Source organism: Melopsittacus undulatus, chromosome 12 (assembly GCF_012275295.1).
Source record: "Melopsittacus undulatus isolate bMelUnd1 chromosome 12, bMelUnd1.mat.Z, whole genome shotgun sequence".
In the NCBI taxonomy this organism is placed as follows: domain Eukaryota; kingdom Metazoa; phylum Chordata; class Aves; order Psittaciformes; family Psittaculidae; genus Melopsittacus; species Melopsittacus undulatus.
The window spans coordinates 1101415-1241961 of NC_047538.1; the positions used below are offsets into that span (position 1 = coordinate 1101415).

Here is a 140547-nt window from a genome sequence, read left to right on the forward strand (position 1 = left end):
CCAAAGGGAGAGACCCATCCCCATCCCTGTCCCCATATCCAGATCAACTCCTTCCTTCAGCCAGTGCATCCCTGGGCTCCCTCTGCAGCTCCCTGATGTGCTGCTGGATTTGGTCCCAGAGGCCACACAGGACATGGAGTGCATGGCTGGGGGAGAGGAGAGGAGCTGCAGGACACAATCACACAGGAGCACCCATGGCTCCTCCACAGAGGATGCCCCGGTGCCGGGGTGCTGCAGGAGCCCATATCACCCACGCTGTGAGCACCCTGCAGCCATGGGACTCACCTGACCACTGCCGGCCCCGGGCCCTGCCCCATGGCACTGCTGGGGTGCAGGTTGTGTTGGCACAGGCACGCTGAGGTGGTCCCCATGGCTGGGCAGCTCCCAGCCTGCTCCCATGGGTGGCTCAGGCGGTGCTGCAGCCGTGTGGTCCCGACAGCCCTTTCCTTGAGGAGCAGTTGCTGGGAGAGGCGAGGATCAGAGTGGAACCCACACCCCCAGGTCTGCCCCCAGCTCCATTCAGCCACTCATATAGAAACTGTTGGCCTTGCAGCCAGGTCAGAGCTCCTGGGAAAGCCCTGGAGCCACCTTGTACACATAGGGCTGAGCAGGAAGGGTTTGGAATGAGCAAGAATGGAGGCACCCAAGGGGGCATCTCCTCTGCTCCCTGAGCAACCCCAGCCCTGCCAAAGTGCAAGCTGCTGAGCTTGCTGCCTGCTGCACCCAGCAGTCCTGGGTGACCCTGGGGGAGCAGCACATCTGGGCTGATGTGCTCCCCAGTGCTGCTCCCATCCCTGTGTGAGCCACAGCCCCTGGACCCAGTGGTTTGGCTGTGGTTGAACACAATGGGCCATGGTGTGCTCTGGCAGATGGACCCTGCCCGTGTTCATTCAGCTCCAGGACCCCAGAGTCATCCCATATCCCCTCCACCCCATTCCCTTCACCCTTTCCCACCTGCTCCAGAGCCTCCTGGAGCTGCTGGAGGGCATCCACCTTCTCCTGCAGGAGCAGCACATGGAGCCGGCGCAGCACCTCCTGCCTCTGCCGCAGCAGGGAGCGGGAGCGATGCTCCAGCTCCCGGAGCCTCTGCAGGAGGAGCTGGGCTCACGTCACCCCTCGTGGCAGCCCATGTTCCCCCTGCAGGGCCAGGAATGCTCTTCCCAAGGGCAGTCACTGTGCAGGACACCCCAAGCCCCCCTCAGCCAGGCACAGGGGTTGGTGACACCCAGGAAGAGCTGGTGTTTGGTGGGGAAGTGTCGCCAGCACTGGGATCACCACCCGGCATCAAGCCCTGCCTGCACCCGAGGTGCCTCTGCTGGGACTCCCCAGAGCGATGGCCAAGCCTGAGCACAGCCGAAAGGGTCGTTTCCCAACAAATCCTTCTCCCCAAATTCCAGCCCTCAATAAAACCTTCCCACGGGTAAATTAATTTGGCTCCTTAGGAATTTGGGCAGCGCTGAACACTTCCCATAGGAGATGTGCATGCCTGACTAAAGGGCTTAGCCTCCAGTGGGGAATGTAACGTGCTCCTTCCCAGGGTCCCTCCAGTGTGATCCCGGCTGCACGGGGAAGCCAGGAGGCCACTGACCTTCTGTAGCTCCAGTTTCTCTTCTTGCAAAGCCATTGTTTTCCTCCTCTCCATCTCCAGCCCCTCCTGGCAGCATTCACAGGCTCTTTGCCCCTGCCGAGACTGGAAAATCTCCCTTTTCCCCCTCCCATGTCCTTGTCTCTTCCAGAAGCCAGCTCTGGCCCCTCTGTGGGGCTCAGGAGCTACAGTGCTCTTCCCTCCCAAAGCCCAGCCCCTGCAGCCTGTCCCTGGCCATCCCGCTTTTCCCAGCTCAGAGGATCTCACCATCCTCTCCAGGCCCATCGGGTCCCAGCAGCACGCGTCCAGCCCAGCCCTGCAGGGGGAACACCATCACCCACATCCCCATCGGCACCGCTGCAGACAGTGGACCCACAGGATGCCCACTCAGCACCAGGGGTCCAGAACCCTCCTTGGGCTCCCAGTGCCAAGTTCTGCTCCCAGGCACCGGCACCTGTGGGGACCCCCGAGCTGTGTCTCCAGCCTCAGCACAGGATCCATCACCCCTGGACCCCCAGTACCTGGCTCTGTCCAGTTTGCTCTGAGTCCCCTTTGCAGCAGCTCCCGTGTCCCATGTCCCCTCCTGCCTCCCCTGCAGGGACCAATGTAGTGACACCGGATGCCTCGCTGCACGCTGGTGACAAACCCATTGTCCTTTCCCAGGGCATTCCCATGGCCACCACATGGGACACAAGGATCCAGATCAGGTTTGGTCTCAGGGGCCATTCCCACCCCGTGCATCCTGACACAGCCGGGGCTGTTCCTTGGGCAGCGCCCCCTCGGTACCCCACAGCAGGGCACAGCCATCCCTTGGGGGCTGTGTTTGGGGCCATACCTTGCAGGGCAGCTTCCCACGCTGCCAGCGGGCCTCTCGTGCAGGGCACGGTGACCGTGACCCATCCACCCCGGGGGGTCCTGATGCTGTGGGACCTGTGAGAGAAATGGCATCTGGGCTTGGGGGAGCCCACACAGCCCGGACAAACCCCAGTGAACAACTGGTGCCGTGCCCAGAGGGTGCCTGGCCCGGCCATGCCCCTTCCCCATGCTTGGTCCTGGCTCTCCAGCACCCGCAGCACGCTGCAGCCAGCCCAGACTCACGGGGAGGGGCGCAGGGAGCTCGGGTCCATCTGCTGCCTGCTCCTCCCTTCGCACTGCCGTGCACGGCACGGGCACCATTCCCGTGCTGTCCCTGGGGTGGCTCCTGCTGCAGCGGGACCAGGGCCTCGCTGGGGCGATGCTCCCTGCTCCTGGCGGAGCTGGTTCCTGGCAAAGGGCCCCCAGCAGAGCCCCTGGTCCTGCCCGCGGCGGTGCCCGGGGGGCAGCCGGCAGCCGGGTCTGTCCCTTGCCCACGCCAGGTGATGCCCAATTGGTCTCGTCCGTGGGGAGAGTCCGGCAGGGCCGGGGATGGGAGCGCGCAGGGGCCTGGCCGGGCCCCTCCTCCGCTCAGCCCCAAAGCTCCGCTCCGGCTCAGTCTGGAAATCCTCCCTCCCAGGGATTCCAGGCTCTCCCCCCTCACCAGAGGTGGGGACGTGCCCTGCACAGGGCTCCTGCGCGGCTGCACCGAGTGCGGCCGGATACCCGGGCTTCTCCCGGTGGGAAGCAAAGGCTCCTTCTGCCCAGCATCCTCCTCCTCCTCGGACAGCAGCGGCCGCACCGCGCCCGCCCGGAACCTGTCAGCGAAGTCCTCGGTGCAGATGGAGCTGGAGCCGCACTGATCCCCCGGGATGGGCCGGGAGCCGAGGGGCGGAGCCAGCCCCCAGCAGCGCTCATCCCCTAGGACAGCGCTGGCACCGGCCCGGGGGCACCCGGCTGCGGGTCCCTGCAGAGCTGAGAGAGAGCAGAGCCCTGAGCGCCCGGCACCGGCCCCGTCCACCCGCGTGGTCAGAGCTGGTCCCGGTTTCAGTCAATCAGATGGGTTCGTGCAGTTAAAAGCAAAATGACTTTGCAGTTGAGGTGAAATGGGAGTTTCTTTCCTGTGAGGCTGCTGAGGCACCTGGAGAGGGTCTTGGGACAAGGGCCTGTAGGGACAGGCCAAGGGGAATGGCTTGAACCTGCCAGAACAGGGGAGACTGAGCTGAGCTCTTAAGCAGAAGCTGTTCCCTGTGAGGGTGCTGAGGTGCTGGCACAGGGTGCCCAGAGAAGCTGTGGCTGCCCCATCCCTGGCAGTGTTCAAGACCAGGTTGGACACAGGGGCTTGGAGCAGCTGCTCCAGTGGAAGGGGTTGGAGCTGGAGGAGCTTTAAGGTCCCTTCAATCCACACCAGGCTGGGATTCTGGGATTCAAAAGTTCCAACATCCTCTCATGGGTTTTTAACCCTGGTGATGTTTCCTCTGATGGATGTTCCCAGGTGCTGCTGCAGCAGCTCAGCTCAGTGGGTGCAGCACAAAGCCTTGCCAGGGCAGCAGGGCACGGAGGAGGATGCTCTTAGCCCTTCAAGCACAAACTATGGGAAGCCACTGCCTGACGGGAGAGCCCTGGTCCCAGACCCCATTTTGACACCTCTGCAGAAGCCCCTGTGACATCTCCCAGCACCAGGTTTTCTCTCCCAGCCCTTGCTGCTTTGGTCTCTGGTGCTCTGCCATCTGCCTGTCCCCTGGCATCACTGTGGGACAGGGGGCAAAGCAGAGCTGGCAGAGCACCCAAGTGCCCTGTCCCCACTCACCAGCCACACAGGAGCCATCGAGGAATGTGTCAGGAGCGATGGCACCATCCCTGCTGCTGCCTGTGCCCAGGCTGTGCCGCTGCAGAGGGGACACCAGGACATGGGACACCCCAGCAACTGCGCACCCTCCATCAGTGCACCCCGGGGCTGTCCCACTGCACCCCCACAACGTGACCCCTGCCCCACACCTGGCTGTGCTGGGCATCAGCGGGGTCCAGCCCTTGGTCCTGGTGTTCCCTTGCCCAGGATCCTGCAAATCCCAGCAGCTTCCCTGGGCCCAGCTCTGAAGAGAGGAGGAAATGGGTGCTGCGGGTCAGGACAGAGCAGCAGCTCTTAAAGCCCTGGAGGGCAAAAACCCCCTGTGCTGGGGAGTGGGGAGCAGGCAGGGAGGGCAGCAGCAGCAGCAGCCCTGGGCTTCCAAACTGCTCCGCTGTGGAGTGGATGGGACAAGCGTGTCCCTGGCAGTAGGGGACCAAAGGCATGGGGAGAGACAGACACCCGCCTGGGTGCAGCCTTACTGCGTGTCTGGTCTGTGGAAACAGCCTCCTCCAGCTCCATGCCTGCCCCCGGGCCTGCAACACAAGGCAAGGTGAGGGTAACGCGCTAGAAGCCCCCGTGCACTCATTAGGCTTCAGAGTGAACCCACCGACACCCCCACAGCCCCCCAGCTCCAGTGCCGCGGTGCCCAGGGCTCTGCTGTGGGACACAGCTTTGCCTCCCAGCGAAGCCAAGATTCCAGCACGCTGGAGCTGCCAGGCCCTCACCTGGGGCTGTGTGCCCCGTGTGCCACTGTGCACCCAGCACAGGGATGCTCCCCCCAAACTCCAGTGCCTGCATGGACAGAGCGGGTCCGGTACCGGGGTCCCCAACCCCGACCTGTGCTTACCTGATCAGACTGGGCTAGGGTGGACAGGACAGAGGGACAGGACAGACGGACAGGACAGGACAGGAGAGCAGGACGAGCAGTGCTGTGTGTGCCTGTCTCCTGGCAACGCTGCAGCCTCTGGCCAGTCTGAGCCTGCCTGGGCTTCCCCCATCCTCCTGCAGCTCCCCTGGGCCACCTCCTGCCCTGGGCACCTGCCTTTGGGCCACCTCTCCTCTGCCCTGGGCAACCACCTTCTCCCTTGGCCAACCTGCACTGGGACATCTCCGTCCCTGGGCCTCTACCTTCTCTGGTCAGCCCCTTCTCCTCTAAGCTCTCTCCTGGACAACCTCCTTCCATGGGTCCCTGACCCTGGGCCTCCCCTTGGGACATCTCCAACCTTGGACAGCCCCTACTGAGCTGACCTCCCTTCCCTCTCCCATCACCTTCCCTGCACCATCTCCTCTCTGGGCAGCCTGATCCTTCTTCCATTGACCCCCTTGTCCTCTGGGCCACCCCTTAAAGCCCTCATCCCTTGGGCAACCTCCTTTCCCTGGGCCATCTCCTTCCCTGGTCCATCCCCTCTCTGGATCCTCTCCCTGGTCCCTTCCCTGGCCACCCCACCTACCATCCACCATGGAGATCAGCCACCTGGGGGCTCCTCCAGGCCCCCCACCTGTATCCTCAGGGAGTGAGCGACCATCTCAGCACTGCGGCTTTTAAAACTCCCGAATCCAAGTTTTATTTCCGTGTAGGAGAAGAGGGATCACTCACAATATATTGTTCCAAAAGAAATACATTTGACAGCATTTACAGTGGAATGACATTAAAATCCTCGGGGAGGGGCAATAGAAAGAGCAGGGGATGTGCTGTGGGTAAGTGCTGCCATTAGGAGGTCTCTAGAAGAGAGAGGAATTCTTAAAATCAGCCTAAAAAAGGGGGAATTCTGCCTTGGGGGTGCTCCTGGCGCTGCCCACGGGGCTGAGCAGGGTCTGGGATGGGCATTCAAAACAGCAGCAGCAATGGGGGTACAGCAGAGAGGATGTCCTGGGCTCCCAGAGCCCAGCAGGACCCTCGGTGCCAGCACTTACTGAGCTCTCCTCCATCGCGGGAACACTCAGATCCTGAATCAGGAAAAGCCGGGGCAGGAGCTCCTCAGCTCTCCAGCTGCACTGACAGAGCAGACAGGGCACATGAGGCATCTGAAGAGCTCCATTTCCAGCCCCTTTCACAATAAGCCCCACCCTGGGCAACTTTGGTTGCCACCACAAACGACGCTGCAATGCCCATGGAGCCAGTAAGTGGCCTGGAGCAAGTGGGGGGACACAGAGCACCTCCCTTCAAACCCCAAACACATCATTTCCAGAAGGGGATGCCTGTGTAACACCACCTGAACGCTCTCGCATCCAGCTCTGGAGCAACATGTTGCTTCTCCATTTTGGGAGTTACTTGGCTGCCATCAGTCCTACATCCTACCTCTGGGATGAGCCCAGGGAAATGGTGCTACAAAAACTCAGACAGACACTTCTGTCTTCATTATTTTTCATCTATTGTGTACCATAGAAATTTAAGCAAAATAATTTTATATATATTTATATATATATGTATAAATTAGAAGCAAATAAATAAGATTAAAGGGTACATGGGAATCAGTGGGTGTTGCCACTCCCAAGAGCCAACTCACTACTGTTATGCCGTACACGGTCTATATATACTGTACACGTAGGTGTGCTGTGAAGAATGGGTATGGAAGGTGCTGGAGGAGAAGCCAACCAGGAGGAGACTGATGGTTGAAGAACCTGATTGCATACATGTCCCATGTGCAGCCTGGGGATTCCAGTTGCCATTGCCTCAAAGTTCATTATTGCTAATTATCTTCCAATGTGGATGTGACACAGGCCGGCTACGGGGGGGCTCTGAGCCCTGCGAGGCAGCAGTGGGTGATATGGTGAAGACATCAAAATGAGATCTGACAGCGCAAACGTCCAGGTCCCTCACACTCTCTGGCCCAGAGGATCCCACCTTCGGGACCTTCCACCTCCGTCCTCCTGCTCCATGCCCCAGCACCGCTCGCTCCTGGTCCTCATCGATCATCAGCAGGGATTGCTCTGCTCCTCCCGGCAGGTCCAGGGCTGCAGGAGGGGCCAGGAGGGACGTGGGGGTCCCCCAGCCCCATGCTCAGGCTGCTTTAGTGATTACCTGAAACTGCTCCTGGGATAGAGCAGCCACAAGAGAGGAGGATGAAGGGAGCTGGGCTGTGGGTGCCCTCCGGGCTCAGCCCCGCCATGCCAGGGGACTATGGACCAGAGCTGCATGGCTTGATGGGGAAGACACAGGGATGGGAGACGCAGGACCAAGACTCTGCCTCAGGGAGGCTCCATCCCATTGGCACCATGGCACCTCTTCCCTCCCGGTGTCTGGCAGAGCTCAGCAGGGAGATGCTGCCTACGGAGCCAGCACCGAGGTTCAGCCCCTTGGCTGCAGTGGTATGGAGCGGGAGAGAGCCAGAATGTGGACCCTAGAGCATTACTGGGGACAAACCTCTTTGCCCTGGGTCTGCCAAGCATTCCCAACATCGGCAAGGCTGTTTCTCCTTTGGATGTGGTTGCAGGAAAACCAAACCAACCCAAACCTCACTCAAATCATTCTAACAAAGCATCATATTAAAGACAGTCCCAAACCTTGGCTAAGCACAGCAGACTGCAGGGAATCTGCTCCAGCGATTTTAAAATAAAGAAAATGGCCAAAAACCCAAAGTCACAGCTGAAATATCCAAATTGATGCTACTGGGAACACTGGGCACTGTGGGACCCACCAAAAGCCTCCAGGATCAAGCGTCACAGCCCCTGGGGACAGTTTTCCAAGCAGGACACCGTGTTGTTTGTGCCCCTCTTTGAGGGAACCTGAACCAGGAGCCAATGTAAAAAAATAAAGTAATTCCATCAAGTCCACACAGATGGGGGAAAAAAGAGAAAACCAGGTCAAAGGGAAGAGCTCACATGAGTGCACCGCATCCCCACAGCGTGAGCATCTTTGGAAGTCGACGTCTCAGCCAGCACAGCCGAGATGCTGCAAGACAGAGGCAGCAGCTCCTGACAGCAGCGAACACATTCGGGTAGGATGGAGCCAGCCTCGGGTGCCCTCTCGCCTCGGCAGCTGCTGCAAACCCATCAGTGAACCCCACCATCCATTTGTTAGTGCGTAAAAAAATAGGTTTGGAGTCCCTGGGTACGTTTGCTTCTCACATTCCTGCAGGGGCTGACTCGGGGGGGATGTATTTGCCCTGTCAAGCGCCAGCGGGATGCTGCCAGCGTGGCCTCGCTGTCCTTCTGTCTGTCCCAGTGAGCAGAGGCCACCCCGGGGTGGCTCAGAAGATGTCGGGGCACATGCTCCAGTCCTGCTTGTCCTTGGCCTCCCAGTAGCCACCTTTATAGACACAGATGAGCTCCCCCGTCACGGTGTCCACCTTGCGCTCAAACCACAGTGGGATGTAGCCCTCATAGTCCTTGCCTGCCAGGGGGAATCATAGAATAGAATAGTTAGGGTTGGGAAGGACCTTAAGATCATCCAGTTCCAACCCCCCTGCCATGGGCAGGGACACCTCACACTAAACCATGGCACCCAAGGCTCTGTCCAACCTGGCCTTGAACACTGTCAGGGATGGAGCATTCACAGCTTCCCTGGGCAACCCATTCCAGTGCCTCACCACCCTAACAGTAAAGAATTTCCTTCTTACATCCAGTCTAAAGTTCCCCTCTTTAAGTTTGAACCCATCGCCCCTTGTCCTATCACTACAGTCTCTAATGAACAGTCCCCCCCAGCATCCTTACAGACCCCCTAAACCCAGGATAAGGGATGCTTTTCCCAGCTGAAAGCCAGCAAATCCCACGCTAAGAGCCACAGGGTCCTTCCTTCACCCCCCAACCCAGCGGGGGGTTTCAACGCCGCCTGCCCCCTCCCAGGGTGGTCCCTGCCCCGCCAGCATCCCAGAGGATCTCACCTTCCTCCAGGGCCTCCACGGCCTCGGCCTCCCTCCTGCGCCGCACAGCTCGCTGCTTCTCCTCCAGCCGCTGCTTCTCCACGTTGGCCTCGTCCCAGCGGCCGCTCTCCATGAGGCGCTGGTCGGGGCGCAGGCGGCTGTCGGTGGGAGCCACGCGCTCCTCGGGCTCGTTCAGCGTGAGGGCCAGCTCCGAGAAGAAATACATGTTCTCAGCGTTCTCCCTGAGGCCACAGAGCTCCGGTCAGTGTGGTGCAGGCAGTGCCACCTCGAGCACAGCTCCCCAGCCCCTCGTGTCCTCACGCCTCATACCAGCCCCATTGATGCTTCTCCTGCTACCCCAAAACCAGAGGGTTTTTACAGGGTGCAGCTGTGGCTGCCCCATCCCTGGCAGTGTTCAAGGCCAGGTTGGACACAGGGGCTTGGAGCAGCTGCTCCAGTGGAAGGGGCCCCTGCCTGTGGCAGGGGTTGGAGCTGGATGGGATTTAAGGCCCCTTCCAACCCAAACCAGGCTGGGATTTGGGGAGCCCTTCCTCCCACCTGCTAAACAGAGATGCCTGTGATACTTTGATGGGTGTCTTGGAGGGGAGCAGATCCCTCCTCTGCTGCCTCCACACGGGCAGGCTAAAAGCCAAGGCTATGACCTCTGAGTGCACAGCCAAGACACAGAATGGCTTCACCCAAAAGCTCCTGGATCACAGAATCACAGAGAATTCCAGCCTGGTTTGGGTTGGAAAGGACCTTAACATCATCCAGTTCCAACCTCCTGCCATGGGCAGGGGCACCTTCCACTGACTTCAGAGTATCCCTGCTGTGGGCAAGAGAGCCAAGAGGACCGGTCTCCTGAGGGCTAAAGCAGCTGGTGGAATAGGATGGCCAGGGAAGCCAATGCAGCCAACACATCTCCTGCCATCACCACTGCCCCAAAACCATTACCTCCAACTGCCCCTAACACCCCCCAGAGCCACCCCCCCTTGCAGGGACCTGCTGTGTGCAGCCACACAAGCCCCGCTCCCCTTCCCACGTCCTCTGCTCTGGGCACATGAGTGCAGGCTGTGGGGCTCAGGGTGACAGGAGGGACTCACGGGAGGGGGTACTTCTTCCACAGGACCTTTGGAGACAGCGTCTGGTAGACAGTTTTCTGCTTCCCCTCCATGCTGGTGCTGCCGTGGCTGCTCTGCACGATCTTGGAGCACTCCATCTTCTCATCCCACGTGCCGGACATGACATAGTGCGCCTTGCCATCGGCATCACTCACCACCCCCGTCACCTGGCAGGAGGAGATGGCTCTGGTGATGTTTGGAAAGGCTCAGAGGACAGGGAGAGGTGCAGGGGGAACAATACCCTCCAGGTCTCCAAACGGAGCCCAGGACAGGGGGAGTGTGTGCCTATTCTGACCAGGAAGGGGGGTCTCCAGCCCATCAAACCCTTCCCAGGTCTCAGTGCTGCAGCTCCAGCACATGGAGAACCCAACATGGGCTCTGCTTGGAGGTGTCCCCCAGCCCTCCCTGGTGACCCATGGCAGAGGGGCCAGCATGGGCAAGACTGTGGCCCTCTGAGCCCAGCTTAGAGACAAGAGCCAGGTCTCATCCCAGCCAGGACAGGCAGAAGGAGCAGGGAGATTGATGGATACACACCTTTCGGGGAACATCCCTGGAGAAGTAGCTGTAGGGGGTAAATTTCAGCTGGCATTTATCTTTTGACTGATGGTTAACAATCTCTATTTCACCAGACTAGATAAAAGACACAGAACCAGAGCAAGTGAGAGGCTTGGCAAGGAGACAAATCAGGCATTAGTTGTAGTGCAGGTACAGATCAACACCAGCTGCAGCATCACCCGTGGCTGCAGCCACCACCCCAGGCAACCCCATAGGGTCAAACCCATCACCCACCCTGCCCCATGGAGCTGCTGGCCTTGGGAAGAACCATAAGGAGCTCCAGGAAGCTTTGCCCCATCCCTACAGGGAAGCACGGCTTCCTATTGTGATAAGAGTACGGTGGGGACACCAATATCTACCCCAGGAAGGCAATGCCCTTCCAGGCCCCATGCCCAGAGCCACAGCCAGGCCAGGCCAGGCAGGACCCATCACCTCAGACCCATAGGCACCAACCTGGTCAATCCAGAGCTTGCCCACGATGATGTTGTGAACAGTGGAGGTGACTTTCCTCCAGACATAGTGATTCCCACTGGAGTGGAACTCAAGGTGGATGGCACCTGCAGAGAGAGGGCAGGGCTGTGGGGACCACCCCAGCACCATGCTGGTCCTCAGAGTCAATCCAGCCCCTCTACCTGCATCTCCCATCATTCATCCCTCTCGTTGCTGCATGCTCCATGTTCTGCTGCAGGCAGTGACCTGCACAGCCTCTGCCCTCTTCCCAACATCCCAAAACCACTCATTTCAAAAGCAGGTCAGAAAGGTGCTGCCTGGTTGACTCTCAGTGTCAAAACCACTTTTACTCAGCCCAGGGGCAGGCAGAAGACAAACAGAACACAGGAAGGAGGCAGCTTATTGCATCTGGCTGCTGGGGAGGGGTTTAAACCAGGCAGCAAGACAACCTGTAAGCATCACTTCAAGAGAAATCAATTCATGGGCAAGCAGGGCATTTCCAAAGCACCTCTGCTATGATGCCAGCAGCAAGCAACACAGCCCCTTTGCAGCTGATACATTAATTTCCAGGGGAGATGAGTTAGCACCAGGCTGTCTGTCATCAGGAGCACCAATCCGTGCTCCCAGGGTGGAATTCACTGCTCCCTGCATGAGCCCAAGGCACCATCAAGGTACTTTAACCTTTAGGTACCGCATGAGCTGTGCAGGGATAAAAGCAAGTCCCAAACCTGCACGTGTCACCTACCCAGTGGCATGATGGAGAGATATTTGCCCCTGAACTTGCTGGCGATGGTGATTTCCTGCCACAAGGTCCACCCTCGCGTGGAGAAGACATGATGGGCGGCTGCAGGGGGGTGGTGGCTCACCTGGGGAGAGAAGAAACAGCCCGTGAAGGACAGCCACCAGCACCAGAGAGCCCTGGTGACTGCTCACAGTGTGGCTTCTGGGACATGCAATAGCTCCAGGCCAGCTTCAGCCTTAAGGATGCTCCACTGCACTGACCTGAACACTCTGCTCTTCTCCTGGGCATCAGGGTGACTTCCTGTGAGGTTCCCCAGCAGCAAAAGGAGGTGAACCAAGCTCCTGCCAGGATCTGCTGAGGCTTGTTGGTAAAATGTTACCTTACAACCACAGCCTGGCTTGTGCTGGAAGGGACCTTAAAGCTCCTCCAGCTCCAACCCCTGCCATGGGCAGGGACCCTCTCCACTGGAGCAGCTGCTCCAAGCCCCTGTGTCCAACCTGGCCTTGAACACTGCCAGGGATGGGGCAGCCACAGCTTCTCTGGGCACCCTGTGCCAGCACCTCAGCACCCTCACAGGGAACAGCTTCTGCCTAAGAGCTCATCTCAGTCTCCCCTCTGGCAGGTTCAAGCCATTCCCATGCCAAGGTGCTGAGCGCCCCAAGCTGCTGGATTACACACAGGAGCACAGCAAAGAGCTCCCTGTTAAATCCCACTGTCACCAGCAGGAGACAATCCTATTTGGATAACAGGATTTCAGGCACAAGATTATCAATGCTTTGCTCAGTGCATTGGGCTGAGCAGCACATGCAGCATCCAAGTGAGGTTCAGGGCAGCAGGAAGAGCGTCCATCTGTCTGTCCCACCTTTGTTGCTCTACAACACTGGGATTGGACACTCTGCGGCTCAAAAATGCCTTGGGTTGTGCCTGCTGCTGCTGATGCCAACACCAACAGCAACCTGTTGGCTGCCTCAGCCAGGATGCTGCTCAGTGCAAGGAGATGCTGGTGCTTTGGCTATGCAGGGGCAGCAGGACAGGCACACTCAGTCCCTCCACAGCCCCTGGCTCACCTGCTCGCAGAGGGAGCGGAAGCCCAGCTCCTCCAGCCGGTCCAGCTCGTAGGTCTCCCCCAGCAGTGGGTTGAAGGGCTTCGCAGTGCGGTGGACGGTTGTGGAGTAGGAAGACACGGAGAAGGCAGCCACAAAGCACATCTGCTCCGTGGAGCTCTCGCACTTGGCCGCCTTGTCCAGCAGCTCGTGGTACTCCAGGTCCTCTGTCAGCCTCTGCAGCATGGAGAGCGGCTCGTTGAAGTTCACCTGGGGGGACACAAGGAATGCTCAGCAAAGCAGGGGAGGTGCCAAGCCAAGCACTGCACCCTCTGCCTCCTCCCCCCAGCACCAGGCCCTGCTGCCACCAGCATCCCACATGTCTGGCTCTGAGCATGGAGCAATGTGCTCCAGGAGGCCAGATCCAGGGACGATGGAAAGGGCTGAATGGAAGCAGCAGCCCCCAGGGTGTGGGGCTGGATGAGCCAAGTCACCCTGCCTGCTCCCTGCCTGCACACTCCCTGTTCACTGCCTTCACACTGCCTGCTCCCTGCCTCTGCAGCATTATGGAGACATTAAAGGTCAGAAATCCACACTTTGCTCTCTGAACTGTACTACAAGAGCTGGGAGCCCTGGGAGCTATCCAGACACAGAACCATGGAATCCCAGCCTGGTTTGGGTTGAAGGGACCTTAAAGCTCATCCAGCTCCAACCTCTGCCACAGGCAGGGACCCCTTCCACTGGAGCAGCTGCTCCAAGCCCCTGTGTCCAACCTGGTCTTGAGCACTGCCAGGGATGGGGCAGCCACATACAGTCTCAGGTATAAACTTGCTCTGATGATGGAGCACCAGTGACCCCCAAAACAAGCTGCAGCAGCAGGACCAGCTCCCTCCTGCCTCCTGGCCAGTATCCACCAGCCACAAGCAAGAGGCTGCACAGGGCAGGGACACACTGTTCCCTGGCTGCTCTCCATCTCCTCCATCACCTCCTGGCAAAGCCATTCTCATACCAGTTGCAGCCCCGCTGCTCAGAAAACCTTGAAAAGCCCCATTTGGGGGTGTCCCTGTGTAATACTGATACTAATGTTATAATTCCTGGTAGTAGATTCACTTTTCACTACCAGTTCAGAACAAAGAAACATATTTTAGAAGGAGCAGATGGTTGAAGGATGGGAGCACCACTTCTATAAGCCAACCTCCGTATTTCATCCTAGAGAAAACAAATTCCAGCTTGTTCCACTCGTGGATTTAGCCTGTAAGCATTAGGGCTCTTACAGCACCTGAGAAGGAGCGACAGGCAGACAGGCAGCATCACATCCACATGATAAAGCAAATCACTGCTGGCTTGAGGTAACGCTTGGGAGAGACGCAGAGAGAGAACAAAGCAGCAGCTGCATCCTCCCCACTAGCATCAGCAAAGCTAAACCTTTCCACAGGGGGAGAATGTAAATGGTTGTTGGAAGGAGATGAAATTGTCCTCACATTGCCTCACCATGGGCTGCTTGTTCTTGGGGTGAATCTGCCAATGAAATGCCACGTGTGGCTGAGCTTGTGGAGGCAAAGCAGCTTCCTGGCTCAGCTTGCAGGGTGCGAAGCATCTCCCTTCTGAGCTTGTGGGGTGTAAAGCATCACCCTTCCTCTATCTGTACAGACATGCAGAGAGGAGCTGACAGTGAGTGGCTGAGCCTCTTCTTCACAAGCAGTGCTGGGAAACCAGATCCACTCACCCCAGGGAGGGATGGAGGAATCACATCCCCTGAGCCAGCAGAGGGGCTACTGTGCCAGCAGAACATACTGCCCTGAGGCTTGGGCTCGTTTTAGCAGCTCCTGGGCATGACTGGATTGATAGGGAAGGTATTGATTTCCTCTCTCCAGGAACCAGCAGCTGCTGGTATTTCGCATCCTGAGCTTATTTCTGTTCCCATCATGCCTCTATCTGACACTGATGCTGCTGCAGAAATGCCAACAGGCAGTGCTGGGCTGTGTATCTTGGCTGGAAATAGCACAGGCAGAGAGAACGCAGCACTCTCACTTGGAGAACATCAGGTACTGTTTTAAGAAGAGATAAAACACCAACAATTCAGCATCCAGGCCCCTGTGACACGCTCCTTCTGCCTTACCCAGCAAAGGAAGGACCCCAGATAAGGCTCATGGCTCATAAGGCTTTTCAAGGGAAAAAAGAGGGTTATAAAAGGTGGAAGCAAAGACAGGCAGTCTGGGAAGAATACAGGGATGTTGTTCAGGAAGGTAGGGACCAGGTTAGGAAAGCTAAGGCCCAGTCAGAATTAAACTTGGCTACGGATGTGAAAGATAACAGGAAGGGATTCTATGGGTACATTGTGAATAAAAAACAGACTGGGGACAACGTAGGCCCCCTCTGGAAGCTTTCAGGAGAACTGGCTACACAGGATTTGGAGGAGGCTGAGGTTCTCAATGACTTCTTTGCTTCCTTTGCCTTCACTGGCAAATGCTCTGACCACACCACCCAAGACTTGGAAGGCAGACACAGGGACTGTGAGAATGAAGACCTTGGGCCCACTGTAGGAGAGGATCTGGTTCAAGACCATCTTAAGAACCTGAATGTACACAAGTCCATGGGACCTGATGAAATCCATCCGCGGGTCCTGAAGGAGCCGGTGAATGAAGTTGCAAAGCCACTGGCCATCATATTTGAAAAATCATGGCAGTCAGGTGAAGTTCCTGATGACTGGAAAAAGGGAAATAAAACCCCCATTTTCAAGAAGGGGAAAATGGATGACCCAGGGAATTACAGACCAGTCAGTCTTACCTCTGTGCCTGGCAAAACCTGGGAGCAGATTCTCTTGGAAGGCATGCTAGAGCACATGAAAAACAACAAGGTGCTTGGTGACAACCAACATGGCTTCACTAAGGGGAAATCCTGCCTGATCAATTTGGTGGCCTTCTATGATGGGGCTATGGAAATGACGGACAGGGGTGGAGCAGTTGAGGTCATCTACCTGGACTTGTGCAAAGCGTTCGACACTGTCCCACATGACATCCCTGTTTCTAAATTGGAGAGACATCAATTTGATAGGTGGACCACTCGGTGGGTAAAGAACTGTCTGGATGGCAGCATGCAAAGAGTTGTGGCCAATGGTTCAATGTCCGTCTGGAGATCAGTAACGAGTGGTGTCCCTCAGGGATCAGTGTTGGGACCGGTCTCATTTAATATCTTTGTCACTGACATGGACAATGGAATTGAGTGTGCCCTCAGCAAGTTTGCCGATGACACCAAGCTGTGTGGTTCTGTTGATCTGCTGGAGGGAAGGAATGCCATCCAGAGGGACCTTGACACGCTTGGGAAGTGTCCTGATGCCAACCTCATGAAGTTTAACCATGCCAAGTGCAAGGTCCTACACCTGGGTTGGAGCAATCCCGGGCACAGCTACAGGTTGGGCAGAGCAGCCCTGGGGAGAAAGACTTGGGAGTGTTGGTCAATGAGAAAATGAACATGAGCCAGCTTCAGTGTGCACTCACAGCCCAGAAATCCAACCGTATCCTGGGCTACATCAAAAGAAGCGTGACCAGCGGGTCCAAGGAGGTGATCCTGCCCCTCTGCTCTGCTCTCTCATGAGACCTCACTTGGAGCATTGTGTGCAGTTCTGGTGTCCTCATCATAAAAAGGACATGGAACTGTTGGAACAAGTCCAGAGGAGGCCACGAGGATGATCAGGGACTGGAGCACCTCCTGTATGAAGACAGACTGAGAAAGTTGGGAATGTTCAGCCTGGAGAAGAGAAGGCTGCGTGGAGACCTCATAGCAGCTTCCAGTGTCTGAAGGGGGCAGATAGGGATGCTGGGGATGGACTCTTCATTAGGGACTGTAGTGACAGGACAAGGGGTAATGGGTTCAAACTGAAACAGGGGAATTTTAGACTGGATCTAAGGAAGAAATTCTTTACTGTGAGGGTGGTGAGGTACTGGAATTGGGTTGCCCAGGGAGGTTGTGAATGCTCCATCCCTGACAGTGCTCAAGTCCAGGTTGAACAGAGCCTTGGGTGCCATGGTTTAGTGTGAGGTGTCCCTGCCCATGGCAGGGGGGTTGGAACTGGATGATCTTAAGGTCCTTTCCAACCCAAACTATGTTATGATTCTATGTAACAGCCATGATGTCAGAACCCTTCACCACAAAGCAAGTGGCACTCCATCCGCATGCCACTGCAGCATTTTCAGCTTCCCAGCTCTCCGGCAGCAGAAGGATGATTCCAAGGGGCAAATAAATTGAGGTGAAAATGCCAGGGCTTGGACTCAGCAGCACAGCGCAGTGAGGACATCCTGATGCTGCAGAGCACGGCCAGGGAGGAGAGTGAGGGGGTTCCAGAGGGCTCTGCCCAGTGCAAAACCCAGACCCAGGATGGGGTTGACTCCTGTCCCACTGGGGGCTGCTCTGCTGCCATGGAACAGAGCAGCACCAGCCAGAGCCATCACCCAAAGCCTCTGCACTGGCAGGAGCCATGCCCACACCAAACCCTCAGCACCAGCACCACAGCAGCACCTCCTCCCCTGCCCCTGGTGCTGGGACACGCTCACTCACAGGCATGGGGATCTTGGAGAGCTCTTTGCCAATGCAGTTTTTCATGATGCTCCAGAGGTTAAGGCTGTAGTTGGGTTTGTCGGGGATGCGGCTCCGTCTCCTTTTCTTCGGCAGGAGATCTTTGCAAGTGGATTCATTGTAGCTGCTTTGATTTGAGCTTTCAAAGACCTGCAGGAGCAACAGAAGAAACACAGATCTAAGCTGGACTTGCCCCAAATGACCCAGCCAAAGCCAGCAGCTCCTGGAAGCAGCAACCACAGGTCAGGAGATCCTTTGGGCACTTGTTCTGGGGAGCAGTGCTGGAGCCTGTTCTCCAGGGCATGGGGGAAATACCAATGTCCCCAACACTCTCCTGCTACCCTTGGAGGGGGTTTGGATGCTGCTCTGAGAGTGCTGACATCTGTGGCTCACAGAGCAGCCAACTCTGCTCCTTCCTGGAGGCACAGAGAGTTCCTTCCCCCCTTTCCTGCTCCTCTCCCCTGGTTCCATCCCAAGGACCATCCCTCCCACCCTGCCCGGCCAACTCACGCTGTCCTCCAGGGTCCAGTCCTCGGAGTGGCCCTCGCTGGCTCCACTCAGGTTACTGCCCGAACGCCTGTGGGGCAGGAAGTACAAGTGAGGGCAGAGAAGGGGACAGAAGAGCTGAGGCTGGTGCAGCACAGCCAGCATCACCCACAGCATCACCCTGCACCACCCCAGGGTGCAACAGGAAAGGCAGCAAGGTGACAGGGGCCATGCACAGGTGCTGGGAGGGGATGCTCAGCACCGTATGACCCAGCCTGTGGGCACCAATCCCAGTGATGTGACCATGGGTCAGACCACCAGTACTTCCGGCCCAAACAGATGTCCAGGGAGGCACAAGAGCACGAGCTCTGCACACGAAGCAACCCCATGGAAGGGGATGCCACCCTAAAGCCCAAGTGCAAGGCTCAGCAAACCACTCCTTCCTGCTCTTCCTGTGCTCACAGCAGGTTGCACTCTACAACACGTGGCCCTGGGGCAGGGGCTCATACCTGTGGTGCCTGGGGTCTGCGGTTACAGTGATAAAAGCTGGTGCATCCTCCATGGCATCAAAATACTCTGTCTCTTCATCTTCATCACTGGCCTCTCCTTTCGCAGACTGCACACTCCCTGTTGGCACAAAAGGTGTGAGACACTCGGGTGTTGCTGGTTCCCTTTAGAACCAATTGAGCATGAGTCTGTCCCCAGCGCCCACCCTCCACCAGCCATTTCCCCTCCAACACTGGCTCCATCTACAGCTTGCCCCCTCCTCTCCACCCCACTCCACAACAAGAAGATGCCGTACCTATTTCCAGCTCCTAAAAGCATGGATGTGCCCTGGCAGCACATCTCCTGCTCCCAATGCTGGCACACAAGGGCTCCCTGCTGTGCTTGGGAAAACCTCCAAATGCCACCCAGAGCACCTGGGACCAGAGCAGCCACTCGGCTCCAGCCCCCCCACCACAGCAGCCCATCGGGCTCAGCTTCCCAGCAGGGTTCAGCAGCCTCCTTCCTTGCATCATTCCCAGACTCCTCCAGAGGAGCAGGGGCATCCCTTGTGATAGGGTTGGGCCAGATTTGTGCCTGTCCCTACAGCAGTGTTCCCCTGCTCTCCCCACTGTGCCACAGAGTCATTTGGGTTGGGAAAGTCCGTTAAGCTCATCCAGTCCAACTGTTCCCCAGCACTGCCAAGGCCACCACTGATCCATGTCCTTAAGTATCACATCTTACACAGTGACTCCACCGCATCCCTGGACAGCCCATTCTGATGCTTGACAGCCCTTGTGATGAAGAAATTGTCCAATTGTCCAATATCCAATCTAAACCTCTCCTGGCACAGCTTGAAGTTGTTTCCTTGAGGCCATACAAGAACAAGGGCAGAGCCTGGCACTGCCATCATCCTCACCACAGCCACGATTCTCCCCCTTGAGTCTATCTATCCTTTACAATGAGACAAGGCACAATTGGCAGGATTTGGCACTGCTGCTTCCCACAGGGAAGGAGATTTGGCAGGAATACAAAAGCTGTTTGATTTTATTGCCCAGTAAATCCTGTGAGCAGCAAACAAGCCCTGGAGGAGCCACCAGAGAACCCTCACAGCTGGGAGCGCCGGGATTCCTCCAGGCACCTCCAGCAGCCAGAAAGGGCCCACAGTTAAGGGTTCTGGCTACCAAAATAGTCTGGGGTGAGCCCTCTCCTGCATCCATATCCTGGGGACATCCTCAAGCAAGGAGCAGCAGGACAGTTAGGAATAATTAAGGTGTAATCATGGAATCCAAGCCTGGTTTGGGTTGGAAGGGGCCTTAAAGCTCCTCCAGCTCCAACCCCTGCCACAGGCACGGACCCCTTCCACTGGAGCAGCTGCTCCAAGCCCCTGTGTCCAACCTGGCCTTGAACACTGCCAGGGATGGGGCAGCCACAGCTTCTCTGGGCACCCTGTGCCAGCGCCTCAGCACCCTCACAGGGAACAGCTTCTGCCTAAGAGCTCATCTCAGTCTCCCCTGTTCTGGCAGGTTCAAGCCATTCCCCTTGGCCTGTCCCTACAGGCCCTTGTCCCAAGCCCCTCTCCAGGTTTCCTGTAGCTCCCTTAATGCACTGGAAAATACAGGGCCTTTGGAAGGTGATAGATTGGGAGGTATTGGAAGTAACTGGACCTATTAAAAGCTATCACCGTGAGCATGCAGGGCACTGCTCTTTGCATCCTTCCCATCCATGACAACTTGCTGGGACCAACCAAGCAGAACCCCCCCATCCATGCCATGCTTCCCGCAGGGCTCTGCTCCGGCGCTCACCCTTGGTTGTGCTGGTGATGCCCGTGGTGCTGGAGGAGAGGCCAGGGGCTCCGCGGCAGGCTCGCTCCAAGCTGTTGTGCTGCTTGGCTAGCTGCTCGATGGTCTCCTCCAGCCGGATGCGCTGCTCCCGCTCATACTGCAGCGCCCGCTGCCATTTCCGGCTGTGAGTTTCGGCTAAATCCAGGAAATCACGGCAAGCCTGGAGGGAAGGAAGGGATGGATCAGCCCCGGCACAGCCCTCGAGCCTGGCAGCTTGCTGTGGAGCCAGCGCTGGCACGTGGTGACTCCAGAACTGGTTCCCCATCACCTCATCTCCCAAGACCCTGGTCTTCCCAAACACCATCCCAGAGCTCTGCAGTCCCCCATACCCATAGGGCGAAGGACACTTCAACTCTGACCATCCAAACATCAGTCGTGTCCAAGGATTTGCATCACGGACAGTGCCCAGAGCCCATGAAGCCCCAGTGATGTCCCTGCTCCCGCAGCCATGCCCAGCCCCTCAGTCTCTTCCTGTCCCCATCCCCATCCCTGGTCCACATAGCCCACAAACCTCAGCCCTGAAACGTGGATGCCCTGAAGCCTCAAGCAGCCACATCCATCCCCAGTCCTGAGGCTGAGGTAAAGCTGAACAGGAGACTGTTGAGTCTCCAGGGTGACAGCCACAAACAGCTCCAGTCTCCAGGGTGACAGCCCTCTGCTCCAAGGAGGCAGAGAGGGAGGATGCCCAGCTCCTCCCAGAGCCACACAGCCCAGGGCCTGGTCTGGCCCCCATAACACGTTCACCATGGCCACAAGCCCTCTCCTCTCCACAATGGGCCCTTGGGACCCAGCAACCAGAGGGACACACACAGACACACTGGGCACAAGGGAAAGAGGGCTCATGGGATGCACCAAGCGATGCCTTGGAAGTCCTCTTGAGATAAAACACTGCCTGAATAACCCAAAACTATGCAAAAGGATTAAACCCAGAGAGCCCTGCATGTCTGACAGACTTCAACCATTGCCCAGGACTCAGTGCCTTTCTGTTTCCATTTACTTGAGTTTCACATGTGATTTATTCAGCTCTTTTTGGCAGGTTACTCTGCATTTGGGCTGCAGGTGGCACCTGGATAACGAGGTATCTCCTGGTCAAGCAACCAGTTCAGGACTTCGGCCTCCATGACCTGGCCTGATTTTACCAGGATTTGTCCAAGAAAGGCATCAATTCACCAATTCTTCACCAAACCAGGAGCCTTCCACTGCCAGAAGATCAGATCAATGAAGGACAAACCATGAGTTTGGGTCTGTCCTTTGCACAAGAAAACTCAATCAGTGTTCACCCATCCTCTTTAAAAGCTGTTTTGCTTTGTCCTCATCTCTGCACCCTTCTGCTTCCCAATACAGCACAGAAGGACCTGACCCTGCATCTGTGTCATCTCTATCCCTCATTGCTCCTGCCTGCTCTCACCATCCCATGGTTCTCCCTGTCCCCCAGCCCATGGGACTGGATCATTCCCACATCAAAGCACCCGGGTGACTTTAAACTCGCAAACCTGCTGGTTTTTCCAGGATGGACAGGTACGTGAAGCATCCAACACACATCACTCCACAACATCATTAAGGTTCCCTAATGAGACATCATCAGGTGCAGCCTTGACAGGCAGGAATGATTCAGCCAAAAAGCCTGTGCAAGCTCCACAGCACAGGTCTGTCCTGGAGCATCAGCGTCTGAGCCTCCTGCTTTGTATCTGTGGCCATCAGAGACTGCAGTGGTGCTGTCACACTGAGGGGGATACCCAGAACCCCCCCCATGTGCTGGGCTGCATCCCCAGAGCATGAGCAGCAGCTCAGGGAGGGGATCCTGCCCCTCTGCTGCGCTCTGGGGAGTCCCCACTTGCAGCCCTGTGTGCAGCTCTGGTGTCCCCAACACAAGGATGTGGAGCTGTTGGAGCAAGTCCAGAGGAGGCCACAAGGATGAGCAGGGGCTGCAGCAGCTCCCACATGGAGACCGGCTGAGAACACTGGGGCTGTTCAGCCTGGAGAAGAGAAGCTGCTGGAGACCTCAGAGCAGCTTCCAGTGTCTGAAGGGGGCTACAAGGATGCTGGAGAGGGGCTCTTCATTAGGGACTGTAGTGACAGGACAAGGGGTGATGGGTTCAGACTGAAACAGGGGAAGTTCAGGTTGGAGATAAGGCAGAAGTTCTTCCCTGTGAGGGTGCTGAGGCGCTGGCACAGGGTGCCCAGAGAAGCTGTGGCTGCCCCATCCCTGGCAGTGTTCAAGGCCAGGTTGGACACAGGGGCTTGGAGCAGCTGCTCCAGTGGAAGGGGTCCCTGCCCGTGGCAGGGGTTGGAGCTGGAGGAGCTTTAAGTTCCCTTCCAACACAAACCAGACCAGTGGTTCTACCTGCCTGGCTCTACAACTACTCCCCTGCAAGCACTACGCTGCCCTCTGGAAACAATTCCACTCCTCTTCCCAACCCAGAAAGTCCCACCAGCAGCCACCCATGGCCAAAAGCCCAGCACAGACCCTGCCTTAATGGCTTCATCCCCACCTGCAAGCTGAAGCCTCCCCCCAGTTAAAACAATCCCAGGCTGGCTTCTTTCATTACACTGATGCATCACACTTAAGAGGATGAAACCACAAGGGCAAGTAACAAGATCGTGGCTGTGCCCTTCCCAGCCCAGCAAAGCTTGTTATCTGCTCCCAGGGTCTCTCCCTGCAGGCAGCAGGCACAGAATTATCCCTGCTGGCACAGCTCACTGGCACAGGGCATGGAAAGTTCTGGCTGTCCCCAGCTCAGAGCGCTTTAAAGCAATGCTCTAGGAGATCACCTCTTACTCTCCTGCAGCTCACCACGGGCTGGAAGGTGCAATGGTAAATTCAAGGAAGAGGTAAGGAGAGGAGGCAGGAGGAGGCAGCTCTCCAGAGCATCACCAGGCAGCTGGAGCTGGGGGACGTGGAGGAGAAATGGCTCCATCAGTCAAAGGGAAAACAGCAGATAAAACCTGGGATCCTCTCACCTGAGGATGCCGAGCTCCACACAGGATCCCTGCTGTATCCCAAAGGGAAATGTACATCCACAGGCTTCATTCATAATAATCCAAGTGGTGAAGAAGTGACTCCATGGAGCCACGGGGGTGTTTTGGGAAGATCAAGCTGGGCAAGTGATGCTGAGGATGGCAAAGAGGAGAACATCCTGCAAGCAAGACCTCCCCCAAGCCCAGGTCCCCAGCTCCTGCAGCAGCCAAGCCCATTGAAGTTATTCAGCAGGTTTTACACCACCTGCAGCCAGACAGGGCAGAGGTTCACAGGGATGTTCACCAGAGGGGCAGCAGCACTGAGGAGGCCTCAGGATGTATTTTATCACCATCCCTGAGCTAAAACATGCCCCAGACCCCAGTATGGAGCAGAGGCAGCACCCCAGGGCTGCAGGAAGCAGGGGTGAGTAGTTCAGACATGAGCATCTCCCCTCCTTCAGTCTTGACCCCAGCGAGGTCAATACTGAAGGGAAATGAGTCCCAGCCCTCAGCTTGGGCTCTGATGTCTGGTTTTCCCAGCCCCTCGGCTGCTGACATTGTCCACAAGGAGCCTGAGACACCTCAGCCACATCTTGGCTCCATCCAAAGAACCCTTAAGATGCAGGATGGAGCCCCCAGATGCTGCGCACCAGAGCTGGCAGCAGCATGGCACTGCTGCTCTGTGGGAAGGTGAGCCTGCTGCTCCCCAAGGAAACAAATCCAGAAGGAAAATATTCCTGGGGCTCTTCCAGGACCCATCAGCCACGTCCTCTGCTCCAGGCTGGAATGGCTTCACCACTGCTCCCAGTGACATCCATCACCGAGATGCTCTTTCCAGCTGGGTGAGCACCATCAACTCCCAGGGCTGGTTGGTGCCGCTGGAGAGCAAGAAAATGTGGCTGGGAAAAGGGTCCTTGAGAAGAGGGAAGTGAAGACAAGAGGGAGACAGCATTGGAATGAGGGAACATGTTGCCAGGTGTGGGGCTGGGAGGGAAGAAGAGTGATATTCAGCAAGTGAAAGAGCTGGTGCAGGAGGGGGCACAATAATGGGATGCTCTCTATGTGCCTTCCCCAAACAGAGCTGCAGCAGAACCCCAGCCTGGTCTGTGTTGGAAAGTACATGAAAGCCGCTCCAGTCCCAACCCCTGCCACAGGCAGGGACACCTTCCACTGGAGCAGCTGCTCCAAGCCCCTGTGTCCAACCTGGCCTTGAACAGAAGCCACAGCTTCTGTGCTGGAACTGGATGAGATTTAAGGTCTCTTCCAACCCTTCTGTGATTCTATGGTTCTATGATGCTGGCACAGGGACACACAGCTCTCCCTGCCCTGACTGCCTCAACCACACCAGCAGTACCCTGGGATCCCCAGCCACGCTCTAGCCATGCCCAAAGCAGTACCAAGAGTGATGGTGTTGCACCTCAACCCACTGGGGCAAGCAAGGAGGACTGGCTGCAGCAAGGGAGGGTGTGACAAGGTCCCAAATAAGGAGACAAATCCTTTCATGCCCCTCCTCAGCCACATTCTGATTTCGGATGGGGTCGGATGCTCTGCACCATGCTGGGATGAACTCAGCTCCGCTCCACTCCTGTGCGACAGACCCTGCCACAACAGCTCAGCCAATGCTCAGGACCAGGGCTGAAAGCAGCCACAAGCAGCTCACCCCCACAGTCCCCATGCCCTCTGCTTCAGGAGGAGCCAGGGAGGCCAGGAGCTGTCACCCCAGCACCCCCCTTACCTCAGACAGCACCTGGGGGGAGCCTGGATATTCTACTTCGCTGCTCACAGGCATTCCTGCTTCCCACCTCCATTGGGGTTGTGTGGTGTCAGGTCCAGCAGCAGCAGACCCTGCAAATGCCTCGGGATCAAGGTTGGAAGCTGTTTCCAGGAGCAGCAACCATCCCTCTGCAGGTGTCCGAGGAGCAAAGGGGTCATGGTCCCAGTCAGTGACACTGGAGGGATGCAAGTGGCACCCTGGACCAGTCCAGGTGCAGACTAAGGTGAGGGCAGGAGACATAAACCCAGCCAGAACTCCAGCATCCCAGGTCATGGCTCCTTCACTTCATTCATCACCCTGGCTCCAAAGGGGCAACCAACTGCACACCTCAAATCCAGCTTAGAGAACCCTTACGGAGCAGCAGCTAAATTTAGTCGGAGCTGAGCCTGATCCGGGTTGTAAGACACAGCCCCAAATCCACGCTGCTGCCTGAGGGACACGGACCATCCTTACAAAGGTCAGAGGAACCTGCCTCAAGGAGGGCACAGGACTTGGGTTGCAGGAGGGAAGCAGAAGATGAACAAGTCTCCAGTGAGCTCTGTGGCTGGGAGTCAAGGCTATGGGTATCTGAAGATGCAGCCTTTGCACAGACACTGCACCATCTGCAGAGCACATTACCCACCCCACAGCTTCCCAGAAGCACAAGAAAGATCAAGTCAAACTCCATATGCCCATGTCCCCTCTGTGCCATCACTGCCACAGTGCAGCTACTGCAGTTTCATGGAATCATGGAATGGTTTGGAATGGAACAGAAACTTAAAGCTCATCCAATTCCAGCTCCCTGCCCCTTCTGGCAGGTTCAAGCCATTCCCCTTGGCCTGTCCCTACAGGCCCTTGTCCCAAGCCCCTCTCCACCTTTCCTGCAGCCCCTTTAGGCACTGGAGCTGCTCTCAGGTCTCCCCTTCAGGAGCCTTCTCTTGTCCAGGCTGCCCCAGCCCAGCTCTCTCAGCCTGGCTCCAGAACAGAGCTGCTCCAGCCCTCGCAGCAGCTCCATGGCCTCCTCTGCACTCACTCCAATAGCTCCACGTCCCTCTTGTGTTTGGGGCCTGTTTCAAACAGGCTTGCTAAAGACAGCAGCAAGCTCCATCCATCTGCAGTACAGGCACAAGTCTCAGGGCAGCCCAGTGGTACCTGCAGGCAGGTGGCAGGAAGGATGGAGGTGGCTTCTCGTCCTCTCCAAATCGCAGCAGAACCCAATCTAGCGTTGGATGGTGGAGTGTAAATCACCCTCAAGACAAGGAAGCAGAGCCAAGGTGTCCAAAAGAGTGTGTGCTCATGGGAAAACACCACTGAGGCTCCTGCAAACTGCCATGGAGGAAGAAGCAAGGTGGCACCCAGACCCTGCTGGGGAGCCAGAGGGGAGCCCTGGTGCCACCACCACCATCTGTCCCTGTGCCCAACAGCAGTGAATTTAGCACCATTCACACATTTGTCATGGCAAATGGAGCACATTTCACAGCTTGTCACAGGCTAATGAGAACATCATCAACAGCTCACGGGTTTATGCAGCTGGAAAGGATCATCCCGAGGTCATCCACATCCTACCCAGTGGTGGTGGCTCCAGTTAAACCGAGGGACAAGGAACAGAGAGATGAGGTTTGTTAGCTGAAAAGAGTAAATGATTCAATTGGGATACACCAGATTTCTGCCCAGGGTCTGAACCACAAGAAGTGACAACCTCTCAGGGAGTCCTAGCAACATTTCATCACCTCCAACACACTGCTGATGGGAAAGCACTCAAACCCACAGTCCCAATTTCCCCGAGCATCCTGGACGAACAGCCCTGTCAATCTAACCTTTAGGTAAGAGAAAACCTTCCAGGGACGTGCCTGCTGTTCCAGGAGCAACACCTCCTGCTCCTCAAGCAGACCTTTCCTTTGCCTGCATGGGACAAGGACCACTTCATCACCCAAGAGTGCCACGAGAGAAGGAACCGCCAGATGTGTTCAATCATCTCTCTTTCAGTGGTGAATTATACAGCAGGAGCTGTCACTTCATCAGCTCCACATTAGGGCTGCTGCCTCGGAGATAAGTGCTCCCTTCCTTCCTGGAGTCATCAAAACCCTGGGACACATCTGCTTGCTGCAGAACAGCCCCCAGGGGCAGGGCGGCTCCTGATCCTCATTAGCTCTGAACGCATTCCCAACACATCACTGCTCCTGGCACACAGCATAAACACGAGTGCCTGCACCAGGAGAGGGTTCATTTGTCCTTCCCCCACCACAAGACTGAGCAGAAAGGAAAAGGAAAATGTAAGGATAGAGGCAGCCTGAATCCCAAATCACATCAGACTGGGATGTGGGTTTGGGTGTAGCCATCTGCTGCAACAGCCGTGCCAGTGGCTGGACAGCACCGGGAAACACCCACATCAACACAGGCTGCTTCAGTAACAGCACATCTGTCCCAAATCCTTGGAGTGACCTCAGCCAGCTCACGAGCATCCCCGCTGGCTGGAGCAGGAGGATGCAGGCATACCGGAAGGCTTCTCCCTGGAGCAGGGCTGGTGGCAAGAGGAGAGCCTGAAAGGAAGTGCTGGGCTCAGCCTTGCCAGGCTCAGCCTAAAAACCTGAGTTTGACGTCAAAAATCATCCCACTCCCTATTGCTTTTGTTTCATAGAATCACAGCATCCCAGCCTGGTTTGGGTTGAAGGGACCTTAAAGCTCCTCCAGCTCCAACCCCTGCCATGTGCAGGGACCCCTTCCACTGGAGCAGCTGCTCCAAGCCCCTGTGTGCAACCTGGCCTTGAACACTGCCAGGGATGCCACGAAGACACAGTGCTCCCCCATGAGCCACTGCATAACCCACCAAGCACACCTTGCCCATAGTGGAGCTCCACAAAGAGGACCTCACCCCGGGCAGTCCTGCGTTATCCCTGCCTGCACCATGACAGACGTGTGACCCCATGAGATACGGAGAGGATTAGGGTCAAACAGTGGCAAATCCACCAGCCCAGCTGCATTAACAGGCTCCAGTCCCTAACCCACGCAGCCCTTACGCAGGCTGCCCAGTCTGTGCTCACAAATCATCAAATCAGCTGGGTTGGAAAAGAACTTTAAGCTCATCCAGTCCAACCTTTACCCCAGCACCACCAAGGCCACCACTAACCCATGGCACTGAGGGCCTCAACCATCTCCTGGTTGGTGCAATGAAAAGAAATGGAATAAGCCAACACTGGCCATGGGTTATGGACCAACACGATGCCAGCCAGGCCCTGCTGGGCAGTCCTTTGGGCATCACAGCATGGCTTGGACATGCTGGGACCAGCTCAGAAGACACACAAGGAGCAGAGGCTTTGTGCTGGGGTCTCCTGGACCCACACAGGCATCCATAAAAGAGCCAAGGCCACGAGAGGGGCCAGTGCCCACCTGGAGTCACAGGGGCCAGACCCTGGCTCTGATGTGCTCTGAGCGCTCTGCCCTGCAAAGGGCTCTCACAAACAGATTTAATGAGGCTCTTGCTGGCAGCTTCTTTCCTCTTCTGCCTGATGGAGCAATCTCCGGGCTGGGAGAGCATCTGTGCCGGCGCCACGGTGGCAGTGAGCAGCTGGCACTGCCCGCGGGCAGCCCCAGCCCCATGAGCTGCTGCCATCGGGACCGTGGCTTCAGCCTCGTGCTGTGCCTTTGCCGACAGTTCTGCTGCTCAGAGGGGCTGCAGGAGCAGCAGCTCCTCGAGCCCACTCATCTCCCAGTGCCGTGACTCCTTCCTGGGTAAATCCACGGGAGACCCAGTGCTGCCACTGCAGTGCCTTCTCCTTTGGAAGGCACAGGAGGAAGGAGCTGAGAGAAGCATCCTGGGTGCAGCAGCCAGGCAAGAGGTGAACACAGCCCTGGTGATAGCAGGGGCAGAACCACAGAGGGATTAACCCAGCAACACATCTCTATCTGCCCTCCCCATGTCCCCAGAGTGCCAACCACCACCGGGCACAGAAGGTCACAGGAGGTAGGGACAGGGCTCACTCGGTCACAGCACTGCGGTAGAGCCCGGCTGGGCTGCCTCATGGTTCAGCTCTGCTGACCCACACCAGGCACTGCTGACGGTGCAATCCCCATCTCAGTCACACTAAGCCCACTGACACACAGCTCTGCTGATCCTGAAGCCGGGAATGCTCCAAACTCAGCTCTGAAGCTGCACAGAACACAAAAGTTATTGCTTTTAGCCAAAATCCAGGAGGGCTGAGCTGAGAGAGGTGTCCTCAGGTGCTGGTGACAACGTGTACTCCACCTTCTCACATGAGGCTCTGTGGAGATCCCCAGGACAGAGCCTGAAGCCTCCTGGGGGTCAGATGAATACAGTGAGGAGGAAGAGGAGAAGACATTGAGAAGCTCTAAGGCACGGTGAGGTTAAAGCAGGAGCATCACCAAAAGCCCCAGTGGTGCGGAGGTCTCATGGACACACTGTGCAAGGTCTGAGCACGCACCCATGGGATAGGACCTGGCTGGGAGGACTCAGCATCCAGAGGGAGTGATGATGATTACAAGGAAGGCAGCGCCTGTCTGGACAGATCTGATCAGGGACATCCTCTAAATCAAAACACCAATAAGAAGGTTCCAGAGAAAGCTGCAGGAGCTCCGAGCACGAAGCCAGGCTCCACATCCCCACATCCTGGACCCCAGCCCCATGGGCAGGGACAGACCCCATGGTGACACCCATCACCCTCCACCCCCTCCCCAGAGAACAGCAAAGCACCCACCGGTTACTCGTCAGCACAGTGCATCCGCAGCCAAACCACCCTGCACACACGGAGCCCTCGCTGCAGCCTCTCATCCAGCAAGGATTAGTGGTGGAGTGAGGGATTTAATCCCAAAGCCAGGGGTTTTCTGGGTCGGTGACATGGTTTCCAAGGGGCTGATTAGTGTGTGTGTGTCATTAGAACAGCACGGATCATTAGCACAGGCAGTGGGATATGGCAGAACCAGCTCCTCCTGTGTGATCACCATTGGAAGTCACAGGGAGGAAAAGCCCTGCCCCACTGCTGGGGTTTGCTCTGGTTTTAGCAGCAGCGCACCCACTGAGGCCACCGAGGGCAGATGGGGACAATCCCTCCTGCTAAGGAAGCAAATGCAAGGGATGAAGCTGAAGCCTGCTTGAATCAATCCCTGTGGTACATGGATGCGTAGGATGGAGAGCTCCTCCTGCCCCACTGGCTGTGCTGGGGTGAACTGGGAGCACCCCAGCAGGCAGCTGTTCCCTCCCTGCCCCAGCTCCCTGGAGCAGGAGCTGGGTCCCATCATCCTGTGTCAGGATGGGTTTGAGGATCCCGCACACTCACTGCACCGGGACCCAGCCAGGTCTGCACTGGCAGCATCACCCCAGCCATGCAACACCTCGGGGAGGAAATCCTGGGAATTCTGCTTCCCACCAGCCTGAAGCAGCTTCGCAAGCACAGGCACAGACAGCGGTTACCTCACTACTGAAATAAACCCTTAGAAACTACCTACCAGGCTGGAGGCTGCTTCAGGGAACCCGACGCATGCACTTGACATCAGTCAGGTTTATATGGAAGCAGTTTTAGGAGTAGGGATTAATCACAGCAGCATCCCATGGGAAATGAACGCAGCAGGGAGGCTGGGACACGGGAAGGCAGAGGAGCAGCTCTACGGAAGCAGCTTACTCCAGCACAGGCACCCAGGAGGTCTCCAAGTGCTGCTGGAATCCTACAGAGGCTTTAACCAACAGCCCCCGGCAGCCCTTCCCAGGAGAGCAGCAGGATGTGTCGTTCTGGATCTCATGTCTGGTTCAAGCCCGGAGTTTCACACACTTAAAAACCCTCCCTGTAGGTTCAGAGCCCTGAAGGATGCTCTTTGTTGATGTCTTTGGGTGCCGGAGCTGCAGCAGACAGGTCCATGAGCAGCCTGTTCTAGTGGAAGGTGTCCCTGCCCATGGCAGGGGTTGGAACTGGATGAGCTTTAAGGTCCCTTCCACCCCAAATCAGGCTGGATTCTATGATTCTACTCCTGCAGGAAAGGAAAACCCGGGTGGGAAAGTTCAGTCTGCCTCAAAGTGGGCGCTTCCATGTTATGGGCTTGTGGCCACCGACAGGCATTCTACAGGGTGCTGTGGTCCCCAGGACCACTGGTTCCACTCCAGCCCCACAGGGGCTGCCCACTCAGCATCTCCCTGCCCCAACAGCCTCCCAGCCTTATTTGCCTGGGCTGCACCTGCTCCACAGACCCTTCCTCCACCTCTGCTCCTCAGGAACCCAGAGGGATAATGCAGGAATGACACAGCCAAGCCCAAGTCCTGCTGGTCTCCATGCCCACATCCCTTAAGGAAGCACAAGGCATGCCAAAGGCAGAGCGCAGCTCCTGCACAACGACACAAGCCCCATTCCCATTAAAATCCTATTGCCAGCACCACCCACAGCCCTGCGAGCATTTCTCGATGCCAACACCACTTCCTCAGCGTGTCCCTGCTGCTGAGCGATGAGTCGGAAGCTCTTGCTGCTCCTTGAACAAGTCTAAGCACTGCAGTGCTGTTCTCCTCAGCCCTGTGCCTCTCATTAGCCCTTTAATTTGTTGCTGCTTACTTTTACATGCCTCCCCCTCCTCCCCTGCAGCAGATTGCGACTTGCTTCCCTGCATCCCCTCCCTGTGTGACACAGGGACACTCTGACCCCTTGGATCCGCCAAGCATCCCCCGTGGGGTGGGATGCAGGCTCCCAAGTGGAGATGGGAGCAAAGGGCTGTGAGCAGGAGGTCAAGGGAAGGGATTCTGCCCCTCTGCTCTGCTGAGACCTCCCCTGCAGTCCTGATACAGCTCTGGAGAAGACTCCAGGCAGACCTTACTGCAGCCTTCCAGTACCTGAAAGGGGGCTAGAAGATGGGGAGAGACTTTTTAGCAGAGCCTGTTCTAACAGGACAAAGGGTGATGGTTTGAAACTAAAAGAGAGGAGATTCAGGCTGGATGTGAGGAAGGAATTTGTTACCGTGAGGATGCTGAGGCACTGGCACAGGTTGCCCAGAGAGGTGGTGGCTGCCCCATCCCTGGAGCCATTCCAGGCCAGGCTGGATGTGGTTCTGGGTAACTTGGTCTTGTTGAAGATGTCCCTGCTCATTGCAGGGGTTTGGACCAGAGGAGCTTTGAAGGTCCCTTCCAGCCCAAACTGTTCTGAGTCTGAACTGAAGCCCTACAACAGTCTGTCTCTGCATGGATCAGACCCTCATCTGTAACACAAAGGTCCAGCACGTCCCTCTCCACCTCTGCCCAAACCTTCCTCCACCATCCTGAGCATCTGAGGGGCAGCTGGAGCTGCCTTCCCCTCCAGATCCTGGGAGGAGCAGCACCGGGAGCCAGCAGAGGCAGGATGGGGAGCACGCAGTGAGGTCACCTTCGCAGTGAGGCTCTTGTCATCTGCACAGATTCTTTTCCCTGCACTGGCTCCCTGCAGCTCCCAGGATATTTACATAATGGGATGACAGGCGGCTGATGGAAAACACAAGGACCAGTCCCGGAGCATCCATCCCTTCCCACTGTGGGCAGCACAGCGCAGCCTGCCCCTGCCCTGCCCAGAGCTGGGCCCCAGGCTGCTCACGTGCTCCAACCAGGAGTAACTGATTTCTGCGCTTCAGCATTGATTGCTTTGAGTTGCACTCGAGGAGCCGTGTTCATCCCCATGGGCTGATGGGGACAGAGATGGGAATGGTCAGGAAGAGGCCTTGGGGTACTTGTGCTAAAGTCTGGCTTTGGGCATCTGATCCTGCAGGTGATGCAGCTGAGAACAGAGACTCACAGAGTCACAGCCTGGTTTGTGCTGAAGGGCCCTTAAAGCTCCTCCAGCTCCAACCCCTGCCACGGGCAGGGACACCTTCCACTGCAGCAGCTGCTCCAAGCCCCTGTGTCCAACCTGGTCTTGACCACTGCCAGGGATGGGGCAGCCACAGCTTCTCTGGGCACCCTGTGCCAGCGCCTCAGCACCCTCACAGGGAACAGCTTCTGCCTAAGAGCTCATTTTTTCCTGCAAGGAAAAAATCCTGTGCTCCCATGGGATGCATGTCCCTGCGAAGCCTGTGCCAGGAGCAGGGTGTATTTTCACCTACTGCCAGGAGACAGATGGGCTCCCTGTGCTTCCCTGTAGAGATGTTTCATGTTTCAGTACAGATCTGGGGACCTTTGCCTTGCACAGAGCCTGCAAACACCCCACAGGAGTCTCTCTGGGCAGGCTCCGTGCAGCAGCATCACCCCATGCTCATGCAGGACAAGGTGACCACATAGCTGGGAGCACCATCCCACCAGGATGGTGCTCAGGCTCTCGGTCCCCCTCCCTCTCATCCCCTACAACCCTGCCCTGCTCACCCTCCTCCTGCCTTCCTAATCCATCCCCCCACAAAGCATCACTGCTTCCTGGGGTCAGTGTCCCCTTGCCCACAGCTCTGTCACCCCTACCCCATAGTGACAGGCTGGGAGAGCCACAACCACCCCAGGAGCTGCTGCCCTGCTCCCATCCTGCTGCTTCCATGACACCTTTCCCCTTCGGACACATGGAGCTGCTCCTGAGCTACCAAAGGATGCTGCTGTTCAAAGCTGATCTCTAACACGCACCTGAAGCCCCACTCCCCTCCCCAGCCCCTCTCACCTCCTCAGTATTCAGTCAAACCCCATTTCTGCTGTTCCTCTGCCCAGTTTTTGTGCAGTTCCCACTGTCCAGATGGTTTCACTCAAGCTTTTATCACACTGCAGCCACTGCAACCTCCTCCTTTCAGGGCAGGACAAGGCAGGGATTGCTCTGCTTGTCTCTTCCCAAAAGGCCGCTACAAAACCCATCTCTCCCCAGCCATTCCCTGCACACATCCCAGTGCTGCTCTGCCTCTGAACCACCTCGGCAGCACCAAGGGCTCCACTGTCACCTCCCACTGCTCCCACCGTGCTGCCAGCCCCACTCCAGGAACTTCAACAAAGTCTCCCCAGGGGAAGCACCGCACATTCCCCCCAGAGCTGGTCCGAAACACAAGACACCCCATCAGGAAGCCTTTTCCCCAACAGCTACAACCTTCTGCAAGCAGGGACAGGTTCCAAAGTGCCCCCAGCTCCTGCTGGGGATTACATTATTACTGCTATATTTAAAGCCCACTTAAACAAGACATAACCTCCTTTAGCCCAGAGCAAGCACAGCACGGCGGTAGCACTGCTCCATTCACAAGTCCCCAAGCTCTACTTCAATGCATTCTTCCAGGTCTGTGAAGCTTTGGGGTTGGGTTTGCTGGGTTCTTCCCTCAGTTTTGCTCTCTCTTCCATTCCCCAGAGCTCCCTAGGGAACATGAGGCTCCCCAGGAGGGCATTTGGCTGTGACAGAGGCAGATCCACACCCCAAAGAGACACTGTCCAGAACAGAAGCCAAGAGCACAGTCATGCTGCACAGGGCAGGGAGCAGCGCTGGAGCCAGCACACGCTTCCCAACTCCAGCCAACCCGGCTGGGAAGCACAACCAGACCCCGAGGGGGTTAAATCCCTGCTCGTGTGAAACAAGGGCAGCTTCATGGAGGTCAGTGAGGATGTGACTGCCGTGTGGGTCTGAATGCGCAGCAGGAACCGGCCCCCTGCTCTGTGCCAGTCAGAAAAGCCTTCCCCCCGGAACGGCAGAAAGCCCCTTTGCATTCCACACCTCCATCCAGCTTTTAACAGCCACACTGTGCCAGTCTGGAGCAGCCTCCCCAGAAAGCATGCCATGAGGATGCAGCAGACTGTCCGTTCCTGCTTCCTGAGCCGCCTGTTCCCAACTTCCCAACCCCTCACCGTGGCACTGAGCTGGCACCAAGCCCCCAGCCTTGCCCAAGCCCTGAGCAGACACAATCCAGCACATGGCTCCAGCGGGACAACACGGGGCCGTGCTGGGGGGAAGAAGGAGGATGGAGGGAGGAGGAGGAGGAGGAAACCACAGCAACTTACGTTGATCATAGCATTGGAAGTGATGCGGAAGAGCGTGGCACGTTCATTCACCGCCTTGATCTTCTCGCCGCTCTCAGCCGGCAGCTTGAGGTTCTCCAGCTCGCTGAGCGAGCGCTGCAGGGCCGCCCCGTGCTTGGCGATCAGGTCATTGCAAGTGCTCAGATCCTCCAGCTTACTCGAGAGGGTTTTCAACGTGCCGTGCAGCTCGCTCTTGTCTGACTGCGAGGCAGGCTCCTCATCGCCCGAGTCATCTGCAAAGGGAGGGATGGAGAAGAATCAGTTTCCATGGTTACCCCCGGACGTGGCGCGGGCAGGGGACCTCCTGCCTCCCCCCCTGCACAGGCAGCACTGCCAGGGATGGGGCTGTGGCCACCGTGTCCCCCAGGAGCAAAGCATGGAGTGTTGGAGCAACGCAGGAGTCACCCAGAGTCACCAAAGGGCTCCCATCGCTGTCACTGAGACTTGGGTCAGGGCTGAGCAATGGGGTGGCAAATACCAGGGGAGGCCGGTGCAGTGTGAACCTCCTGAGGGCTCTGCACACTCTGCTTTGGGCAGGATGGACTACTTCACACAAGGGAAAGGGCAAATGGCCCAGAGGAGCCTTTACCCAGAACCATAATTACATCCTCAGAGGGCAGAAAATCAGGTATAGCACAAACAAAAATTTCAGCAATTCCAGAGCACTGAGGTGACTTAAAACCAGAAAACCAACTTAAAACAGAGCAGTGAGTACAATGCAGCATCTCTCCAAGTTGTCCCAAGGAGGCGAGGGGCTGCAAGAGGAGGCACTGCCCAAGCAGATATGAAAAGCCAGAGCAGAGCTGGTCCTGTGCTAGGTCTGCACCACTTCCTTGTGGCCAAAATTGAGCCAAGGTTTCTCCAGGTGCACCCAAAACGCACTGAGGCAGCAGAGCAGGGAGCAGCCTCTTCATCTCCCCTCCCTCCAACAGCTCTTTCTGGATTGGAAAGAGGTGGGGACCAGCAACACTGATCCGAAACTTGTTCAGCCTGCAGAGAGAAGGCTCCTGAAGGGGAGACCTGAGAGCAGCTCCAGTGCCTAAAGGGGCTGCAGGAAACCTGGAGAGGGGCTTGGGACAAGGGCCTGTAGGGACAGGCCAAGGGGAATGGCTTGAACCTGCCAGAACAGGGGAGACTGAGATGAGCTGTTAGGCAGAAGCTGTTCCCTGTGAGGGTGCTGAGGCGCTGGCACAGGGTGCCCAGAGAAGCTGTGGCTGCCCCATCCCTGGCAGTGTTCAAGGCCAGGTTGGACACAGGGGCTTGGAGCAGCTGCTCCAGTGGAAGGGGTCCCTGCCCATGGCAGGGGTTGGAGCTGGGTGAGCTTTAAGGTCCATTCAACCCAGACCAGGCTGGATTCTGTGATTCTATGGCTGGGGGACTCAGGGGGATGCAGACCAGGTCACCCAGGCTGAAACACCCGAAATCTATAAATCATGGACCTTGGGATGCCTCAGTTACAAGGAGGGGCATAACATCCCCTTTCTGAGCTGTAACAGGAGGAGAAAAGCCCATCATTCACTGACAGGGGTTGGGGTGTATCCATGGCTCATTTATGAGATCTTTCAAAACGCTGGAGATCCTGCCAGTGATGTTCAGCTAAGGGCAATGAGAGACAGAGCTGCCTTCATGGAACAGCACCAAGGCTGCTCCCAAGGCAAGAGCCAGAGCAACCTGGAAAACAGCAAAGGACTGAGGGTCAAAGTTGCAGCAGAGCACACACAGTGCTGCACCAAGTCTCGTGGCTCTGAAGCTACCCAGAAAGGACATGATGGGACAAGGAAGGACAGGGGAGAAGAATTCAAAGCCCTGCTGGGAAACAAGGCACAAAGCAACACAGAATCAGGGCAGCATCTCCCGAAACAGCCACCTGGTCCATCTGCAACCCAGCCCTGAGCATCCTCATACAACAACCACGAGGAGCAGTGGTTAAAGCCAGGAGGTGAAGCAGCTTATGGCCACTGAGGACAAAGGACTACCGGATCCAGCATTCCCAGGCCCCAAGGAAGCTCCCTGAGAACTTCCCAGGGAAGGAGAGCAGCGGGGAGAGGGCTGGGGTGCCATGGAGCGGGTGGAACAGCCCCACTCTTCGGGATGGGAGCACACAGCGTCATGGAAGTCTCCAGCATAGGTAGAGGAGACAGGCAGGGGAAGGGGAATGGGAACAGGCAGGATTTGAAGGGCTCCGTCCCAGGAGGGTGCACAGAGGCACCACGGTGATGGGCATGAGCTTACACCACAGCATTGTGTATGTGCCAACTGCATGAGATCCAGCAGGAAAATTTAAGCCACTTTCCCACCAATAAGGAAATAACCAAAAGCTCCCTGAGGCTCGCTTTCTGTTCCAAATGTTTCCAGTATTCCCAGGGTGCCTTTCATTCCGGGGCACACAAAGGCAGGCTGGTCCCTGGCAGCACATACACAGCTCCCTGCGCACTGAGCACTGTCTGTACCTGTCCTGAGCTGGTGCATGGGAAGGACGGAGCAGAGTGTACCCTACGGCACAAGGATGCTCGCTGGGACAGGGACCTCATGCTGCTCTGAGCCATCTCCCTGATGTTTTCCAGGGCAATCTGGGGTACAGGCTAGAATCCATCACCTTCCATAGTCTCCACACAAATACAGCATGAGCTTTCACCAGATCTACTGCGCAGCAACACAGGTTCCACCCGCGGGCATGGATCCAAATGATGCTTGGACAAACATAGATGGTGCGAAGGGGATGGTGGTGGATTTTATACAGCTCAGTCTGGTCCCAGTTCAAGGTCTCTGGGAAGAGACCTCAAAGCTCCTCCAGCTCCAACCCCTGCCATGGGCAGGGACCCCTTCCACTGGAGCAGCTGCTCCAAGCCCCTGTGTCCAACATGGCCTTGAGCACTGCCAGGGATGGGGCAGCCACAGCTTCTCTGGGCACCCTGTGCCAGCGCCTCAGCACACTCACAGGGAACAGCTTCTGCCTAAGAGCTCATCTCAGTCTCCCCTGTTCTGGCAGGTTCAAGCCATTCCCCTTGGCCTGTCCCTACAGGCCCTTATCCCAAGCCCCTCTCCAGTTTTCCTGCAGCCCCTTTAGGCACTGGAGCTGCTCTCAGGTCTCCCCTTCAGGAGCCTTCTCTTGTCCAGGCTGCCCCAGCCCAGCTCTCTCAGCCTGGCTCCAGAGCAGAGCTGCTCCAGCCCTCGCAGCATCTCTGTGGCCTCCTCTGCACTCGCTCCAACAGCTCCAGGTCGCTCTTGTGCTGCAGGCCCAGGAACATGCTCACATTCTGCCCACACCACGCAGTCTGAAGCAGGCACTCCACAAGCCAAGCCCCTTCCTCCCCATCTCACACTTTGTTGTGACTTGCAGGCAATGTTGTGCCCGTTGTTTGTAGGGCACTCCATGAGCAGTTGCCATGGGAACAGCAGCATCACCATAAACCGGGAAGATTATTTTTGGCTCTGATGCTATTTAATCCATGTAACATGGATAGGCAGCCATCGTCCCTAAGCTTCCTTGCGTTTGCTCCTCAGCCTAGAGAGCAATACAAGCCCTCAGTGCCCAGAGCAGCTCCTCACCAGGAGGCCATGAAGGCAGGAGCTCTCTTTATAGCCCATTTTCCAGCTCTAAAATACCCCTCAGCTAAATTCTTCCCATCACTTGCAATTTCCCCAGAGCTGGTGGGAAGCTGCAGGCTGGAGGCATGACGTGGGGACTTCCCTGCGCTGGGAATGCTCCTGCCTGCATCACCACCCATGGGGAAGGCAGTGACACAGAGCCCGCACCATGCTCCCACCCAGCCTGCTCAGTGCTTCAGAGCCGAGCAGAGCCGTTCCATGGGATAACCAGGAGCAGGAAAAGGACTGAAGTGCTCAGCGTTAGACCCATCGTTCCAAAACTCCCAAACTGCATCTAGAGCCTGGCTGTGACACCTCCAGCTAAAAGCACCACCACTACACAGCACCACAGCAGTGAGTCCCTGCTTACCTCCCCTTCCAGGTCCAGCACCTACATCCTGAACCTTCCTTCTCCACTGTGTGAGTAGAAACCTTCCCGAGTATCCTCGCTTTCAGGGAAAGTCCTCATTCTTCCTACATCACCTTCTCCCTGAGCCACCCAGCACCACTCACTGGAGCCTCCAGAACCTCCCAAAGGCAGGGCTGCCCTGTACAAGGCATGGAACCTGCCTTGCCGCTGGCAGGGAAGGGAATGAGCAGAAGAGGGAGCTGGAAGTGTGGGGTCGGTGCTGCAGTAGCCAAGCCAAGAGACTGGTTCCTGCCGCACCGCTCTGCAGCGCCAGGAAGCCACCGAGGAGACAGTAAAACCTGACAGCAAACTGCACTGCAAATGCCCTCTGCACCCAACCACTGCCAGTCACCTACTAGGAAAAGAGATGGTCAAGGGCTATCCAAAGGTAAAACCAGCATGGAACAGAAGGAGCACTGAGGGCTTTAATTAAAACAGTGTTCCTGGGTTCCCCCAAAGCCACCAACCACCCCTGCACTGAGGATGGGGCATCGCAGCCTTTTTCTCTATCAGCAGCAAGAAAGTGGCAAGAAGGCTCCTGAAGGGGAGACCTGAGAGCAGCTCCAGTGCCTAAAGGGGCTGCAGGAAACCTGGAGAGGGGCTTGGGACAAGGGCCTGTAGGGACAGGCCAAGGGGAATGGCTTGAACCTGCCAGAACAGGGGAGACTGAGATGAGCTCTTAGGCAGAAGCTGTTCCCTGTGAGGCTGCTGAGGCGCTGGCACAGGGTGCCCAGAGAAGCTGTGGCTGCCCCATCCCTGGCAGTGTTCAAGGCCAGGTTGGACACAGGGGCTTGGAGCAGCTGCTCCAGTGGAAGGGGTCCCTGCTCCCAAAGCAGGAGAGCCCAACCCGGTCGCTGCTGCACTCACAGAGCCAGCAGGCAGCATGTTCAGAGCAGCAGCACCAGACTGCTGTCAGAGACAATGAAGCTTCCTACTAAAAAAGCAGAGCTTTACCTTTCCCAAGAGCCCCCCTGTGCTCAGCCCTCAGGTCAGTGTTTATCACCACCTCAGGCCACTGTGAACGCTTAGCACCTCTATTTCCTTCCAGCACTTACAAAGGAGCATTCATTTGATGCCTACACATCTCTATCACCTGGTTTTGGGGCTCTGATCCCCAGAGCCATCCCCCAGCCCTTGATGATGACAAAGGCAGCCCCATGTGTCTGCAGCAGGGATCTAACTCCAGCTGGCTGATCTAGGGGCAATGGACCTCTGCTGAAGTCCTGCCCTCTCCTTCCCTTGCCAAGGGGAAGGAGAAAGCTCCATCCACATCACATCCTGCAGCAGATGGTGCCTGGCAATTGCCTGGGGAAACACCACCAGAGCACCTGGAAGGACCACGGGATGCTCAGGGGATACAGTGTGCCAAGATGTGCCTGGGAACAAGATGGAGGATTCGCTTCTACAACCAGGAGCAGTACCAAGAATATCCCCATTGCACCCACCCCAAAACCATCACCTTGTTGAGCCATGTGAGGAGCATCACAGACTGTGCCTCAGTATCCCCCCCACTGCCATCCAGAGCCAGTGCCTGGGAACCATAGAATCACATGATCCCAGCCTGGTTTGGGTTGAAGGGACCTTAAAGCTCCTCCAGCTCCAACCCCTGCCACTGGAGCAGCTGCTCCAAGCCCCTGTGTCCAACCTAGTCTTGAACACTGTCAGGGATGGGGCAGCCACAGCTGCTCTGGGCACCCTGTGCCAGCGCCTCAGCACCCTCACAGGGAACAGCTTCTGCCTAAGAGCTCAGCTCAGTCTCCCCTGTTCTGGCAGGTTCAAGCCATTCCCCTTGGCCTGTCCCTACATCCCTTGTCCCAAGCCCCTCTCCAGCTTTCCTGCAGCCCCTTTAGGCACTGGAATCGTGGCACATTTGCTGGGTTTGGAGAGGATAAAGCAACAGTGTGGGACAAGGACGGGATGGACAGGACACAAGCCAACTGCAAAATACTATAGGAAAACAGCAATTTTTCACCCTCAACCTCCTTTTTCCCAGCTCCACCCCTGTGCACCTTCTCCTGCCTTTCCCCACATCTGTCCTTGAGTTTTGTATCTAAATCCCTGAAAAATTCCACATTTATTTGGCAAAAGCCTTTTCTCCCCCCAGAGCAGAGCAGGGGAGGTCCATGAGAGCAGCAAGCATCAAGCCAACCACTGCTGTGGCAATCCCAGACAAACCTTTGAGCCCTTGCTCCTCACAGATGTTTCCACAAGTAAATACCACAGAAACCAATCCCACCTCCCTAAGAGATTCCCCGTTTATCCCAACATCAACCAGAGTCCCTGCTGACACCAGGGGAGGGATTCAGAAATGCCAGCCCTTCCTGCCTGGGATTATCCAGATTTCTTGGAAGCGCTGATCGCCCATCGCTGCTCAAGCAGAGTAATTTCCACATTGGCTCTAGAAGACACATCTGTTTTTATCCCTTTTAATAGCTATGAATATTAAATGGAAATGGGTATCTATATTTAATAGTCCAGCCTGGCTGCCAGAAGATGGATGGGGTTTGCAGCACCTCCAGCTGCAGGCACAGGAGGTTCTTTTGTGGTTACAAAGAATGAGGCTGGAAATGAAGCACCAAAATAGCACAGCAAATAATCATCCATAAATCATTCCAAACTCGGGTGATCACTTCCCAGCTATCACCAGCCCTGCTGATGCAAATGGAAAGCTGTTCAAGTACATGGGGGCTTAAAAACAGCAAATAGTGGGTGCTTGTGGCAAGCTGGGACATCTCCTGAAGCTGATCATGGGCCAAGCAGGAGGACCCCAACCCAGTGATGGGGCTCCACAGAACAAATGCAGAGCAAACAATACTTGTCCCATTATAGCACAGGACCATGAGCTACCCTTGTGGTAAGGGTCTTGGGACGGATGAAGCTGCAGCAGGGATGAATCCTGACCCACCTTGTGCTGTCAGCTTCCTTTCCTAGGAATTATCTACTAAAACACAAGCCTGACTGTGGAGCAGACATGCCAGGCCATGGATGCACAGAAAGGACTTGTTTCTTGAAAAGCAAAGTAGTGGGAAAGCAAAACTTATACCTATTACAATTACTGCAGCATGCCCAGTCTAGCTACTAAACATCTTAACACTGATGCTGGTACCAGTCAATGAGGCTCAGCAGCAAATGCTGCACCTCAGCTGGACTGTGCCCATTCTCCTCCAGGCACATACAGGATCTTCTGATCACCCAATCCCCTGAACAACTCCAATAGCTGTTAGGTGAGGCTACAAAGACATAAGAGGGTTGGGCACGCCAAATAGCAGGGTCTAAACTCAAAACAGGATGGGAGAAATGGTGTAGAGCAATCCAACCCAACAGGTTAGCAGGAAAGGGGACAATGATCATGAAATCCCACAATGGTTTGTGCTGACCTTAAAGCTCCTCCAGCTCCAACCCCTGCCACAGGCAGGGACCTCTTCCACTGGAGCAGCTGCTCCAAGCCCCTGTGTCCAACCTGGCCTTGAACACTGCCAGGGATGGGGCAGCCACAGCTTCTCTGGGCACCCTGTGCCAGCGCCTCAGCACCCTCCCAGGGAACAGCTTCTGCCTTATCTCCAACCTGAACTTCCCCTGTTTAAGTTTCAACCCCTTACCCCTTGTCCTATCACTGCAGTCCCTGATGAAGAGCTCCTCTCCAGCATCCCTGTAGCCCCCTTCAAACACTGGAAGCTGCTCTGAGGTCTCCACGCAGCTTCTATTCTCCAGGCTGAACAGCCCCAACTTTCTCAGCCTGTTTTCATACAGGAGGTGCAGCAGCCCCTGATCATCCTCGTGGCCTCCTTTGGACTGGCTCCAACAGCTCCATGTCCTTGTGTTTGGGACAGCAGAGCTGCACACAGAACCAGGCTCTGAGTCCACAGCCAGCACGTTACCCATGGCAGCCCTGCAGGCAGACCCACACTGCCTCTGGCTTCAGGACCAGCTCCACCAGACCAGCAGACACTGACCCCACAGACACCAGATGTGTCCTCAACAATCAAGTTGTTTGCTCCTGACAGATGAACAAAAGCAATGAAGAAATGTACAAACTGTGGCATTTAACTGTGTCTGTCCCTTAAGTCACTCAATCCTTTAGGATCCAGTGATTACTATGGATGTGCACAGATCTCCTATGCTGAAATGCCGGAGATGCTGCAGTTTGGTGGCACAAGTGTGGGAAGATGTCCCCATGTCTCTGCACGGGCTGCAGGCAGGAGCAGCCTGCACAGCCTGAAGCAGGGCAGCAGCAGTGGCACAACATTCCAATGTGCTGGTATCTGGGAGGCCATGAGTTGTCTTCAGAGCAGACACCCACAGACGGGACGGCCACAGCCATGGGGAGATGCTCTCTACCTGCACAGGGAGCAGCAGCAGCGCCTTGGCACGCAGCTACGGAAAACCACCGGAGGTCTTGGATGTCCTCCCAAGTGCGTCACTGAGCTGAGCATCCATTTTTAATGATGCTTAAACATTTTCCACCCTCAGGTCTAGCTACGATTTCAGCAGCGCCAGGCCTCTCCTGACATCCACCAGCGACACACGGCAGCACTGATGGGAGTTGGGAACTGGACAGCATGAGACAGGTACATCAGTCAGCACACACTGCCACCCTTTGCAGGTGAATGTCAACCTTGCTGCAAGCAGGAACACTCCTAGGGGATTCATAGAATCACAGAGTAACAGCCTTGTTTGTGTCAGGAGCAACCTCTCCCAGCTCCAACCCCTGCCATGAGCAGGGACCCCTTCCACTGGAGCAGCTGCTCCAAGCCCCTGTGTCCAACCTGGCCTTGAACACTGCCAGGGATGGGGCAGCCACAGCTTCTCTGGGCACCCTGTGCCAGCGCCTCAGCACCCTCACAGGGAACAGCTTCTGCCTAAGAGCTCAGCTCAGTCTCCCCTGTTCTGGCAGGTTCAAGCCATTCCCCTTGGCCTGTCCCTACAGGCCCTTGTCCCAAGCCCCTCTCCAGCTTTCCTGCAGCCCCTTCAGGCACTGGAGCTGCTCTCAGGTCTCCCCTTCAGGAGCCTTCTCTTGTCCAGGCTGCCCCAGCCCAGCTCTCTCAGCCTGGCTCCAGAGCAGAGCTGCTCCAGCCCTCGCAGCAGCTCCATGGCCTCCTCTGCACTTGCTCCAACAGCTCCAGGTCCCTCTTGTGCTGCTGCCCCAGAGCTGGATCAGGGCTGCAGCGGGGGTCTCCCGAGAGAACAGCAGAGGGGCAGGATCTCCTCTCTCAACCTGTGAACAAAGATGCCCACCTGATCTCCATAGACAAAGGGAAAGACACATGGCAGGGGCTGAAGACAAAACTCACCCCATATCACAGCCTGGTTTTCCCTTACCATTATCATTAGTAGTAGGATATTGTACTTTACTTATCAAACTGTTCTTATCTCAAGCCAGGGGTTTCACATCCTTCCAATTCTTCCCCCATTGAGCTCGGGGCTGAGCGAGCAGCTCCTGGTGCTGGGTTGCCAGCTGGGTTTAAACCACACCACCATTAAAGCATGCCCTTACATGCATCTAAATCCACCCATGCTCAGCTTACTGGTGTGTAAGAGGATCAGGGCAGGTGTAAGTTACCCACCTTCCTCCAATTCCCAAAGGTCAGGACACACCAGTGCCAAGGCAGCGATGCTGCAGGACCTGGAAGTCTCCCAACCCCTTTGCTCTGCTGCCCAGCATGTAACTGAGAGCTCCAGGCGTGGGGAGGGGCAAGAGGGTCACAAGCAGCCCCCCAAAAGGCATCTGACACCTCCTTCCCACTGTGTTTGCCTTTGGATTGCAGTGCTGCTCCTCTGGTCCTTGCAGGCAGGCAAAGCCCCAGAGCACACACCTGCACCAGCCTGCTCTGAGCACAGGGACAGCCTCCATAAGGGCTTGAACTAGAGGGAAAGACAAACCCTCAGTTAGTACCATTGCAGGGAAGGATTTTTCCATCAGAGGGCAAGGGGAAGCTATAGGGAAACGCAGAATCCAACCTAAATGGCAGAGACCTCAATGGGGTGTAGAGCAAACCAGAGTTGGGGAACGCAGGGAGAGTGCAGTGCTGGGACCCCCCCATGGGCTGGAGCCCCACAGACACATGTGGTGACAGGTCTGAACCCCTTCCCTGCCCCTTCCCCTCCTGCCTTCCACTCACTGAGCACCCAGCCTTTCCAAAGAGGCCAGAGCAGGCAGTGCACAAAGCCGTGTTCTGCTCCAAGGGGACACAAGAGCAGTCAGTAACGGGCACACAGCCCCAACAACACAGTTCCTACAGAGGGAAAGGGGATTTCAGCAGTTCCACTCAGGGACAGATTCAAGCCAGGGCCCTGTCACGCATTCAGAGCTCACAGAACCACAGAATGATCCCACAGTGGTTTGTATTAGAAGAGACCTTAAAGCTCCTCCAGCTCCAACCCCTGCCACAGGCAGGGACCCCTTCCCCTGGAGCAGCTGCTCCAAGCCCCTGTGTCCAACCTGGCCTTGACACTGCCAGGGATGGGGCAGCCACAGCTTCTCTGGGCACCCTGCGCCAGCGCCTCAGCACCCTCACAGGGAAGCACAACAGGTTAAAGTCACCCTTAAGCTCCCAAGCCCCTGCCAGGTGACCGGGGAGCCTCAACAAGCTCTGCAGGACCACAGAGCAGGATGGCAGCAGCTTGCTGGGGCTGGCCACACACTGCTCTTGACACAGCACTATTATGGATGATTTACTGCAGCAAGATCCTCTGAAGCAGGAGTTTACCCCTGGATTCTCTCCCCTGTCAGCAGCCCTCAGTCCAGGTTTGCCTGCGGAAGAGCAAGGACCAGAGAAGGTCAGCCACTGCGATGCAGCATCTTCCTGTGCTGCGCTGGCTCAGTGCAGCCTTGTCAGTAAGAAAGGAATAAACTACAGAATTCCATTTCTGCTGTGCACAGGGCCCCTCTTGGCAGAGCACTGAGATGGAGCTGGGAGCTCAACTCCTCTCCAATTCTGTAAGTGCATTTCTGGTCTCTAATCACACCCTCAGCCTGGCAGGGTGACCACTTCCCCCCTAATTACTCTGCTTTGTATTTAAGCCACAGCTAATAAACCCAGATTATTAGTAACTGCTGCCCATGAGCTCCAAGGAGAACATCTCCTGCCTCGTGCCAAACTGCTCTGGCACCCATCCTGCACCGCCAGCATGGGCAGTGCATCCAAACCCACCAACACCTGCATGCCCTTGGGGGCATCCTATTCCCACCAAGCAGGAACCATTTCCATGATCCCTAGAAATGAAGGAGAAAGGGGCAGAAATGGCATCAGTCCCACAGACAGTGAGAAAGGGCAGAGACTGTTCGTTTCAGTAGGGACCTGCTCGAGTGAGTGCAGAGGAGGCCATGGGGATGCTGCGAGGGCTGGAGCAGCTCTGCTCTGGAGCCAGGCTGAGAGAGCTGGGCTGGGGCAGCCTGGACAAGAGAAGGCTCCTGAAGGGGAAACCTGAGAGCAGCTCCAGGGCCTAAAGGGGCTGCAGGAAAGCTGGAGAGGGGCTTGGGACAAGGGCCTGTAGGGACAGGCCAAGGGGAATGGCTTGAACCTGCCAGAACAGGGGAGGCTGAGATGAGCTCTTTGGGTCCTTAAAGGACAGGGCTTGGAGCAGCTGCTCCAGTGGAAGGTGTCCCTGACCATTGCAGGGGTTGGAACTGGATGAGCTTCAAGGTCCCTTCCAACCCAACCAGGCTGGGATTCTGTGAACTATGGAAAACCCTGAAAACATCTGAATCAGCAACTTCTTAAATTTGTGGGGAAGAACAGAGCAAAGCAAGCACGCTGTGCTCTGTGCCACTCGCTGCTGCAGGGATGTCAAGGCCACCTAATGCCTTCCCAGTCCCAAACCAGAAACAATCCAACCTGAGCCACCCTTGGGGCACGTCTCCCTGCGTTCACTCCCTGTGTTTCCTGATGTCTCCCTGAAGCCCCACCACCATTTCAGCACTGCCCACCTTCCCCTCTGTCTCCACACAACAGCCCCCAGCCTGGGTTCAGCTTTCTGTGAGAGTAATTCTGGTCTGGGGCATTTTACCCTGCCCTGAAGCCTGGTTACATAAAGTGCTGCGCCTGCGTGAGCACATCTCCTGTTCCACACATGTCCTTACATCACCCAGCGAGAAAGGGCTTGACAAGAGAACCAAAGGAACCACCGGGATTTGACAGAAAAGCTTTTCTATTCTTCCTGTCATCTGAAGCCTGCTGTAAACCCTCCATCACTTGAGTTTTGATTTGACCTCTTTGCCTTTCCCCTGCCTTTGCCTTTCCTGGGGAAGGAAATCACATTTAGCTACAATAACTTCTTGTGAAGTGATGCTGAGAGCAGGACTGGGATGTGCGGCCGCTGCGCAGGGACCGGCTCGAGCAGCAGCTCATGCTCACACACCACACACTGAGGAAAGGAAACGGGTGGTGGTGACGTTAACATTTGTGTCTAAAGAAGATGGGATAACTCATTGCCCGCTGAAGATGTCCCTGCTCATTGCAGGCGGTTGGACCGCATGAGCTTTAAGGTTCCTTCCGACCATAGCTATTCCATGATCTCACCTACCTTCGGGCAGCCAGAAATGGAATGGGCAAATCTGAGCAGATCCATGCCCACACTTCCCTCAGGGTCAGAGCTGACCTATTTTGGGAGGAAGGGAACACCTCTTGGAGGTGCTGCTTCTCTGCTGACAACAAGGACAGCACTGGGTCAAGCTTTTACATTGGAGATAACATGATCTCACCCAGTGTGAGGCAAGATGAAACCCACATAGGACAAAGTGACACGATTCCTAATGGATTTTTGCAAGAGGAGATACTGACTTGATTCTTGAAGTATTTTCTTGTCCAATTTGCCCCTTTTCCTGTCTTAAACCTATTAATTGTCCCAAACTACAGGAAAGGAGTAACTATGGCATGCGAGCACCAAGGAAGCCCAGGAGTGCATCACCCAGTGCCACCAGTGCAGCAGGCACAGGCCCTCAAGGCACCACAGCAACTCAACACAACACAGGAAGGACTGAGCTGTCAGTGCCTTAGAGCAGAGAAGAAGGTCAAAGAGCAGCCTGCAAACCCTCGTTTCTCCCCATCACCCCTTCTCCTTTACTATGAGCAGCCTGGGTTTGCTTGGCCACTTCACCAAGGAAGCAACACGGAAGTGGTCCAAATTGGAAAGCAGGAGCCAACCCCCCAGAGCTGTTCTGCATCACAGCATCCAACCCAGGAAAAGCACACCCAAAGTGTTCAGCAGCACAGCCAGAACAGGGAATTCTGCCCCAGAGCAGCCCTGATCCAGACAGAGCATCACTTGCTCCAGAAAGAACAGAGCTGAGCTCTCCTGGGACTGGCTGGAATAAACTCAGGAGCAGTAACAGATGGGAGATTAGAGTGCACAGCTTGAAATTACAGCTCACCACCACTCGGGTGCTGCTGGAGAACATCTCTGCCCCTCCTGGGACATCTCAGACTACAGCATGGGCAGGGTGGATTACAGTGCGAACACCATCATCACCACAGAATCATCCAACAATGGTTTAGGTTGGAAGGGACCAGCTCCAACCCTGCCACGGGCAGAGACCCCTTCCACTGGAGCAGCTGCTCCAAGCCCCTGTGTCCAACCTGGCCTTGAACACTGCCAGGGATGGGGCAGCCACAGCTTCTCTGGGCACCCTGTGCCAGCACCTCAGCACCCTCACAGGGAACAGCTTCTGCCTAAGAGCTCATCTCAGTCTCCCCTGTTCTGGCAGGTTCAAGCCATTCCCCTTGGCCTGTCCCTACAGGCCCTTGTCCCAAGCCCCTCTCCAGGTGCCTCAGCAGCCTCACAGGAAAGAAACTCCCATTTCACCTCAACTGCAAAGTCATTTTGCTTTTAACTGAACAAATCCATCTGATTTACTGAAACCAGGACCAGGTCTGACCAGGCTGCAGCAGGAACCACTTTCCCCATGATAAAACAAGCAGTTCGTCTCTGTGATATTACAGACAGGCAGTAAGAACAATCTACCATCAAATGTAACTCCCTCAGCAGGAGAACACACTACATCTGAACCAGGGGTGATTCTAACCCCTGATAAAGCAGAAAGAGCAAGCTGCCAACACCTTACAAACCTCAAACCAAACCCAGGACATTGCACGTGATTCCCCAGAGCCCCATCCCTGCTGCCACGTGAACGCCAGTGACGGACCCGCGCGGAGCACAGTCGGTATCTCCCTGTGTCCCGGGGCTCCTGTATGCAGTTAAACACCCCCCATCACCCCCGGAATGCACCTCGCCCGCTGGTGCAGCCCCTCCATCACTCCCGAGGAGCCCAGGCCAGGCCGGAACCCTGCAGCACGGCAGGAGGACGCCGGGAATGCCACTAACCCTGGTGAAATTTATTCAGGCAGGCGGCGTTGCAGAAGGCACGGATGGATCCCGTCTCCCAGCAGCCCCTACCCTTCATCCCCACAGCAGGACCGCTCTCGCAGAGGCTGTGTGCGACATGGCTCGTGGCTTTAGGATGGAGAAGAAGGGAAAGAGAAGGAGGAATGAAAACGTCCAAATGTCCTTCTCCAGCAGCAGTGCGGCGGCCGCAGCGCCGCGCTTACAGCTCCACGCTGCCCATCACAATGCTTGCCACATGCTGTCAGCAGAGCACAGCAACCATCAAACCACCCTCTTACCAGCATGCACCACGGAGCCAGGCTTAACTCCTTCCCTGCCAGAAACAGGCAGCATCCTGCCTGAAAAAACGGGGGGGGAAGGAAAACCAGGAGCGCAGGAGTCCTGCCAGGAGAGGTGTTACTGGGGATGCCTCTGGAGAAAGGCTGTTGGATATTCAGCCTGAAAACCAAAGGGATGCTCTTTTTGGGGGGAAGATGGTATTTAGGGATTTGTCCCTTTAAATGCTGCTGGAGGTTATTTTTAGGCCCTTTGCTTAAAATATACATCAGAATTTCTTTATTTGTAGCTGAAACTTCATTATACATTTTCCTCACGCTGCTGCTTCCATCCCCCAGCAGCTCAAGAACAAAACCTCTGAGGTTTCACAACCATGTGGTTCCTGAGATCTATTTTCTCACCCCTCCACAGTGAGATGATCGGATTTTCCCAACCTTTCCCATTTTACAGGTCTGTGGGATTTGAGCAGGTTGAGGGGGAAATGTGGCATAAGTCACGATTCATGGAATCACAGAACCAAACAGGTTGGAAAAGCCCTTTAAGCTCATCCAGTCCAACCATTCCCAGCACTGCCAAGGCCACCCCTAACCCATGGCACTGAGGCCTCGTCTCCACACTGTGTGAACACTTGCAGGGCTGGTGCCTGCAGCCCTGCCCTGGGCAGCCTGTTCCAATGCCTGAGCACCCTCTGGGGCAGGAATTGTTCCTCAGCTCCATCTAAACTTGCCCTGGTGCAGCTTGAGGCCGTTCCCTCTTGTCCCATCCCTTGTTCCTTGGGAGCAGAGCCCAGCCCCTCCTGGCTCCATCCTCCTGTCAGGCAGTTGTAGAGGGAAATTCAATGTGCTGGGCAGTAATACACACAGCCACAGCATGGGGTGCTGGAGACCACCCACGGGCAAGTACCAACACATTGTAAGAGCTCATACCTGTAGTTCTCTCCCTTTATCTATACTGCAAGAACCTTACAGCAAAGAGGGAAAGGCTCATAGTCCATCTTCTAAACTGATATTGCTCTCTTTGTATCCATACCTTAAGAAAGGGGCAGGAACTCTGCAAGATTCTGAGTGGAAAAGGGACAAAACCTGGAAAAAACATGCTTATTGCCACACTATGCCTTGGAGGCAGGGAAACCCCAGCCTAGCAATGCACATGTATGCAAAAACATTTATTCCCTTGTCTGCAGACATGTTCGTGCTTTAGGGAAGAAGGAGCCACTTTTCAAGAGGAAAAAGCCCCAACCACCACAAGAACAGCAAGTGTTAACTGGAGGGAGAGCCCTTGGTGGGGGGTTTAGGCCAAAACCAGCACTTCCATTTCTGTTATCAGCTCCTAGAACCAGATGGACCCAGGATCACTGCCTGACACTAACATCAGAGCCAATACATCTCTGTGTCTATGAATCAGTGTACACACACCTACACCCCAAGAGAGGCAGATATCCACATGCACACACACACAGATACATGTATCTCATACTCACAGAATCCCAGCCTGGTTTGTGCTGAAGGGACCTTAAAGCTCATCCAGCTCCAACCCCTGCCACGGGCAGGGACACCTTCCACTGGAGCAGCTGCTCCAAGCCCCTGTGTCCAACCTGGCCTTGAACACTGCCAGGGATGGGGCAGCCACAGCTTCTCTGGGCACCCTGTGCCAGCGCCTCAGCACCCTCACAGGGAACAGCTTCTGCCTAAGAGCTCATCTCAGTCTCCCCTCGGGCAGGTTCAAGCCATTCCCCTTGGCCTGTCCCTACAGGCCCTTGTCCCAAGCCTCTCCCCAGAGGTCAGGATGAAACGTCTCCTTACTTCCTCCAGGAAATACACCATGATGTTACTTCTTGCTGAGCAAGAGGTAAGTCAGTGCAGTCAGAGGTGGAAAAGGCTCTGGTCACCCAGGGGTGGCCCAGGGGAGCAGGAAAACACCAGGAGAGAAACAATGAATGAGAGAAGCCAGAGGAGGAAATTCCACCTCCCTGTGGCACATGCAGCATCCTAAGGGACACATGCTGCCTCCCAGACCACCAGAGCTCTACCCTCAGGCTCTAGTGGCAACATCAAACCAGTCTGTTTGCAGACAACTGTATCAGATAGTAAAAAAACACACCGTACCTTGATGCTTCCACCTTCCAGATACCTGGTGTGGAACCAAACCAGGCAGGAATGTTGCTGGGATGATGATGCAGCCCAGTTTTAGTCTGACTCCTTTGTTCAAATGCAACACCAAAGCGGTCTCCACTTTGATTCTGCATTTCAACTTCAACTGTGCTCTGGTCTCCTGTTCCCAAGCGTGACCGCTACCACACAGCCCCACCACAGCTCCAAGGACATTGCCTTTCCTCATCATTCTCATTCAACTCATCCTGAAAGCATCCATCGCCATTAAGTTTGGAGCATCTTTATTCCCGTGTACATCCATCTCCCGAGCCAATCCATGAAACATGAGGTGAATTTAAAATCCCAGAGCTCCAGGGGGACTGGGGCACTGGAACAACTCAAATTCAAGCCCACCATTAAAAATGCATGCAAAACACTTGATTTGCAGCATTTGAAACACTTTCCCTTTGGTTTAGGTGGAGAAAGCAGTGCTGGGTGCAGTGGGGAGCACAGGCTGCCCCATGCAAGGGCTTGCTGTGGCGATGCAAGCCCTGAAGACCACTCACACATGGGGAGAGACATCACTTTATGAACTTATACGTTAGTTTTAGCATCCAACCAACTTCAAGGTCTCCCTCAAACACTTCCACCCCCATTGTACACCCGAAAGGAGCACAGCCCCACAAGCTGCAAGCCCCAGCACTCAGCCAGCACCAGCATTCCTGAGCCCAGCCCTCCTCCTGCCCCATTACAGGCTGTAGTTATGGGATTACATACTGCGCTTCCCACAGCACCTCCTCCTCATCCAGGGCTCGGGAGGCTGCGGCACCTCGACGAGGGGACGTGTGCTGGGAGATCACAACTGGAGAGCTCTGACCAGAGGTGATGGATCCCCTGGGATGCTCTCTGCAGGCTCCATCTCCTCATTGCTTCCCTTCCCGTTCCCTCTCCTCTCTGTATATCTCATTCCCCCAGCACTCAGGGCTGAGAGATGCCTCCTCCTTCTCCTCTTCCTCCTCCTTCTCCTCTTCCTCCTCCTCCTTTCCCTCCTCCTCCTCTCCCTGTCCACACTGCCCCAGCACAGAACGAGCTCAGAGAAAACAGGAACTTTGGACATTGCAGCTGGTTGGGTTTGGGAGAGCACTGAGACCTCTCCTGAGGCATTAGAGAACAAGAGCCACACAGGGACAGGCTCCCCACCACATTCCAAGTCCTCACTTCAAACCATACAGGAGCCAGCATGGCAAAGCACCGTCAAACAACTCTGGGGGCTTCTGCACGCAGTGGAATCCCATACAAGACACTCATTAGAGTAACTATTATGGTATAACAGAGTTATCCTCACACAAACCGGTCAAACCCTGCCCTGAAAATGCTGCTTCCACATGCCCCTACTCTAGAACTCATCTGGAGGCAGGGAGTTGGTTATTCCCAACACCCAAGTGATTTTCTTGCTCCACACTGAAGGGACCATCTCTGCCCCCTGCAGACACATGGGAGAAAGGGCCATCATTCCCCGAGCAGAAACCTCCAGTGTTGGAAGGCACCATCACATCTCCATAACCTGCTTCCTTTCTTTAGGTTTTAATTACCATTTGACTTTAATACTCTTCCTGGAATGCTGGGTCCTCCTCATAACGCCCCTGATGCCTGCCTTTCTAAAGCGTGATGTTCTAATAACACCCATATTTACCTAGACAAGTGAGAAATAAAAAGAGTCTTGAATATAAATCTGCCTGAAAGCAGTCAAAACATCACTAATTTCCATTGTAGATTATTATGTATATAGAAATATATATAGTATTGATTGGTGATTCTACCTTCTGCTGTGCTCTGGGTAGACCCCCCCTGCAGCCCTGATCCAGCTCTGGGGCAGCAGCACAAGAGGGACCTGGAGCTGTTAGAGCGAGTGCAGAGGAGGCCATGGAGCTGCTGCAAGGCTAAGAGAGCTGGGCTGGGGCAGCCTGGACAAGAGAAGGCTCCTGAAGGGGAGACCTGAGAGCAGCTCCAGTGCCTGAAGAGGCTGCAGGAAACCTGGAGAGGGGCTTGGGACAAGGGCCTGTAGGGACAGGCCAAGGGGAATGGCTTGAACCTGCCAGAACAGGGGAGACTGAGATGAGCTCTTAGGCAGAAGCTGTTCCCTGTGAGGGTGCTGAGGCGCTGGCACAGGGTGCCCAGAGAAGCTGTGGCTGCCCCATCCCTGGCAGTGCTCAAGGCCAGGTTGGACACAGAGGCTTGGAGCAGCTGCTCCAGTGGAAGGTGTCCCTGCCTGTGGTAGGGGTTGGAGCTGGATGAGCTTTAAGGTCCCTTCAACCCATACCAGGCCCCAGCAGACCCCCCTCCACTGCTGCCTGGCAGAGGCAGCACTCCGTCCATCCCTCCGTCTGTCCATCCATCTCTTGCAAGTGGAGTCAGTGGAGGAGGCCACATATTACTATCCAAGAAAGACTTCCTTGCAGTAAAACCAAACCTGAGCAGAACACAACGACAGAACCATCCTACCCTCTCTCTGCCGACCTTCACTTCCCAGCATGCTTACTTGAACTGAAACACTCCTCAAGAACACAAGAACCATCCGTTTCCCAAGCTGGATCCCAAAGGAGCGTCTGTCAGCATGCCGGCTGATTCCAACGCCAGGAGCCAGGCGCTGCAGGAGCACAAAGCACCACAAGATGCCAGCACAGCCCGGCTGGAGGAGCTGTGTCCATGCCGGCAGCTCAGTGCGCACTGTTCTGATGCCATCACGGGATCCCGATGGGCTCTGAGCGCCCGGAGCCAAAGTGGGCACAGGGAAAGAGCTGAGATGCTGGGGTAGGAGTAGCAGCGTTGCCCCCCATGGGAGCTGCTCTCCTGCCCCATGCAGAGCATTGGAGCAGGGGCTGGCTGCCAAACCCCTCTCCTGGAAGCCATCCATCAAGCACAGGCAAGTAAGAACCTTCAGCACTGGACTCTCTGCAGGGACATCTCCCATGCAGGACCTGGGGAGCCTCAGGGCAAATCCTGCTGAGTGTTCACCGGAGTCAGGGCTTCATGGAAGAGGGTGCCAACAGAGGATAAACTCTGTCCTGCTGCCCTACCTTGGCACAGAGCATGGAGCAAACCACCAGCAACTCTGTGCTGCATCCTGAATCACAGCATCCTCTTCATCAGGGCCTGTAGGGACAGGCCAAGGGGAATGGCTTGAACCTGCCAGAACAGGGGAGACTGAGATGGGCTCTTAGGCAGAAGCTGTTCCCTGTGAGGGTGCTGAGGCGCTGGCACAGGGGTGTAGAGCAGGAGCTGACTTGCTCCATGCAATATGACCCACACTGCAGCAGGGATTCCTTCCTGTCCTCCACTGCTCAGTGTGGACCAGCTCTGCCTCCTGCACCGCTGCCCAGCCAGTCCCTAGGGATGTGCTGCAGGCTTCCTGGAGGGATCAGCTTTCATCTCATCACAAGCTCATCGCAGACTGACTCATTTCTAATTAGGAACTATTGTTATTGTCAGGTCAAAACTCAGTTTCCTCCAACAGGCTTTTTCCGTGCCAGCAAAAAAAAAAGAAGCACTTGGGAGTCTCAGAGGCCTAAAAATAACGCTGAAATCCAGGGAAGTGCTGACGTGAGCTGGAAACGCTCCCCCTGGAGTTCCCGGAGATGAAAAACCTCATTAGAGAACTTGCTGAGAAGCTCCCCATGAACACACAGGGCTTGAGGCCAGAACCCCCCTGTGTGTGCTGGGCTGCACCCCCAGAGCGTGAGCAGCAGCTCAGGGAGGGGATCCTGCCCCTCTGCTGTGCTCTGGGGAGACCCCCCTGCAGCCCTGATCCAGCTCTGGGGCAGCAGCACAAGAGGGACCTGGAGCTGCTGGAGCGAGTGCAGAGGAGGCCATGGAGCTGCTGCGAGGGCTGGAGCAGCTCTGCTCTGGAGCCAGGCTGAGAGAGCTGGGCTGGGGCAGCCTGGACAAGAGAAGGCTCCTGAAGGGGAGACCTGAGAGCAGCTCCAGTGCCTAAAGGGGCTGCAGGAAAGCTGGAGAGGGGCTTGGGACAAGGGCCTGTAGGGACAGGCCAAGGGGAAGGGCTTGAACCTGCCAGAACAGGGGAGACTGAGCTGAGCTCTTAGGCAGAAGTTCTTCCCTGTGAGGGTGCTGAGGCGCTGGCACAGGGTGCCCAGAGAAGCTGTGGCTGCCCCATCCCTGGCAGTGTTCAAGGCCAGGTTGGACACAGGGGCTTGGAGCAGCTGCTCCAGTGGAAGGGGTCCCTGCCCATGGCAGGGGTTGAAGCTGGAGGATCTTTAAGGTCCCTTCAACCCAAACCAGGCTGGGACTCCGTGAGTCTAAAAACTGCATTAAAAAGTCCCTAAAGGTGAAACGTGCCTGGCTTCAACATGTCAGTAACAAACATCCATCCTCAGTGCTTGGCAAGAGCTCAAGGCATGAGAGGCAGCGAGACCTGGGGTGTGTGAGCAGGTCATGGGCCTCAACCATGCAGAGCTACAAGTAGAGCAGCAAGTTAAACTTCAACTCAGGCAGAGCATTAGAATCAGCACCCCAGCACTGGTGGTCAATAGAAAGGACCACCTGCACTGACTTTCATCCCAATGCTGGTTTTAAGGATACCGAAATGACAAATCAAGCTAATATTAGCCAGTGCAGCAGAGAAGGAATGGCACAGATCATCCTTCCCACTTCTGCCACCAACGCAGCAACAGGGATTTTTAAGATCTCAGGGAATACAAGCTGCAGGCCTGGAGAGAGCCACGGAGACAATTTCTTGGTGACAAGCTGGGAATGTTCAAGTGCACCTGCTCTCTAAAGGACAAGGCAAACGGTGGGATGAGCACCAGAATGGTTCACCAAGGCCAGCAAAGACGTGAGCTGCCGTTCTCCCTTGTGCTGCCCCTACAGGCCCTTGTCCCAAGCCCCTCTCCAGCTTTCCTGCAGCCCCTTTAGGCACTGGAGCTGCTCTCAGGTCTCCCCTTCAGGAGCCTTCTCTTGTCCAGGCTGCCCCAGCCCAGCTCTCTCAGCCTGGCTCCAGAGCAGAGCTGCTCCAGCCCTCGCAGCAGCTCCGTGGCCTCCTCTGCACTCGCTCCAACAGCTCCACGTCCCTCCAGTCAGTGTCAGAGTTTCCTTTCGGATCACTGTAAATCCACTCTTCACCCAGGATGCTGCACACACCCCAGTGCCAGGACACCCCGCAGACCCCCGTGTGCTCACCAGCACCTCAGGGCTCTGTTATCAGCCAGCATCCTCGTGCTGCACATTCCATCCCCCTCCTCCTGCAGGAGCATCTTCCCAAGCACCAGCGTGGGGGCAGCGGCTCCTCCCCACGCTGCTGCTGCAGCTCCTCCTCACCCCTTCCCTCCTCCGCGCTGTCACGCACGGGGGTTATTTTTAGGGGGTTTATGCAGGCAGCCTCAGCTGGAGCATTGAGAGCACCGGAGCCCAAACTGCTGCATGAGCAGCTGGGGGGCACAGGTAGGGTCAGGCACTGCCCCAGGCACTGCTCACAGCCTGCTCCCTGAAACCAGGCACGAATTGCAGCACACCCTGCCAAGAGCACCCAAGTACAGGGTGACAGCTCAGGAAGCAGAGCACCAGTGTTCCCCTTGCCTCCTGCTCCCCCAGGACAATGGGGTGGTGGGGATGGACCAGTGCCATCAGGCAGGGGCATGAGCACGTCCTGCAGATGCGGTGGAGCTGGGTCATCACTGTCCACCCCACATCTAAACCCCACTTGTACACCACATGCTTGCAATGCTAACATGGACAGCTGCCCCAGTACCATTCCACACACAATGGCCGGCTTTATTTCCACAGGAGAACTTAGAGCAGCTCCAGTGCCTAAAGGGGCTGCAGGAAACCTGGAGAGGGGCTTGGGACAAGGACCTGTAGGGACAGGCCAAGGGGAATGGCTTGAACCTGCCAGAACAGGGAGACTGAGATGAGCTCTTAGGCAGAAGCTGTTCCCTGTGAGGGTGCTGAGGCGCTGGCACAGGGTGCCCAGAGAAGCTGTGGCTGCCCCATCCCTGGCAGTGTTCAAGGCTAGGTTGGACACAGGGGCTTGGAGCAGCTGCTCCAGGCGAAGGGGTCCCTGCCTGTGGCAGAGGGTTGGAGCTTTAAGGTCCTTTCAACCCGAACAGGCTGGGATCCTGGGATTCCATGATTCTGCCAGTGTTTCCCTTGCCTTTCGCTGCTGCTGTCACACACAAACCCTCTCCCATCTCTGCACACCAGCTCCTTCGCTCACTGCAGCGGAGGTGGCCTCAATTCCACAGTCCCTGCTGAGCTCCTGCTGGAATGTTGAATCTGTGCTGTTACATAAGGCACATTTTCGGTGTTCCTTCCCTCTAAACCATCACCACAGATTCCACCTGCAACAGAATCACAAAGAGTGAGATTGTGTGCCTGGGAAGCAAGGGCCAGAGCAGCACCTGCCCCAGGAGGTACGCACACAGCCCAGGTAACTCCATCGCCATGTGCAAGTGCAAAACAGTGGCAAGAGAATTCCAATCAGGTATTTCCTGGCTTATGAAATACAGGAAGATACTAAAGATTCCTCCCCTCCATGTCTGCACTGCCAGCAGCAATTGGAGGCTGTGCAGACCTCAGACTGACTATAGCCCATCTCTGCTCAATGCCCATCCAGGAGGATCTCACCAGCTTCAGCACTCACACTGCACGGTCAAGTGCTCACCACCCTGGGCTTCCACCTCAAGGCCTACAACGTTCTCAGGTTGGGAAGCATTCTCAGGCTGGTCAGACACACTCTAAAAGCAGCAACAATGGGAAATCACTTCTTGTTCTTCCTGTCGCTTGACTTTCCCAGAACACACCACGTACATGTTCAGATCACTTCAACCCCCGCATCTAAAAGGAGATCAGTGCTTCATAACCCCCCATGTTTAGGGCAATTACTGATGGTCCCATCGCCTGCGACACCCCAAGCATTCAGCTGCAGCAGATTTGGATGGCCACAGCCATCTCCTGCACGTCCCAGCCTCAAAACTCTTCCCTTGCCTGGCAGAGCCTTGTCATTCCTCATGAGATGCCCAGGAACCAGAATATTCCTAAGATCCCATCTCAATCTCCCCTCGGGCAGGTTAAAGCCATTCCCTTTGCCCTGTCCCTACAGGCCCTTGTCCAAAGCCCCTCTCCAGCTTCCCTGTAGCCCCTTTAGGCACTGGGAGCTGCTAGCATGTTACTGTCCTAAAGGATATTTTTACTGCCATGAAAAAGGAATAGTAACCACAGTCAGCAAATACTTTCAAGTTCACATCCTCGGGAGCACAGCTGCAGAGAACAGTGAGCACAAGGAGCAGATAAAAGGGTTTCTTTGCCCCCACTCTCCAAACTCAACATTATCCAGAGGCTGATGCACGAGCTGACAAAAATCCAAGGGCCGATGTGGGTGCAGTGTGGGGAGGCTGGAATTACCCCAGGAGCTGACAGCAATGGGAACAGAGCGTGGTTACAGGCATCTGACTCTCCATGAGGTGACAGAGCTGGGAACCCTGTGGGCAAATGAAGTTTCCCCCAACTTCACCAACACATTCTAAGCCCAACCAGGAGGAGGAGGAACGGCAGCCAGGATTGAGCAGAGGCCAGAGGTGAGCTGCCCACCCAGCCCCTTCTGTCATGACTTACACTGTACGTTTATCCCAGAGGAATTACACACCACGTGGTAACAGAGGAGAGAGCTCCGACAGCAGCTCGCCTCTACTCTCACTTTCTGCCACTAATCCCCAGTATCAGCAGGCCAGTTTCTCACCAGTGAAGCAGGATGAGGACATGATCTTCCTCCGGTGACATCCATCAGCACGTCCCTGTGCCCCTGCTCACAGCTCCTGACCAAAATAGTCCCGGCTATGCAGTGGATACAGGGGAAACCAGAGCTCCTTGAGTTACAGCAGGAGGGAACAGCAAAGTCTCCTACCTTGTGTGGGGTTTGATCTTTCTTAGAAACAGAAATGAAACCCAGGGCTGTGGAAGCAGCTCCTCTGAACACACGGCACCAACCAGCAGTGCAAGCACCAGCCAACACTGCAGGCACCAGCGCTTTCCTGTCTGCTCACTGCAAGAGAACTACAGGGGGAAAAGACTCTACATCTACCCCAAAATAGTCTCCTCCAGTCAGGATATTTGCAGTTAACCCCATGTGCCAGTCTGACACCCCACCAATCCCAAGAGGAAAGCAGTAAGGAACCCCTGATGCCTGCAGAGCTACAGATGACCAGAGAACTCCAGCTCTCACTGGACCATGCTGCACCTTCAGTAGAGCCCCAAGTGGGACTCACCTTTAGAACATTTCAAGTCACTTAGCTTTGCTTCCTGTGTTTTTAATGAACTCATTCCACACTAACACCCTGGCCCTTCTGGATGCAAGGAGAGAAGCCAGCTTGCTTGTACCTCCTGGGGTATCAAAACTGGCTTAGACATAGCTCCTGCAGGAGCGAATGAACGCGGCTGTGAGAGGGCAGAGCTCAGTGTGGGGTTAGAGTTGTACTGGCTCCTTGCAGGGGGGGATGAACACCAAGGCACTCAGAGGGCTTGTTGAGACTCCCCGGTCACCTGGCAGGGGCTTGAGAGCTTAAGGGTGACTTTAACCTGTTGTGCTTCCCTGTGAGGGTGCTGAGGCGCTGGCACAGGGTGCCCAGAGAAGCTGTGGCTGCCCCATCCCTGGCAGTGTTCAAGGCCAGGATGGACACAGGGGCTTGGAGCAGCTGCTGCAGTGGAAGGGGTCCCTGCCCATGGCAGGGGCTGGGACTTTAAGGTCCCTTCTAACTCAAACCAGGCTGGGATTCTGTGATTCTGTGACTTCAAATGACATCCCCTTGCCTCTCCTGGATGCTCCTTGCATGCTGAAAAGCTGCTGCACATGTGAGGCTGCCCCAGGGCTCAACAGCAGAGACACCTCAGCAGCAGCTGACTGGAAACCAGCCATCTCCACCAGCCTGGAGCATCCATAAGGATGCTCCTCATGTCCTTCCCCAGCAGGACAAGCAGCGTTAGACACAAACCTGCTGCTCTGCTCTCCTCATCTGTCCCATGCATTGCTCTCCCAGTCTTCCAGCCGCCCAGAGTCATCAATGTCCCCTCCTTGCACAGGGAATTTGATTTAGACTCAAGCAAACCTAACACATTGCTGCTTTTCCTTAACTGTAAGATCTCTAACTGGGACAAAACACCATCAGCCTGGTTCACATTGAAGTGTAAAGTAACCCACAGCCATCCCCAGCTCTAACTGCACAGCACAAAGGCTCAACGCCTCCTTACAGTGTCTTATCCCCTCTGAGCAGCTCAGAAAAGCCTGGAAAAACAGAAGTTTGTGTTGGTCTGTACCTCCCATCCCCTCCCTGGCCGGAATCACTGCAAAGAGCTGAGGCAGCACAACCGTGAGGCAGTGCCGGAGCAAGCGCCGCTGCTGCACCACCCTTCCCGGGAATCACAGCCGAGCTGCCTGCAGTTCGGAAGTCGGAGCCTTGGGACAGGAAATCTCTGTGCCTGCTGCTTGGATGTAAAGACGCAACCCACAGTGACTGTGCCTTGCTCCAGGAGCAGCCCTGCCATCCTGCAGCTGCCTCAGCATCCCACATCACCCCATACCCAGCAAGGGGAAGGTGAAGCCCACACCAACCTCTCCCACACACAAGATCCTTGTCCAAACACCCACCCAGCTCAGGACGTGCTTCCCGCTGTGGGATAAGTGGCATTCCCAGGACCGACAACCATACCAGCTCTGACCTGGCACAACATCATGCTCTGCTAGGCAAAACTCTGCCCAGGACCTGCCCTCTCCATTGATACTTCCACACATCCCAGAGCTGGAGCTCTGAGGAGCAGAGCTCACAATACTGCATGTCCCGAGTCCCACGGACACCAGTGCCCCGGAACACAGCACACTGGAACAGCGAAGGGAAGCAGGGAAGTGGCTCACACAGTGCTCAACCTCGGCATGACTTTGAGGGCTGGCTGAGCAGATGCAAGTCAGACCACATCACCCAGGACCAGGGGTTTGCTCTGCTGCAAGTCAAACCGCTGGCACTCCGGCTTTGTGCTGCTCTCTACAACACATGACATCAAGCACAGACTGCCCCTGGCAGCCAGCATCCCAAGGGACCATCCCACTGGCTCATGGACAAAAACATGAATGCGCTGCCTTCCAAACCCATGGTGCTGACTGTGCATTTTCCTAAGCCAGCACGTTACAGAGCAGCCTCCATCCATACAGCCACTGCACACAGTGGGTTCAGTGCACCAGGAGCAGCAGTGCCCCTGGGGAAGCACAGTTTTGCACAGATGCACTGAAGCAACCCCCACCTTCCCTGGAATGCTGAGCTGCAAAATATTTGACTTCTGTATCCATATTCCCTGCAGTCCATAGCACAGGGCAGCACCTGCAAGTGTCCCCGAGCCCTAACCCAGACCAGGACAGTGAGATGCTCCATAAGCACTCAACCAAAGCAGCTCCAGGCTGTGCTCCAGGGCCTGGCATGGTACGGTATCTGGTCTCAGCCTCACCCACCCCCTTCCCACAATATTTGGGGCATTTTCTGAAGCTACACTTTCATTTCAAGCAGAGCATTACAAAAAGCACAGCTGATGTATCAACTGCCATCAATTCTGTTGTACAAGGCCTGGTTTGCTTTTCCTTTCAGCTACTGGAAGCAGTGCTAGCTTGTGGAAGAAAACCAATTGTTAGTCCCAGAAGAGTTATGAACACTGAAATACTTCTGCAATACTGCTCAGCACTGAACAGAGCCATCACACAACGAGCAGCAGCAATGACACCCTGGGGAGGAGCTGTGTAACAGGCACGGCACTGGGACAGCTTTACAGATCACAGCCATCGCAAATGGACACTGATAACCCCCACCCCACAGTGAGGTGGTGCACGGAGGAGGAATGTGCACGGAGGAAAACAGCTCAGCTACATGTGTGTGTCATCCGTCTGCCAAACTCTCCTGAGCTCTGAGTGAATGTGGAATGCATGGCTCCAGCATCCTGTTGTGAACTGGTGCTCCCTGCAGTGCCTCTTCCAGCATCCCACATCCACACAAACCAACACAGTCTCCAGGAGACAGACACATCCATCCTGCCTTGAGAAGCATCATCATCAGCAGCCCATTTTGACTGGTCCTCTACAACTGACAGCCAGCACCAGGGACTTTGCAGGCCTGCCCAATGCTGCACAACCAGACGAGATGACGTTTGGTGCACACAATGCTGTTTAGAAGCCTTTGTGTCTGTGTGACAGCATCAGCTCTGTTTAATTACGTATGACACAGGATCTGCCAGGCTTTCTGCACGAGTTAGCATACACAAAAGAGCTGCTTTACAAGGAGGTTTCAGAGAGGACCCAGCTGCAGGGTCACAGCCTCTACCTGACTGGTTGTTCCTCATGCGGATGGCTTTGGCTTTGGCCAGCTCCAGGGCCGTGACCCAGCGCTGCCTCTCCACTTCCGAGTTGGCCTTTAAGTGGTAGGTCCTTCCCCCGTTGGAAAGCACAATGTTACAGGAGTCCTCCGTGTCGATGTGAGCCGTGGACAGGTTGATGGTCCCGCGACACGTGTGGGCCATTTCTGCCTGCGTCCTGCAGAGGAACAGAGGGAAAAGGAAGCGTCAGCCCCCCTGCACCCAGCCTGGCCCCACAGCACCCAGCCCCACCACAGAGCCCCATGGACACGACCCCAGCAGGAGGTAAGGACAGCAAAGCCATTGCAGTCAGACAGGTCTGCAGCAGAAGGAATGGACTGGGGCACCTTGAATCCTGTGTTCAGTTCTGGGCTCCTCACTACACCAGACACATTGAGGTGCTGGAGCAGGGCCAGAGAAGAGCACCGGAGCTGGTGTGCTAAGATCCTGCACACAAAGATCACCATGTGAAAGGAAATGGAAGCAACACAAGTCCTATTTGGCTGTTAAGCACCTTTAATACTGCCAAAATGCACAGAGACACAGACTTGCCCAGCCTGGAGAAGAGAAGGCTCCTGAAGGGGAGACCTTAGAGCATCTCCAGTGCCTAAAGGGGCTACAGGAAACCTGGAGAGGGGCTTTGGGCAAAGGCCTGTAGGGACCATAGGTTAAGTTCAAACCCAGCACACAGCCCCATTACATCTGCGTGCGGGAGGGGAGTGAACTGGCACCAAATGAAATCAAGCTCTGATTCTCACTTCCACAGTCACCCTCTTTGTGATGCAGCACACACTGATGTGTTCCCAGGAGGGATTACCTCCCCTTTCAGAGAACTGCTAAAATGATTTTCTCCTCTACACAAAACAGAGGTCTCCAAGGTGACTTCACTCAATCAGCTCCCGTCACATTCCCAGCCCTGCTCTCCCACCCAGAACACCATTTGAGTCCAGGTTTTTGTTCTGTAAGCTCCATTCCCATGCCAATCTGCACAGAAACCAAGCCCTATCCATCAGCACCCTGACACGAGGCAGGCACCTGACCCAGCCCTGAGCCAACAACCAGTGACTCCTCTGTGTGCATGGGGAGAGGCAGGAGGCAGGGGTGCCCTTGAGGAGCGCTGCTGATGGGGTGGATGTGCTCAGCACCACCAGCAGCTCAGCTCTTGTGTAACACAGCCCAGGCACATCTCCTGACCCGGGACTTCCAGCAATAATCCCAGCACTGCGCATATGGGAGAGGAGCTGGGCAGCCTGCAGCAGAGCTAAAGGGAGGTTAAAGCTGGGCTCAGGGCACAGGGGTGGAGGCAGAAGAGTATCTGGGAATTTTTTGCTGTTCCCTCACAAAGCTCATCACAGAATCAGCCCAGCCTGGTTTGGGTTGGAAGGGACCTTAAAGCTCCTCCAGCTCCAACCCTTGTCACGGGCAGGGACCCCTTCCACTGGAGCAGCTGCTCCAAGCCCCTGTGTCCAACCTGGCCTTGAACACTGCCAGGGATGGGGCAGCCACAGCTTCTCTGGGCACCCTGTGCCAGCGCCTCAGCACCCTCACAGGGAACAGCTTCTGCCTAAGAGCTCAGCTCAGTCTCTCCTATTTCAGTTTAAACCCATCACTCCTTGTCCTATTGCCACAGCCCCTATTTTGGTAAGGACAAAGTGCCTGGAGGTGTTCACAGCCTGAGCTCACCATGACAGGCAAGATCACACAGCAGCACCCCAAGACCTGACAGATTCGTTCTGACTGTTTGGTTACAGTCTCAGGTCAGTGAGACGTGTCCCCAGCACACTCAGGGCCCTTCATCCTATCACTACACTCCAAGCAATCCTATCCCTAACCAGGCTGGACAAGGTTCTGGGTGACCTGATCTAGTTGAAGATGCCCCTGCCCATGGCAGGGGGTTGGACTAAATGAGCTCTGAAGGCCTCTTCCAACCCAAACCATTCCATGATTCTGTGATGGATTTGCCTTCAGAGATCTATAGAGAGCTGTGCAGGGGGAGGATGAAGAGGACCACCTCACAGGGAGCACTTGCCAACAGCACAGCAAGAGGTGCCCTGCAACTCCTGGAACACAGGATAGAGGTTACCTGTGGGTGTTAGAAAGCAGGAGGAGCAAAGAACATCCAGCAAGGGGGAAGCCAATGACCCAGGTGAACAAAACCCCTTCCCCAGAGCCCAGCAGCGAGATGCTCAGAGCCCCAGGGTGGCTACATGGGAGTCCTGAGGCACCAGCTGAGGCACAGGCTCCACTGGGAACGTGGCTCAGACTCAGTGGCTATCAACTGCACAGCACGGATTATTCCCCAAATCCCTTCTGGGGCAGGAATGGGGTTTCCCTGTGAGGGTGCTGAGGCGCTGGCACAGGGTGCCCAGAGAAGCTGTGGCTGCCCCATCCCTGGCAGTGTTCAAGGCCAGGTTGGACACAGGGGCTTGGAGCAGCTGCTCCAGTGGAAGGGGTCCCTGCCTGTGGCAGGGGCTGGAGCTGGAGGAGCTTTAAGGTCCCTTCAACCCAAACCAGGCTGGGATTCAACGAATCACCAGAAAGATTTCTTACTCTAAAAGCATCAATGCACTGTTGTGATGCCAGCAGGTCCCTATTCCAGCAGCCAAATCTCCTCTGGCTGCATGCAGGGATCCCAATTCCTGCACACACCAATCAGGGGATGCTGCTCTGAACACAGCTGAAAAGCTGCTCCAGCTGCTTTCATACCACAAACCCAACATACAGAGCTTGACAAGACAACTCCTCAGCATCAGGTACTTAAAAAGGCTTTTGCTATAAAACTCCTGGAGTCTTAATTTTAGCAACTCCTACTCTGCAGCCTGACAGATGAGCCACACAGCACAGTGCAATCAGAGAACAGCAAGTCACCACGTAAAGCCCTGCTTTCCAGTTCTGAGGCTGCTCAGGCTGCCAGCGCTATGCAAAAGATGCTCCAAGACATCTTTCTATATATAAAACCTTGAAACTCCTTTGTAAGAGCTCTGAAGACAGATTGATAAACAGAGCCAAGAGCGGGGAATGTACAGAATAAGCTGGTTTTCATCTCTCAGCTTCACAGCTTTGCTTTCAGCTGTATCACAACAGCCCAACAATTACCTGCAGATGCTGGCACGACACTCACAGGGATATTTTAATCACAGCTGTGTGGCTCTGTGGGAAGTTAACAGGACACAGCAAGAAATGGAGAGCTCCAGAGCTCACACCCTGCTCCCAAACACTGCTCACATACAACAAGGTAGCACGATGGATGCTCCTGGGATTTCTCTGCTAAGATGGAGCTGTTGGAGTGAGTGCAGAGGAGGCCATGGAGATGCTTTGAGGGCTGGAGCAGCTCTGCTCTGGAGCCAGGCTGAGAGAGCTGGGCTGGGGCAGCCTGGACAAGAGAAGGCTCCTGAAGGGGAGACCTGAGAGCAGCTCCAGTGCCTACACCTTCAGTGCTAAATTCCCATCTTTTCACTGCCCCAGCCACTTGCTCTGCACTGCAGGGCTCAAACCCTTGTCCATGCCCACCTCCCCTGATGGCCTCGGTGACCACAGGGTGAGCAGCACTCAAGGGCTCACAGGTTCTCCTGTTCTATTCCTGCACATCCTTCACCGGAGGGTGTTCCTCACCGTGGTTGCTCCACAAGCACATTTGGGCACATCCATGAGAGGCTGCGCCTGAATCTCCAAGCCTGACCACACACTTTGGGGAATTCAGCCTGGTGAGAGCATGGATGCTGGAGCCAGCACGTTCCCAAGCAGCCACCCAAGCATCCTTCCCTTGGGAAAGCGGAGCCGAGTGTTTGAACAGGAATCTGCTGTGACTGCAGCCCTGGCAGCAGGCACTGCCAGACATGCAAGGCTTCTCCAGGTTGTCCCTCAGCTGCCTGCTCCCTGTCTGCCAGCCAGGAACCGCTCCAGTTTAAATGGCATTCACAGGGAAACCTGCTGCCATGCAGCCTCGCGGGGGTTTCCATCCCCTCAGTGCTCTCTGGAGCTGTCACAGCTCACACCAGGCAGCTGATGCTTTACAAAGCTTACTGCCCACGTCTGGCTTCCGAGCGTAGGTGAGGAACAGCCTCTCCAGCACCACAACAGAAGGTTCCTGCAGCTCATGTGCTTCGGGGGGGTCGATCAACACAGCCCAGGGACAGCCCATCCAACCTGAGCACTGCCAAGGACAGGGCAGCCACAGCTTCTCTGGGCACCCTGTGCCAGCGCCTCAGCACCCTCACAGGGAACAGCTTCTGCCTATGGCATGAAGCTGGACAAAAATCCCGGAGCCACTGCTGGAGCTGGCAAACAGACACCTCAAGGAGCTTTTGGCTGTCCTATGCCAACAGAATTATGGACCTAGGTTTCCGCAGTGCTGCAGATCGCACCCAAGCCCCAACCCCGGCACAGCCACAAGGAAATGCTGCACCATTCCAGCACAAATCCAGCATCGCAGGGCACTCCACCAGGAGATGTGGGGAGGGTGATGAACACATTGCCCTGGAGCAGCCGGTGCACCCCTGGTGTCAAAGCAGCTCAAGGACCCCAATCACACTTCAGAGCCCAAGAATTGAAGGGCGCTGCAGAAAGACACCTGTGCCACCCACCCCAACACCCCCATCCTGCTGCCCTCCTGCAGTCACACACTGAGGCAGCCCAGCATCCCCTCAAACTGAGCACTCACACACCACCAGGTGAACACCACCGGGGGCTGCATCCCTTCCCGGATGATGAGGGTGAGCGTTTCCAACCTTATCTATCCAGAAGAGAGCATGGCAAGAGACACGCACGGGGCAGCGAAGCAGCACAGCCAGGAGGCACGGCCCCAGTTAGAGAGGGAGCCCTGGTCCTGCAGCTGCTTCAGCTTCCCAGCAGCACATCCCATGGAGAAAGGGAAGTCCCCACACTGGCAGCTTGGGAGCAGCGGAGCACATCCTAGCCAGGAGCCCAGGGGGTTTCTCTGCAGAGGGATGTGGAAAAGCATCACCCTACAAAGCACAGTGGTCCAAGACCCTGCATCACACGGGGAAGTAATCCTTTACAATGAGGGTGGTCGATGAGGTACTGGTTTCCCTGAGAGGTGATGGATGCTCCATGCCTAGAGACGTTCAGGGCAGGCTGGATGTGGTTCTCAGAAACCTGCTCTAGTTGAAGATGTCCCTGCCCATTGCAGCGGGTGGGAACTAGATGAGCTTTGAAGGTCTCTTCCAACCCAAACTGTTCTATGGATGTAACAGTGAAATGTAGCATTGTAACTACAAGAAAAAAACCCAAATGCACATAGAGGCTCATTTAAACGTGGGTGTTGTTGTGATCAAGGGGTACATCACAAACAGAGGACACCCAACTATAAACAGCTCAAAGCATCCCCCACCTGAGGCTCTCACTGCTGCTGTTTCTAGCAACATCTCAATCCAGGCATTTAATCCGGGAACCTGCAGAGCTCCCAGGCCCAGGTTTGTCCGACAGGACATTTCATTCCCATTAACCCTGCACACAGCATGAAGGCCACTTTCTAGCAGCCAAAGTGTAGATGTTTGACCCCTATTACCACTCCATACCTGATTCACCAGGACCTCATCTCTGCCTCCACATTCTCAGTTATTTGGACACCTGAAAACATTCAGAAGTTCAGCCAAAAAACACTTTTTAACTCTTGTCCCCTGGGCAAGAGAAGAAACCACAGGATCATAGATCATGGAATCCCAGCCTGGTATAGGTTAGAAGAGACCTTAAAGCTCCTCCAGGTCCAACCCCTGCCACAGGCAGGGACCCCTTCCACTGGAGCAGCTGCTCCAAGCCCCTGTGTCCAACCTGGCCTTGAACACTGCCAGAGATGGGGCAGCCACAGCTTCTCTGGGCACCCTGTGCCAGCGCCTCAGCACCCTCACAGGGAACAGCTTGTGCCTGATCTCCAACCTGAACTTCCCTGTTTCAGTTTGAACCCATCACCCCTTGTCCTATCACTCCAGTCCCTGATGAAGAGTCCCCTTCCTCATCATTGTAGCCCCTTCAGACGCTGGAAGCTGCTCTGAGGTCTCCAGCAGCTTCTCTTCTCCAGGCTGAACAGCCCCCATGTTCTCAGCCTGTCCCCATACAGGAGGTGCTGCAGCCCCTGCTCATCCTCGTGGCCTCCTCTGGCCTTTCTCCAACAGCTCCATGTCCCTCTTGTGCTGGGCACACCAGCACTGCACCCAGTGCTGTAAGTGGGGTCTCATGAGAGCACAGCAGAGGGGCAGGATCCCCTTCCTGAGCACTGTTCATGCTCTGGGGATGAGCCCAGCACATGGGAGGAAGCTGAAAGCTTCCCAGCGGACACCTCTCTGCTGCTTCCACCACCCACCTCTCCTAAGTCAGAGATTAACACCTATTTTTCCTATTGTAGTTTCACAGATTAAGTTGAAATCACCTTATTCATCCCACTTTCCCATCCAACTGGAAAACATCATCTCACGACCTAAGTGAAGGGCCCTGCAGCCACAGAGAAATATTTCTACCAGCTGCAATACTGGGAAATACCTTTAGAAGAAGCTGCAGAGGCTGCTGCAGGCAGAGGCAGGGCCAGAAATGAAGGACAGGGATACAAAATCAGCAGAACTGGGCAAGGCAGCAGGAGATGGGGACAGAAGAGGAGATAGCAGCTGGATGGGAAAGAGCAATGCTGAGCAATGCTTTCAGCACTTTGCTCTTTTAAGATGCTGCAGAAGAGGCAGCACAGGGGTCACCAGGTTGATCCCCTCTTAACTCACTGAGGATGGCGATTTCTCCCAAGGGATTTTGTTCCATTACCAGCCTGGGACCACACAGAAGATGAGGTGGCCACAAGCCCTTGTGGTGCAGGAAAAGCCATTGGTGCCCTGGTGCTGAGCAGCACAGCTCTTCCCCCGGCATGCTGCTCTCTGCTCTCCTTCCACAAAGCAGCACAGACTGACTGTGGACGATGCACGAGGGTTTCCACAGGGAATTCACAACCTGACCAGGGATGAGGTGGAGCTCTCCATGCCCCAGGCACACCAGCACTGCCGCAGCACAGGGACAGGAGCCGCGCTCCCCATCTCAGCCCTGTGACAAAGGGCTGTTGTGCCACCAGCAGCACCCCAGCAGCGGCTCCCTCCCACCACACAGCAGCTTCCAGCACTGTGCCACCAGTGCTCAGGGTGCTCTGAGCCCCAGCAGCTCCTCCACGCTCAGATCTGGTGCTCCACCCTCACCCTGCCCTGGATACAAGCACATCTGAAGCACTCCCTGTAGCGCACGTTACAGACACCCAACTGCACGAGCACCCCATGGCGTGTGTCCCATGAAATGGGTTTTGCACATCCTTTGGTCGGAACAACTGGAGCATGCAGCCAGTGACCTCTGCATTCGCTTTCAGGCATGAGCAACCCCAAACAGCACTTTAAAGCTGGGCTCCTGTTGAGGCTGACCACTCATGTGCCTGCAGTTAGGGGGTGGAAGCACAGACACCAAACCTCCCCTGGGTCAAGGAGGAAGGATTTTGATGCCAACTCAATGCCAGCACACAAATGGCCCGGAGGAAGCGGGCGCGTGGCTCGGGCAGTGAGCAGCGATCCCTGTCAGCACATCACCAGCTGCTTCAGCTCGCACCAACCACAGGCTCCACGTGACAAAGAGCTCGGATCATGTTGTTTTCCTTCCTCTTTTTGCCTTCACCAAACCTACCACATCACAAACCAACCCCAACCCCAACCAAGCATATGGCCAAGTGCTGAGATTGCTGCAGAAACACCCGATTTAGTGCTATTTAAAGGCAGATTAATCCGACACTGGCCACAGTCAGAATGGGCACAGATTAGGAACACTCAGGTTTCAGGGACAAAGCCTGCAATTCCAGCTGTGATCCTTATCCCGCAGTACAGGAATTGACCCCCCAACCCATCCAGCAGTTTCCCAAGCTGAGTCTGGGATAAGTCCCTAAACACCCCAAGGACCCAGCACTGCTTAGGGGTGACCTGACTAAACCTGCCCTAGAAACACAGGGATGCAGTAAGCAGAGCAATCTGGATTTCACAGCTCTTCCCTGACCGGACCACCTCGTCCATCTGCATGCTTTGCCAGCAGTGAGTTTTCCATGATTCACTGGTACATGAAGATGCCTCCAACCTCAAAGCGCTGACGCTGGCAAAACAGGCTTGTGAGATGTTGCATTAAACCTTTATGGCCCAGAGCATCCGGGATGAGCGCAGAGCCTTGTCCTGCACTGCAGTGCTGGGAGGAGCATGTCCTTCTGATAAATAACCTTCCCTCAGCTCCCTTAGAGGTTTGGTTTTCTCTTTGGGAAGCACAGAGAGATACAGCACTGGGTGAGGAGAAGCTCCACATGACCCACAGTGAGTGCTTGAGCCCAGAACCCCCCCATGTGCTGGGCTGCACCCCCAGAGCGTGAGCAGCAGCTCAGGAAAGGGATCCTGCCCCTCTGCTGTGCTCTGGGGAGATCCCCCCTGCAGTCCTGATCCAGCTCTGGGGCAGCAGCACAAGAGGGACATGGAGCTGTTGGAGCGAGTGCAGAGGAGGCCATGGAGCTGCTGCGAGGGCTGGAGCAGCTCTGCTCTGGAGCCAGGCTGAGAGAGCTGGGCTGGGGCAGCCTGGACAAGAGAAGGCTCCTGAAGGGGAGACCTGAGAGCAGCTCCAGTGCCTAAAGGGGCTGCGGGAAACCTGGAGAGGGGCTTGGGACAAGGGCCTGTAGGGACAGGCCAAGGGGAAGGGCTTGAACCTGCCAGAACAGGGGAGACTGAGATGAGCTCTTAGGCAGAAGCTGTTCCCTGTGAGGGTGCTGAGGCGCTGGCACAGGGTGCCCAGAGAAGCTGTGGCTGCCCCATCCCTGGCAGTGTTCAAGGCCAGGTTGGACACAGGGGCTTGGAGCAGCTGCTCCAGTGGAAGGGGTCCCTGCCCGTGGCAGGGGTTGGAACTGGATGAGCTTTAAGGTCCCTTCCAACCCAAACCAGGCTGGACTCTGTGAAAACTCAGCTGTGTTAAGAAGGTGAAAATAAGGCAGCAGCAGAGCAGTGCAGGACAAGGTCTGACACAGGAACTCCCATTGGGCCGTTTATGAAACAAATTAAAACATAAAACCAAGTTCAAAACCCAAACCCCAAATCCAGTTACAGAGAGCACCCCCTGCCCCCCCCAGCAGCGCTATCTCCTCTCCCCTCTGCAGAGGCTGGAGGTGGCCCTGGCTGATAAGGGCATGAGCCCTGTTAACAGGGCACCAGCAGAGCTCTGGAGGCCAGTGTCCTGGGGGAGCAGCTTCACGTGCTCCCCAGGGTGACCCAGCTGCCCATGCTGGGGTGGCACCACACACACAGCCCTGCTGCACCACAGCACTGCCCAATGCACGGCTTGGAGCAAGCTCTGATGCACCAGAAGCAAAGAAACGGGTGCAGCTTTCCCCTCAGCACATCCTGCTCATGGCAAACCTCTTCAGAGGTCAGCTTTGGCAGCTCCCTCCCTTCCACACCAGAATCAAGTTGCTGGTTAGGGACATGAAACTGCTGCCCCTGCCGAGCAGAGAAGGGAGCCTGAACTTGAGAATGGAAACACAGATGTGCACAAGGTACCTCCAGGATCAACATTACCTATGAAGGGATCAATCAGCCTCTAAGGCCATGCTCCCGAGGCGTGCAGAGGTCAGTGATTCAGTGAACGGCATTTGGTTCCATATGGAAGACTGATGAAGCAGAGAGGGGAAACTGCAAGCAGGCAACTAAACCGTGTCTGCAATGTGAGTGCATGGGGCAGGGGGGCACAGGGTAAGATCTTTCCCATTCCTTACGACACAAGCCAAAAAATAAACTTTGGCAGCAGCCTGTCGACAGCTGGAGATGCCAAGAGCTTCCATAACATAGAAACTGAGAGTTAACTGCTTAGTGACCCATGCTTCAGATTGGGAAACCTCTTGGATCAAACACTCCAGGTGCTCAAAGGGCCTTAGAAAACCACTTTTGGACATGGCAGGGGGGTTGGAACTGGATGATTTTAACGTCCTTTCCAACCCAAACTGTTCTATGTTTCCATACCTGACACATCCCCACTCTGGAGAGACACTCAACATCCTGCATCCAGCTTTGGGGCAATGGCACTAGAGAGATGGGGAGCTGTTGGAGTGAGTGCAGAGGAGGCCATGGAGATGCTGCGAGGGCTGGAGCAGCTCTGCTCTGGAGCCAGGCTGAGAGAGCTGGGCTGGGGCAGCCTGGACAAGAGAAGGCTCCTGAAGGGGAGACCTGAGAGCAGCTCCAGTGCCTAAAGGGGCTGCAGGAAAGGGGGAGAGGGGCTTGGGACAAGGGCCTGTAGGGACAGGCCAAGGGGAATGGCTTGAACCTGCCAGAACAGGGGAGACTGAGATGAGCTCTTAGGCAGAAGCTGTTCCCTGTGAGGGTGCTGAGGCGCTGGCACAGGGTGCCCAGAGAAGCTGTGGCTGCCCCATCCCTGGCAGTGTTCAAGGCCAGGTTGGACACAGGGGCTTGGAGCAGCTGCTCCAGTGGAAGGGGTCCTTGCCTGTGGCAGGGATTGGAGCTGGAGGAGCTTTGAGGTGCCTTCAACCTGGATTCTGCAATCTCAGCAGCTGCTTTGGGGAGCCCAGGCACAGTGCAGAGGCTGCTGTACATGAGCCATGAAGGCAAAGCAGCCGCTGAAGAGTAGAAGCACCTTTGCCCAAGCAGGCTCTTTGCCGGTTCAGACCCCTCTGCTGGAGCTCTGGGGCAGCAGCAGGATTTCGCCAGCAGGTCACACAGCCCCAGTGCAGCTCCAGGCCCTGGTGTTCCATAAAGGGCATTAGAACCCTCTGACCGAGCGTCCGTGTCCAGCAGTTCCCGTCACAGGGCAGGAACAGTTTATTTTTAGAGCTCAGGCTCAGCAACATCCATTTCCGCAGCAGACATCGAGCGGCTCCGACAGCTCCAGCCCGGCGCTGGCACACAACAAAGGCGATGCTGTTTGTCAGCAGGACAGCCTGAACCGGCTGGGGCAAGCAGGGAGCCACAAACACAGGGGCAGCAGCAGCAGTGTGCCAGGACAGCACACACGGGAGGGCAGCGCGGCTCTGCAGCTCCAGGTGTGCTCATAGACACCCCAGTGTGGGGTCAGAGGGGACAGTTACACCTTTGGAAACAAGTATTGAGCAGCACAACTCAGCACCACAAGGAACACTGCCCTCTGAAGCCTTCCGCCAGCACAGGAGATGGCTTCTGCTGCACAGCTTTAAAGTAGAACTTATTGAAGACAGACCACCTATAGAATCACAGAGTCCCAGCCTGGTTTGTGTTGAAGGGAACTTCAAGCTCCTCCAGCTCCAACCCCTGCCACGGGCAGGGACACCTTCCACTGGAGCAGCTGCTCCAAGCCCCTGCGTCCAACCTGGCCTTGAACATAGAATCATAGAATAGTTAGGACTGGAAAGGACCTTAAGATGATCTAGTTCCAACCCCCCTGCCATGGGCAGGGACACCTCACACTAAACCATGGCACCCAAGGCTCTGTCCAACCTGGCCTTGAACACTGCCAGGGATTGAGCATTCACAGATTCCCTGGGCAACCCATTCCAGTGCCTCAGCACCCTCACAGTAAAGAATTTCCTCCTTATATTCAATCTAAACTTCCCCTCTTTAAGTTTCAACCCATTACCCCTTGTTTTGTCACTACAGTCCCTAATGAGGAGTCCATCCCCAGCATCCCTGTAGGCCCCCTTCAGACACTGGAAGCTGCTCTGAGGTCTCCATGCAGCCTTCTCTTCTCCAGGCTGAACAGTCCCAACTTTCTCAGCCTGCCTCCATAGGGGACGTGCTGCAGCCCCTGATCATCCTTGTGGCCTCCTCTGGACTTGTTCTAACAGTTCCATGTCCTTTTTATGTTGAGGACACCAGAATTGCACACAATGCTCCAAGTGATGTCTCATGAGAGCAGAGCAGAGGGGCAGGATCACCTCCTTTGACCTGCTGGTCACACTCCTCTTGATGCAGCCCAGGATACAGTTGCTTTCTGTGCTGTAAGCACACACTGAAGCCGGCTCATGTTCATTTTCTCATCGACCAACACCCCCAAGTCTTTCTCCTTGGGCTGCTCTGAATCTCTTCTCTGCCCAACCTGCAGCTGTGCCTGGGATTGCTCCGACCCAGGGGTAGGACCTTGCACTTGGCATGGAACATTTATGGTCCAGAGGTGCACTTGTACTGGCTTCCAAGCCTCGGGCTGTCCTTCCCTCAATCCAGAGGGCCATGGAACAGGGGAGTCAATGCCAGACACAGGAACCACCAGTGCTGCTGGCACTGCCAGGGCAAGCCACAGACGTGACGTGGTTTCTCTTCATCCTCCATCAGTACCCCAACAGTGAAGGCAAATTCACCAAGCTTCCAGCATCCAAAGCCAGGGACTGACAGAATGGACCTTTAATCAGGGCTGGAGGCAGCTCAGGAGGCCTCAGGGCCATTCTCCTCCGCAGGAGCAACCAGATGAAGCTGCTCAGGACCTTATTTAGCCACAGCTTGAATACAGCCAGGTGTTTCCTCCACCTCTCTGGCCCCTACCCCAGTTCTCATCCCCCACTCCCAGTTAAAACATGTTTCCTTGTGTCCATGAAGGATTTCCATGCTCTGGTACCAGCCCACAGCTTAATCCTGTCACAAGCAGAGCCATGTCCTCTCCACACACTCCCACCATGGGCAGCAACCAAACCTTCTCCTCCTCCTTGCACCACTCCAGCCCCATCCAGGGGACCCCACAGCAGCCCCACAGCCCTGATGTGCTGAGCAGAGGGCATGGTCCCTTCCCTCAACATGCTAACGCAGCCAGAGAGACTGCTGCCCCCGACAGCCCCTTGGGGTCTACATGGACCCACCCAGGGCTCTTCTGCCTTCACACCAGCTACCCCAGGGCAGGGCTGGCATCTGCCACTGCTGAACATCACAAGGATCCATCACCCTGTTTCTCCTGCCTGCCACGGTCCCTCTGAAACCCAGCCATGCCTTCTCTCTGCTACATCTGCAGTCATCCACAGCCCGGCTGTGCTGCACTCACCCGTTAATAAACACATTATAAAGCAAATACCAGGACTAATGTGGTGTCACATCTCCAAAACAAACCTCAGCTGCTCTGTTCAGACACTACACACTAACAGCTATGAAGCCACACACTGGTTATTCCTAACCCATCCTTGGCAGGGTATGGCTGCCACGAGCAGCAGCACCACAGCAGCTTCCAAAGGGGGTCTCATGTGTTGTCCCAAGCCCATGAAGGTACCATACGAGTCAGCAGTGGAAGCTGGCAGCACACAAAGCACGCTCCACAAGGGTCACCTTTTGTACCCCCACAAACTGACTGCTGGGTTGAGCACTCTCTTCCCTCCTGCTTAGAAAAATGACACTGGAGAGACATTCATAGCTGGGGTGCCTGGAGCAGCCTTTTCCCAACACAGACCCAACTGGCAAGGAAAGGAGCAATCCTACATTGATGAAATAAAGACATGTCTCAGTTTCACCTGAGCACACAGGAAAACCCGCAGTGCTCTGCATTCCATACACTCTCCGGGGAACACCTCAGAGGGAACATGGCAGTAATAAAAGTGGATAAACAGAATCCAGCTTCAGTCACAGGAACACAAACACTGGGAAGAGCCAAGCTGGAGGGTCCAGTCCTTGAGAAACAAAGGATGCGGTTGTAAAGCGCACAGCCCTGACACATCATCACTGAGCAGTCACCTCCCAGTGCCTCCAAAAAGGACTTCAAACCACAGGCTTCAACACTTCCCTAACACTGAACCAGCTGCAGGCTCAGCTGGCACTGCCTGCTGCTCATCACCTCTAGAGTCAGAGTCCCAGCCTGCCTTGGGTTGAAGGGACCTCAAAGCTCCTCCAGCTCCAACCCCTGCCACAGGCAGGGACACCTTCCACTGCAGCAGCTGCTCCAAGCCCCTGTGTCCAACCTGGCCTTGAACACTGCCAGGGATGGGGCAGCCACAGCTTCTCTGGGCACCCTGTGCCAGCGCCTCAGCACCCTCACAGGGAAGAGCTTCTGCCTAAGAGCTCATCTCAGTCTCCCCTGTTTTGGCAGGTTCAAGCCATTCCCCTTGGCCTGTCCCTACATCCCTTGTCCCAAGCCCCTCTCCAGGTTTCCTGTAGCCCCTTTCAGCACTGGAGCTGCTCTCAGGTCTCCCCTTCAGGAGCCTTCTCTTGTCCAGGCTGCCCCAGCCCAGCTCTCTCAGCCTGGCTCCAGAGCAGAGCTGCTCCAGCCCTCGCAGCAGCTCCGTGGCCTCCTCTGCACTCGCTCAAGCAGGTCCAGTCACACCATGAAGATGACCAGATGATTTTTAAGCCAAAAAGGTTCTTCTCTAACTGTGTCAGCTCCCCTCATGCACAACCCATGTGGAGGTAAGGATCATGTCACTGCCTGACTGGCACAAGCACATCTCCATCACCCATGGCCTTCCTGCAGCCCAGTACACCCAAACTCACCCCATCCTCCGGGCTGGCACCTGGGTGCTTTTCACACGCTTCCAAGCGGAGCCATCACTCCTGACAGTTGCTGAAGACCTGAAAGAAAAAGTTGGTGGAGCCACCCCTGTGCACTTCACAGGAGAAGAGACACGTCCAAAGCCCTGCAGGTTCCCAGCACCAGCGAAGGAGTTGCCACGGATATCCTGTGGTGTGCAAACACTCCAATCCTGTGCTGGGACGAGTGCTCGGCACAAAGCATGGAGTCAGCTGGGAAGAGCCTGACACTGTGCAACACGGCCCAGCATCACCCAGCACTGCAGGGAGCAGCCCTGAGGACACTGTGCCCAGCAGCAGGAGGGACAGTGCCGTCCCAACAGCTCTGCTGCAACCCTGCTACCGCACCTGGGAGGCAGGGCAGGGAGAGCAGCAGCGTGTGTTCTTTAGCAGAGTACACAGCACTGTGCTCCATAGTTATACAGACTGAGAGCCTGGGAACAAAGATCTTGTGCACTGAGAGCAGCAGCTCAGGGAGGGGATCCTGCCCCTCTGCTGTGCTCTGGGGAGACCTCCCCTGCAGCCCTGATCCAGCTCTGGGGCAGCAGCACAAGAGGGACCTGGAGCTGTTGGAGTGAGTGCAGAGGAGGCCATGGAGCTGCTGCGAGGGCTGGAGCAGCTCTGCTCTGGAGCCAGGCTGAGAGAGCTGGGCTGGGGCAGCCTGGACAAGAGAAGGCTCCCGAAGGGGAGACCTGAGAGCAGCTCCAGTGACTAAAGGGGCTGCAGGAAACCTGGAGAGGGAGCTTTAAGCTCCCTCACACCCACATCAGTTTGTGACTGTGCAAGGCAGGATTGCTGGATGCAGGGCAGCCACATGTGGTAACTCCTCTGTAACACACACAAGGCAGCCAATGCTCTTACACTGCAAACATTCCATCACTGTGCAGCACTGCCTGCTCCACGACGACACTTGTGAGCAGCAGCAGACCCAGCCACTCTGCAATGTCACACAGGGATGAGAACATCAGCTGGTGACAGCAGGAGGCCGGGAATACAGAGAGCAACATGCCACATTGCCAAACAGCTCTGGAGCAAGCCCAGGCTTGCAAAGGTGATGTGAGTTGTGCGAGTGCCTGGAACAGGACCATGGAGGAGATTTAGAATCAAAGAATAGTCTGGGATGGAAGGGACCTTAAAGCTCCTCCAGCTCCAACCCCTGCCACGGGCAGGGATCCCTTCCACTGGAGCAGCTGCTCCAAGCCCCTGTGTCCAACCTGGCCTTGAACACTGCCAGGGATGGGGCAGCCACAGCTTCTCTGGGCACCCTGTGCCAGCGCCTCAGCACCATCACAGAGAACAGCTTCTGCCTGATCTCCAACCTGAGCTTCCCCTGTTTCAGTTTGAATCCATCACCCCTTGTCCTGTCACTACAGTCCCTAATGAAGTGTCCCTCTCCAGCATCCTTGTAGTCCCCTTCAGACACTGGAAGCTGCTCTGAGGTCTCCAGCAGCTTCTCTTCTCCAGGATGAACAGCCCCCATGTTCTCAGCCTGACCCCATACAGGAGGTGCTGCAGCCCCTGCTCATCCTCATGGCCTCTGGACTTGCTCCAACAGCTTCATGTCCTCCTTATGCTGGGGACACCAGCACTGAACCCAGTGCTGCAAGTGGGGTCTCACAGGAGTAGAGGGGCAGGATCCCGTCCCTGAGCTGCTGCTCATGCTCTGGAGATGCAGTCCAGGATACAGAACATTTGTTGTGCTCTTACCCCCTTGCTGCCACTGCCAATGGACTCACGTCTGCCCCGTGGTACCATGATTTCAGTTTGTATCTTTACTTGTGAGGCTGATTCCTGCATCTCCTGAAGGCTCAGCACTGGCCTGTGTGAGTCAGCAGTCACTGACCCCAGCAAGCAGCACGTCCAGCTTTGTTATCCTCCATCCCTAATCCTGCTGCTGAGCATCTTGCTGCCCTCAGACACCGACCCATGAATCAGTCATGACTAAACACACTTTTCACCCCAAACCAAGGCTGATACCAAGTGTAGCACAATCCCTGCTGAGGTGCCACAGGAATGACTGCAGGAATTGAACAGTATCATGAAGACGACCTGAAGGGAAACATAACACCTGCAGTGAGCTCAGGTTTTGGAGCACTATCCCATTTAGGGGACAAACCTCCACGCTGTTGCAGCAGGATGGGCTCCTGCCATCTCAGGGTGATGACAGAGCTGCTGGCCACAAGCAGCAGATCTACACGAAGCAAAAGGTTCTGCTACCACCACACACCGAAGTTACCTCAAATCACCCACGCACATTCCAATGGAATTCACGTAAAGCACAGACCAATACAGGAAACTCCACAGTCTGATTCGCTGCAAAATAGGAATCAACCTACAGGTGATGGAAGCGCAGGCTGCTGAGGAGCAATGAGCTGTGCACACTGTGCTGGCTGGAAACTCCTCTTGAGGAGGAGCTCGGGTAGGTGAAGGGGTTACTGCAAGGGAAAACCCAGCAGGTTTCTCACATTACTTCTGACAAGAAGGCTCAGCTCCTTCACCAGTGATTCACTGTGGCACCAGGGCGACAGGCTCAAACTGAAACCTGTAACTGGAGCAAGCAGGGTCAGAGCTGAATTCCTATTACGCTGGCAAAGAACAGGCGTAGGAGCTACAGGCGCAGGGAAGCGATGCCATCACCTCGGCGTGCTGGGGCCAGCCATGCCAATGGACACAGCCCCAAGCTGGTGGCAGTGTCTGAGGGGAGCAGCAGCCACCCCACAGGCCTGGGCTGTGACAGGCAGAGCTGACACAGCCCCAGCACACAGGGAGCAGCACAGGACCAGAGCACTGACCTTCCTCTGCCCCTGCAGAGGACAGGACAAAGGCTGCAGCAAAGGTGGAACCACACCAACAGGTTCTCCAGCAACTAAAGCTGGAGCAATTGAGCCCAGAAGGGTGAGAGGCACCTTCCCCTCCATAAACACCCCAGCAGCTGAGCCCACAGACATGCTTCAGGAACAAACAGCCCCAGGAGCTACAGCTGCAGTGTGACAGTTCACAGTGCAGATCACCTCGGGACAGCGAGACAGGCTGGGGTCAGTGCACAGAGCCACAGGCTTCGTGCCTCTCAAAGCTTCAGTTCTGCACAGGACAAACCCGATACTTTGCTACAGTTCCATCAAATGAAGCATTGGAGTCAGTACATTTAAGATTGTATGGGTTGAAACAAAGCATCAAGATAGTTGACAGCTCTTGTGCTGCTGGAATGTGCTGGGCCTGGCTGGAGCTGGGCAAGCACCATGTCCCCAGTGACAGAGAGGAGGCTCCTCAGAAACAGGCAAAGGATGGACAAGAACGGACAGCAAAGTGCCTTGGGGATAAAGCGAGCATCAGGAGAAAACAGGGTGAGAGTGAACAGAGACTGTTTAAAACAAGGAGCTCAAAGTCACCGTGCAGCTACAGGACTGTCCTCAAAACCTGCGTGCTCCAGCACCCTAAGGATGGCCAACAGAGAAGGACAGGACATCCTTCCAATCACTAAAGGGGCTCCAGGAAAGCTGAAGAGGGGCTTGGGACAAGGGCCTGTAGGGACAGGCCAAGGGGAATCGCTTGAACCTGCCCGAGGGGAGACTGAGATGAGCTCTTAGGCAGAAGCTGTTCCCTGTGAGGGTGCTGAGGCACTGGCACTGGGATTCAGTGATATTCAGCTGCTCCTGTGCCTGCGGAAGGACCAGCTATTACAGAAATCATTATAGGGAAGTACCTTTCTCCTCATTTTATAATGTACAAATTAAACAGAAGGAAACATTTTACCCCCAGGGACTGTCCAACACTGGAGAGGAGAGGGGCCCCCAGAGGCTGCTTAACCTCATACCTGGGAGGCATTGAAACCTCAGCAGCCTGGCTGGGGGGGCCCTGGATCAGAGCCTCTCAGAGGTCTCTTCTGGACATCCTCAACTCCTCCACAGCTCCAGTACCAGCAGCAGTTTCCAAGCTCCATCCTGACCCCACCACCTCAGCTTTCAGCTGGAGTCACAGGGCAAGAAGCAAGAAAAGACCCTCTGTGTTGCACTCCAGACCTTACAGAGGTCACCAAGTGTTAACTGCTGGATACCCAACACCAATGAAGAATGCTGCTCAGGGAAACACTGAGCACTCATCCCGGGATGCGAGCTGCCCCTGCCCTGCACCAGCCCAGCAGAACCCAGACAAGGCAGCTAAAGCATTGACCTGCTGAAGGCTCTTCAGACACCAAGCCCTGAGCAAGGGGCTGAGGACCAATGCCACAGAGAGCACAACACGAAACTCAAGCTCTTTGAAATCCAAGAAAGCTGCTTGGAGAAAACAACACTCACCTGGAGCATCGATCACAAGAGCCAATGTCAATCTTTGATGAATTAATACTTACCTCAAGATCCTCTCTAATCTCCTTGAGAACACTTATCTGTTCAAGGTGATTAGATTCTCCTGGACAGGCTAATTACAGCTAATGATAACTCCGGGAGTGGCAGCCTGCCAGAGCAGCTCAGAAAGGGTTTGAATCAGGAGCAAGTAGAGCCTCCCTTGCACAGGCAACACCTCAGGCATCACCTCTGCCCTGCAGGTTCTCAAGACAGCCACAAACCTTGGTCAAAAACCAGCCTAAGAGGGCCAATCAAGGGCATCACAGTGGTCCAAGTACTGGGACTGAACTCCTCCCACTGAGCTCTGCTGCCTGGGGGGGTTTGCTCAGAGTGAGCAGTGCCCCAGCATGGGGAAGCTGAAGTTCACTCCCACCCAGACAAAACTCCACCACAACCTGTGCTTCGTTATGAAAACAAAGGCCTTGAGACCAGAGCAGACTGGAAGATGAAGGAGCTGCATCTCTTAGCAAGGAGCTACAATCTGAAAGAGGAAACCTAAGAGGAAATTTACAGCCAGCCTGGAGCCGAGGAAAGAACCCAGTGATGGATGTGGAGACCCCAAACCAAATTTCACTGCTGGACCAAGAGGCACACGAACAGTGTGGGGTAATGGGGTGCAGAGAACATCAGGGTGTAAACCCCCAGTGATCTCCTTGTCCTGGGTCCAGCCCCAGAGGCTCCCAGCTCTAGCTGCTCCCATCCCTATTCCACTCCAGTATTTACTTCAGAATTGAACATCCAAGACCCTGCTGGGGAAAACCCAGGCAGGAGAATTCTTCCCACAGCTCTCTTGCTGGGTGACTCCTGGAGCTCCTCAAGCCACGTGCATCACTCCAGAGCAGGGTATTGCAGGGGAAACTGCAATTACTCAGCTGTTATCACTCTGCACAGCTCCAGAGCAGGGAATATGAAGTGAAGGCACATGACCTGCAGGGAAGCTTCACTGGCAGGGGGAGTTAATGCCTTCATAGATTTACAAAGATACAGGAGGCTTTATACAATGGAATTACAGAATTCCAGCCTGGTCTGGGTTGAAGGGACCTTAAAGCTCCTCCAGCTCCAACCCCTGCCACAGGCAGGGACACCTTCCACTGCAGCAGCTGCTCCAAGCCCCTGTGTCCAACCTGGCCTTGAACACTGCCAGGGATGGGGCAGCCACAGCTTCTCTGGGCACCCTGTGCCAGCGCCTCAGCACCCTCACAGGGAAGAGCTTCTGCCTCAGAGCTCATCTCAGTCTCCCCTGTTCTGGCAGGTTCAAGCCATTCCCCTTGGCCTGTCCCTACAGACCCTTGTCCCAAGCCCCTCTCCAGGTTTCCTGCAGCCCCTTTAGGCACTGGAGCTGCTCTCAGGTCTCCCCTTCAGGAGCCTTCTCTTGTCCAGGCTGCCCCAGCCCAGCTCTCTCAGCCTGGCTCCAGAGCAGAGCTGCTCCAGCCCTCGCAGCAGCTCCATGGCCTCCTCTGCACTCGCTCCAACAGCTCCAGGTCCCTCTTGTGCTGCTGCCCCAGAGCTGGATCAGGGCTGCAGGGGGGGTCTCCCCAGAGCACAGCAGAGGGGCAGGATCCCCTCCCTGAGCTGCTGCTCACACTCCTCTCGGAAAAACATAATCCATTTGTAAGGAAACACTTTAATTGGAAGCTTTAATTCAGCAGAACTTCCCTGTGAACCCAAGCAGGCAGCAAAGAGGCATCACATGGGGCTGCAAGAGCCCCTGTGAGCAGCTCCTGCTGCCCACACACACCAAAGGGAGCTCCCGATGGGCTGAGCTCAACTCTCCCAACAAACAAACCCACCAGGGATCTCCACCAGGCAACGAGCTGGGCTGTTCCCTCAAGCAAAGCTCAACAGTGAGCACTCAAACAAAACCCACAGCTTCATCTGCAGCTACAGCAACACACAACAGGAGCCACTGGGACAGCACGGCACAGCTTATGCAATGAAGATGATTTCAGCACATGAGCAAAGGGAGGTTTCTATCAGCCAGTCCCGAATAGCCAACAGAGGAACCAGCCAGGGTTTCTATCAGGGCAACCACCTTCCAAACTCCAGCTACAAAGTTTACAGAGGTGTCAAAAGCCAGGGCAGCACTAAACCTGCAAAGCCTTTAGCAGCACAGGCAGAAGGTACCTCTGGCACAAACCTTCTGAGCTGGGCTGAGCCCAAAGACCCAGCAGAAGGGGCAACAGAGCAGCAAGAGACCTTTCCAGAGTTATTCCTTAAACTCTCTGCACTCAAGTCAAACAAGCAGCAGTCTCCATGGCTGCTCACATGGAAGAGAACACATTGGAAGAGCTCCAGCCCAATACCTGGAGCTCTCTTGCTCCTGTCATTAGCTGGAAGGCGTAATTACAACACAGAGCAGTGTGAGCTGGCATGGGCAGGCATGGCCACCAGTGAAGAGCACTGGTTTTGAAGAGCATCACAGAGGCTTTATTCCATCCATGAGAAACTTTCACCACGTGCTGTATCTCTGTGCTCCTGACTCACAGCCACATTCACTCAGCTCTCATGGAGCCAGTGCTGAGAAGGCAGCACAGGAACCTCCAGCACTGCTCTGCCCCGGCAGCTGCTCCACGATGCAGAGCAGCTCCATCCCCTTCACATGCTGCTCACAATCATTTCCTTGGGTGTTTGTGTTTGTTGTTGCAGCCTAAAACAGATCAAATGGTCTCAAAATAAACCCAGTCATTCCGATCTAAAATAATTGGGGAAGAAAGCCACTTGTTTGCTCATGGCTGACTTGGCAGCAACACAGAACAAGAAATACTCTGACACGGGTTCAAGCGCAGCATTAGAACTTCCCCAACCCTCCCAAGACAGTGCTGCTGGTGCAGACCTGGACTAGCTCAGGAGCATAAGCATACCAGAATGGATTAGAAGGGAATTAGCCAAACTGCTGCGAGGGAACCACGTTCTCAGGTGCATCACAGGGAGTTCTTGTTTGAGTGGAGCTTGGGGGTGGGATTTAAACAAGTCCAAGTAGAGAAACACACCACTGACCTCCTGAGCTGCTGCCCAACACGGCCTGAGCACAGGACACCGGTCCCAGATGTCCCTTTAGAGCTGCAGGGGTTTATATTAACACCTGACAACAAACTCCAGAAACTGCTTCAGGCTGGAGCATAGAGGGGACCAAATTAACTCTGTGCCAGGAGGATAAACAGCTTCTGTGCAGCCTTTACAGCACAGAACTTGCTCAGGGGGCTCGGTCCGTTAAAGGTGCACTGTTTTATAAAGCTTTACCCATCATTAACAGCCATGCTCTGGAACAGAGCCAACACACACTGCACAACACCGGAGGTGACAGAGCACTGGTGCTCCAAGTGACACGAATAAACGGGATGCTGCCAAACCCCTACCACACCAACACGTTTACGTTTGGCCGACTGAGCGCAGACAGACAAGGAAAAGCACCGAGACAACACCGCTTTGGATCAGCGCTCACAGCCCTGGTCCCTGTGGCACCTCCGCCCCACAGCCTGTCCCAAACCCAGCCGCTGCAGCAGGACTTGGGAGTCACCTCCCTCCTGGCACCCCCCCCAGCGCCACGGCCCCTTCCCCCGGGACACGGTCACGCAGAGCCGCGGCGGCAGCAGGAGACAAACACGGACCAGCCCCGGGAGAGCAGCGCTCGGGGTGCCCGTGCTGGCGCCGGGGGGGAGGGTGCCGCAGCCGCTGCAGCAGCGGGAGGCGGAGGGACGGGGCTGAGCGGGGCGGCCCATGCCGGGGGGCGCGGAACGAGCAACCCGAGCTAAAAAGATTCGATCACCGCAGAGGCACGACCCGCACCCGGGACGCGCGGAGGACACGGCCGCGCCAGGCCCCGCGGTACCTGTAGTAGCTGAGCAGCCCGTTGCTGAGCACGAACCAGCGGCGCTGGTAGCCCTTCAGGTAGTTGGTCCACTTGAAGAGCCAGCCCTTGTAGGTGTCGGAGCCCGGCGCGGCGGGCGGCCCGGCCCCCGCCGCCGTGGCGCGGCCGCCCGGCTCGGCGCTCATGGCCGGCAGGTCCCGGCGGGGCAGGCAGGGCACGGCGCTGAGCAGCGACACCAGCCCGCGGCTGCCGCACAGCGCCGCCGCCTTCCCCATAGACCCGCCGCGCCGGCAGGGGGCGGGGCCGCCCGCACGTGACGCGCCGCGCCGCGCCACGGGGGTTGGGAGGGGGAGGGGAGGGAGGGCGCTTGAGGCGAGGCCGCGCCGGCGCCCCCTGGCGGCGGGGTGGGAAAAGGCCCCGCCGCCATTTCGTGACCCGCTGCGGCACGGGGAGGTCCAAGCTCTTCATGGAGCCCACAGCAGCCATGGCTGTGCCCGGCTCCAACACCTCTCTAATACCACATTAAAACCCCCTCATGCAGCTACTTGAGGCTTCAGCTTGCATTAGGTGGTGAGAAGCACCTCATCCCTTGTGCTGCAGGTGGAGCAGAGGCTGAGGGGCAGACAAGGGCGGCACTGCCCTGCCCCTGGCAGAGAGCAGCAAGGAAGGGCCATGGAAGTCAGGAGGGCAGAAACGCCTGGAGCCGGCCTGCTTAAACACCGAGGTGAGCGGCGGTGCCTGTGTGGTAAGGCGGAGAGCCCGGCTTCCCGAGGGAAGGACAGGCACAGGACACAGCTGCCCAGGTTCAGGCCTGGAGGGCAGAGCAGTGCGGAGCTCTGCGGGGTCACGGTGCTACAGAGGTGGGAGAGGAAGGGAGCCAAAGCACTCGAGCCATGCCCTGCGGGAGGGACAGGCTGCAGCAGGCTTGGGGCAGCCCCTGCTGCAGAGCAGGGATCGGCACCCAACCGGCACCGGCTGCTGCCTTGGGCAGGGAGCAGGACACGAGCTGGGCTGTGCCACGGCCCCCCTTGGGCTGCCTGCAACTGCAAACTGCCTGGTCAGCACTTCTGTCCCTGCACATCCTGCACAGAGGGGCACAGCCTCTCAGAGCCACACAGCAGAAACCCTGCCAGGTGAAGGGACTCATCCTGCCCCCAGGAACGGCTTCATTGCCACCTTCAGTAAGAACACAAGCAAGGAGAGAGTGAAGCAAAGGCGACAAGGCAGGAACCTGCCCTCCTGGCCCAGTCCCTCCATCAGGAGACATCCTCCTCCCTGCAGAGACAGCAAAGCCAGACCTCGAGTGGTGAGCTCTATCTTCATGCCGCTGCTCCAACATGCTCCAGCTATGAGGGGCAGCCCCAGCCCTAGAGCCCTCAATGCGCCTGCTCTCTCAAATCTATTGCTTTGCCTGGAGGCACTCAGTCTCAGCAGAGTCAGCAGCTTTGCCAGGAGGAAGGAGAACAGATTTTGTGCTTTATTTCTTGCCCTTCTTGCCCTTACCCTTCTTCTTTTTTGGCCTGTAGAGGCGCCGGACCAAGTAGCCTTTCCAGAGCGCCTGGATGCGGGCAGCAGCGCGGTTCTTGGTGTTCAGCTCCCTCAAAGCCTCCTCCTCCTTCTCCTGAAGCATCTTGCGTTCCTCCTCGATCTGTGTGTACTCCGGGAGAAGCAGAGCATGTTTCTCTGTCAGCAGGGACAGTTGGGCCTTCTCCTCGGCATAGGCAGCATCAATCTCCTCATACTCAGCCTAGCAAGAGAACACATACCAGGTACAGCAGTTGTGAGAGCCTTCAGCAACTCCTCCCTGTACATCCCTAGGTAAGGGTTCCTAAACCCATCCCAAACACAAGCAGAGCCACGACTGGGAGCAGAGCTGAATCCTTCCAAAAGGACTCAAAAAGGTGCTCAGCACCCAGGAATTTCCTGAGACACCAGGTCCTCACGGTACTCTCGTCATTCTCTTTGTGTTGCATCCACCCTCAGCTGGGACCTGAGCATCCTCCTGCAGATGCTCTGCACAGAGCTATGTGTCACTGTGGGTAAGGCTGAGCCTGAGCTACTAGCTCTGCTGGGAAGATGTTTAGATGAGTGGCTCATCTGCTCTTCACTGCTGAGAGCATGTGGAAAGCCAGGCCATGGCAGCCTGGGAAAGGCAGTTTCCATGGTGGCACTGCCCTCCCTAGCTCAGCAGCATTTTATGCCTTTCCTAATGGTCTTGAGGAAGCCACAGGGAGGTGGAAGATCAGGGGAACCAGCAGAGTGGATGTGTGGTGCCTTAGTGAGTGCTGCCTCTAACATGCTGTGACATGGTGCCACCCAGCAGGAAAGAACCCCATTGTTAAACTGCTGACAAGAGGGACCATCTCCTACAATTAGCAGCCAGCTTGTAGGCCCCTCCCCACATTTGGCTTTGACAGTAATCCAGCAGCTTTTCCCCACCTCCATAAAGAGAGTGAGAACAGGAAAACAAGCAGGGCCTTCTCAGAGCTGAGGTTGGGGGTGCTGAGTGCCCCTTAGCCTGCTGTGGTTCAGCTGGGACCAGTGGTATGTAGTCTGGTTGGTGTCTCAGCACATCTCCCTGGGGTGGCAGCAGAACCAGGAGTGTGACTTGGACACCAGGCAGGACTGAGGACTGAAGCCACACTATCCCCTGGCAGCAGGTGGATGTGTGTGACAGAACCTGGCAACCCTTTTGCTCCAAATACAGTGGGATTTAGCAGCGGGTGTAACTGAAAGTCAAAGCAGCAGAGACATCCTGAATACACAGGTGGGACAAACATAAAACCTGTGCTGCTTCTGGATGGAAAACTGCCCCTCACTTCCAGAGCCACCCGTGGAAGAGCCACGTGTCCATGGGGACAGGAATCCACCTGAATGTGTCACCTCCTGGGAGAGCACAGCATTGAAAGCACATACCTGTTTTTCTGCCATGTCTGTGTCATATTTCTGGACCCAGTTCCAAATTTCCATCTCCAATCTGCATTTCCTCTGAAACAAAAGACAAGTTCCTTGCAGGGGCCTGAACCCTGGGAAAGAGTAGCCTGATCTAGAGAACAGGATAGCTTTGAGCCCCAGTACCAGCACATGGGAGTGTAACACCTCCTCCTTGTGGCAAGCTTCCTCCAGCTGCCACACGCTCCGTGTGCCCTCATTTGGGATTCTCATGGGGTATTCCCTGAGGCCAAAAGGGCCTTATTTGGTTTACAGCGTGGAGCCAGGGATTGAAACACATCTGAAAGGTGAATTCTGCAGCAGGGGATGAACATGCCTGATGGAATGTGGCAAGTCATCAAAAAACTGGGGCAACCACCCTCAAATCAGAGCAATAGAGACCTGCTAAACATGGAAGTGAGACAGAAAGAACTCAGAAAATGGCGCTTTTTAAAACAAAGAGGTAATTCTAGCGGTAAAACACTGCAGGCTATACTGCAGTTACCAGATACACCAGTTTACCCCTGTGTTCCAGGGAACCATCAAGGGAAAGGTCAGCTAGAGCCCAGCACAAGTGCTTCCTGTATGGCAGTGACCCAGGGTGTCCCAAGGGCTCCCAGGCCCTCATGAGGTCACACATCGGCTATTTAAACCACACGTGCAGTCTTGGGCCACCCAGGGCTAGAGGATGTCCTAATGAACAGGGAAAAGAGACCTTTAGGGTCAGGAAATGTGCCTGCCTGAGCATTGGAATGAGCTGAGCAACTCCCCAGCAAACACTGTGGTGCCTGGGAGCCTTGGGAGCAGCTGCCTGATAAAACCACTCCACTAAAGGAGGTTAAAATGCAGAGATTTGGGAACTGTACTTTGTCAGTGCCCAGCCCCACTGCCAGCCTGCATGGTTCAAAGCAAGAGTGAAAGAGAATCCTATTGCATATGTGTGCTACCCTGCACTTGTTTGGAGTAAATACCCACCAGGAGCAAACTGAGGGGGAATAACGCCCCTTTTCCAGCTCTGGATTCTCTGTGTCACCAGCATGTCCTGCCCACTGCTCCTGTTTCCTCCTCCTGCATCTGCTCAGCACTGGGATCAATTACATTTCCCCCTCATTGGACTCAACCCCATCCTTGGCTTGTGTCTTCAGCCGAGAGCCAGGCAGATCAGGAGCTGTTCAGCTCCCAGAATCAGCTGTGCTCAACCTTGAACACTACGTCACCTCTAAAGATGGCTTTATTAAAGCCAATATTATGTCTGTCCCGCTTACCCTGCACCAAACCCTCGTTTCTTTCACCTCTAGCTCTGCACCCTGCCCTGAGCCCAGCTCCCTCCATGCTGTATGAAGGTGTTTTCAGAGCTGAGGCAGCAGCAGGAGGAGGTGAGGGAGCTGCTCCACTGCTGTCACTGCAGGGTTGCTTGCCACCAGAACCAGCAGAGCGTGAGGAAAGAGCAGGTAAGCTCTGACAAACAGCATGTGCATCCTGCCAGCAGCCAGCAGGAGCTGAGCCACTGCTTACAGCAGCCAGACCTGACAGCAACACTCCAAGTTCTCCATCTCCTGTTCTAGAGCCCTCTTCCCATTTACCTTCCGGAGCGCCAGCTCAGATACTCGGTGCTCCGCCACAAGTGCAGTGAGTTGTTCCTGTAGCTGCTCAATGTCCTGCTGCAGCCCAGCACACCTGTTCTGGGAGGCTTGCAGCTCCACCTTCTGCTGGTTTTCTCCTTCCTCCTTGATCTTCTGGAAGCTGATCTTGGAGTCTTTGGCCAGATCTTGAATTCTGGTTTTGAGGTCTTTGATCACGTTGTCCTTCTTGCTAATCTAGACCCAGAAAACAAGGGAAAGAAATATCACTGAGGAATGCTGGTGAGGTATAAGCCTGGCAGGAGGAGTATGGAACCCTTGTGAAGGTGCAGGAGAGCTAAGGAGCCACCCTGCTGATGTGGTAGCAAGAGGGACCTGCCACTGCTACCTGAGGGAACAGAGGTAGATTTACATGAGGTGCTCTGGAAACCTCCCCCTTCTGCTCATCTGGGGTCCTATTAATAAAGGCAGAGAATGAACAAACCATAGTGACACCCACCAGCACCATTGTCTGAGGAACAGACAAAACCAGAGCCAGTGGAGCGAGCCCCGTGGCTCCCTCAAGCTTTGGGTTAGCTCAGAGTGAGTGCCTGGGGGACACAACTCAGTGTGCTGTGCAAGAGAAATCCAGAGCAGGGACCAGTGGAACACATTTATTCATGATGCCCTGGCCAAGCTGCCAAGCTGCACATCAAGATCTCAAATGTCTGGATCTGCAGATCCCCAAAGAGCAGAGGGAATGGGGAAAGCAGGCCCTGGCTTCCATTAGCACCATTCAGTGCAGCGAGCACATGACAAACCTTCCCCTCTGTCCTCTCTGGCAGGAAGGAGAAAGAAAAGCACACGTAGGAAACAAAGCGGTGCTTGTCAGGAGCTCAGCCTTGGCTGTGCCACAGGGCTCGCAGCAGGAGCCTGGGAAATGCCCGTTCACTGCTCTGTGCCTCAGCTGCCTGCCCTCCTCTAACCACACACGAACCGCCAGTGCTCTGAGGCAGCTGGTGTCACCACGCTGGAGCTCACAGCAATGGGGGGTTAAGCAGAATGAAGATAGAACGGACATTAAAGATGGATTTTAATCAGAGCAATCTCTCCCTGGAATGACTTTTCCTCCTTTCAGCAGCAGTGACAGGAGACTGGTGCTGGCAGCTACAAACACCACCACAGCAATTTGTGCCTGTCCTGCAGCTCCTTTGAAACACACTGACTTGTGTCATTCAAGTTGGATGGTGAGAGCAGGTTCCAAACATACCAAATTCCAGTTTTAAAGTAATCCAGCATGCAATAAACATTTTTCATTATATTTTCCATTTTAAAAGTATCTTTTCTATTTAGGATCTGGGTTAGAAATCACTTCTGGAACTTCTTTAGGAATTGCAAGCAAGGGATGAGGTTTTAGCTTACCAAGTTTGGCTTCAGTTACACTTTGTTGGAAAACATACTCCTCCGATATCATACCTCATCATCTCGACTCTGAATTGCTGCTGCCAGCTTTGCCTGCAGGGCTGTGATTGCTTCAGTGTGCTTCTTAATGTGGAGGGAGATGTCTGCCACAAACTGGATCTTTCCTTCCTCTTCCACAGGACTAGTCAGGAGTCTCTCCAGCATGAAATTCCTGAACACCCCGAAGGCTCTGACAAACACTTCAGCTGGTGAGTCTCCCACCCCGACTTTGGGTCTCAGAGCCTGGGGAAGTGAAGGGTTGGCCAGGAAGAGTCTCAGCACATTTCTAATGGAACATTTCAGACGCTGCTCTAGAAAGCAGAGATGGCCCCGTTGTTTCTCAGTTCTCATGGTCTCTTCCCCAGAGCTGGCAAGCAGGCACTCCATTTCCATGGAAAGCTCTTGCAGCTCCAGCAGGTTCCTTGTGATCTCAGGACCGAGCATATCAGCAAACCTATCAAGAGAATCAATCACATGTGGGATCAAACTGCTCATCTCCAGCTTGGCAGCTGTCTCATCCAAAACATTCATGATTCTTTCTGCCTCCATGCTGTCAGGTTTCAGCTGACAAGGGTCTAACATCTTCATGGCATCAAATGTGATCTTTGCCTTCCTTGGCGATGCCATGCCCTTCACCAAGGGCTTGGTGCTTTGCTTCACATCCTGAGATGGGAACACATCTGGATCCCCTGTTGCCATGGCTCCAGTGAGTTGAGCTCTTTGGAGTTGCTGACGTGTGAGCTGAGTGTTTGTAAGTCTAGCAAGGGCACTACATCTCTTACATGAGGTGGCAGGCAAAGATCATTGAGGTCCCTCTGCTGCTGCTGTCACAGACTCTTCCTAGGATTTTCTCTCTGCAAGGAAAACACAGTGACAGCATTAGAGAAACAGTGTAATTTGGGAGCACCTGGGAGTTTCAGCTGACACTGGAGCTCTCCTTGGGTCTGGGCATGGGGTCAGGGCACGGGATCATGCATCAGACCTGCTTTGTGTCCCAGAGGCTGTGGAGCACCCACAGGAAGGGAGAAGAGTAATGGACTCCTGCTGTGAGGGGTGGCAGGGAAAAACCTCCAACTGCTGGTGAGCAGCAGCTGAGGTGGGGATCACAGAACCACAGAACCAGCCACGCTGGAAAAGCCCTTTAAGCTCATCCAGTCCAACCATTCCCAGCACTGCCAAGGCCACCACTGACCCATGGCACTGAGGCCTCGTCTCCACGCTGTGTGAACCCTTGCAGGGACGGTGCCTGCCCCCCAACACGTTGCAGCTCTGCATCCCTAGGGAGCAGCCTGCAGGTACCTGGGCCCAGCATGGAGGGAAGGGCAGGGCTTCCAGTGTAAAACCTCCATCTTTGTGGCCTGCACTGCTGGAGGGAGGAGAGGGGAGCTACATGCCTGGACGGGCAAGAGGGAGGGGAACCCAGGGATCCCCGGCTATGGGAGAGTTAGAGGTTGGGGGGATGAAGGGAACGGCCTCCGGTGGGGAGAGCCCCGTGAGAGGGTCGGGAGGGCCGGGGAAGGCCTGAGGAAAGGACTGGGGCCGCAGCAACCAGAGGGGGCTCGGGGTTGTCTCGGGGGTGTCGGTCCCAGGCTGCCTCCAGCCCCTGCAGCGCACCCGGTCCCGGTCCGGTCCCGGTCCCGTCACGGTCCTGTCCTGGCCCCGCTCGCCACGGCCCCTGCGCACCCGGCCGCCTCCGGCGTCCTCCGGTTGCTCGGCAACTATCGGGGCGGGGCCTCTCCCGACAGCCAATGGCGTACGGCCCTCGCCGGGACAACCGCTTGATGGACAGAGCCGCTGGCCAATGAGACCCCCGTGAGGGGCGGAGGCCGCCATGTTGTGGCGCGGTGAGGCGGGAGCGCGGATCTCCCATCTCTATAGTGGAGAAGCGGCATCCCGCGCAGTGTGTGCGGGCAGCACACAGCATACAGCATGGAGAGCACAGCACACAGCATGGAGAGCACAGCACACAGCATGGAGAGCACAGCACACAGCACACAGCATGGAGAGCACAGCACACAGCACACAGCATGGAGAGCACAGCACACAGCATGGAGAGCACAGCACACAGCATACAGCATGGAGAGCACAGCACACAGCATACAGCATGGAGAACACAGCACACAGCATACAGCATGGAGAACACAGCACACAGCGCGCAGCATGGAGAGCACAGCACACAGCATGGAGAGCACAGCACACAGCATGGAGAGCACAGCACACAGCATGGAGAGCACAGCACACAGTGCGCAGCACACAGCACACAGCATGGAGAGCACAGCACACCGCGCAGCACACAGCACACAGCATGGAGAGCACAGCACACAGCACACAGCATGGAGAGCACAGCACGCAGCATGGAGAGCACAGCACGCAGCACACAGCACACAGCATGGAGAGCACAGCACACAGCGCGCAGCACACAGCACACAGTATGGAGAGCACAGCTCGCAGCACACAGCACGCAGCATGGAGAGCACAGCACACAGCACGCAGCACACAGCACACAGTATGGAGAGCACAGCGCGCAGCACGCAGCATGGAGAGCACAGCACACAGCACGCAGCATGGAGAGCACAGCACACAGCGCAAAGCGCGCAGCATGGAGAGCACAGCACGCAGCACGGAGAGCACAGCACACAGCGCGCAGCACACAGCACGCAGCACGGAGAGCACAGCACACAGCGCGCAGCACACAGCACACAGCATGGAGAGCACAGCGCACAGCACACAGCACGCAGCATGGAGAGCACAGCACACAGCATAGAGAGCACAGCACACAGCATGGAGAGCACAGCACACAGCACACAGCATGGAGAGCACAGCGCACAGCACACAGCACGCAGCATGGAGAGCACAGCACACAGCGCGCAGCATGGAGCGCAAGGGGCACAGTTAGCGGCGCACGGCACACAGCGTGCAGCACGGAGCGCACAGCACACATCGTTCCCGCTGGCTGCCCAGCAATGCACGCCTGACAGCCCCAAAATAGGCAGGAAAATAAACTTTATTCCCGCCCCCCGGGCAGACCCCGCTCAGCAGCGGCAGAGCAGAGCCGGGGCAGGCGCACTGTGAGGGAGCCGGTGCGCAGGAGCCCTGGGACGGTGCCACAGAGCACGGGGAAGGGCCCGGGCACTGCTGGGAGCGTGGACTCGGCAGCAGAGGCACGCACAGCACCCGCGGGGCACGGCATAGCTTGAGTGGGCTGGGAAAGAGCCTCAAGCTCATCCAGTCCAGCCCTCACCCCAGCACTGCCAAGGCCACCCCTAACCCATGGCACTGAGTTCATGGCACATGTTCACACACGCTGTGTGAGAACCCTTGCAGGGCCGGTGACTGCAGCCCTGCCCTCGCAGCCTGTTCCAATGCCTGAGCACCCTCTGGGGCAGGAATTGTTCCTCAGCTCCATCTAAACCTGCCCTGGTGCAGCTTGAGGCTGTTTCCTCTTGTCCCATCCCTTGTTCCCTGGGAGCAGAGCCCAGCCCCTCCTGACTCTGTCCTGTGGCTTGGAGATGGGAGCAGCTGCCTGTGCCCCACAGCCTGCTCAAAGAGACAGGCTGGTCCTTGGGACATCCAGGGAGAGAGGACGGAAAGGCTGGAGCTGTGGGTCCTATCCAGACCTCCTCTAAAGCAGGGAAGAGCTGTGGAGAGGTGCTGCTCCCTCCTGGACCTGGGTAACTGGAGACATCCTGGTTCTGCAGGTTGAGATGGAGGTGATGGCAGTGCCCAGAGCAGCCTGACTGGTCCTGCAGCTTCACCCACTGCTCCCGGCCAGCAGCAGCTCCTCTGCCGATATGGAAGCCAGGTCCATGAGGGAGCTGGGTGACACATCACTGAACCTGCGTCAATCCAACCTCATCCAGGATGTAGGAAACCTCAGATCCATTCTGGAACGACTGGCTGCATCTGAACCCACTGCACTGCATCACTGCCTGAACCAGATATGCCCAAGGATCCCAACTACACGTGCAGGGGAGAGCTGGGAGACGTTGGGTGCAGGCACGTCCCTGTGTCCTTGCGTGAGCTCACACACTGATGCCTGTGAGTGACCTCCCTGGTTCCGTATGAGCTTTCTCCCACCACTGAACCTCTCACCAGAGCTGCATCCATCTCCACTGCAGCAATGGGAAGCGAAGCTCAGCACATGGGAGCTTGGAAGGCCACGATCCACCCCAAATAAATCCCCTGGTCCTGCTGCCACCCGCCCCTGTGGGGCAAGGGAAGGGGCAGCAGGGGGGGATGGGTTATGCCTGTTAAAACTGACACTGAAATGATGACAAAAAGCACACAGCGATGCCTGCTGCACAGAGCCCTGCATCATGCTCTGCCGGGAGCATGGAGCTCCACATCCACACCAAGCCCCAGAGGAGCCTGTGCCACCCACTGATCCCTGACCATGGAGCCTGCGGCTCAGGCCTGTGCTCACCCATTGCCCTGTCTTGCTGTCAGTGGGATGACGTGTCCTCGATCCCTACTGTGAGCAGGTGGGAAGGAGCCTGCACTTCCGCTTCATCCTGGAGCCTGTAAGAAGGGCTCAGGCAGCGCTCTGGGAACGTCATTAAACAACACCAGCCCCTTTTCCTGGTGCTTATTCTGGGCAGAGGGAGAGGGAACGCACCATCAGCACTGCACCATGCAGGGTCATCTGTGACCTGCATCCCCTGGTTCCTCACCAGCTGAGTCAGGGTTGACTATAGCTCAGTTAAAACATGACAGAGCTTCCTAAGCATCACTTTGAGGATAATAGCTCCTGTTTCTGTGGTGGCCCCCAGGCAGATGGGCCCAGCACGCTCATTGGCTGTGCATGGGTCAGGAGAGTCATCACAGCGAGGGCACCATTGCATGAAGTGGTGGAGCTGCTTGTCCAGGCAACCAGAGACCTGTCCAGCTACAGAGGGATTTAAACTGAAAGCTCACGGTGAGACGTGGTGATTTCAGCACCTGGTGCTGCTGGAACCCATGCACTAATGCTTTGCTTCTCAGGCTGGGGCCTGCCAACCTCCTGCAACTGTGGATGACAATAGTGATGCAGCATGCACATAAGGGAAGCCCAGGGAAGCTGTGCTGCTGGTCTCAGGACTGGCATTCAGGAGCTGCTGTTTCTTTTCAGCTGCTTTACAAAGCTTGCTCCGGGTCAGCACAAGCTCCTGTGATGCAGCACTCAGTGAACATACACCATTAACATCATATCTATGGTCCGAGCCTGAGCACAGGGGCAGGCAAAGGGGCTGCCTCTAAACCAAATGCACGTGTTGAGGCTGAAGCACACAGCCCACGCCTCCTGTCACACTGAGCTGGCTCCTGCCTTGTGGGGCTGCCCTCAAGTCACCTGCATGGGGTCTAACACTGCCCCAGGGCAGCTGCAGCGCTCTGTACAGTGTGCAGGGGCTGGCACGGGTCAGCTCCTCCGAGCCTCCTGGGTGAGGACAGGGCCCAGATCCTGCCCGCTTGCTCCTACCCAGGGACAGCAGAGCTGCAGGGAGGGAAGGGTGGGTGGTGTCAGCGCTGGGCCTGGCTGCTCTGGGAATGCACCCAGCCCTGGATGGCACCGGCCCTGCGGCTCTGGCTTCCACTGCTCCCCCGGGGAGGGCTGGCGGCGGTGCTACCCCCCCTGCGCCCCGCACTGCCTGTTTCAGGTGATGTGCATTGTGCTGACACAGCTCCGTGTCTGAAAACACAGCCCCCCACGCTGTGCCGGGGTGAACGGGCGGTCTGGCAGCCCCTGGAAGGGATGAGGAGCCCCTCAGCAGCGGGCCACTGGAGCTGGGGAGCTCCCGAGCAAGCCACCGTTGCCTCCACCTCCTCCCTACCTAAAGAGAGAAGCCAGAGCTCCTGCAGCGAGGAGTCTGCCGAGGAACCAAGTGCCGTGGGGTGCCGTGAGCTCTGAGCAAACACTTCAACAGGGGAGGACGCCTGAGAGCACCGGGCTGGGAGCCGGACGGCAGCAGGGTTAAGGGGGCCCTGGCTCAGGCAGCAGCGCCCTCTGCAGTCAGCTGTGGGCAGAGATGGGATCAGCTCCGGGAGGCAGGGAAGCCTCGCTGGGGGTGCTGAGGACACTGAGACAGATCAGTGTGGTTGGGAGCCTCACCTGCCGGCCTCATGACCCCGCTGTGCGCTGTGAGCTCCGCACAGAGCACTGTGAGACACAGCCCCACAGCCCCTCTGCATCCGTGGCTTCAGGGGAAGGACAGTCACTGCTCCCCACAGGCTGCTGCTGCATGCCAGGCACCACCTACGGGTCCACACAGGGTGGGGGCTGTTTGGGAGATGGATGGATGGATGGATGGATGGATGGATGGATGGATGGATGGATGAAGGGAGGTAGGGATGGATGGATGGATGGATGGATGGATGGATGGATGGATGGATGGATGGATGGATGAAGGGAGGTAGGGATGGATGGATGGATGGATGGATGGATGGATAGATGGATGGATGAAGGGAGAGATGGAGGGATGGATGATGGATGGATGGATGGATGAAGGGAGAGATGGAGGGATGGATGATGGATGGATGGATGAAGGGAGAGATGGAGGGATGGATGATGGATGGATGGATGGATGAAGGGAGAGATGGAGGGATGGATGGATGGATGGATGGATGGATGAAGGGAGGGATGGATGGATGGATGGATGGATGGATGAAGGGAGAGATGGAGGGATGGATGATGGATGGATGGATGGATGGATGGATGGATGAATGGATGGATGAAGGGAGAGATGGAGGGATGGATGGATGGATGGATGGATGGATGGATGAAGGGAGGGATGGATGGATGGATGGATGGATGGATGGATGGATGGATGGATGGATGAAGGGAGGGAGGGAGGGATGGATGAAGGGAGGGACGGATGGGGGTGTTACCACAGCAACAAGGAGGAGGTTGATGGAGGGAGGACAAAGCAGAGGACACTGAAATCAGGAAGTGGGCACTAACCAGTCCCTGCTGCTCACAGCACAGAAGTGGGCACACAGTGGGTTTACCCGGGTAGCAGGTTTACAACAAGCTAAAGGGACATTTTCACTCTACATCATTGAGCACTGCGAGTCGCTGCCCCGGGAGGCTGCACAGGCCAAACACATACAGGAGAGTCCAACAGCCCCGGAGGCTGCTGAGAGCTGGAGGGCAGAGACGGGCTGCAGGGGCCTGAGTGTGCTTTGGGTGGCACATCCCCCAGGGACAGAGCCAAGAGCTCCAGGCAGTGTTCAAACAACAGCTCAAGTGTTGTGTGGTAGCATGCAGTTGTCACCAACCCTGGGAGCTCTCACTTCTCTGAAACCAGCTCTTTCCTGACAGCATCCTCCCACAAGGAAATCCCTGGGGGTGGGGGCAGGACAGGTCACCCCTGGGTGACACCAGCACAGGTCACCTCTGGGTGATGCCTCCAGGCTCCTCTCTGAACACTCATGGCATTATTTGTGTGTTGGCATTTCCTTGCTTTCCACTTCAGTGCACCTCTTCCTGAACATCAGTGCTGCTTGAGCCATGGGATGTAGGTAGACACCAGCCTGTCACTGGTGCCCAAGATGTTTCCAAGCCCAACTTTCTCAGCCTGTCTTTGTACTGGAGGTTCTCAAGCCTCTGATCATCTCCATGGCCTCCTCTGGCCTCACTCCAACATCTCCACGTCCCTCTTGTGCTGCTGCCCCAGAGCTGGATCAGGGCTGCAGGGGGGGTCTCACCAAGCACAGCAGAGGGGCAGGATCCCTTCCCTGAGCTGCTGCTCACGCTCTGGGGGTGCAACCCAGCACATGGGGGGGTTCTGTGCTCAAGCATTCACTGTGGATCATGGGGAGCTTCCCATTGACCAACACCCCCAAGTCCTTCTCCTCAGGCTGCTCTGAATCACTGCTCCACCCAACCCAGAGCTTATCAGCTTCATCCCAAGCAGAACAGGTTTGTGATGTTATGAAGCCCAGCACTGAACTGGGCTGACAACCAGGTGCCTCCAGAAACTGGAGCTCCTCCCTTAGTGCCAGGTTTGTAAGAACAAGTGGACGTTTTCCAGGGACAGTCAAACTGCACTTTCTGAGGCCCGGGTGGATGGTGTCAGGGTCTCCAGCTCCACACTCCTGCACTCAGCTGGATCTCATCCTGGGGGAGGGGAATGGGACTCAGGGCTTGCTCTGAAAGTCTCTGGTTGGGAAAAGAAGGAAGTTGATCAGTTCTGCTTGCCTACAGCCACCTTCTCCACCTGCTGCTGACACCTGCTTCTTCACTGCCTTCAATACCCCTTCCCTTGCTTTTTTCTCTCCTAAGCTGCTGAAGTCACTGATCCTTCTTCTTTTTCCCCAACAATGGATTCATTTACCCTCCCTGAGCCTCTGATAACATCTCTGGAAACCCAGCCAGCCACAAAACATGTTGTTTGGTTCCTCTCTAAAAGCACAAGCCAAGGAAAAACTCTCTCCCTTTCCCATCCCTGTTCTATTCCCTCGAAGGACACCAGGCATTTGAAGAGGTATTTCACTGCTGCTCCCTGAGCTGTCCGCAGCCCATGGCCTTTTAACCACAGCAGCCCCTTGGATTCAGACGGGCAGCAGCAGCAGAGGGAAGGACCACGCTGGTTTATTGCCGGGACAGGACCGAGCTTTGGCTTCCAAAAGGAGCAGCTGAACATTGCAGTGTGTGGGCAGGGAGCGGGCCCGAGCCTGCAGGAGGAGCTCTCTAGACGCGTGTCTTGGTCCCTTTTCCATCCGGGAGAGCTGCACGTTCCGAGGGTGCTGCTCCATTCCCAGCCCGAGGGACGGCCGCAGTCCCGCTCCTGCGGCTCAGCACTTCCAGTGACTTCTCAAACCTCTGCGTTGCCTTCTTCCTGCGCTCCAGCTTCTGCTCCTGCTGCTTCACAAACTGCTGCTGGAGCTGCCTGTGGAAACGCTCCATCTTCCTCTTGACCTCCTCGAAGTGCTTTGCCTTTGTGAAAGCAAATGTAAGACCTTACAGTCACCACCCTAACCGTGAAAGAAAGAGCTCCAAAGGGGTGCTTGTCTTTGGGAAGAGGGACATCCCACCACATCCCTCACTGTGCTGAACGTGACCTCCAAGCTTATTCATCAGTATCACTCTAACTGTTGGTCTGAAGAGCAGTACTCAAACCATGCTGCCTCTGACTGTAATTCACGCTGTGCTACTGCAAGAAGCAGGTCTGGAGGGCAGAACTCTCACTCCCTGGCATTCTTGCATCTCAAGCCAGCCCATCACACTGGTAACAAAAGGCCCGTGCTGTAAGACCGGCCAAGACCAGTGTGGGCTCTCAACCTGAACTTACAGAGCAGGCTGATGAGCTTCATATCACCTGCACTGCACAGGCTGGTTGTAGCCCAGAGCTAATTCACCAGAGCTGCACTGCCCCAAGGCCTTGAAACCAGCATCATGAACACGGCAGCCAGGATCCCTGAGCACACCCCGCCTGCAGGTTACCATCAGCCCATTGAGTTAAGGGGTCAGGGAGCACCCAACCGAGGAGAAGGTGCTGCCATCCCTGTGACAGCAGGAGCAAACCTCCAGTTGGTCACTGCATCATGTCTCAAGGACAGATTTTAGCAAGAGACAGAGGGAATTGAAACCATCAGACATTCATTTCTGTGTTCCACGCTACCTGACACATTCCCACAGGAGAGCTTATCTCATCTGCCATTGCTAATGAACCTGGGCCCAAAGTGGGAAGCTCTAAAGGGGGGCTCAGGCTGCATAATGTTGTCAAACCTTAGCCTGGACCCCACTGCTGGGAGTTTACACATCAGCACCTCACCCCTTCCTAGTACTTTACCCTTGGTCTCCCTACACAGAAACAACATCTAAGTCAGGTTAAGCCTGTAGCTTATGGTTCCAGACCACAGCTCACATGCAGGTAGGATGGGGCAGCTGCATCCTGTGGTCAGGCTGGGGGTGCAACCTTCCACATCAAAGGTGGCCCAGGAGCCAAGAGCTGCCTCCCCTGACCATTTGCCTCCTACTCCCCTGAAGAGCACCCACATCCTCATCCATCAGGCTGGAGGCCAAAGGGCTGAGGACTTCAGTGGTGCTTTGAAGACTCCAAGGCACAAACCCTCCCCTTGTGCTGGAGGTGGCCATGAACCCCATTGCAGGCCCCTGCAGGCAGTGGTGGCCTCACCTTCTTCTGCAGGAGCAGCAGGGTACGGCTGCTGCTGGAGCTGGACTCTTGGCTCCCGGAACAGGCACTCTCCTGCTCGAGCTCCAAGTCTGCAAAGCTGCTCCAAGGGAGAGGGGGCCTCGTGTCACACAGAGCAGGGTGCAGGGGTGCTGAGCTGAACCCCTCTTCCCACAGACCCAGAGGTGTGAGGGCACCCATGTCCCATGTGTGGGTCTCCCATCCCCATATGAGGGTGCCCATGCCCCATGTGAGAGTGCCCAAGCCCCATGTGTGGGTCCTCCATCCCCATATGAGGGTGCCCATGCCCCATGTGTGAGTGCCCATCCCCATGTGTGGGCCTCCATCCCCATGTGGACACGGGGTGCCCAAGCCCTCACCGGGCCCCCCCCAGCTGCCGGCTCTGTGGCGGGGGGAAGAAGGTGATGCGAGGCCGAGCTCTGTCCTGCTCCGCCATGGCCCGCTCTGCTCTCTGCTCTGCTGGTTGCCATGGGAATACCCCAACACTCCCGGACCTCCCGGGGCTCCCAGGCAGCAGGGCCTGGCCCGAGCCCTCTTGTCCCATCACCCATCCCAGAGCCAGCTCTGGCAGCAGCTCTGCACCCAGTGAGCATCAGGATCTGCAGTGACAGGACAAGGTGATGGGTTTGAATGGGAACAGAGGAGGTTCAGGTTGGAGATAAGGGAGAAGCTGTTCCCTGTGAGGGTGCTGAGGCACTGGCACAGGTGCTCAGAGAAGCTGTGGCTGCCCCATCCCTGGCAGTGTTCAAGGCCAGGTTGGACACAGGGGCTTGGAGCAGCTGCTCCAGTGGAAGGTGTCCCTGCCCGTGGCAGGGGTTGGAGCTGGAGGAGCTTTAAGGTCCCTTCAGCACAAACCAGGCTGGGATTCTGGGATCTCTCCATCAGGGATGATGCTCCATGTTTATGAAGATGAAGTAAGAGCAGCAGTGCTGCCCAGAGTACAAAGGAGCTATTGTGGCACCTTGGCAAAGCACCAAGGAAAAGCCAACGGCAGTTTTCCAGATCCGAGCTGGAGCATTAAAAATAAACTTCTTATCCAAGGAGGCTGGAGCATGGAGTCTGTGCTCTGAATCCAAGGGATCTGTGGTACAACCAGGGAGGTTCCTGGAGATAGAATCAGCACAGTTTCAGCTATAAAGTTGGGTTTCACGTGTTCTTTGCATTGGGGTACTGAGGGGGCCTCTGAAGCAGTCCCGTGCTGGGACAGGGCTGTTTTATTCCAGCACAAACTGTGCTAGCGCAGGCCAGGAGTGAGCTGTGAGTCAGGATGTTTGGAGCGTTACCAGGGTTTGTTTTTCCTAACTGGGATATGACTCTGGGTTTTGAGACAGCAACTCCCAAGTCCAGTCATCTGCTGCATTCCAGAGAGGGCAGGAAGAGACTCCAGCATCTGCAGTCATGGAACCATGGAGTCATGGAATGGTTTAGTGGGAAGGGACCTTAAAACTTTAAAACAGCTCCAACCCCTGCCACGGGCAGGGACACCTTCCACTGCAGCAGCTGCTCCAAGCCCCTGTGTCCAACCTGGCCTTGAACACTGCCAGGGATGGGGCAGCCACAGCTTCTCTGGGCACCCTGTGCCAGTGGCACAGTTCTTTACCCCTGCAGTACCGCAGTGACCGGAGCTCACACAGAGCCTGGGCCACCAGAGCATGGCCAGAAACAAGCCCTAAGATGTGAACCTCTGCCTTCCTACAGGATGTATGGATGATGCGTGCATTCCCTGCTCCTGCTCAACAGAAGGATAAATGATGTGGGATGCAGGTTCCCGCAGGATACACTGCTGCCCTCGGTGCAGGGCTCACAGTGCTGGGCTGGGCTGGCGGGTGCAGGGGTTGAACTGGCTCTGGGATTCCTTGCTTTCAGTGTTAGGCAGCTGTTCCCTGGGGCACTGGAGCAGAGCAGTGAGCGGGTGCAGGCAGGGTGAGCAGGGAAGGCAGCAGCAACGCCAGCCTGGCCGGGGGGGTCACAGCACTTCTGGAGGTGCTGAAGCAGAGGAAGGGCTGCAGGGGCCTGAAGGGTCTCCCTGTCCATGCCCTGGCCTCCAGCAGGGCTCAGGCTGCTTCCATCACCCTCAGATCCTGCTCTGCACTGCTGGCCATGGCACCCCTCATGTTGTCTCACCTCGGGCCGCGCTGTTCTGCCCCAGGGATGCGTTTTCCTTCAGGCCTACCAAATGAATCAATACTTTGGATATACAATACTATATAACTATATATAACTTTATGTAATTTATATAACTATAAAGTTATAAATAAAGCTATAAATAACATATAAAGCTATAAATAACGCTATAAATAACATCAAAGTTATAAATAAAGCTATGAAGCTGTAAGTATCTTCCAAGTTCACAAATGTGCAGAAGAGGTGTGAGCCCCATCGCAGGTGCCAGTTGTGTGCGGAGCGCTGCTGCCGCCGCACTCTCAGGAGAGAACCCACATGTTCACACATTCCTCATTCCAGTGTCTTCCTCCGCAAAGCAGCCCCGCTTGCAGGCTCCATCTCCCAGCTCCTGGGGATCTAGGAAGCAAGGAACACCAAGTCAGTCTCAGGCCTTCCCTACACCTCACTTGGCAGCATGCACAGCAACTGTGCTGCCATCCGGTACAGTAAAATCTGGCCCAAAGGCGGCCCCTGACTTGACAATTTGAGGCCGGCTCTTTAGAACATGAATTCTTCCAGCCTCTCAAAGCTGTCAATAGAAACACAGCAAAAAATAAAGTGTGCTCCCATCCTTCAACCTCCATTCTTGATCTCTGCATTTGCCACCATGGACATCACCTGCCAAACATCAACTGCTATCAAACCCTGGTGCTAGCTGCAGAAAGGGTCTGTGCCACCAGGAAGTCATTGAGCAAGAACTCCCAGTTCTGCATTTGAAACAGAAGCCTGTCTGCTCTCACGATGGCATCCAACCTTGCCTCTCAGTTTCCTGACAGGAAGACTTTTGTCCTTACTGAAAGGTTTGAAAGGGACAGGCATCTGGAGCTGCATTATTAACTAGCATCAGCATCTGGAATCTAGAGACTACCCTTTAAAGTGAGCACCAGCTTTTCAAACTCTGCAATCAGCTCTTGCATGAACAGATGAGAGGGAAATGGCTTCCCACAAGACTTGCAGGCTGCACCAGCCTCTCATCCAGGATGGGTCCAGAGGATTCTCTACGTCCTCTTATGCCTCTCTAACCTGGGGCCATTTGGTTGTCACCTCTAGGTTTGTGACTTGCCTGGCCTCAGCTATTCTGCTGCTTGTTTGTCTCATGTCTTTCTGCCCAAGTATCGGCAGACTGGTACAAGACTGATTTTGTGATCTGAGCCAAAAGGTTGGACTCATGCACTAACTTCATCAGCGTGCTGGGGTTTGCCCTCTCACTTCAACAGTCACCTCAGTAGGCAGCATTTCTTTCGTGGCACTGTCACCCTCCAGCAAACGTATCTCTGGACTTCACCTCAGTGTTGTGTATTGTGACATCCAGGGTCTGACACAACCCCCTGTCATGGGTTCAGCAGTAGCTCATGCTCTGCCAGGGAGGAGGGAGAGATAGGGCGCCTGGTCTGGGCTAGTCGGGGAGGTATTCCATACCACAGCACGTCCTGCTCGGGGAGGGGACTGGAAGGTGGCCGGGAGGGAAGGGGTTAACACGCCGGGCTGGGCTGGGGAGGCAACTGGAAGAAGCTGGCCAGCAGGGGAGGGGGGAAGCTCTCTCTCTCTTCCCGGCTGGTCTCCTGGCGGCGGGTGGTATCGTATTCTCTCTCCCTGTTTGTCTCCTCTAACATTGATTTGTTATTGGTACCGGTAGTTATTTCTGTTATACCTTGATTGCTGGACTGATTTTACCTCGATCCGTGGGAGTTGTATTCCTCTGGCTCTCCTTCCCATCCCTCCGGGAGTGGGAAGGTGAGGGGGGGAGGGGAAACAAAGGGGGAACTGTGCAGATTTAGTTTAAACCACGACACCCCCACAACTTCAGCTTTCATCGACCCATCTCATTTTTACCCTTTTCCACAGAAGGGCACTTAGCACCAGCATATCCAAAGAAGCACATTGTGAAGGACACCAAGGGCTTCTACAAGCAGAACATTTTAACCAAAGGCTCTTCCCGAGGTACTTACACTGCAGACAATACCTCAGCTCTTCTCATCTCCCCTTTCTGGAAGAGGCTCAGAGCAGCTGCCTCAGCCACCTCTAACATTGGAGAATCTCTCACCAGGGACTTACCCTCGTCCCAGCTGTGTCTTCTTTTCCTGCAGCCAGGTTTGACAGGTGATCCTGGCTTTTCGACAGCTTTGCTCACTGCCTCGCTTCCTGAAGTCAATTGTCTCTCTTCTGTCACCGAGTCCCACCAAACACCAGTACTCTCCTTTAAAAAACACCAAACAAACACAGAGACAAAGAAATGAAACCCAAGATCCCCCAACATTTTCTTGTTATGGTTGTAGGGACAAACCAGGAACTGTTCTTCTCCCCAAATGGACACTTGACAAATAAGCTAGAAGAACTCCAGCAGCAACGTGCATTGCTTGTTTTTTGGAGCCCTCTGCTGCTGCTCCGCATTTATTTTGCAGGCAACCACTGCCTGACCTGCTCCATTGCCATGGCCATGTGGCAAAACTCTGGAGGGGAAAAAAGGGACAGGAAAAAAGCCAACCAGCCAAGGGATGTTACTGTTCCACTGAGGAGGCCAAAGCCCAAAGTTAAGTGCTTGGACTTCATCTGTAGACAGAAAGACCTTCTCTCTACCACCTCTTCTAGAATATGAGTCTCTTCTGCAAATAGCCTATAGAATCAACAGCCTGAAGCTGAAGGATTCTTCAGAGCCTGCAACGTTTCCTTCTAGTCAGGCAAAATAAAGCTTTTGACAACTGCTGCATGTGAGTTTACAGAAGACAAAAGCTCATCACACTTGTGAAGGAGGTACCACTGATGCCAAACCTCACGCTCCCTACCTCGAGTCTGTCGTTACTCGGTGTTACACATACAAAAGGCAACATCTGTGCACAGTAATAGAAATACAACCACCTTCTTTGACAAAGTTGTGTCATAAGAGTCCAAAAGACCTTTGCAAATACAGAAACTGAATGCTCTGGGGAGAGCCAGTATCCCCCCAACTCACTTCCTGCTCCTGCACGATACCCGCTGCACTGCACTGTTTCTTCTTGGAAATGTGCCCTCTATGTGTATGGCACGAAGACTGCTAAGAAGGTCTTGTGAAAACCCTTTGGCTAGCAAAGCCTTTGTCTAACACTCGAACCACAGTTCATGGGCATAAAAACTAGGACGAGGAAGGAGGACTGTAGGCCACTACCTTCGCCAGCCAGAACCCACGTTTCAGGAGCAATGAGCTAAACCTCTCCATTCCTGGGCACATTTACCTCCCTTTCACCCTTACCTGCTCTCCACTGAACAGTCCTTCCAAAACAAACAGTTCAGGGGCTTGAGCCGGGCACTGATCCACCTGTTGTCTCCCTGCTTCAGGGGCTTCCTGTGGGGCCACAGGTTCTAGGGCCAGTTCAGCAGCAGCAGCACGTTCTACGCATGCAGTGTCATAGGGAGCAAAGAGAAGTTCTCCATCACAGCCTTCTGCAGCAGTTAATGCTTGAGCTGCTTCCATCAGAAATGATGTCTCTGCCGCTGCAGGTGTCACAGGTGCCAGCTCACTTTCCCCAGTGACAGAAGGGGTGTCGCTGTTCCCACTGTTAACCAGGAGTGGCTGACTTCTGAGAGACTGAGGGGCTGCCATCTCACTCTCCACAGGTTCCAATGGCACTATTTCGGCATTGGGTGGTGAAAGCATCTCATCCAGAAAATCAAGTATGGCTTCAAAATCGAATTCCTCCATCATCTTCTCTTGACCAGATGCCCCTCCAGAGGGCAGGCATTCACCTGCAGAAGGTGGCTGCCCTGGTGGGCTCTGGGAGAAACAAAAGACAGGGAACATTTATACCAAAACCAACAGTGATTGATCAGTCAGGCCTGATGGTATTGCTGTTTCTAAGGGCTGTGCAAGTGGTTTCTGACATTCAATACACACGCAGGGCAGGATGAGCAATGCTGGAGCTGCCTGCATCGCTCAACAGAACCTTGGGGAAGTGCCTGCCCCACAGTGCACATAAGGTAACCTGATTATTGACCAGAGCTCAGGGAGATCCACAAGCAAAGCACTGTCTACTCTACCAACTGCTGCAAGCTGTTTGGGACAGAAAAGTGGAGCTGGTTCCAGGATTTCTGTCACATTAAAGAATCACCTTTTGTGCAGGCAAGGACATTCTTCAGATAAACGGAGACTCATGAACTAAAGCAAATTCTGGTGCAGCAAGCAAAACATAACACTTTGACAGGAAAAACCTCTCCAGCAATGAGGACACCCACGATGCTGCGGCCCTGACACCTCACCTGCATGACAGCCACTGCCCCTGACACTTTCAGTGCTGCTCTCAAATGGGCACTGGGAAACCCCAGGACTTGCCCTTTCTCCAGCAGATCCATTCCCAAACTTCTCTCCTTCCTGTCACAAGCACAGAACCCTGCAGTCCATGTGCAGGGGCTCCTCTGCTTCCCCCTGCTCTTCCCACGCTGCACTCACCTGCACAAAGCCGCAGTCGGTGTATGCCGCAGCCGCAGCACTGGCGCTGACAGGGAGAGGCTCTTCCTGGGCAGGGGGTGAAGGACCCTGCAGTGCAGCTGGAGAATTCAAACACAGAGATCAGACTGCCAGAACGGGTGTCCAGTGTGCACACTTCTATTGCTTACTTGGATTAAACACTGCACTGACCACAGAGTAAACTCAGTGCCTGAAATGGGTTATGACCTCCCCAGTGATTGCAAGACTGAATTTTTTTCACCCTAAAACGTATTGATTCTGACACATGTCCATGCAGATTACAAAAATATATAGTAAAGTTGATCTACCCACTCAGGGAAACTTCATGGTCACAGTCTTCTAGAGCTTAAGATCACCTTTTTGATTTGGACACCTGACTGTCTCATCACAACATACCACAGAAAGTGGATTCACGCAGGAAGAGCCTGCATGTTCACACTCTCAATTAAACACTGATCTGATTCCAAAAAGCAGCTTTGTAGCTGAAGCTGTACTCTGCAGGTATAATATCTTGGTGACTTGCAAAGGTATCCTCAGAGTAAAGGCATTCTTGGCAGGACAGATAATCTTTACCGATGGGCAGTGTTAGCAAAGGCAAAGGTGTCAAAACTATTTGGAATACTTCAAGTCTACCAAGGGAATCAAGATTCCACAAACACACACTTCTGTCCTACCCTGTGAAGTGCAGAGAAGACATTCCTGAGCTCTTCTGTCTCTGCCATAATTAATCCCATCAGACCACAAGAAATGAGCAGCTAAAGCACCTTGTGTCACCAGCCCTTATCAAGTATGGGACAGGGAACAGGGGTCTCCTTTGAACGCTAACGAGAGGGGGATGAACGGCAGCTTATGAAATAAATCATCATTTACTGAGCAAATGAAGGAAAAGATACAGCCCCTCCCATCAAACAAGATGGATCGGCCTCAATGGAGATTTGGGGATTGCCAAAAAAGAGACACACTGCTGCCCATACAAGCTACGGATGGGAAACTTCACCCCCTCTGTAGGACACAACATGGGGGAGGTGAAAAAACCCCCATGCAAGTTAGCCTAACACTGACTGTCTGTGGCCAATTGGTTTTCTCCTTGCCGTTGAGCCTCCAAAGAGGAGATCTCTGGAAAATCACCAGGGGACCCTCAAAAGCTGAACCAAGGACAGGAACACAAACCAGAGCATCTTTGGCCTTTCACGGTCTCTCTTCCTTTTCTAGACTTTACGCTTGCTGTCTAATTTTCACCTGAGTTACACACATGGGGACAGACACTGGAGAAAAACATTTCCAGCATCACTTGTCAATAACTTCTTGAGCAACAAGTGCAAAACTTTGGCCATACCCGTTGCATCGGGGGCTTGCAAGCACTGCCCTGGAGACGCACGGCTGCTGCCTTGCGGGAGGGAAGCGGCCGCAGCTGGACCCCCTCGCTGAAGCGGCAGAAGTGAGAACACAGTCTGCAGAGTGTACGTGACCTCTGTGGAACACTTGTGCAGGACGGGAAAGGGAGCCCCTGGGCCTGGAAAAGCTGGGGAAGCCCCGTGCCCTGGCAGCAGCCCAAGAGAACCCTGCCATGTTCTGGAAGGGTTCCCAGTCTGCTGGAAAGGCTCTGTCACGAAAGCACCGGGGTTCTGGCACAAGGCAGCTTTGTCCAAGTAACGAAAGAAGCTCTCTGGACCACCAGCTTGAGGAACCTGTCCTCCAGTCACCAGTCCTGCAAAACAAAGGGAAACAGGGGCTAAGGAAAGCACTTTTCACCGGCACTGCGAGGCAGGATGAGGAGCCAAGGCTCCACAATGTTCTTTGGGTACACCACCTTTGCTCCAGTGTTCTTCATCCACAAGCAGACTTTATTCTTACCCCTGAACATACAGTAACATAACAGGCACAGCAGTGCTGTGACAACACACACCTGCCTCTGACCATTTACTCTCCTGAAACGTCCACTAACAAGTGATCAGGAGTTAGAAAGGTGTTATAAATCAAAGTGGGTGGCACCTGACTAAACCAAGCATGAGGAATTCGGTGCTGTGAACTACAGCAGACAGTACATTACAATAAAAGCAGAATCAGGAAGCACTGCTTTGCTATGAATAATACTAATGTTTGATTATGATAATAACCCTGACACTTTAAGGTTGGGGTAAGATTAAGGTTATGAGCCATTAGGGATAGCATTTGAGGCCATTAGAATTAGGTTTAGGGGTAAGGTTTGGGTAAAGTGTTAGAGTTAGGGTTTAGGGTTAGGGGACATTAGAGTAAGGCTTAGGTTCAGCGGTTAGAGTTAGGGTTGGGATTAGGCTTAGATTTAGTGTTAGGGTCGAGATTAGGGTTAGTATTATGGTTGAGGTTTAGGGTTACTGTATGCCTAGGAGTTAGGGGTTACCATTAGGCTTTGGGTTGTAATCATAACCCATTAGCTCATGGAGACTTCTGGCAGAAATCCCAATGCCACATCTTTTCTCCTTTGCACAGAGCTGACGGGATGCTCTGGTTGGCGCTGCACATGGGCCACAGCCTCACGTCTTTTTAACGACAGCTGAGATAGCAGCCCTAGTGCCGTGCACGGAGCAGTAACGTTCTTCAGGTTCCCCTCACCTCCGGCTGCCGGTTTACAAAGCCCACGGCACCCAGCGCTTGGCACCACCCCGCCGGGGCCCACCCCAGCTCACCGGGCCTGGCAGCCTCGCCCAGCGTCGAGGCCGGCAGCAGCGGCTCCCCGTGCAGCGCCGTGCCGAGCAGGCGCTGGGGCGGGCGGCTGGGCACCTGCAGGCCGGCCGCCAGCTTGGCCTTGTTGGCGCTCGTCAGGCGCTTCAGGTGGACGAGGAGGTCGGGGCGGTCGCGGCGGAAATGGGGGCTGTAGAAGTGGAGCAGGGGCCCGGCCGAGCTGCCGGCACCGCCCCGCGACAGGCCCTGCAGGGGCTCCGGCCCCAGCTTACGGAAGCCGTACAGGTTGAGCTGCCGGATGAAGCTGGAGAAGTTCTTGGTCTTGAAGAAGGCGCCTGCCAGCGCTGCCCCTTCGCCGGCCGGCCCCGCGCCCAGCAGCTCCCGCTCGAAGAGCCGCTGGTCTATGAGCAGCCCCTCGCCAAGGGCATCCCAGCTCACGGAGCCGCAGCGCGGGCTGTTCACCAGCTGCCACAGCTTGGCCGGGAAGTGCTTTGGGTCGACAGCGCCGGGCAGCCGCTGTCCCTCCATGGCTCTCCCCGCCAACGGACGCTCGGGCCCCTCGCCCTGCACCGGCCGCCGCGCGAGGGCAGGCCCCAACGGCCCGCGCTGGATGAGCCGCACCTGCCCGCGCGCCGCCGGCACGAGAGCGGCCTCGGCCTGCGCTGCCCGCCGGGGCCGGCCCGACCTCGCGAGCCCCTCGCCGCAGCCGCAGCCCGGCCGCTGCCTCGGTGGCTCCCCGCTTCCCTCAGCTCCGCCGCTGCCTGCAGCGGCCCCAGCGCCCGACGGCCCCTGAGCGCTGCCGTCCCTGCAGCCGCTTCCCGGCCCCCCAGCCTCGACGTCGCCTCAACCCCCTTTGTTACAGAGGCTCCGGCCTCACACTGTTCAAGCCCCGTCAGCTCCATCCCTCTGCCCCGGGAAACCGGCAAGGCCAGACCCTGCCGCTGCTGCTGCCAGCGGCACAGACCACGGCAGGAGGCGCAGAGCGGCCACCGCGTCCAGCGCTCTCACGCCACCAAACCCAACTCCTTTGGCACCCTCAATTCTCTCTGCTCCTCTCTTCAGCGCAAAGTTCTAAACCAATAAAGAGCTTCTCATGACAGAGCCCGTCAAACGGAAAGGGAATTATTCCGGCTCCGCACTGCTGTAAAACATGTGCAGCTGTCCCGTGCCACGGGAGCGGCTGCCGAGGCGGGAGCTGGTGTAGGCAGGCGTCCTTTGGGCTGTCTGGGTCAGAGAAGGGGAAAAGAAATGCTGGGCTGGTTATTCCGCCGGCACCGAACTGGTTCCTAGGTGGGTGCTCACCCAGCGGCGGCTCCAGGGCTTTTAAGCCCTCCAGTTCCTCCCGACAAGATGCCAAAGGAGCAGAGGCCTTCGTGTCTGTCTGTGCTCGTAAGGGTTTCTCCACCCGTTCCCGGCTGTGCTCGGTGGGTCTGTCCGTGCCACCTGCCTGGGGTACCCCTAGGAAAGGTGCGGCCTCGGCGTTTCGTCACCCGCACTCAGCTGGAAGCCGCCGCGGCGCCGTCGGTGTTTTCAGCGGCCAGACAGGGCAAGTGTCGGGAGAACGGGCGTGGGTGATAACGCCTCTTCCCCAGGTCCGCCACCACCCCGTTAGTTCCCCGCTGTGCGACAGCCGGCGAGGGAAGTTATCCGGCGTTAGTGACCTGCGAGGGTGGCACAAAGATGGACACTTCTGAGAATGGAATCGGGTGTGGTCCCGAGTCTCGAGTCCACTCTACAATTGCAGTCAGCATCGATAAAGGCCATTCTCCATCCCCTCGTCCAGCAAAACTCAAAGTGCTCCACCGGGGAGTTCCCACATCCTGCCGTAGAACAGACCAAATCCCAGGGTGCTCCTATGAGCTGCACAACCGGTACTTGAGCACCAGTTAGTTTCTGCTCACTGGGAGCCATAAGGCAACTTGTGCAGTGGGACATTCTTTGACCGTTCCCCAAAAGCTCCTTTTACGGTGAGCTGGCTTTCTATCCAGGTGGCTTGCTGGTCAGTTAGTAATTCCCGATGTCTACCCCCCTGCGTCATTTAGGAAGTTTGCAGACGATATCCTGCGTCCTGCCGGGATGGAGAGCACGGGCTCCTGATGGTTATCAAAGATACAGTCACTAACTGCATTAGCGTGAAAATCCCAAAATCGCCAGCGATTAACTGAGTTCATCTGGACAAAGAAGCTCGAGGAGGAGACTTCATAGCTGGGACGATGCGGGCAGAGTCAATTAAAGCAAAGTTAAAGCGCTTGCTGTCACGGGGACAAAAAAGCGATTGGCAAAGAAAAGCAAAGAGAAAAGCTCCGCCGAGCTGTTGGGCTGCTGCCGGCTGGAGGCCAGCCGGGGCCGCGAAACGCTGCGGTAAATCCTGGCCAAAAGGCATTGGCAGGAGCTTGAGAAAAGCGCGTGGGTCCGGTGACGGTCTCAAATTCACCAAGAGAAACTAAAGGCGGTGGTATTTCCAGTAAAGGCTAGAGTTCAGAGCAGAGCGAGGGCTCGTCCCTCCCGCCGGCAGGCAGCAGGCAGGTAGGTAGGTGCGAGCGGAGCTCCGCAGCCCGAGAGAGGCTCCAGCGAGATCCAAGGGGAACGAACGCTGCTGCCGAGAGCGAGCTCCGGGGCCGGCCCGGCTGGAGGCAACGTGTCCGCAGGCAGCCGCCGAGCCGAGGACGGAGCCGAAGCGGCTCGGGAAGGCTCGTGCAGCGGCTCCGGGCGCACGGCGGAGGACGGCGGCCGGGCTGGGCTGGGCCGGAACGGGCCGGGAGCGGCGGCGGGGACAGGCTGCGGGCCCGGCGAGGGCTGCGGCCGCCGGACACCGGCTCCGCTCCTCGGCTCCTCGCCCCTCGGCCTCCCCCTCCCGCCGCACCGCCCGCCTGCAGCGCGGCCCCGGCCCGGGGGCTCAGGGGGAACCTCCCGGGGCAGCCTCACCCGCATATTCCGCTGGAGCTGGATGCTCCAAGCCCCTGTGTCCAACCTGGCCTTAAACACTGCCAGGGATGGGGCAGCCACAGCTTCTCCGGGCACCCTGTTCCAGCGCCTTATGTGAAATAGACAAGAATGATTCGTGTCAGGAACTTAGGAGTCCTTGTCGCCATTGCACTTTATGTGAAACCAGCCCTCCTTTGTGACCGTGATTACCGTAAGTGCTCCTGTCAATACAAATGATGAAAGGGAAGGAGAAACAAAGGGGGTAATCTCTCCTAATCAATCTCTTTGTTTTCAACATCCTACTAGCTTGCTTTGATAAAGAAAAGTCAAAAGGTATATTCCTGCTGTGATAAAAATGGACAATTTGGCTCTCTGCAAACTTTAGATCCTCTGATCTGCGTCCAAGTCTGAAAACCTGGCTTTGGAATTTTCATCATGGATTTATTACTTTTTCAAGTTCCCTTAGGTATTTTCATCAGCAAATGTCATCTTTGTCACGTGGACAAGAGATTTAATTGCTGAAAGGCCAAGTCTCCATTGTGCTTGTATTCTTTAATACTTTTCTTGTGTTCATCTGATGATCCATTCTGAAATTGAGTTTCCCCTTTTCCCTCCCCTCCCCCCAACATTTGTCATCCTATCTGTGTAGTAAGTAACATTTGGGTTAGTTGGCTTTAACTCAGGAGTAGAAAGGAGGCAGGGTTGGAATTGTTTTTCAAGCTATAGATCAGGTTTTGTCTGCACTATACAAGGGCATCACCTGTTAGAGGTACTGCTGTGGACCCTCAGTCATGGCAGGCTCTGAGCAGGGGCAGCACAGGGCTTAAGGCAGGGGCCATTTGTACCTGATCATTTCCGGGAGGAACCTGAAGCTGGGGAATACATCTGAGTGTGATGCACTCTGAGTGTGGTGAGTGTATGAGAGTTCAAAAAGTTTAATGTATCTGCTAAGCAGCTTGGGAGAGAAGATGATAGTCGCACATGCCTTTAGCTCCGAGGGTGTGTGTTCCTCAAAGACTACTTAAAGATCAGCTTTGCCCCTGCTTCTACTTCTGTTTCAAACTGATTTTGTTACTGAAACTTTACTTCCAGAGAAGAAGGGAGTTCAAATGAGCTTTACCAATGCACTGATGATCAGATCAGTGGCCTTCCAACAAGCTGTAGAGAACTTAATGGCCTTTTCAAAACAAAGGAGGACAAGCTTGAGAAGAGCTGGACTGAGGGCCCTGCAGTTCAGAAGCCTCAGCTGTGAGTGGCAGAGCCAGGAGAAGGGTGATGGGAGCTTCTGTTCAGCTGGAGCCTGAAGGCAGTTTAGTTTCATTTCTTTTCTTTCTTAGGATGACAATGTGTCCAATTTTTCTTGCTTGCTAAATCGATAGAATCTCTCCTGATGCTGCTGAGAACACAGTTCTGTTCTTGCGCTGGAGGCACCTTGCTTCAGAGCTGGGCTCTGATTTTCTAACTATGTCCTGTGTGAGTCCAGCAGCTGTGGGATCCCAACACCTTTGCTCCCGAGGATTGGTCTGAGCTTTTGTAGGTGACTGGTGATGTGTTTGCCCATGGTCACTGGGTTTTTTTGCATTGCCATTAGTCCAGCTATAATATAAAATAAAGAGCTGTTCTTTAAATTGGTAGTGTGAAGGAACAAAGTGAAGGCTTGGCAAGGAGTTGCAGTGCCTTTCCCCTCCTCTTTGTGTCCATCCTGGTGCTTCTGGGACCTGTGGAGGGGTTGTAGGGGGCTGGTTCAAAACCCCTTTTCAGTTTCAGCTTTGAAGGCTGCATGTGGCAGGGACCCTGCAGTGTGCTGCAGAGCAGCCACAGCACTGTTCCAACCTTAGATTCCTTGTTTATCCATTTGTTTAGTTCCTAGTTCCTGTGTTTGATGCGGAAGTCTCCTTGTTGTGTCTGCCTGCAGGCAGTTGAGGGGACTGGTGGTTCTGGCAGGTGTGGAGTGGGCTGCTGGAGCCAGGGCTGTCTAGAAGTGGGCAGTGGGGAGGGAAGTGTTCTTGTCTGCAGCAAGTCCCCTGCTTCAGAGGCTGGAGGGGCTACTGCCTCTATGGAAGGGTGCCCCAAGTCCCCCCAGGCAGCTCAGGTGTTGCTTTGCCCCACAGGATCTGAGATGGCTGGTGAGGCTGCCCTGGCTGTTCTGTGGTGCAGGCTCTGTGCTGGCTCTGCGTTGTGCCATGGTAGTCACAGGGGTGTTTTACACAGGTTCACTTTGTGACCGTGTCTGTATTGGTTTGGGTTTGGGCAGTGAATGAGACTGTGCTTTTCTTATGGTCTGTAGAAGTGGCCACTTGGAGGATGAAAGCAATGCTGGAGGGAAGGTCACCTTCCTACCCTATTTTTTTTGACACAAAGGGCAGCTCCCCACGGAAGTTGTGATGTTCCAGGGACAGGAATTTGTTATCCTAAAATGCTAGAATCCCAGCCTGCTTTGGCTTGCAAGGGACCGTAAAGCTCATCCGGTTCCAGCCTCCTGCCACAGGCAGGGACACCTTCCACTAGAGGAGCTCACTCCAAGCCCCTGTGTCCAACCTGGCCTTGAACACTGCCAGGGATGGGGCAGCCACAGCTTCTCTGGGCACCCTGTGCCAGCGCCTCAACATCCTCCCAGGGAAGAACTTGTGCCTAAGAGCTCATCTCAGTCTCCCCTCTGTCAGGTTAAAGCCGTGTTTAAAGATTTCAGTTTACAGAGCAAGCTTGGAGCAACCTGGTCTAGTAGGTTTTCCTGCCCGTGGCACGGGCTTGGAACTGAATGAACTTTGAAGCCAGACCAGGTTGGAATTCTATGGAAAATGGGGTTCTGTGATAAATGGAGTTCTATCTGGAGTTGTCCAGTAACTGCACAAGAGAAGAGTCAGGCCTGCAAAACCTAGTCATTCTCCAGGCTGAACAAGCAATCCTGCTGCAGCAGTCCTACAGTCCCTTCTCATATCTTCTGTCCTGCTTTGAGTTCATGGAAGCAAGTCCTTCCACAAATCACAAGAGTTTTGTGGTTTTTAAAGCACTTCCTTGAAGACTGAGCAGAGCTAGGAATGAAGCTGGGTGTTTGTCCATCATGCTTGGGCAATCTGAAAAATTCCAGTGCCCAGATTCTTTCCATATTTGTATAAAATAGTGCTCTAGTTTGAGCAGGTTCCTTTCCACAACAGTATTTCTTGTTTTCCTTCCTAATGGTCTAGCTTTCTCAGAACATTGTCTTTTGGGTGGTGGTTCTAGTGCAGCAGTTATGTTACCACTTTAAAAATGCACCTTAACTCAGTCACCATCTGTGGTGCTGCCCATCTCTTCAGTTCAAAATCTACCCATGGCCTATTAAAGTCCAGTTGGATTGTCAGAGCCAGCAACCACCAAATGTTTAGTGTTACTAAGTGTCAGCTTAGTGTTACCGCATGATAACACTCTCTTCACCCAGAGGCTCATCTAAAAGCTTAATTCATGTCTTTCTATAGTAAATAAAATGACAGTTTTGGTGAAGCTTGGCAGGATTCTAGCACATTCAGAGTTCATAATCTAGAGGAGGATCAACTAATGTGCACACTTGGATAAGGCTTTAGTCAGGAGTTGAGCTGATTGCTATGAGCCTGCTTATAATTTAAGGATTCCTTTAAATATTAGAAAATTTAGAAATAATAAGTGGATTGTGTTTGTTTAGCCTTAATATCTGAAGATGCATCAGGACCGTGAGCAGAGTCCCATGGAGGCAACAGTCAGTATTGTTTGGAAGGTTTTGTATCCAGATATTCAGTTAGAGTGATTGCTTATGAGTAATGTGCATCCTGTCATTTGTCTGATGAAGCAATCAAATGGGCATATTCTCTTGACACAGTTTTGAGATTAATGTTCTTGGTTTCCCAAACCAAAAGTGTAATCATGCTGAGAGTCACATTTGCAGTGTAAATAAAAAAGGGGGGTGTGTTTGTGTGTGTGTGAGAGAGAGCAAGAATGAGATGGGGTTTACAGGACACAATATATGGTCAAGAAGTTTGTTTCCTCCTGTGTTCATTTACCATGGGGGATGTTTCCTGATCCTCTTTGGCACTCTCCCCTGAAAAGCCTTTCGATGGGAAGCTGTTGACCAGCACTCAGGTCTTTTGTGACCATGTGAGGGCTGTGGAAGCCCAAACCTTGCTGACACTGGATGAAGTCCTGGTGAAGTTCTATTTGAGATGAGGCAGTGAGTGTTAAGATATAAGGTGCTTAAGGTGTAAGGCTTACAGAAAAAGGGTTGTTTGCAACTTTGAGTTGCAGGCAGAAACTTCTTGGAGTCTACAAGAATTGTTAGCTGTATTTTAAGCTACGTGCATGAGGCTGGGGTACTTAACCGTCAGATTTAAAATCAACTGAAACTGATGTACAGGTTTAGAGCTCTCAGAAAACTTCCTGGAACTTTTAATGTGTGAATGATTCCTCTAGGAACACTGTGCTTTCATCTGCAGCAGCTCATTTGGCTGGGCTGGGCAGGGTAATAATAGTACTTAGTGTTTAACAAATGCTGTGGAATTAATCTTCCTGGGCCAGTAAATTGAAATGAAGTTGTATTGATCTTGGTTGAGGACCAGGAAAGTGATGTGAAATCAGCTTTCTGGGCATAACGCAGCGGCTCCCTCTGCAGCTCCTTCATGGCCAGTGAACGTGGCATTGGTGAACCTGTGAAGTTTGGGTTCAAGCTGAGGCCTGCATTGTGGTTCATGGCCTCTGCCCTCCCTGCTGAATCAGACGTTGTCCTCCAGGCTGGTCAGAGCTGCCAAGAAGCAGTGGGAATTAGGTCTCTGTGGTTCTGGGGCAAAGTCTGTTCTGGGATGATGGCTTAGGGATGGAGGGAGACGCTTCTGGTTCCCAGTCGTGGTCCTTCACACATCCTATCCCCCTGGGGTCAGCGAGGTGTTCCACGTCACTGGGCTAGAGCTGTGGGTCTGCCTTCCTGTCACATGGAGAAGTCTTCTGGCCACCCACCCTCTGTTGATTCAAACAAGACAGAGCAATATAAATAAATAGCCGGTGAGGAGAAAGTGTTGCAAGTTGTCTAAAGTCCTTGGGGCAGGCATGGCCTTTGCTCCCCTGTGCTCCCAGAAGGAAATGGAGAATAGTGTGGGTGGGCACTGGGTACCTTGGGCCACCTTGGGCCAATGAGGAAGAGCAGTGTTGAGACTGTGATGCTGAATAATTTGGTGTCCCAATTGGCATGTTTTGTGTTTTGAGTTCTTGCAGGTTCAAATCAATAGTTTGCTTCTTGTTCTGTTGGTTTCCAGGTTACAAACTGGTTGGGAGCCATTGTGGGGTGAAGCTCTGCTGACGGACAAAGGTAAATGCTCTCTTTTCTTCTGTCCTTTCCTAATTGAAATTAAAAAAGTAGACACTTACTCAAGTAGTACAATTTCCAAATGAAGTATTGTTTAAAAAAGCAGTATTACATTAATGAAACCAAATTTCATCTTCCAAGCTCTAGTTTTACATTTCAAGCTATTAAAATCCTGCTGTGAAGAGTGAGCATGTGACCATGGGCCAAGAGCTGGGAATCTCATTTTCTATTGTGTTTTCCTGTTATTCTGCTAAAATAACTCCTGCCTCCTGAGGTACACAGCAGGAGCACAACACCACACAGGGAAGTGGGAAGGTTTCATCACCCCTGTGAGGTCCCTGAAACAAAGATACTGCAGCCTGTCATTCCACTGGAACGGGCACAGGAGGGCATTTGAACCTGTTGTTGTGGGACTGTGACCACAGTCTAGTGGGGATGGGATGGAGCAGCCCCGAGGAGAAGGACTTGGGGTTTTGGGTGACGAGAATCTCCCCATGACCTGGCTTCAGTGTGTGCTTGAGCCCAGAACCCTGCTGTGTGCTGGGCTGCATCCCCAGGGCATGAAGAGTGCAGGTCAAGGGAGATCTTAGGCGCAAGTTCTTCCCTGTGAGGGTGGTAAGGCCTTCAGCATTTGTGTTCAATAAACTGTGGCAGTCAACACCTCGTTAAGATGCCAGCACATCCCTAATTTTTGTGGTGTGGCAGGGATGAGTTCCTTGTCTCTTGGCTTTGCTGCATGATTGACTTTGTTTTTGAAGAGCTCTTTGAATGGCAATCCCCAAAGTGAGTGGCTGCAGTGAGGGTTTCCTAGTGAAATGCCTGGCATCAAGGAACTGGTTCATCATGAGCAGTTTCAAGAGCCCACTGCTGTGTTGTTCTGAATATTTGTGGGACATCCTGAACCCACTGATGATTCTGCTGTTTACTTTCACAGATACTTCTCTCTTCCATCATTTTTAGCATCAGAGAAGGCTATGAGATGTCTAAAGAAAATCTGGTCAAATTTCATCAATGTTGTGACTAAGAGAGAAAAGCAGAGAACCCATTTTTATTAAAGAACAGGAATTTGATGCAGCACTGTAAAGCAATTTCATAAAGTAAATAGGAGCTCTGTGTGCTTTGATAGGAGCCTACTATTTTTAGCTAAAGCAGGAATCGAATGTAAAGTGTTCTAGGCACTGCCATTGGTTACAGGCAGTGGCTTTGACTCATATTCACACCAATATGTGAGTATCTTCAGGAGATTTGTTTGAGGTTTGTATTGGGTGAAAGCAGGAGCAGGGCTGGAAGCATTAGTTTTGAGTTTCATAGTGATAGCTCAGCTTAAGAAGATTGTGTTCTGTCATATTCTGGGGAGCAACCTAAAAGCTGCAAATTTTAGGAAGAGTGTTGATTTGCCTGACATACGAAATCCAGAATATCATAGAATCATGGAGTGGTTTGGGTTGGAAGGGGCCTTAAGGCTCATCCAGCTGCTATGGGCAGGGACATCTTCCACTAGAGCAGGTTGCTCCAAACCCTGTCCAACCTGCCCTTGGTCTCCTAGAATTTGTGAATCTCCTGAAGTCTTTGCTGTTTGAGGAATGGGTGGAATAACCAGCATTTCCCATTTTAATTTTCCAACTGCACAGCAAGGCTGTGCATATGTTAGGGGTCACTTGCATGTTCTTTTCCCCACTGCTTAGTGGAGACTTTCTTTTGGATCGCCAGGACTCCTCAGGTGGAGGAAGGTAGATTGAAAGGTACCATTGTCACACTGTGGCAGGGGTTGGAACTGGATGAGCTTTAGGGTCCCTTTCAAACCCAAACCAGTCTGTGACTCCATGATCTGGGTACTATGGATTTCTTACACCAGGGTGCATCTGTCATCATTCTGAGCTGCTCTGCAATGTGCCATTGCTTGCACTGTGTGTCCCAGGTGACTTTGGACACCCAGGATTTTAGTGACTGAAAACTGCAAATGTGACTGGGGAGCAGATTTAAAGCTCTGCACTCAGCTTAATGTTCTTGGAATTTGTTTGTGTCTTTCTCTGCTGTTAGTCGATGCTGCAAGGCTGAGGAGGCTGCTACAAGCACACATTTTATGGACTTGGGAGCCTCCGCTGCATGGAGGCCACAGCAAGCCTGGCGTGCGCCAACAAATGTGTCTTTTGCTGGAGGTAATCTCTGATGCAGTTTTGCTGTCGGACAGGGGCTCTGTTCCACTCTGTCCCTGTGCTGTTCCTGAAGCCTAGGGCAGTGCTACTTGTGTGCCCCTTTAATTTGGAAGTTGGTGGGGGATGGGTTTGAAAGGGAGCAGGTTTCTCCCCCTTCCTGCCTGTACTCCTCCTCTTCCAAGAGCTTCTGGAGCTCCTGGGTGTGGGATGGTCAGATGTGAGCTGGGTGGGTGGGCTCCGCATATGGGAGGCTGAGGAGGTGCCACTTTCCCTAGAGCTGTGTCCTCTGTCAGACTAGCTGGGAACCAGTGGAAGGAGTGATTGAGGCAGGAGACACACACCTCTCCATGTACTACTCTGCAATTCCCACTTGGTAGAGGTTTGGTTCCCTCTGGAGATCCCTGTCTGAGTCTTCCTCTTCTTAAATTTTTCACCTTTTAGTTATGCCAAGCAATGTTCACTAAGAGTTCAATGCCCCTGCACAGGGAGCTGGAGTCCAGGAGTACAAAGGCTATGAGGGACTACCTGCATCATGTAAATGAGGCAACTGCTGTTCTTTAATAAAAGTTAACAGCAACTGTTATTCACTGGCCTTCCCAGTAAGAAAACAAAAGGAGTGTGGGATGCAGGTAATAAGTGGTGGGTCCAAAACAAACCCAAAGAACTGGTTCTTGACAGAGTATGTCATTAAAATTGTTGCCACAGGTGTTTATGTAGGTTCATTATGTAGAATGTTGAAGGCATAGCCTGTGGGAACTTGACGTTTTGCTTTTACATGCCTGCTTTGCTATTGTTTGAAATATTTTCTATCCTGGGAGCTTCAAAAATGAACAGATGTTTCTAGGATCCTGCAGTTTTAAATTAGCCTCTGATTTCTAAGGGAGCAAAAAGTTGCGTAAGATTCTAAATTTATACCACCTATGCTTACGTGAGAACTGCTCTCAAAAAAGACTCGGTACACACCTTGAAGAGTGGAAATAACTGAAATAAAGTTTGGTTTCTTTTATCAATGGAAAAGGCCAAACAGACACTGGGGATGTCCGAAGGCATTAGCCAGAGGCCGTATCCTGGCCGACTGGATTCTAGACAAGCAGTCTTTAGAAAGTTTCAGAAAACTAGGCATGCAATATGGAAATCCTTTTTCAGTAAAGGCAGCTTCTGCAAGCCCTTTTGGACTTCCCCCAGGAAAATAAGGCATCGAAATCAAATCTGGGTTTTACTTGTTTGGGTTTTTTTTTTTTTGTTTGGTTAGTTTTTTTGGTTTTGTTTTTTTTTTTTTTTTTTTTTTTTAATATGCCATAATTGCTGAAAACTTTCCATATGTTCCAATGTGGGCACTTCTAAAGCAAGGTTACCATTCTGTCGACTTTCTGTCCTGTACATATTTTTCCTTTGCTTTATTCTCAGAGTGTTATAGTAGGAATCTTAAGTAAGGCTCTTCTTAATTCTTACTTCCTTAAACATTGATGGGAAAATGCTGTAGGTTCTCAGCACCGGTAGAAAGACAATGCAAGTTATCTTCTATCTGTGTAAATTGAGACTAAACATTTTACAGCGCCTGATCTTGTTGCCTCATTGAGTTTTGCTTTGAGCCTTCCAATAAATAATTCAATACCTAGTTATTTGACACATGCTAGTGAAGGGATTTTCAAAATACTGCAGTGAAGCAGGATTTTTTTTTCTCCCAATAAGTTTTTGAGCCTTTGGCTACTTTTCCCAGTTGATGGGACGTGGGGGGCAGGGGAGATGAAGTTCATTGCAGCTGATGCAATTAAAAGCTGAAGCGGATGTTCCTTTAGTCGAGGCCGCAGGGAAAAGGGCTCAAGTGAGGAACAGGCTCCCCGCTGGTGGCTCGGACGGAGCCGCCGCGGTCCCAGCGGCGGCCGGGGAGCGCAGGAGCTCGGTCGCGGGGCTGGGCAGGGCCCGCTCCGCTGTCCCACGGGCTCCCGCGAGCCCCCCCCCCGGCGGCCGCTCCGTCCGGTGGCAGCGGGCGCTCGGGGCTCAGGGGGGCACAGGCGGTGAGAGCGGGGCCACAGCCGGCGGCGGCAGCAGCAGCACTAGGCGCGGCGGAGGCGGCAGCTCTGGGCGGTTCGGGGCCCTCCCTGCGCCGCTCCCCGCGATGCTGCCCCCGCCTCCCCCCAGCTCTCGGGGTCTCCTCCCTGCCGCCCCGCAGGGGCTCTCCCGCTCCCGGCTGCGGCGGCGCTGGGGATTTACGGAATAGAACTTGACAGCTCTCAGGGATGTTTATTGCGGCGCCTGGTGCGAGGGGGATCGGTCCTCCCAACTCACACACCGAGAGCTCAACAAGACGGATATTTATTATACACAAACATACGTATTCACTCGGTTCCCGAAAGCTCCGCGGGGATATGACAGTTAATTTAGGTACTCGTTATCATAAGTCTCCTCCCTTTTGGTGCTTGCGCACTGCCCTCCGATGGCCGTGGGCAGGCGTCTTCCAGATGAAGTAAGCGGTCTTCCTCACGGTGCACTTTTCACCGTTAGCAAAGTTTCCCCAGTTGGCAACCTCAAGTCTTAAAGAAACTAGTTTAAACAGATTCCTGTCAGACATTCATCTCCTTGAGGGAAAAGGGTCATGATTTTAAACAATGTGTTTCGGCTACCTACTCTGTTCTGGGCTATAGTTTAACTGGCAAGAACAAGAACATACCTGTTCCCTAGTCTAAGTTAAGATAATGGATAGTTTGAAGAAAACTCTTTCCTTAGTCCGTTACTATTCCTCTTATCACTGGGTGAACACCGCCGCTGGGTCTGGGTGCGCGGTGCGGCTGCGGGGGTGCCGGGAGCGGGAGCGCGGTGGGGCAAGATGCCCATGGTGCTCCTGACCCGCATTGACCCCTCGGCCTATCTGCGCTCCAGGACCGGCGGGCAGCGGCAGCCGCGGAGCCTCGGCCGGGAAAGGCCGGGAATGAGGCTGCTCCGCTCAGCCCCAAGTGGAGCGTGGGGGCCGGGGGGGGCTCCGCCCTCAGCGGTAGCGGCTGCGCCTGGCGTGCGGAGAAGGAGAAGCAGCCGCTGGAGCGGCTTTACCGAATGGGACCGGTGCTGGGGAGCGGCGGCTTCGGGTCCGTGTACTCGGGATCCGCCTGTCCGACAGCGCCCCGGTAAGTGGCGGGGCCGGCGGCGGGGCAGGGGCCAGCTCAGCCCAGCGCTGCCCTTGGCTTGCGGGTGGCGATCAAACGAGTGTCTCGGGAGCGCATCTGTCGTGGGGCGAGCGGGTGAGTGCGCGGGGCCACCGGGACAGGGCAGGGCGGGCGGGGGTGAGCTGGTGGGGCCGGGAGGGGGAAACCGGGAGAGCGCGAGGGGAGCAGGTGTGGAGTACCCGGGGGATGTGGAGCCTCGCAGGCAGGGAGGCACCGGTACTGGTGGGGCCGGGCAGAGGAGTACCAGAGCATCTCCGGGCTAAGGGGTTCACCTGGTCCTGTGGGATCGGGCAGGGGAGCACCGTGCTGCTCTCCTCCAAAACGGACCATGGAGCAGGAGGTTTGGGTGCGGCTCTGAGCACACCCCGGCCTGGGCGCTGCGGACGGTGGCACAAGGTGGGCAGGAGCCTCCTGCAACTGAGCGGCGGCTCCCGGATTCTCCCCACAATGCCAGCAGCTCATCAGGTGGTGCTTGTCTATGAGAGCTTGTGACAGATCATCCCTGGAGGATGTGTTCAACCACCCTTGGCTGCAAACATCCCCTGTCCCGGGAGACAGCTGCCCTCCATCTGCACAGCCTGAGCCAGCAGCCGGGCAAGGAAGCAGGAGGTGCTTTTGGGGTGTGGGGGGGTTTGGGGGGTTGAGTATTTTTGGGGGGGATTTGGGCTTTTGTGATGTTAGGATGTAATTTTTGTGGGGTTGGGGTTTTTTTGGAGACTTTTAGGTTTTGGGGGGTTGAGGTTTTTAAGGACTGCAGTTTTTGCAGAGTTGGTTTTGAGTGTTCTGGAGGTTTTGGAGTTTTGTGAGGTTGGATGTTTATTGGGGGATTGAGTGTTTTTGGGGACTTTTGGGTTTTTGAGGGAGCTGCTGGGGTTGGTGTCTGGAGTCATTGGAAGGCAATAGGTGTCAGAGGGACACCTCATGAGAGTTCATTCTCCTCCCTGTAGCTGGGGGACTGCTGACGTTGGGCTTTAGTCTAACACTGGTAACACCCCGATATTTTTAGCTGTTGCTCAGTAGCACTTCCCCTGAGCAAGGCTGAATCAGTCTCTGGTGTTCTGCAGTGAGGAGGGGCACAGGAAGCCAGAGGAGCAGTGGCAGGATCTGATGGCAAAGTAGCACACAATGCAGCACTCCAACGCCAGCCACAAGCACTGTGGTTGCCCCATCTGCGGCAGTGTTCAAAGGCAGGTTACACACAGGGGCTTGGAGCAAGCTGCTCCAGTGGAAGGGGTTGGAGCTGGATGAGCTTTAAGGTCCCTTCCCCCCAACCCAATCTGGGATTCCAGGATTCTCTGCTGTGCCAATGTCGGTCAGTCTCCACTTGTAGGTGGCCGTGACGCCCTGTTCCATTGCCCAGGTTGAGCTATGACCCCTCGCATGCTGCACCTTCGGACCAAAGGCACTGAGGAAGAGCAGCCCGTGAGGGACCTCCCCGAGCCGGCTGGGCAGAGCCTGGTCCCCCCGTGGCGACTTCCGGAGCACCCCTGATTGCCCAGCGGCCATGGGCTCCATGCACAAAGCCGTGGCTGTGGCTGTGGATTTGCCCATTGTGACGGGGCCCCCACGGTGACCGTGGGCTATTTAAGGAGCCAGAGCCCTGCAGTGATCAGTGCAGAGGAGACCCCTCCGTCAGGAGGCTGCATCTCCCATGGCTGCCCTGCACATCCAGGTACGTGTTCTTTGACTTTGCAATCCCGTTTTAGTGTGGCTGGAAACACATTGTGGGTGCGTGCTGTGAAGGGAGGAGAAGCTGTCAGGAGATGTGTTGGTGCCATCCCAGCTGTAGGAGCAGGGGATGGGTGAGGAGGAGGCACTGGGCATGTTCACATGCTTGGAGCTCAGCTCTGCCTGTTTTAGGACATTGGGTGTTCTCAAAATATCAGCACCACCCCGGGAAGCTTTGGGGATCTCCCCAAATGCTCATACCCCCTCTGAACTTCCAAACTCTTCCCCTCAACCCATCTCCACCCTGAGGGAACATTACTCACCCAAGAGTGACTCAGGGTGCCCTGGGACCCAGGTACCCCCTGTTTTCGGCACATGGGAGATCCCCCAATATAATGTGCCTCCTACAGCGAGTTTTTGGGGAATATCCCCCAAACCTCCAAATGTTCCTTGAACCCCCAAATCCCTCAGAACCCCCATATTTCTCCAATTTATGGCAACAGGGCTACCTGGGTCATCCAATGAGATTTGGCTGCCCTGGGATTGATGGACCCCTAATTTTTGGGAGATGGGGAGTCTCACAAATAAGTGAGCCACACTGAGATGTTTTGGGGACCAGCCTGAAACCCCAAAATCCTCCCAGGATCCCCCAAAATCTCCCCAAACCCAAGGCCCACAGCTCCAAAGCCGCCCCAGCTCAGTGCAGTAGCACAGACCTGCTAAAAAAGGGGTGTTCTGAAGAGTGGGGTCCCCCAGCACCTGCCGTGGGAGACCCCTAAGATGCTCTGGGACCCCAAATCCACTGGAGAGACCCCAACATTGCTTTGGGTTTGGTAGTGAATTCAGGGGGGCAGAGGGGTGGATCCCCCAAAAGGGGCACCCCAATAAATGGGTACCCCAGAACCATGCTGCACCTGCAAAGGGCCCTGGAGGCACCCATTGCAATCGTGGTGCCCCCCAAAATCCTAGGGTACCCCAAATCTCCCTGAAGCACCACAAGAGCAGACAGGATCCCTAAATGGAGGGCCTGGGGCAGCCCAAAAGTGAACCACACCCCACCATCACCCCTGGCCCCCAAAATGAGCCCAGGAACACAAAATCCTGAGGGGACCCACCAAACACCCCCACACCAAATGGGGATGCCCCAAAAAAGCTGCTCCACCCCCAAAGCCACCAGCCCCAAAGCACTTCTTGTTGCCCCCAAACCATACCCCATGGGGCATTTCAACTCCCCACCCACCCCCTGTCAGGGAGATGGGGGGGCAGCCCCAGAGTGGGGGTTGTCTAATGTGGGGTGTACCCCCAAAAAGACCAAGGAGGTAGCGTGGGGGATGAGGAGGAGCACCTGGGGCAGGGACTGGGAGCACTAGGAGGGACTGGGAAGGACTGAGAGGGACTCGGAGCACCCGCAGCAGGTAGTGGGAGCACTGGGAGGGTTTGGGAGTTGAGCACAGTTGCAAGCAGGAAAACCTGTGGCAGGGACTGGAAGCAGCAGGATATTGAAACCCCAGCACTTTCTGGGGCCATAGCAGCCTATATTGGTCTGTACGGGTGCAAACTGGTTCATACTGCTCCATACTGGGATGTGTAAATTTGCAGATTACACCAAGTCCAGTGGGAACATTGGTCTGCTGGAGGGTAGGAAGCTCTGCAGAGGGATCTTGACAGGATGGATCCATGGGCTGTGGCCAATGGGATGAGGTTCAACAAGGTGCAGTGCAGGGACCTACACGTTGGCCAGAACAACCCCCTGCAATGCTCCAGGCTTGGGGAAGAGCGGTTGGAAATTGCTCATGGGAAAGGAGCTGGGGGTGCTGATTGATGGAGCCAAACATAAAATCATAGAATAGTTAGGGCTGGAAAGGACCTCAAGATCACCCAGTTCAAACCCCCCTGCCATGGGCAGGGACAACTCACACTAAACCATATCACCCAAGGCTTCATCCAACCTGGCCTTGAACACTGCCAGGGATGGAGTATTCACAACCTCTCTGGGCAACCCATTCCAGTGCCTCACCACCCTCACAGTACAGAATTTCTTCTTTATATTCAATCTAAACCTCCCTTGTTTAAGTTTCAACCCGTCACCCCTTGTCCTATCACTACAGTCCCTAATGAATAGTCCCTCACCCGCATCCCTGTAGGCCATGAGCAGCTTGTACCCACGCAGGCAGGAAGCCTCCAGCATCCTGGCCTGTATCAGCACCAGTGTGGCAGCAGGGCCAGGGCAGGTATTGTGCCCCTGTGCTGGGCACTGGTGAGGCTGCACCTTGAATCCTGTGTTCAGGTCTGGGGCACTCACTGCAAGAGGGACTTTGAGGTGCTGGAGTGGGGCCAGAGAAGGGCAATGGAGCTGGTGCAGGGCCTGGAGCACAAGAGAGATGAGGAACGGCTGAGGGACCTGGGGGTTCAGATGGAGAAGAGAAGGCTCAGGGGGGACCTGATGGCTCCCTACAAATGCCTGACAGGAGGATGGAGCCAGGAGGGGCTGGGCTCTGCTCCCAAGGAACAAGAGATGGGACAAGAGGAAACAGCCTCAAGCTGCACCAGGGCAGGTTTAGATGGAGCTGAGAAACAATTCCTGTCCCAGAGGGTGCTCAGGCATTGGAACAGGCTGCCCAGGGCAGGGCTGCAGGCACTGTCTGTATAGACGTGGCCTCAGTGCCATGGGTTAGTGGTGGCCTTGGCAATGCTGGGGTAAGTGACTGGATGAGCTTAAAGGGCTTTTCCAACCTGGTTGATTCCATGATTCTGTGATCCCTTTTCCTGGGACACCTGTGAACCAGGTATTTTCTGTTGGTGTTCCCTCAGTGAAGGGAGGTGCTTCTAAACCTGGTGAGGCTTTGAAAGTTTGTTGTAACGCTGATGGCTCTGCATTTACAGGCATCTGGAGTAGTTTGGAAACTTCGGTCTGTCCTTCAGGTAATTTCACTTCCTCTGCAACCCCCGGTAGGCAGGCATGCCATTTTCTGCCAGTGGGTTTGGGCAACTCCATCCTGAGGAGCGTTTCCCTTTGGAATGCTGTCAAGTCAAATGAATGGATTTAATGGATGGTTTGTACTGGTTGTTCTTGATCAGTGGTCTCTGTTTTACTGCTGGGACTAAAGACAGAAGTCCCTTTTTGCCACTCAGAATATCTCAGTTCAGTGTCTTTAAAAGAGGGAAGTTGAACATTAAAGTTCTTTTTGGTCCGTCAGGGCCAGTTTGAATAGGTAAGAGCCATCCTCAGCAAAATGCCATTCTAGTGGTGGGGGTGTACAGAACACAATGACTGGTATGGTTTTAATTCCTGTATTAAGATGTTTCCTGCTTCCTCATGCTCTGGATTCCATTCCCATGGCTTTCCCTTTCGTAACAGTGAGTACAGTGAGCGAGCAATGATAGAGAATCCAGGTCCATGTTTACTCCAGTATCCTGCAGGACTCAAGCTGTTGTAATTCCTTCCTAGACTGTGGCATCTGCCCTTGTTCTGTTTTTCTGAAGATGTCTGCAGCAATCACTGCACTGCTGTTGTCCACCAGGTACCCTCCAATTTGACTGTTTCTGCTTGGTTTCTGACATTTCTTAGGTGGAACTTCAACTTCTGCACCATGGAGTGCTTGCTACACTGCTGTTGCTGCAGTTCTTTGGGGCAATCTCCTCCGATTAAGACATCATCTATATATAATGGTACATTTTCACATTCTGAGAAAGTGAGACTTCCTGTGGGATTGTGGTCTTCATGGGAGGGAGCTGAGTCCCCTTCCAGCACCAGGGCTACAATCCCAGGATGAGATGCCTCAGCTAACGAGGCTGAATCCCTTCCTTCAGCTGGCGTAAAGGAGATCCCAGCCTGTCCTGGCCTGGATGTCCTGTCTGATGATGGGATCTACCCCTTTCAGATAACTGCCCCCAGTTTATATACTGGGCATGACTTGCTGTGGTATGGAATACCTCTTTGGTTAGTTTGGGTCAGGTGTCCTGTCTCTGCTCCCTCCCAACTTCCCCTCCTTCCTGGCAGAGCATGAGACTCAGAAAGTCCTTGGTCAGCATAAACATTACTTAGCAACAAGTAAAAACATAGGTGTTATCAGCGTTGTTCCAAGGCTGAAAGTCAAAACCACAGCACTGAACTAGCTACTAAGAAGGAGAAAAATGGTTGCTACTGCTGAACCCAGGACAAAAGTGCAGGGCAGCTGAGAGCCAGATGGACGGTTTCTCTGATGGACCTTATGGACTCTGCAGCAACCTTGAGTCGGCACTAACCCACAGACAGTTTAGCCCTTTTGTCTGTCCTGTGCTGAGACTCTTCACAGTTGCCTTCAAAAAATTAGAAATTTTATACCTCAAAAAGTCACTTTTCAGATGTCACACTGGAAGAAAACCAAACCAACCAGCCTTAGAGACAATCATGACCAAGCCACAATGAGCCTCTCCTCTGCAGCCCAAAAGTGTTGAGAGTCATAAGTGCGTAAATTGAACTTCTGTATCTGACATCCCTCCTTGTCCTAACCTGTCACTGCCTGTTTCTCCCATGACAGTGCCCCATGCCCAGAGGCAGCAGATGTCCAAAGGCAGCTCCATCACCCAGTTCCTCCTCCTGCCATTCCCAGACATGAGGGAGCTGCAGCTCTGGCACTTCTGGCTCTTTCTGGGCATCTCCCTGGCTGCGCTAGAGCAGCAACCTCGTTATCACCAGCACAGCCTGCGACCACCACCTCCACACCCCCAGGTACTTCTTCCTCCTCAGCCTCTCCCCGCTGGACCTGGGCTGCGTCTCCACCACTGTCCACCAATCAATGGCAAATTCCTTCTGGGACACTAGGGTCATCTACACAGGTTGTGCTGCACAGGCCTTCTTTTTATTATCCTTGTTTGGGGCAGACTGCCCTTCTCACCATGATGTCCTATGACCACTAAGTGGCCATCTGCAAGCCCCTGCACTACGGGACCCTCCTGCGCAGCAGAGCTTGTGTCCACATGGCAGCAGCTGCCTGGGGCACTGGGTTTCTCACTGCTCTGCTGCACACAGCCCATACATTTTCACTACACCTCTGCCAAGGCAATGCTGTGGAGCAGTTCTTCTGTGAAATCCCCGAGATCCTCAAGCTCTCCTGCTCACATTCCTACCTCAGGAAAGCTGGGCTTCTTATGGTTAGCACCCTGATTGCTATTGGGTGTTTTGTTTTCATTCTGGGTTCCTATGTGCAGATCTTCAGGGCCGTGCTGAGGATCCCCTCTGAGAAGGGATGCCACAAAGCCTTTTCCACGTGCCTCCCTCACCTCGCTGTGCTCTCCTTGCTTATCAGCACTGATATCTTTGCCTTCTTGAAGCCCCCCTCCATTTCTTCCCCATCCCTGGATTGGGTGATAGCACTGCTGTACTTGGTGGTGCCTCCAGCAGTGAATCATCTACAGCCTGAGGAACAAGGAGCTCAAGGATGCTCTGAGGAAGCTGGTGACTGGATGTGTTTCAACAGCCATATGCTGCCTGCTTTCCTCTGCAAAGGGCTCCAAATGTAGGACATGTCAGGCCAAGTCTACCTTTTCTGCATTCCAGTTGTTTTCCTTTTTCCACTTGTGATGTTGCTGTCTTCAAAGACGTGTCAGTTTTCATCCCCTGCTACTTATATATACACGCACCCTGTCTGACTCACAGACTTTGTGTCAATAGGGGTCTCTCATTGTATCTGAGCACAATAAACCATCCTGCAGCAACTTCTTCCCTGTGATATGTCCTCACATGACAGGAGTGAAGGGGAATGAAAGCACCTTTCTGGCTGCTCCAGCTCTGGGATGGCTACTCTGTGCCTGGAGCAGGAAGAGCTCTTGAGGAGCCCAAGGGCTGTTGTGCTGGTGTGGGGAGATGGGATGGCATGGGGGGGCTGCAGACCTCTCAGGGTGTCCTGGACAGCAGAGCAGGGGACACAGGGGTCCCTGCAGGGGACTGCCCTGCAATGGCCCAGGCTGGGGTTGCCTGGCTGGGAACAGCCCACGGGAAAGGTCTGGGTGGGCAGGAGCTGGACAGGAGGCAGCGTGAGCCCTGGCAGCAAGGGAGGACAGCAGCATCGTGGGCTGTATGAGCAGGAGCACGGCAGGAGAACAAGGGCAGGGATGCTCTGGGATACTGCATCCAAGTTCAGTCAACGCTATTGGCAAGCAGGAGTGGGTTTAGCAATGGGCCCTCATGACAGGCAAGGACTGGAGCACTGTGCCTGTAGGGAGAAGCTGAGGGAGCTGGGCTTGTCCAGCCCAGGGAAGGGAAGGCTGATGGGGACTTGAGAGCTTGGGAAGGTAAGGCTGCCGGAGACTGGCTGCCTGTACCGGCAAGGAGGAGGGACATGGAGAATGCAGAGCCAGGCTCCTAACCATGGTGCCTAGTGGGAGGACAAAAGGCAATGGGAGATAGTGACAGAGGAGAGGTTGAGCCAGGACAGAAGGAAACCTTGTTCCCATAGGCTCAGGCAAGTGCTGCATCAGGTCACCCTGAGAGGCTGTGCAGTCTCTGGCCTTGGGGATTTCCAGCTTGGACTGAATCAAGCCTTGAACCCTCCTGGGGTCCCTTCTAACATCTGTTCTCTTATGATCCTACAATGATGGGCTTATAAAGGATCACAAAGATGCTCTAAGGGGTGGAGCAGGTCTCCAATGATGACAGGCTGAGAGAGCTGGGGCTGTTCAGCCTGAAGAAGTCTCCAGGGAGACCTTACTAAGCCCATACCTAAACAGGGCCTATAAGGGGAGGGGCTTTTTGAAAGGGTGTGCAGTGAGAGGACAAGGGCAAACGGCTTTAAACTGAAAGAGGGGGGACATCAGGAAGGAATTCTTCCCTGTGAGGGTGGTGGGGCACTGGTACAGGGTGCCCAGAGAAGCTGTGGCTGCCCCATCCCTGGCAGTGTTCGAGGCCAGGTTGGACACAGGGGTTTGGAGCATCCTCCTTTATTGGACCAGTCTAAAACACTCCTGTAACAACCAGAAACACCCATGAAACATCTCAAAAAAACCCCTCCACCAAACCACCCCCACAACACCTGATGGACACCCTAAAACGTTGCCAGAGCCCCCCAGAACACCACTGGGATCCCCTAAATTCCTCATGTCCTTGTCCCCTTCCTGCCATGATCCTGTGACCTAAATCACACGGTGTGTCCCTCACCCGCCTGATGAGCTGCGTCTGTATCCTTTTGCAGGAGCACCTGTGTACTACCCGCCGGAGTAGTTTCTCTACTGCTGAGCGCGGAGTCCCCGCCGGTCCCCTCCGGCCGCTCCAGACCCAACGGAACCGGATTGTTACTGCCCTTACCCGGCCGCGGCTCGGGGGTCGCGGTGCCGGGCGGCCAGGGCCGGGCTGTGGCGGGCGGAGCGGGGCTGGGGGGGACCGCCGCAGGGGCTCGCCGGGGTCTGAGGGGAGGCGGGGGCAGCATCGAGGGGAGCGGCGGAGGTGGGGGGGGCTCAACGCCTGTGACTCACGGGAACCGAGAGCTCGTTGCCACCGGATGGAGCGGCGGGCGGAGGGGGGGGAGTTCGCGGCCGCGGGACCGCGTAAAACGGCGGAGCGGGCCCAGCCCAGGCCCGCGAGAGGGCTCGTACCCCCCCCCGCCTGGCCGCAGCATCTCCGCGGCCGAACGGTGGTGTGATAAACACATGAATGTACTGGCTTTCATTAATCATAGGTGTGCTTATGTGGATGTAACTATACAAGTTTATAGTAACAAAAACAAAGCTTGATAAAGACACAAGATGAGCAAAACGGAGTCGCATAGTAGAAGAATCTGTAAAGAGAAGAACGGGAGGGGAGGTTTGCATGCTTGATAGAAGAAAAGCTAGTGCCTGCAAAATATAGAGTTAAAATACTTTTTAGCTTAACTTAGGTTGTAAAAAGAGAACAATGTTTATGTTGTTAGCCTGTGGAATTTAGTGGCCCCACTAAATGTGAGTTAATTGTTTCATACTGGTCCTCTAAAGTATCTTTAGTTTTAAAGAACAATGTTTGTGTTGTAAGTCTGTGGCGAGATAACAAGATTTAGTGACCCCACGGAACATGAAAGAGTTATTTTACACCATTCTTCTACCTATCAGTTAGAGACAGAGCCTCCCAACCATCTGCTAGCTTGGGATACTCCTTGTCTGCCCGTCCTCCTATAAATTTTGCAGGAAAGTCACACTGTTTTAAATCTATGCTAGTTATCAGAATAATTACAGATATGGCTGGTTTTAGCTCATTGTGTGATTACTGGGGTGTTCAGCTATGCCAAAGGTGAAAAGCACACTGTGAGGAAGACTGCTTACTTCATCTTGAAGACCCCTACTCACATGAGGAAGACTGCTTACTTCATCCTCAAGACCCTGCCCACAACCATTGAAGAGCAGTGTGCACATGTCAAGGGGAGGAGACTTATGATAATAAATTACTGGACTTAGTTAGAACGTTCCCTGCCTATACGCAGGGATTATGAATATGTATGTGACTAATGGAACTGTGAAAGCATATAAACCTGTAACAAATACTAATCATTTGCGCCTCTGGCTACGGTCATGTGCCCAGCGCTGTTTGCTTTTGCTTTATTGACTTTGTCCCTTAAAATAAAACCTTGTTACCTTGTTTAAAGGAGTGAATTAGTATTTCACAGTGGGGTTGGGCCACGGCACTCCTTGTTCGAGTCCTCCGTGCAAAGCCCGTTCCTCACTTTGAGCCTTTTCCCTGCTGCCTCGCCGTTTATCGGAGGTGCTCGGACCCCATCCCACCTGCTCCTCCCGCGCCGCCCTTGTTCATAGCGGTGATACCTGGGAATAAAATGTTAACATTGTGCCTGCTTGCTTAAGCAGTCATTGTGCTTGGTGAAGCAGAACTGTAGGAGTCAGTTGCTAGAATGATGAAGCAGAACTGTAGGAATTACAGCTGCTAGGCAGAATTGTAGGAGATAAGATTCATAACTTAATATTTAAGACATTCTTGTTTAAATAGTATCCATAGAAAGCAAAGGAACAAAAGATAACCAGAGTAATAAAATTTGCATACTTGACAAGTTTCTGCTTTAAGATACATAAAACCAGCTTGTACTGAACCTGAGGTTTGGATAGGAGCCGAAACCCTATTGAGTCTGTGTGAAAACAAGAGCTTACTTGCGGTGATGAAGAGGAACTACAGGCCTTCATCCTCATGACCCCCTAACGACCAACACCAGGAGGCACTGCGCAAGCACATCAATGGGACGAATGACAGAAAACTAATTATAATACAAGACAGGAATAGGATTTGCATATGTGTTAGGCATGAAGTCATCTCATGCTTATGTAATCATTATATGTAATATAAACAGAGTGGCAAAGGAAACGTGCGCATGCTTTTGGAGGAGCGATCCCCCATGCTCCTCAGCGCTGACTAAAAGCGTACCTACTTTACTACTTTAACAAGTTGTGGAGTTTATCTGCGTAACACCAGGCAAACCCCCCCCCATGCAGAGGGCTGTATCCAGCCTTCCCCATGCTGCTCTCGGGGTTGGTCCTGAGTAACGCAGTTCTGCGAGCCTTTGCAGGACCCACAGAGTCAGTCTCTGTGGGAGACAAACTGCCAGGCCCCACAGCAGCAATGCTGTGCTCCCCTACACCCTGCACCCTCACAGCATCCTTCATCCCGCAATCCCGCAATAAAGGGATGGCTACATCCCATCAAGTGCTTCTTTTGTTTCAATATGCATGGACAACAAACGAACAAGATTCCTGCATTTCCCTACACTATGAACACAAATCCTGACGCTCAACACTCAGTTCCCTGGCCAGACGTGACAGCACAGATAGCTGGGGCCAGTCCCTTCCCTGCCCCAGCCCAAGCCAAGTCACCCCTGGAGAAAAGCAACCCTCAGCTGCAGACTGAGAATCTGCCCATGGAAGGGAAATGATAGTGACAAGAACTATGGCCACAGGGAGCTGGGGAGCAGGAGCCACTCTGCACCTCCGCCACACTGCTGGCAGGAGCACTACAGACCCAGGGATGGGCAGGGGAGACACATGGAGGGAAGGACCCACATGGAAAACCTGGGGATCAGCAGCTGTAGGAGCAAGGTGCAGGCTGGAAACCCATGAAAATTATAATTAAAGAAATGTATCACCCACCAGACAAAGCTCTTTAAAAACACAAGAACAAAGTAATAAAAAGAAGTTGAAAACCAAACCTGGAGCAACAAGAGAAAAGGTAAAATCTTCTATCACTAAAATCACTAGTAAGATCTGTACAACAAACTTTGCTCCTGTAGAACTGTTGAGGGATAAAGAGGAAAGAACATAAAACTAGACTGTGGAAAGGAAACACTAACCAGCAAGGAGCAAGAGAAATGCTGGTGGCACCATTGAGGAACTTACTGAGTGCAGAAGATGTCCAGCACCAGCTTTCTGTCCTGGCTCTTCAGCTGTGGGAGCAGGGCCCAGACATTCGCACTCTGTGAGCCGTGCTCCAGGATGCCCGAGAGTGGGCACCAGAGAGGAAAGGCAGTAAGGTGATGGAGTTTGAGGTGGGAAAGCGAGGAGCAAGAGCAATGCTGGTAGCACCGTTGTGGAGCTCAATGTGTGTAGAAGATACCCAGCACCAGCATTCTGTCCTGACTCTTTGGCTGTGGAAGTAGGGTCTGGATGTTCTCCCTCTGTGAGCCATGCTCCAGGACACTCGAGAGCAGGTACCAGAGATGAGAAGTAGTAAGCAGATGGAGTTTGAGGTGGGAAAGCGAGGAGCAAGAGCAATGCCGGTGGCACCAATGCAAAGCTCACCATGTGTAGAAGATGCCCAGCACCAGCTTTCTGTCCTGGCTTTTTGTCTGTTGGGAGCAGGGGTCGGACGTTCACACTCTGTGAGCTGTGCTCCAGGACTCCCAAGAGTGGGCACCAGAGAAGAGAGGCAGTAGACAGATGGAGTTTAAGGTGGGAAAGTGAGGAGCAAGAGCAATGCTGGTAGCACTGTTGTGGAGCTCAACACGTGTAGAAGATGCCCAGCATCAGCATTCTCTCCTGGCTCTTTGGCTGTTGGAGAAGAGGCCATACGTTCGTGCTCTGTGAGCCATGCTCCTACACACCCGAGAGTTCGTACCAGAGAGGAGAGGCAGTACACAGATGGAGTTTGAGGTAGTAAAGTGAGGAGTGAGAGCAATGCTGGTGGCACCTTTGCAGAGCACACCAGGTGGAGAAGATGCCCAGCAGCAGCTTTCTGTCCTGGCTCTTTTACTGTGGGAGTAAGGCCTGGACATTTGCACCTTATGAGCTGTGCTCCAGGACACCTGAGAGCGGGCACCAGAGAGGAGAAGTACACAGATGGAGTTTGAGGTAGGAAAGCGAGGAGCGACAGCAATGCCAGCGGAGCTCACAGCGTGTAGAAGATGCCCAGCACCAACATTCAATCCCTGCTCTTCAGCAGTGGGAGCAGGGGCCCGACGTTTTGTGCCGCGAGAGGGCGCCGTAGAGGTTGCACGCAGTTGGTCTTTCAGGCGGGGAGCAAGAGCAGTGCTGGTGGCATCGGTGTGGAGCTCTGTGTGCGCAGGAGGGGCTCAGCAGCATCTTTCTGTCCTGGCTCGTCAGCTGTCAGAGCAGGGGCTGGATGTTCACCCTCGAGCCTCTCTTTTTAACAAGGTATTGGAGAAAGTGTGTAATACAAATGACATTCTAATAATAACATCTTTTTCAAGTGCTTTTTTTGTGGAGAATGATGACATGTAAGTCTACTGCTCTTCCAGAAGCTGTAGTCAGAATTACTGAAAGTAGAGATATGAGGTGATCTTTCTTCTAAGGTCACATCTCTCTCTCAGCCAGCTTGTGGGCACAGTAATTCTGTGATATGGTTTTGGTTTCTTTCCTGGAAGCCAGGTCTTTCCTGAGAGCACTGAGTTCTCTGTCAGCTCTTCTCATTTTTCAGTCTGACTCAAAATGCACTTTAGTTTTGAAGCTGCTGTGCACCAGAAAAAGACATTTTATACAGATGATTTTTGTGTTACATTAGTTATTTTAACACTCTAAAGCAGTAGGATTAGTTGAGATGAGAGAAGCAGAGTTACAAAATCGTTATCCACATCAACTTTATATAAATGACACCTATGAAAGGAATCTCCTTGAAAATTCAACTATGTTTTTATTATTAACATCTTTAGTCTGACACATTTTTAGCTGCTTGAATTTTTGTTTCAGTCAAAGTCTTGAATGACTTAAACTGATCAAAAAGAGAGTAAAATGACAGATATATCATCATATCTTGGTTTGCATATGAACACCAAACCTAAATCTCTGGTAGCAGAAATGCATGGTTATACTTCCAGAAAATCTGACTGCTTAACAATACTAAAAGTGACTTTGCTGCTTCTGGAAGGCTAGAATGTAACATTGCCATATATTTTAATATTTAAACTGAGGACGTGTTCTGTTTGAAGTAATTCGAATGAAATCTTGGGCACATGAATGCAGTCAGTGGGCTTTATGTGTGGAGATTTATAGATCGTGGCTGAAGCAAGACCTCTTGCAGTAAGACTGATATCAGCTGAGAAGTTTCTTTTCTCCTAGTACATCCAGATTCTCTGCTATCTGGAGTACTCTTCCAACAGCTATGTTGTGTCTCAGATTCAGAAGAAAACAATTAGTCTTAACATTTCTGAGCTCCCCACAGTCAGGAGTTGGCTGTTTCGTGTAAATACCTTATTTTCTGTTAGTAAAAAAAGAAAAAAGTCACATTGCTATTGCTGTGGAGCAGACCAAGATGCATCTCCTTCCTTTGATTGTTCATTAATGGCCAAGAAAATTCCTGTGCTCAGCAAGAGCACAGCTGATTGAGACAAAAGTCATGATTGCAAACAAGTAAGGACTAGTCTGATCCCTTTTAGATTGCTGATTTGCGTATGCATCAAACTATATGTGAAGCAAGGAAGCTGATTTCTTTTCCTGTTATTTTTACTAAATAACAGAAACACCCTGTGAGAATGTCCATCTGCTGAAACTACAATTCGTGAAATGATTTGGGATTACCCCTGTGTACTGGGATTTGGTTATGACCCCAGCTTATTATAACCAGGTTTTTTTCCTGCTGGTAACTCTTGTCTTAAGCCATTGCCAAGTTTCAACAAGTATGCAGCTAGAGTTTCATATAGTCTTCTTTATTGATGACAGTGGACAAATATACCAAGGTAAATTGCTAAATCAATGTAGCTCTGCAAATCATGTTATCAACAGCATCTGCAATATATGTAGCATATTGCAGAGTGGTTTGACTGATGGGATATAATTAAATGGATTGACAGATATCTAATACTAAGAATAATAGAAGTGTATGTGCCAGAAAATATGTCAGTACCAGAGTGGCATAGAGGGACACAATTTTGCCTATCTGTGGCATACTTGGTATAAATGAGATACTGTTCCTTCTTACACATTCAGTTAAAATACTATGTCACCTACAGTGTGTTGGCTTCACTTACAGTGCCTAACATCATTGAGATGCTGAATGCTCTCCCTGTGTGTTGTTACAAGAGTGTTGTTTTCCAAGATCCCCAGGAAGAGAGTTCTCTGATGGCTACAATGCTATTGAGAGAGGTGTTGAGAAAGTAATTTGTGGTGACTACTTGCTTTCCTTCCTTTAACACTTGAGATTCTTTGCTTTGTATTACAATAAATTCCTTATGCTTTCTTTACTTTTTTCAGTTTGTTAAGAATCACCTTTCATTTGTACCCCTTATTGCATGTAACACATATCCCAGCAAATGCTGCCTTTGGTACTACGGAGAACTCCTAGTGAGCTATTAGTGTCTGGTGGTGTTCGTCTAGCTAAGTAGCAAGCACTCAGTGATTTTTCATCATCATTCTGCAATGCCCTGAATAGCAACACTGACAGACACTGAAATACAGATTTTAGACAAGGTTAGTTTAAGATGCATCCTTTTAAATTTCTGTCATGGTTTAAGCTCAGTGGGGTGGAAGAAGATGGGGAGTGAGCAAGCTGCTGCATGTTTCTGAGTTACCGGCTGAGCTTAAACCATGATAATTTCATCGTCTCCTTTATGTGTTTGACAGGTGTTTAGAGATGACACATCTCCGTTTTTTTTCACTGATACAGCTAGATATATATTAACTGAACATACGTCTTTGAGAACAGAAGGAACCATGCTTAAAAGTATAATTTGAGACTAAAATCAGCCACTTCAAAACCAGAAAATGTTGTGAGTACTTTTGCTTGAGCATGTGTGTAATAATGCTATTTCTACAGTATTCTATTACTATTTTCTATACTAGGCTGTCACTGTTTGCAGCTC

General features: G+C 54.6%; 3 protein-coding genes across 6 annotated transcripts; all 3 read right to left on the reverse strand.

The window, feature by feature from the left end:
• Nucleotides 1–5823: 5823 nt before the first annotated feature.
• Nucleotides 5824–86012, reverse strand: LOC101868402 (oxysterol-binding protein 2-like). Of its 4 annotated transcripts, XM_034068356.1 has the most exons (15): nucleotides 85759–86012; nucleotides 77551–77628; nucleotides 63082–63290; nucleotides 35000–35250; nucleotides 20346–20544; nucleotides 18567–18684; nucleotides 18082–18148; nucleotides 17554–17721; nucleotides 13024–13269; nucleotides 11960–12080; nucleotides 11218–11321; nucleotides 10744–10839; nucleotides 10192–10376; nucleotides 9110–9330; nucleotides 5824–8619 (listed from the first exon to the last, which is right to left on the reverse strand). In XM_034068356.1, exons 1-15 carry the CDS (start codon nucleotides 86010–86012, stop codon nucleotides 8477–8479), a joined length of 2460 nt encoding a protein of 819 aa, XP_033924247.1. In that variant the 3' UTR covers nucleotides 5824–8476. The 4 variants fall into 4 exon arrangements, with proteins under 4 accessions (XP_033924247.1, XP_033924248.1, XP_033924249.1 ...); XM_034068357.1 differs by lacking the exon at nucleotides 77551–77628; XM_034068358.1 differs by lacking the exons at nucleotides 63082–63290; nucleotides 77551–77628; nucleotides 85759–86012 and adding an exon at nucleotides 49335–49493.
• Nucleotides 86013–87214: 1202 nt separating this feature from the next.
• On the reverse strand, nucleotides 87215–92327 carry IQCD (IQ motif containing D). Its single transcript, XM_005141680.3, has 4 exons — nucleotides 91704–92327; nucleotides 90252–90485; nucleotides 88654–88725; nucleotides 87215–87484 (listed from the first exon to the last, which is right to left on the reverse strand). Exons 1-4 carry the CDS (start codon nucleotides 92313–92315, stop codon nucleotides 87215–87217), a joined length of 1188 nt encoding a protein of 395 aa, XP_005141737.2. The 5' UTR covers nucleotides 92316–92327.
• Nucleotides 92328–107289: 14962 nt separating this feature from the next.
• On the reverse strand, nucleotides 107290–111608 carry LOC117436858 (heat shock factor protein 5-like). Its single transcript, XM_034068402.1, has 4 exons — nucleotides 111086–111608; nucleotides 108402–108499; nucleotides 107564–107729; nucleotides 107290–107300 (listed from the first exon to the last, which is right to left on the reverse strand). The coding sequence occupies exons 1-4, from the start codon at nucleotides 111606–111608 to the stop codon at nucleotides 107290–107292; spliced, it is 798 nt and encodes a 265-aa protein (XP_033924293.1).
• Nucleotides 111609–140547: the final 28939 nt, after the last annotated feature.

Bases quoted from the DNA above. Each gene is read 5' to 3' on its own strand.
- LOC101868402 (XM_034068356.1), bottom strand. From the start codon at position 86,012: ATGGGGAAGGCGGCGGCGCTGTGCGGCAGCCGCGGGCTGGTGTCGCTG. The intron at 13,270-17,553 runs GTGAGTGAGCGT...GTGTCCCCCCAG, and splicing joins TCTCCAAGATCCCCATGCCT to GTGAACTTCAACGAGCCGCT. The intron at 9,331-10,191 runs GTGAGTCCCTCC...CTGTGGCCTCAG, and splicing joins TGGAAGAAGTACCCCCTCCC to GGAGAACGCTGAGAACATGT.
- IQCD (XM_005141680.3), bottom strand. From the start codon at position 92,315: ATGGCATCGCCAAGGAAGGCAAAGATCACATTTGATGCCATGAAGATG. The intron at 90,486-91,703 runs GTATGATATCGG...TTCTGGGTCTAG, and splicing joins TTCAGAGTCGAGATGATGAG to ATTAGCAAGAAGGACAACGT. The intron at 87,485-88,653 runs GTATGTGCTTTC...TTCTCTTGCTAG, and splicing joins CAGACATGGCAGAAAAACAG to GCTGAGTATGAGGAGATTGA.
- LOC117436858 (XM_034068402.1), bottom strand. From the start codon at position 111,608: ATGGAGGGACAGCGGCTGCCCGGCGCTGTCGACCCAAAGCACTTCCCG. The intron at 108,500-111,085 runs GTGAGCTGGGGT...TGAATTCTCCAG, and splicing joins GGGCGAGGCTGCCAGGCCCG to CTGCACTGCAGGGTCCTTCA. The intron at 107,730-108,401 runs GTGAGTGCAGCG...TGTTTCTCCCAG, and splicing joins CCGACTGCGGCTTTGTGCAG to AGCCCACCAGGGCAGCCACC.